Here is a 121,896-nt window from a genome sequence, read left to right on the forward strand (position 1 = left end):
CCCCTCCTTTCCCATCCCATCCCAGGTGCAAGTGAGTCCAAGCCCTAAGTGCCCGGGCTGAGTGGAGACTTGCTTGGGAACAGGGCTTTGGCAGACATGACACATTAGGGAGAGGTGGCACTGGAGTTGGTGGCCTGATCCAATGACTGGTGTCCTGTAAGGGGGGGATTTGGGGCCAATGATACACAGGAGGCCCAAGGAGGGCTGTGGGTTGAGGGGTGAAGGCTGGTGGTGCCACCACAGGCCAGGGTTCGCCAGGATGGCTGCACCCCTGAAGTTGGCCAGCCTGGAGGAAGTTGGCCCGTCTCCCTCCGAAGCCTCAGAGGGCACCAGCCTGCCCCACGGGCTGGGCCTCGGGACTTAGATGCCTTCCAGCTGTTTCAGTTGTACTTATGGGGCCCAGGACACTCCCCCTCTGGAAGGCAGACTCACTGGGCTCCACCCCAGGCTGGTCCCTGACCAGAGCTAACTGGCCCAGGAGGCCTGGCCAGGACATGGGCATGGGGCACGCCAGTCCCCACTTAGTGCCAGGTGCAGGGGACAGCGGGGCCCTTCTGGTCTGGGGTGAATTGGCATAAGAGCAGGTCAAGCCTGGGCACCTGTGGGGCTCCTGCTGTCTCTGAGGGCTGACGGCCCTTCTCCTGTGGTGGACAGGAGATGTCCTGTGGTGGATAGTGGTCACTGCTGCCCACGCCAGCTGGGGCCTTTCCTCCCACCCTCAGCCCCTCAGCTCATGTGGGTGTCCTGGCTTTCACCCCACCATTCAGCAGCGCCCCGCTCTCCACCAGCCTTTCAGACTGAGGGGTGGGAAGCACCCCACAGCCATCCCCTAGAGGCCCAGTGACCTTGCCCTGGCCTCCCAAATCTGACAATATTAGAAAGGATTTGTGTCCCCGATAAATAATGCGAAGTTAAATTACATCCACTCCGGCTTAAATTTTCATATTCCTATTGCTCATCTCCATAAAGAAATTCTGTTCCTGGCTGGGCAGGGTGGCCTCTGCCAGCTGCCGGGGATGCTCCTAATGAAATGACTCCTCCGGGAGGGGGCCTGCGGTGGGCTGTGGGGGTGGCCTGCCCACCAGGGGAAAAGGTAAAAGGCCAGAGTTCAAATCATTTATCTCCCTAACGACTTAACAGAGCACATGCATGCTACTTGCCAGAGGCCGAGGGCCAGCGGGCCTCGTGCCAGGTGGGCAGTGATCTATGAGGAGGCGGGAAGGGGGTCCCACCACAAGGGCACAGCAAGGACACTTCTGCAGAAGTGGGGACCCTGACTCACACAACAGGAAAGGTGGGGGTCTCTGAGCTTTGACCCCATGATGCCCTTCAGAAAACCCGGGGTGGGGACAGGAGCTCCTGGGGGTGCTGTGGCTTCTGCCCGGGAGCTCAGGGTGGCTTTCTGTGTGGGCCTGGGAGGGGGGAGGTGCCTGGAGAATGTGGACGAAGGCTGTGTGCAGGGGTGCGGGGGAGGGAGCCCTAGGCTGCTTGAAGTACAGGCGTCCACACAGAGTGAGCTGGAGGCCACAGGAGGGTCAGGAAAGTCCCCGGGGCCAGTGATGCCTGGGAGCACCAGGTGGGAGGCTGAAAGTGGACCCGGGAGGGCCACCTGGAGGAGGGTGCCACCAGGGAAAGGAGGGTGGGGAGGGGCGGAGGCCTGAAGGAAGGGGACAGGCAGACACCTGGACAGGTGCAGAGAGCCTGGAAACCAAGAGGGGAACCGCAGCTGGGGTCTAGATGGCGTTTTGTGACTAGAAGGAATGTCTACTCTGGTGGGCTCTCTGGACTGCAGGGTGTTCTGGTAAACAGAAGCTCAATGGTGGCTTGTGACGCAGGGCCATCGGAGATAGCATCTCTCCACTGAGGGCCAGGGTCTCCCTGGGTTTCCAGTGTCCCTGGCCCTCGGTGATGTCCCCCAGCCAGGCAAGGTGAGCAAGAGGCCCCTGATTGGATCCTGCGTCTTGGCCCCTGTACCATCTCCCACCTGGGCCAGTGCCTCCAGTCCCCCCTCCCTCAGGGGTCCCAGGACAGCCCCAGGCCCTGGCCAGGTGGGCAGCATGACCCTTGGGTCTCTCGCCTCCCCTGGGGGCTACCAGGGGCCCCTCACCTGTACATACGGCCACTTAATCTGTTTGAGCGGCTGGCCCCTAATATATCTCCACATATTGATCAGCTTTGGGCTGATAGAAGTTCAAGCACCCGAGGTCTTGCTCTTTGACCCCCAAATAGGGTATGAATCTCAATCGAATAGACTGATATTCACACTTGGCTTCTACGCTGGGCCGCAGGCTGCGGGAAAATCAATGAGCGGCGCTGAAGACTCAGGATTTATAGAACACCTGCCATTTTAATATTAGAATAAATGTTATATTGCACAGGGGGTGGGGGCGGAGGGGTCGCAAGGAAAATATTTCTTAGAGAGCCGTTTCTGTTGGAAAATGATGTGCGTGGATTTTATGGAGTCAGATTTATAGACCTCATTTAGGCTTATAATTTAAAACTCCTGATGAGAAAGACATTCTGTAGAGTGCTTGGGGTGGGCGCTGGGGCTGGACCTGTGGGTGGTCCCGAAGCCAAGGGACAGCAGCCTTTGATGGGGGTGGGAAGGCTCAGGGACAGGGTGGGGACCTGAGGGCAGGGCGGGTGCTGAGAGCTGGTCTGGGCACAACCCTCAGCACACACACGTGCACCAGGCGCAGACGTGCCAGCCCACTCCTCTCTGCCTCCTTGGCCCTCTCTCCCTGAAACCCTTTTTGTGTCCCTGCAGGAGAATGTCTTGGCCTGAGTCCCAACCGAAGGGCCTGAGTCATGCCTGTCCTGGGCTGTCCAAGGGAGCCCTCAGGGCCTGGTGCTGTTTACAACCCCCTCAGGCCAAGGAGGCGCTTCACTGTGGGGTGCTACTTGGAGAGCGGGACAGAGCCACAGCCTGACTCCCAGTAGGGTGCCTACAGCAGGGCGGATGGGAGAGAACCAGGAGGACACAGCCAGGGACCCAGAGGGTCTCTTTTGGATGCTCGACATGAACCTGCCCTCGAGTCCTTCAAGGACCTGACTGTTGGAGACTGGCTGGGCCACCTGTGGGCTCCTGAGGTCCCTGTGTCTGTGAGCACAGCCCTCTCTCCTGAGTCTCAAAAGTGCAGCTTAGTGATAGCCCATCCATGCCTGTCTGAGAGCCCAGTACCCCTTCTGGAACCTCCCATGGGGGTCAGCCCAGCCCTGCCAGGAAACACCTGGGAGAGGCCAGGTGGGCCCCAGGAACCAGCTGCACCTGCCCCTCTTCTCGAGGCCTGGGGCCGGGCAGACATCTCCAGGGCAGGCTACAGCTGAGCCTGGCAGAGGTCAGCTCTTCTTCCAAGGGGCTCTGTCTTCCCCAGACAGGAGGTTGCGGACAGGGTGCGGCAGCTGGGGGACCCCTCTAGGTCTGGGTTCCCCCTGGGTGGTGGGGCGCTGGGTCAGCCCCTGGGCGGCTGGCCTGGGGTGAGGTAAGCAGCCCCACGCTCCTGCACTGGGCTCCATCTATGTGGCCTGCCAACTGCCCACTGGTGCCAAGTCCTCCCCTGCATCATGTCCAGCCTAAGTGTCCAGCAGGATGGCTCCTGAGCACAGCAGCCCTGCACCCTGGTTTGGAAAGGGGATCCCTCACCCCACCCGAGACCTCTGTGCACCCTCCCTGCCCTCCCATGGCACTGGGCTGTCCACCAAACGTGAGGGGCAGCCGGCACTCCTTTGGCCCTGTCCCTGCCTCTGTGGCCACGATAGACCTCTGGCATGTGAAGGCACCTGGTGAGCGGGGTGTTGAACATCTGCAGCAGCACTGCAGGGACCTGGCAGGCCGAGCACTGCCGGCCTGGAGAAGCACACCTGTGTCCCGAGTCGAGTTCCTCGCCTGAGAATGACCCTGTCCATGACTTCCCCCACCCTGACCCACCATTGCCAGGGCAGCAGGGGTGAGCCCCTGGGCAGAGCCCGTGTGGGCTGGGTTGGCACTGCCACCGTGAAGAGGAACTGCTGCTCTGAATGCCTCGGAGGTTCTGCCCTTGGCCCTCTCTTCTCTACGATGATCTTGGGGATGTCACCTCCTTTCTGGGGGCATTTCCAGGGTGGCTGGCTGGCTGCTGCTGCCTGACCTCAGTCACTGCCCCGAATCTCAGCAGAGGTCTTGTGAGGCCTCTGGAACCTCTGGGTTCCCAGGGCCTTCCCACTGCCCTGCAGCTCCGCTGTGGCTCCAAGCTGCCACTAGCCCTTCACTCTAGGGTCCCTGGCAGGGGCTGGGAGGGTCCCACTGCGTCCCGCTCAGTGAGAGAGGACCGGCAGCAAGCCCTCGCCCTGGTGTGGGACAGGCACGTTTTACATTTTCAACTTTATTACAGGAGCGGGTGGAGCCTGGGAAGCCTGCCTTCTCCCCTGGTCAATTCCTCCCCCGGAGGCGATAAATCTCCAGGCCCATGATTTGTGACTCTGCGCTCCCAATAAATTAAATCTTTCTCGATGAAAAGGTTGGTGCTCCGGCTCAGCTTCAGGTCACTGTGTTTGTCCAAAGCAAGTAGCTGAGAAGGAGACCCAGCCACCAGGCCCCTGCTGCCAACCCCGCCAGCCGCCTTCCCTCAGCCAGCAGTCGCTGGCTCCCTGGCCCTGTGGGAAGGAAAGACGGTCTCAGGGCAGGAAATGAAGGGCCCTCCAAGGGGACTGCCCCCGGCGTGCCCCTGATGCAGGATCCTTCCCCACAAGTGCGTGTTTTGGCTGCTGGTCTAAAAGTTCCAGAGGCTGCCAGTACAGAGGTGGGCACCTCTTGCCCTCCCCACACATCTGGGGGCTGTGCGGTGAAGCTCTGCCTGTGAGTGGCCTTAGTGCTCCGAAAGAATGTGGCATTCTGCGTGGCATGTGTCACCCGTGGGGCAGGCAGAGGCCCGGGGTCAGACGCTGGGCTCCAGCATCTCTGCCCTCACACTTTCCCTGGCCACTCTGGGAGCCTCGGCTTCTGGTCTGAGAAAGGAAGACATGACCATCCGGAAGAACCGCCCTGCCCGGGTGCAGCAGGTGGTGACCACACCTGAAGTGCTGTCCTCTGAAGCCAGGCCACACACCACCTGGACCTGTACGCCTCCAGGACCCATGAGCAAGCTGTCCCCCTGCCTGCCCCACTCGGGGCTCCAAGGTGGAGCTTGGTGCCCAGGGCAGCTTGGCCCTGGGCAGCAGGTCTCACCCAGTGCTCTCTCGCACCAAGAGAAACCCAGGCCAGGGCAGAGAGTGCCGCCTTCGGCAGATGGTGCCATCAGTGGGGACCACAGGGGGCTTCACAGAATCATTTAGGACTCTGAACCAGCTGTCCCCCCCCCCATTTGATAACTGCAGATCTGTCAGCACCAAAAGCAATGAGGCCTGCATTTTGGAATTGGAGATTTATGGCCCTAGCCAACACTTGATCTCAGGGAAGTGCCCAAGAAGCTGCTCTGCAGGAGCACACCCCGCAGCCTGAGGACACGGGGTCTCACGTGGGGCCCGCCAGTGCTCGGGTTTCAGTGGGATTGGGCCAGGGTCCCGGAAGCCCACATTCTTGCCCGGGCAGGGGCTTAGGTGCTGGTCCCAGAGACAAAAGGCCTAACCCCGGGCTTCCTGGACTCGGGTTGCAAAGCCATTAGGCTGATGAATCGAGCATCTGCGAAGCTCTGGCCTTTCTGGCTGATTGCATGGGGAGAGCCCCCTCCTGGAGGCCCATCTATTCTCTCCACTGAGCTCTGGTGGGGAGGGGTGTAGAGCCGTCCTGTCCTGGGTCACCCTGGGCGGGGGAGGGCTGGCATGGGAGGAGGAGGCTGATGGGCAGGTGAGTGCTGCCAGGTGATATCAGTGTCGATTCTCACACAGTCATGGCAGAGCACACCTTGGTCCCGGTCTGTGGTGTGCTAGGGACAGGAGGGGAGACAGGAAGAGGCTGGGTCCGGTCAAAACTCGGGGAACTCGGGAGCCCAGGCCCAGCTGCTTGGGAGCGTTCAGCGAGGCACCCTGGGAAAGCCGCCCACCCAGCTTCAGGAGCCCCGTTCACACAGTTGTCCCGCCTGGGCGGCTTCAGGCCAGGCCCACCCGGTCTGTGAGACCCACAGTTGGCAGCAGGTGTCCCTGCCGCACCTCCCCCCAGCGCCCACTCTTCTGGGTTTGCACCCCCTCCGGCCATCCCCTATTGGAGACTGGCTCCCTCTGAGTCTCCAGCCCAGGCCTCGCACCGCTGCCTCCTTCACGTCCCCCTCTTCTCTGTGCACCCCTTCCCCAGGCCTCCCCGACCTGGTGGCCGGCCCCACCTGGAATCTCCCCAGCATGGGGCAGGCCTGTGTCCTGGGACAGGAGCGGGAGGGCAGAGTGGGCTCCTCAAGGGGAGCGAGGAACACAGAGACCTGGGCTTTGCTGTCCCACACCCAGCCCCTGGAGGAGTGTCGTGGGACTGCCACAGCAATGACCCCGATTGGAATGGTGGCTTAAAAAACAAAGGGAAATAATTCTCTCTGCACCGGAAGCAGAAATACAGGTGCCCTGGGCTCCCTCAGGAGGCTGCAGGCAGGACCCTCCCCATCTGCTGCAGCTCCTAGTGGGGCTGGCTTGTGGCAGCATCAACCCCTGCCCTGTGTCTCTCATAGGATGCCTGTCATGGGCTAGGGCCACTGTCACCCCGGGGCCCTCTTCTGGAGATGGCTCTCTGAATCACATCTTCAGGGACTATTCCCAAACTGGGCAGGTGCACAGGTTTGGGGCCCGGGGCGTGGGCACACCTTCAGGAGCACTGCCTGGCACACTGGGTCCCAGGTGCCACCCGGAGCCTCTGGGCCAGTCCTCTCCCTGGAGGCTGCACATGGCCTCCTGGCTGGAGGAACACGGCAGGCCCCTGCTCTGGGGTCCCCAGGAGCCCTGGCCGCCTCTGACCTTGGGTGCATGCATTCAGGGCAGCAGTCCCACCCAATAGCCACGCAGAGCCCCCAGGAGGCCCCAGGCCAGCTCTTCCCAGTGCCACAGGATCTTGGAGAAGTCTTGGGATGCTCGTGGGGTGCTGTGCCCAGCTGAGGGTGCTTCTTGTGGGCAGAGGGACTTCTGACCCCCTGCAGGCCACACTTGCACACTCTGCAAGTTTAGAGGCCAACTGGTCACCGCGGAACAAGACCAGAAGAGAATCTCAGCGTCCCTCCTCCTCAGTGCCAGTGTGGGTGAGGGTCCCACCCCTACCCCCACCCCGTACACCCTCCTGCTCACACAGGGCGCTACCCAGCTCCCCAGCCCCAGCATTATTGCCAATGACCACAGTCCTGGTGCCAAGACCCCCAGGACCTTCAGGGCAGCACTCTGCAGGGGACTGTCACCCAGCGCAGATGAGTAAAGTGGCCTCCTCTCTGGGAGGCCACTTACTCAAGCTCATGTGGTCGCTGGGAGAAGATCCAGGCCACACCTGGGTGTCCCAGCCTGTTCTCTCCGGGCCCATCTGCCCTGCCCACAGGTTCCCCAGCAGAGCAGGAGCCCCAGGGGCCTGTGCCTCCCCAGAGGGCCCACCAGCCTCCCCAGAACACCTCCTAGGCCGGGGGAAGTGGGCCCAGAGCCCCCACCCCCAGCACAGCGAGCAGGCGACACTTTCTGCCCAGGTGTGGGTGCAGAGCTCACCCCCTGGATGCCCGGCTCCTTGCAGGGCAGGTGTGGGTGCTGGGCGGGGCATGAGGCCCAGCCAGGTGTGGTCATGCCAAGAACCTTGGGGACCAAGCCTGAGCGCTCCTGCTGGCAGGGAGAGGGCAGACCTGGCAAGGGGGCTCCTGCGTAGCATTAGGTTGCACAGGACGGAAATCAGACCCCAGCAGCTGAGAAGGGCAGAGCCTTTGTGCCCCGGTAACCGGTAACCGCCAGCCCTCCCGCTGCCCTCCCGCTGCCTTCCGCTGCCCTCCCGGGTCTCCGACTTTTTGTCTGGGAAGCACAGGGGATTACCCTGGGGTCCGGTTACATTCCCAAGTCTCCAGGCTTCGAGGCGTTCAGGGCAGGTGGCCAAGGTGAGCCAGAGGCTGCCCCCCACTCAGAGGGGCTTCCTGGTCTCTACATCTGGGGGGCTGGACAGTCCAACCGAGAGGGCCCGAGGAGCCCCACCCGCCTAGAGGCTGAGGAGCCACGGGGCCCACTGGCGGTGTGGTGGTTGAGCAGGGCTCAGGGAAGGCCTCCCGGGACTGGGGGCATTTAGCCATTCAACTTCGTTTTCTTTCTTAAGAGATGAGGTCTCACTGTTTGACCCAGGCTCTGGGACTCCTGGTTCAAGTTACCTCCCTGCCTCAGGCTCCAGAGTGGCTGGGACACAGGTATGGGCCACCAGGCCTGGCCTAAGGGCACATTCAAACCCAGGTGCTGGTGGAGCTGCCACAGGGGGTGGGCATCTCAGTCAGTGAGCAGAGCCAGTGCCCAGGGCCTGGGGCAGGGGAGAGCTGGGCAGGTCCAGGAGTGGGAGGAGACAGGGGAATGGAGCAGGGGAGGGGAGGTCAGGGATTGAGGTTCACGTGGGGTAGGTGGAGGGTCTAGGCAGGGAGTGGCCTAACTGGGCAAGTCTCTAGGCCACCATGGGAGGATGGGGAGGGGCATCAGCTGGTCCTGATAAGTGCCGGTCTGGATCAGGTTTGCAGCAGAGACGGGGGAGCACAGACTTCAGGTCAGTGGGAGGGGGTGGGTGGCTGGCCCTTGCAATGGGTCTATAGGGGCATGAGCAGGCAAGTAAGCACTGTTTCACAGAAAACCGAGGGTCAGAGAGGGTCACAGGCGGTGCCCCGGTGATACAACCAGCAGGGGCCAAGCCAGGATCAAACCCCCACCTGGAGATTTCCACAAACCCTCTTGACCACCGTGGCCAAGGCCCACCTCCTGGGCTCCCTGACCCAGGCACGTGACCCTACCCAGGCAGGGCTTACAAAGTGGGCTCCGTCCTGCAGCAGGGTGTCCCCATTGCTGGGAGGCCTCTGCTGCCCCCTGGCTGCCACCCTAGCCAGGCAGCAGCAACCTGGCCATCTATTACCTCAGTGCTCAGTTTGGGGCCCAACCTGGGGTTTGCAAACAGGTTCACCAAATTGTCGATTAAGTGAAAATCAATCCCGAGCCATTCATCACAGGCGCTGGGGCTGCACGAGGCTGCCATCGATCGGGGCCCCCGGGGAGCGATGGAGGCCAAGTGCAGCCCACATCTGCTGCATCAGGGCAGATGCCGCGATCCATCATCCTGAAGGGCTGCGCCTGCCCTGGGAGAGCAGCTGGACAGGGTGCAGGGCCCGCACCTCCCAAGGCTCTGGGCACAGTGCTGAGTCCCCACCAGGTCACTTTCCCTCCAGAGCCAGGCAGTGCAGCTGGATGTGGGGACAGCCCTGCCGGCCTCAGCAGGCCCATGGCTAACTTGGAGCTGCACGTCCAGGGTCAGTTCACAGCCAGGCAGCCCTGACACCTCTGATGACCAGCACTGAGGACAAGGGGGCAGAGGCTCAGCCCACCCTAGCTCTGAGAGCTGCCAGGGGGGAGGAGCGCTCTGCCCACTGTGATCCAGTGATGGTTGGGGCACCGAGGCAGGAGGATCGCAAGTTCAAGGTCAGCCTCAGCAATTCAAGGAGGCCCTAAGCAACTTGGCAAGACCCTGTCTCAAAATAAAAATTAAGAAGGGCTGGGGTGTGGCTCAGTGGTCAATTGCCTGGGTTCAGTCCCTGGTGCCATCACACACACGCACAGAGAACCACAGCTTTCTGACATTGGGCCAGGTGCCCCCAGGGAGGGTCCGTGAGAGAGGAGACAGGGTGTGGGGCTTGAGGCAGCCCCATGTCCTGCAGGACGATACCACACAGGGGAACCCAGAGAGGGCCACGGAGGTTAGGGCAGCAAGCTGGGGGTGGGGAGGACAGGGTGACAGAAAGGCAGCTCCAGAGAGCCACAGAGGGTCCCCGAGAGGAAGCACAGCCGAAGGACGCAGCCGGAGGACGCCTGGGCCTCCGAGGGCGGGAGTGGCTGCGTTCCTGCCAAGCAGGCTGAGAAGACCTGGCGTGGCCCTGGTGGGGCTCGGGCTGCCTCAGGCCTGAAGTGCTGCAGGACAGAGGCCATCTCAGTCAGTGAGCAGAGTCAGGGCCTGGGGCCTGGGGCTGGGGGAGGCCAGGCCTCCCAGGAGGCACCGCTGCCGGAACAAAGCCCAGGAACCTTTACAGGGCATAGAAATCTCCAGCACCCACGGGATAGAGCCACCACGTCCGGCACCCAGTAAAGATCAGCAGGTGTTCAAAACAGGGGGAAGATAATCCGCAACGTCATAGAACCACTCGGAACTGACAGGCCGGAGCCTTGGCGGGCACAGGAGGGTGGCCTTGCCCTTGTCCCAGAGGGACCAGAGCATGTGGGGGACAGGTGAGGCCCAGGAAGGCCGGAGCCACTGGGGACAGAGGGGGAGGCTGGCTGGATTTAAGTGGACAGCCCTGGGCAGGCCGGGCCCCCACAGGCCGCAGACTCACAGGAAGCACTGGGCGGACTCTAGGACCCTCAGGTCCAAGACGCTCCTCAGAGCCCGGGAGGTGGGAGGAAAACATGGAGAGAACCTGCAGCCACTGAGCCCCGGCCCACGCAGCACCGAAGGATGGAAACCGGAGTAAACTGAGACTAAAGGGGACAGAGCGCCTCAGGGTCAGAGCCCAGAACTCGAGCTTCGTGCTGGGAGCCTCCAGGACAGAACCACCCACAGACAGCCTCCGTCAGGGAGGCCACCGGAGAGTGTCCCATCCCTTGGGAGCCAGGCACACTCACCCCCCTCACCCAGGAAACGCTGGGGGACACTCACACTCAAGAGGATCCCACGGGTGAGAAGCGGGGCCTGCTGGGAAGGGGCAGCCAGATGGGCAGCCTCCTGGCCCACCCACACACCCCTGCTTTTGTTTTTTAAAATCTTCTAAAATAATGGGGGCTGGGGTCGTAGTGGGCGGCTGGGGACATAGTGGGTGGCAGATGGCTCACCTTGTGTGTGCAAGGCCCTGGGCTCAGGCCTGCAAAGATAGTGCAATAACAACGACTGACCGGTGCAGGAGAATGCCCAGGAACGGGGGTGTGCGGTGGCCACCCCACCGCAGCGGAAGTGGCCACGGGCAGAGGTGGGCATGCTCACTGCCTGCCCCTCACTCTAGGGGAGTGGGACCACCAACTTAGACACAGGTGGGCCAAGTTCAAGAGGCTGATCCCCAAAGCAACCACTAAAACACAAAATGAGGGTCATTCCTAACAAGACAGACACACGGGACCCTAAAAATAAGAAAAGGGTGAAAAAGAAGGAAAAGGAAGAAAGAACAGGAAAAACAGAGAGCCAGCTCCCTGTGATGTCAGAGACCATGGTCCAAACGCTAGAAGGTGTGTTGGTCCGCTGTGCCTCGCTGGGACCGACACCAGCAAGAATCCCCGGAGGAGGTGGGCCTGGGCAGCATCACGGTGGAAGGGCCTGGTGGAGGAGCCCGCTGGCCCCGGGAAGCAGAGGAGAGAGCTCCAGGAGCCAAGGACCAGACCTACGCCCCACGCACGGCCCCAGTGCCCGTCTCCTCCAGCCCTGACCCACCTGCCCACAGTCACCACCCAATTGCTCCATTCGAATTCTTGATCCATCAAATGGATTAATCCACTGGTGCTGTCACAGCTCTCACAATCCAGTCTCCACCTCTGAAGATTCCTGCGTGAACACAGGAGCTGTGGGGTCACCTCCCATCCAAACGAAAACCGGGGCACCGGTCGCGTTCTTCAGCCATAAGTAGGGGGCCATCCCACACTCCACCATGTGAGACCGGCACCCCTCTCAGTGAAGGAGCAGCGCCCAGGGGAGGGCCCAGCACGGTCCAGGTCCTGGACACAGAGAGGGAGACGGGGTCTCGGAGGCGTGGGACAGGTGCACAGTTCAGCTGGGGTGATGAAAAATTTTTGGAAATATCTGGACGTGGTGGCCACGCCTGTCATGCCAGCAGTTGGGAAGGCTGAGGCAGGGATCCCATCTGAGGCAGCCGCAGCCACTTAGCAAATGAAAATAAAAGACTTTTTTAAAACAAGTGCTGGAATGTGGGTCAGTGGTGAAGTGCCCCTGTGTCCAACTCCCAGTGCCAAAAAAGAAGAGATTTAGAAATAGTGGTGATGGACGCACACCAAGTGAATGCATTACATACCCCTGGACTGCACACTTGAACGTGGCTAAAGGGTACATTGTATGTCATATGGGTCAGTTTTTAAAAATTAATAACATTTGGTCTGGGGCTGTGGCTCAGAGGTAGAGCGCTCACCTAGCATGCATGAGGCACTGGGTTAGATCTTTAGCACCACATAAATGTAAAATAAAGATGTAGGTGACTATAACTAAAAAATAAATATTAAAAAATAACAACATTTTAAAAATTAATAACATAATGTGCCAAAATCCATTGGATTTTAAAACTGAAATGTTTTGTTTGTGGTGGTGTCGTGGGGTACGGTGGCACACATGAGTAGTTCCTCCATTCTGGAGGCTGAGACAGGAGGATCTCTTGAGGTCAGTTCAAGGGCAGGCTGGGCAAGATAGTGAGACCTCATCTCTCTCTCTCTCTCTCTCTCTCTCTCTCTCTCTCTCTCTCTTTCTTGCATTTCTGGGTATTGAACCCTGGAGGGCTCTGCCACTAAACTACATCTCCAGCCCTTTTTTATTTTTTATTTTGAGACAGGGTCTCACTAAGTTATGGAGGCTGGCCTCAAACTTGTGACCCTCTTGTGTCAGCCTCCCAAGTTATTAAAACTGCAGATGTGGGCCACCACCCTCAGCCACCCTGTCTCTTAGTGAATAAATGGGGAATTGTATGGTATGAGTTATATCTCAATAAAGCTTTTTTTAAGGCAACAATGATCTGAATCTATTTTTAAAATCCTGGAGCAGGGCTGCAGGGTGCAGCTCAGGGGTCAAGTGCTTGCCTCGCGCACAGGAGACCCTGGATTCCGCCTCTGGAGCCTGCCTGGCAGGACAGGCCCTGAGGAGGAGGAGGAGGAGGAGGAAGGCTGGGAGAACAGCAGAAGAGAGCTCCGGGCAGGGCCCCAGAGGACCACAGGGGCTGCCGCTCTGGAGAAAGCCTCCCGACTGGGGAAGGACCCAGTGGAGGGCTTCCTGCTTCAGCCCACCCCCTGAGGCTTCTGCGGCCAAGAGTATGGGGGTGGTTAGGGCTGGGTGTGGCCCTGGGCCCCCCTGCACACACATGTGCACACAAGAGCATACACCCTCACAGGCAGGGGGACCCGGGGAGGTCAGGGCCACTCAGGCGGCGTCCAGATGGATTCTCTCCTGGCTGACCCAGAGCCTTGGTGACACTGCCTGGTGCTGAACAGTGCTCCTGCCCCGGTACCTGGGACTTGGAGCGCACAGGAGCGGCACCGAGCACTTCCCCGCGCCCTCTGTCCCGCCAGCTCAGGAACAAATTAGAATCTCTCTGGAATCCTCATAAATCTTCCCTCCTGACAAATCCACAGGAAGAGGAGGCCAGGGAGAGTTCGGAGGGAGCCGGTCCCTGGCTAATTCCTCCAAACTGCTGTTTATTGAAATGAGGCACCAGGGTAAACGGAGCTGGATCAATAGCAGGCTGTCTAATACCATCAGCTGGCCAGCCTGCCCCGCCAGATGATGGCCCCCAGAGAGGCCGCCAGCCCCTCCTCACCCCGGAGGGGATGCTGAAGGGAGCTAGTCCATCTGTGGCTGCTGGGCCTCTAGGGGCTCCCCCCTGGGCAGCTACCCCCTCCCAGGGGGACCCAGAAAGATGAGTGCCTTGTCCAAGGCCAGGGCCAACTGGTGGGGAGAAAGGCCTGCAGGGCTCTAGGCTCCACCGGGGCAAGGCCATGCCTGGCAGCCATGCTGCCCCTGACCTGTGAGCCCAGCAAGGCCACCCCTGCTCAAGCTCCAGGTGACCTTGCACCCTGCCTTGGGCTCTTGGAGGGTCTTTGCTGGAATGTAGGTGACCAGGGTCAGTTCTTCTGAGACCAGGGTAGGATCACCAGTATATTGCGTGGAGGCTTGGTGTCCTGGCGACTGACCTCACTGGTCACCAGGCCCTGACTCCCACTTCAGGTCCCCCAGGAGCAGCCCCCTGAGGCCTGTTTTCAGAGCAGCAGGATGGGCTGCACCTGGTCGTCACTCTGGCAGGCCATTTGGTTCCAGGCCCCAGAGACCGGAGGGTTGGCCCAGTGTGGTGTGACCACCCCAGAGTGCCTGGCTTGGCCCCGCCACCGATCAGAAGAGAGGTGGATCCTGCTGCAGGTACCCTCAGGGGTCCTGGGAGACAGGGGTCACTCGGAGTGACCCTCAACCCCCAACATTCCCAGCAAACATGCTGCTATCTGAGTCCCCCTTTATGCCTTCTAAGTTGTCTAAAAATAACTGACCGATGGCCCTGGGAGCAGGCCATCCTTCCCCTCTGGGCTTCCAGTGAGGCTGAACATGGGGGAGGCAGTCGACCAGTGCAGCAGGGGTGATCTACACAGCCACAGAGTCCCTGGGAATTTATCAGTTGTCTGAAAAATGGGCAGGGCGCTCCCGGGCGGCCAGGTCCACCACGCTGCCTGTCCACGTCCACAGGGAAAGGACTAGGTCTCCACGCAGTGCCCGTCCCGTCTACCTCCACTGAGTGCGAAAATCTCACCTTCAGTGGCCTTGGGTCCCCAGCCCTGGGGGCCACCTGCAGCCCTGAGAGGCAGTGGGTGTGCTGACGTCCAGGAAAACACGAGGGAGGGCATGAGCTGCCACACAGGGACTGCCCCTGCTGTTCTGCAGTGGCCTGGCTGGGTCACGGTGGGGTGGGGTCTCTGTGGTGGTGGCAGGAGGAGAAAGGGTCCAAGAATAGGTCCCGTCAGTCCATCAATCAGTCAACAAGTCCAGTGTCAAGTTTTGCACCAGCCTGAGGGTCCAAACCCACTGTGCTTGCCTTGTGGCCTCGACTCGGGAAGATTGGAGTCCTCCTTCCAGAAGTCACGAGGCTCTGTGCGTTCAGCTTGCGCAGGGTGACTGAGGTGCCAACCGGCAGCCTGAGGAGGCAGTTGGCAGGGCCTCACAGCTGGACAGAGCTCTCTGGGGTTCTCCCCTCAGCTACATGCACCCCGCAGATGTGAGCGCTTCCTGGGACCAGCTGACCAGCGGGTTTTCCATGCACCCACAGGGAGGTGTGCACAGAGTAGGCAGCCGTTGAGCAAGAGCTGGCCTCCACCACGGCACCAGGCAGTATCCAGCCCTCTGCCTTCCCATGACTGGTCAGGCTGCTGTCCCCTAGGGCCACAGTTAACAACAGTGGACAGATGCATGCCCTCAGGAGACACCTGAGAGGGGAACCACTAGGTGACTGACCAGTGGCCTCCAGGCCCATCCTCCGGGAGCCTGGGCCCCACCATCCCTCACTGGGGCTCTTTCCATGAGCCACCCCCCAGCCAGATGACCGGGCAGCTGCTGTAGAACTAAACCTTGGGGACGCTGCTCCGGACCCCTGGTCCTTGAGGCTGTGTCCACAGCCCTGGCCCCATGGCCTGGGGTGCTCTCAGCAGGGCCACTGAAGTCTGCTCAGAGCTTGCCATTTGCAGAGGCTAGAAAAGGTCAGAAACATCTGGCAGCTGGGGTCTTGAGGTGTCCCTGGGTGGTCACAGGGACAATGTGGGTCCTGCCCCTGAGTCTGGCCTCAGCTTCCCCCTCAGGGGCCTCTCTGGGGCCACCCGACTGAGACAGCCCCTGACAACCTTCTCCAGGGTGCCCAGTGGGAGGCGGCCTCCACAGGCCCCACGGGGACATCCGGGGAGTCCTCCTCCTTGGCTCTGTTTACTGGAGGTCCTAGGCAGGGAAAGCAGACAGTGGGGCTGGAGGGCCGGGAGGCGGCTGCGCAGGAGCTCACCCTCCACGGCAGGCAGCTCTGAGCAGAGCAGACCCCTGGGAGGCCCCCCAGGCCCAGCAGGGGCGGCTGGGGGCCGTTCCCCTCCCCACACCCCCGGCCCAGGCTCCCGCACAGGGAGAGAGCGAGAAGAGCTAAGAGGAAATCAAAAGCAAATTATTTTCGGGATCATAGCTCTTGAGCCCCAGCGAGATATTACCCATTTTTCACAGCAGACAAAAACATTTTCCACGGGATCAATTTTCCCTGTAGAAGTCGCCTTCTTTCAACTCACAATCCATCATATTTCCCCATTTGCAATTTCTTGGTGTCTGAGTGTTTTAAGTTTCCTATGAATTATTTTACAAAGCTCTTTCTTCCTGCTGGGATGAGGTGGTCCAGCCCTGCAGGAGGGCCTCACGCCACGGGTTGTGGCCGAGGGCCGCTGGGCACTAGGAGGGGCTGGCAGGGCTTCTCAGCCAGGGGGAACCCCAGGGGCCATCGGCCTGTGGCCAGCACTGGGAAGGACCAGGGTGGGTGTCTGGCAGGGACAGAGGTGGCAGGAAGGGGAGTGGCAGGGACGGGCTGGGGCTCAGGGAGGTGGGCGCTGGGGAAAGTTTTTGAAGAGATTTATTCTGATGTGTGGCGGAGGGTGAATCATCCTTCACCAGGCAGCGTGTGTAAAGTCCCTGGCCTGTTGATTGGTCTGTCACAGTGATTTGTAGCTCTCCCCCCGAGGTAATGGGCAGCAACTGGGCTGGGCGGAGGCAGCCGGACAGATTGCTGAGCAGAGAGGGGGAGCCGCGCGGCCCTGAGATTTATTGACCTCGACCCACGGAGGTCCCTTCAGCACTTTTCATCTGGCTTCTCCCCGTCACCAGTGAGGGTGACGCCCCACCAGCTCCCTGGGGCCCCATGGAGCAGAGACACAAGGACCAGAGAGCCACATCCCAGGGAATATGCCATCTGTCCCCTGGGGCTCTGCCCCTGGACGAGGAGAGGGTTGGTTCCTGTGCAGTCCTGCTGCCTTCTGCTCAGCTGAGCTAAGCTTTGAAACAACGGCTTGATGGAGATGTCCCTCACATGCTGCCAGGCCACTCACTTAACACGTGCCGTTCAGGGCAGGGTTTGGCTCGGCGGTACAGTGAGTGGACACCCTGGGTCCCCTCCAGTGCCACGAGCATCAAGTGCCCAGGGCAGAAAGCGCTGTAGCTGGTCTCCAGCATGTTCAGGGCTGTGCCGCCGTCAGTCTCCAGGGTCGATTTTAGAACATTGTCAATCATGTCCTCACCCCCGTCCCTGCTGCCTGACCTCCCCTCAGCCCATAGACCTGCTCCTTCCTGTCTCGCCTCAGTTCTCCCTAAGCTCCAGCGCCACGAAGGACCGTTAGTACTGCTCAGCAGGGGTGGACGTGGGCTGTTCCCCTGGGCTGGGGACAGTGCTGCTGTGGACACTGCCCGTTCCTGGTGGACATGATCTTATGGGTGGTGCATCCCGCATGGCGTCTCTGGGCTGTGGGCAGTGGGAGAAGCTGCCCCACGTTCCATGTTCCATGAGCTCCCTGGTCATCAGTCAGGCCCACGCTTGTCCCAATCAGCGGTGCCAAGAAGGGTAGAGGAGCCAGGCAAAGCCACCCGGGGCCCAGAGGCCGCCCAGCTGTGTCCACCCGGCCTCTACCCTGCACCACCTGCTCGCCAGCTCTGCTCGCCCCAACCTGCTGGTCATTGGCTCAGGCCTCTTTCCCCTTCGGAAAACTGAGGTTTAGGGCCAGCTTGGGGGTCTCTGCTGTGTGGGCCCTCACAGTTTGAAGGGTGGGCTCTGTCACCGAGGAGACAGCGACCCAGTCCAGGACATGTCTGGAGCCGCTGGGCTGCCAGACCCTGAAGGGTGGGTGGGGGCACCTCTTGCCTCACCCCAGAGGGTCGCGGGGCTCGGGACACCAGCCTTAGAAGGAGGGTGCTATCTGCCCCTCAGTGAGGGTGCTCCACTGAGGGGGGCACAGTGCGGCTGAGGCCCAGCGGGGGCTTTCCCACCTCCTCAGCCCACCTTCCTACCTTCCCAGCTCCCACCTCCCACCACCTTGCCTCTGCTCATCCATCCCCTTCCTGGTCCTGACAGACCGCTCTCTGACCCAGCCCCCAACCCCAGGTGGAGCCCTGGCCCTGAAAAAGAAGGGTAGAGGGAAGGCTGCGGCCTAGGCCAGGGCTCCAAGGTCACCTCACTACTGCAGGACAGCAGGCCTCTCTCTGTAGGACCCTGTGTTGCTTGTGGTGACCCCAGGGAGGACCCTAGCCCTCCAACCCTCCCCTAAAGGCTTCCTATACCAGGGACCCCCCTTCTGAGGGTTGGGAGTGGGCCCAGGGCCAGAGGGCAGCAGTGTAGACCCCCTCACCCCAAGTGGCTGAGCCCTGGGCAGCAGCACATGGCCTGGCACTGTGGCCTGCTGAAAGCTCCCAGCTCCCTGTGGGGGCACCCCAGTGTGTCGGAGGGCCACCACTCCTGGCGCCCTCCAGCATCTCTGGGCGGGCATCCTGGCTGGCGTAGGCACAGGCACCGCAATGTGCTGTTTGCTCCTGGAAATTAAATTCCCTCCAGCCCTGGAGCCGCCACCGTTCAATCAGCTGGAACTGGTTCCCCTCCCCCTCGGCATCTCTTAAGTATGCAAATGGCGACACTCGCTAACCGGTCAGCGGGATTGATCCTGCCGTGTTCATCGGGAAATAAAATTAAAACGGAACGGGGTTATTGGGCTGCCCCAGCGCTCCCCAGGGCCCGTGCCCTTCAGCTGCTTGGGTATTCTGGGGACAGATAGGGCGGCTCTCTGGCCCCTGAGCCCCCTCCCACTGGACAGCCCGACCTTGAGAACTTCTGGAAGGTGCAGGTGTGGCTGGGGCTGGGGGGGTGTGCGGGACCCCAGTAAGTCCTCCAGGCCTTGGGGGCCTAGGTCCACCAAACGGCCCCAGGTTACCCTCTTCCCTCTCTGGGCTGTCTTCAGCAACCAAGACCAAAGAGGGGCTTTTCCACGGCTCCCAGCACAGTTGCTGACACCTCGGCCACCGGATCTCAGGACCCCATTGGCCGACGCGGCCGGCAGAAGGGCCTTTGGGGTGGTCTTCAGGACCCCAGAGGATGGCCCTAGGATGGTGGGATTTCAGCTGGGTGGGGGGTCTTCTGGCCTGCGGACAGCTTAGACTCCAGCCTGGCTGCACACTCCCGCCGCCCAGGGCCTTGGCTCCTGACCCCCATCCTGAGCAGCTCCTTCCTGCCCCCAGCAGACCTCCCAAAGGCCTCTTCGTCCTAATGGCCACCGGGTCAGCACCTGGGCCTGTCGCCCTGCCACGGAGCCTCCCTCTGCACTCCTCCTTCCTCGTCCTCCTCCTTGAGCTATTGGCCTGTCTCCCAAGGCACAGGAGGCCAGGCTGGGTCCAGAGCAGAGCTTAGTGCCCAGTATCAGCTGCGTGCCATCTGAGCCAGCGTCTGCCCAGAATTCCACCTGCGAGTCCTCGGCAGGCTCCCACAGCCCCTCGGGCGCGTCCACGAGGTTTCCAGTCTGTGGGGTGTGGCAGGTCCAAGGCCCCACAGAGGTGTAGGAGGGTCTGGGGCCCGGCTCGCCACCTCATGGATGGACACATGGCCTCTCTGGTGGGGCCTGAGTCTGGAGTCTCTGGTGCCAGGTAGGAAGCTCCTCCCCCATCTGATCTAAAACTATAATGTTAATTACAATGCGTGATTCTCACCATAATTAAACTGATTCATTCCCAACAATCAAGGCTACACTGCATAATATATTTAATTAGCCAGATCTCCTCTGCACGCTGGCAGGACGGAACTGGCAAGATCTCGGTGTAATACATTTAATTCTGAAATAAATCATTGTTCGGATTGACGCTCGCTAGACCCGCCCTGCCCAGGGGACCAGCGGCACGGTGGGGTGGGTGGGCTCTGGTATCTCCAGCCTGGGGCTGGAAGGACCCTCTCTCTAGCCTGGTGCTTCCAGGCTGGAGCATGAGTGGCCAGGCCGGGATGGGGGGCAGAGAGAGGCCAGAGGGAGCCGGAGCTGAGTCTGCCCTGCGGGCTGCTGGGGGCCTGAGCCAGGGGTGCGTGGGGTCTGTGTGGCTGCGATCTCAACAAACGCGAGGACCAGAGAGGCCATTCTGGGTGCCATGCCGGGGGACCCAGGAGACCCATCTCAGCCCTGCCCCAGGCCCCCGTCTGGGGCGTCCACCACTGTGCTCTCCCTAGGCCGGGAGGTCCACAGCGCTGCCCTCCTAAGGGCTGTTCAAGGAGGCCCAGGCCCTCCCCCTGGGACAGCTCACTGTAGCCCCCAAGGCGTGTCACACACGCTGCCGCTGGCAGAGAGATGGGCCTTGCCAGTGGGTCAGGACTGGGGACGGGGGATGGCATCGCCTATTGGGCCCTGAAAGCCCGTGGGCTCTGCTAGCCTCCCAGGGCTGGGAGGGCGGTGACCCTGCTGGGAGGGCCCTCCTGCAGCCTCCCGCTGGGCTGGGCCCTGCACTTTCAGGCACCTCCTTCCCCAGAGTCTGAGCCCCACAGGGCCGGGCGGCTCCCAGGACAGGACGGATGAACCCAAGAGCAGACAGCGAGGTGCACAGCCATCTGGAGGTCAAAGAGGACACGTGCAATTCAGGGGGATGGTCCTGGGACCCCGATTATGCAGGCTCTTTGTCCCTTGCAGTGGAATCCCTGGGACAGGAGGGGATCCCTGTGTGTGTCCTTGGCCTCCTGGGAGAGGGACAGGAGGAGGGGAGGTGCCCGCCTACCCAGGCTCTGGTTACTGCCTGCTCCGCCATCTGCCACCCGGGTGGCCCAGCCTCGTGCATAATTCAGGCACCTAGAGAAGCCCCAGTGAACGGCATCGAGGGCGGAATGGCCTGTTCAGATGTCGTGACACCAGACACTGGTGCACGGGACACGTGTCCCTCTGCCCTCTCTCCGTGAGTCAGGCCAAGCAGGGAACTGTGTGGGTGGTCCTGGCCTGAGTCTGCCATAGCCCCTCATGGCCCGGTGGACCTTGGAGGGCTTGGTTCCCAGCTCTGCCCCTGCCACACCCCCAGCCCCCAGGCCTCAGTTTCCTTATCTGTGAGAGGACCCAGGGCAGCACCTGCCACTTGGAGTTGGAGTGGGACTGACCACCAAGTAGCCTGTGGAGGCCCAGCATGGCAGTGGTCAGCTGGGGCTGGAGTCCTGGAGTTCACCTGGGTGTGGCCAGTCTGCTCTGACCCCAGGATGCCCTCTGCAGGCCACGCCCTCTGTCCACCAGAGGCGAATGTGGCCTCTCCTGTTGGACTCTATACTCTCTATATATGAGGTCTTGGGCCCTGGCTGGCACCAACCGACAGGGACCCACAGCCTCACGTGGGCCACGGGCCTGTGCCATGGCCACCATGCCCACACTCTGGGGGCAGGAGGCTTTGAAGGGGGATTTGTTCCAGGTCTCATGGGAAGAGCAGAGCCAGGACTCCCTGACCAGGGCCCTGCTCACTTTACCTTTCCATAAAGTGGACTGGTGCCCCCTGCTGCTAACCAGAGCCTGGGAAGTTGGGGCAGTGAGGCCTCCCTCCTGGCCCCGCCTAGGGCTGCATGGTACCCAGGTGGCTCAGTCACCTCTCTCCAGGGGCCCTGCTGCCAGGCAGTCCCAGCAGCTCCCGGGCCTGGCCACACAGGCCCAGGAGCGACGTAAGCAAGCCCCTTAACCTGCTCCCTGGAGAGGTGCCCAGGGGGCCAAGGGGCATGGCAAGGCACTGTGGTCCTCAGGGTTGAGGGCCCCTGCGAGGGCATGGGAAGGGCTTCCAGCTGAGAGGCCTCCTGGGCTCACTGGACAGGGCCACTGCTGGGGGGCCACTGACCTCAGTGCTGCGATCCCAGTGCTTCTCTAGACCAGCCCCGTCACCTGCCCAGGTAACCTGAGCCACGCCTGCTCTGCTGCTTTTTTAAGAAACGAGGGATCTCTGCCCTTGAATAATCCATGAGCCTGGTCAGCGGTTGGCCCTGGAGGACAGCTGGCAGCTGGCAGCTCCTCACAGTCAGCAGGATCAGAGGGGAGCCGCTGCCCGGGCGTGCGGGGCTCTGGGGTGGACCCCACAGTGCTCCCGGGCAGTGTGCCTACAGCCCTGGTCAGGCCCTCCCTCCCCACTGCCAGGACCCCAGCCCCCACGCAGCTCCTCACTCGAGGCTCCCTGGTCACTGTCCCGCAGGACCTGTCCAGGTGACACTGGCACCCCTCCCTTGCCCCCAACCTGCGTCGCAGCAAGGCCACCACAGCCTCCCTCCACCATGCCCAGGTCATGGGGTCTGAGAGGACCATGACCCTGTCTGATACCTCTGCTGACTGGACCCCAGGCAGAGCTATGACCCTTGTGTGTGGGAGCAGGTTGGCGCCACATCCTTCCCCACGGTATCCCTCCTGGCTGTGAGGCCGCTTGGGCCTTGGCGCTCCTGTCTGTCGGTGGCCTGTCTTGTGAAGAGCAAGCCTGACACACAGTGGCATCTCCTGAGCACCGGGCGCCTGGACCGGGACTCAGAGGGTGTCCCCTGGTGAGTCCTCACCTCACCCTGGACTCTGGGGCAGAAGGGGAAACCAAGGTCTGGGAGCTGAAAGCCCTGGCTGACCTGTTTGTCCATGGTGTAGAAATGGACAGATCTCTGGGGCGTGAGGTCCCGTCAGCCCAGGGCACCCCACAGAGGTCTGAGGGAGAACTCATTCAGCTCCCAAACAGAAACTGATGTCCTGTGCTGAACTCTGATCCCTGGGCCACACCAAGGACGGGCGGGCCGGGTGGGCAGGCAGAGAGGCCCCTTCCCTGCCACACTCAGCCACCCCAGGCAGATTCCAGCCCAGCCCAAGGAGGTATTCAGAGGTACCTGCCAGCCTCGCCCAGCCAGGTTCGGGGTTCCCTGCACTGGTCCTGGCTGGGGTGTTTGTGAACCCTTCCCCAGTGACTCTGATTAGCCCCAGGTGAGTGTCCGCCCTCGGTGAGCACCCTCCCTAGGCCTTTGGCTAATGTGGTTTGGATTTGGAGCTCAGGCAGGGGCTCTGGGGAGAGGCTACAAAAGGGCCCCTTCCTGGGCCTAGGACTTGGGGACCTCTGAGCAGGGGCAGCAGGAAGGCCAAGCTGTCCTCCTCCTGCCTGGTCTGGCCTCCCCTCCTCCTGCTCCTGTGGCCTGGGTGTTTCTGACCTCCCAGCCTCAGCCTGAGCTCTCAAGGGGGAGACAAGAGCCAGGATTCCTGCCCAGGAAGTGCAATGTGCCCCAGCTGCACCAGGGCCTCTGGGAAACCCTGGGGAGGAGGAGGTGGCAGGGCTCTGGGCAGCCTCCAGGCAACACAGAAAGTCCTGCAGGACAGGTGGGGGCCACAAAAACTCCCCAGTCACCCAGAGCATCAGGGAGGGACGATGGGGCCCCAGCCGACTGGGCTGGGGGACCTGGTACTTGCTGTGTCCAGGTCTGTGGCATCTGCACCCACATACAGGGCCAGAGCTGCTGGGTTGGGGATCCCTGCCCCAGGACCTGTCCAGTGGGGTCCGACCCCCAGCTCTTTGACCATCCCTAAGGGCTCTCTTCCTCCACAACTCCACCTGAGCTGCCTGAGGGGCTCAGGAGAGACCACTTAAATGGGTGACCCTGCCTGGGGCTGCAGCCAGGCCTGGACAGCTCCATGCCTCAGAGCCCCTGTCCACTCCGAGGCCGCCTGGGACGTGTGGAAACAGACGAATCACATGTTTTAAATTTTTCTGGTTTTACAACCTGAAGACAGGTTGTAAATGACCTCGCCAGCCAGCGAGATGGGGTCTGGCTTTATGAGGGCAGTGGGTGGGCCCAAGCACGCGGCAGGCTGTCCCCCACCCCACCCACGGGCCCTTCCTGAGCCCCTGGGGGACCTCTGGCCATGAGCCCTGACATCAGGAAGCCCAGGGGACTGTCCCTCCGGCTCATAGAATAGTGATTCTGGCCCATGCTCATTGATCTCCCTTGGTTTTTAAAGGAAATTTTATTTGTTTGGGGTTTCTAGTCATTAAGTTGAAACCAGTAAAACAGCAAAATCAATACACCCAGGACACAGCACAGCCGTCCGCCCCATCACAGCCCAGGGCTTGCCCTGGGGAAGGGCCCTGGCTAGCACCGGTGGACAGGTTGCCTGGAGGTCCTGCTGGTCTCCAAGGGGAGCATGGAGCTGGGGTCGGGGGCAGAGGGATGCCGCAGTAGCAGCCGCCCCAGCCTAGAGGGTCTCAGCCACGCCCCTCTCCTCTCGCCCTCCGCACATTTGGAGACTTTAATCTGAACCCAGGATGCCTGTGGGGTTGCCGGCCCCTCAGGGGGGTGGCCAGCTCTGTGGATGGTGCCAACAGGAGACTCATGTGGGCCTCTGGCGGGGTGGGGGTGAGAGGCCCAGCGTGGCAATGGCAGGGTGGAAACCCTGCCCAGACTAGGTCTGACCAGCCTCCCACAGGATGCCACAAGTCCCCTCCCCAGGTGTCCCCATGGGCCCTGCCCACACAGTCCCCTCCCCAGGTGTCCCCATGGGCACCGCCCACACAGTTCCCTCCCCAGATGTCCCCATGGGCACCGCCCACACAGTCCCCTCCCCAGGTGTCCCCACGGGCACCGCCCACACAGTCCCCTCCCCAGGTGTCCCCACGGGTACCGCCCACACAGTCCCCTCCCCAGGTGTCCCCACGGGCACCGCCCACACAGTCCCCTCCCCAGGTGTCCCCACGGGTACTGCCCACACAGTCCCCTCCCCAGGTGTCCCCACGGGTACTGCCCACACAGTCCCCCCCCCAGGTGTCCCCATGGGCACCACCCACACAGTCCCCTCCCCAGGTGTCCCATGGGCACCGCCCACACAGTCCCCTCCCCAGGTGTCCCCATGGGCACTGCCCACACAGTCCCCCCCCCAGGTGTCCCCATGGGCACTGCCCACACAGTCCCCTCCCTAGGTGTCCCCATGGGCACTGCCCACACAGTCCCCTCCCCGGGTGTCCCCATGGGCACTGCCCACACAGTCCCCTCCCCGGGTGTTTCCACGGGCACTGCCCACACAGTCCCCTCCCCAGGTGTCCCCACGGGTACTGCCCACACAATACCCTCCCCGGGTGTCCCCATGGGCCCTGCCCACACAGTCCCCTCCCTAGGTGTCCCCATGGGCACCGCCCACACAGTCCCCTCCCTGGGTGTCCCCATGGGCACCGCCCACACAGTCCCCTCCCCGGGTGTCCCCATGGGCACTGCCCACACAGTCCCCTCCCCGGGTGTCCCCATGGGCACCGCCCACACAGTCCCCTCCCTAGGTGTCCCCATGGGCACTGCCCACACAGTCCCCTCCCTGGGTGTCCCCATGGGCACTGCCCACACAGTCCCCTCCCCGGGTGTTTCCACGGGCACTGCCCACACAGTACCCTCCCCAGGTGTCCCCACGGGCCCTGCCCACACAGTCCCCTCCCCGGGTGTCCCCATGGGCACCGCCCACACAGTCCCCTCCCTGGGTGTCCCCATGGGCACCGCCCACACAGTCCCCTCCCCAGGTGTCCCCACGGGTACTGCCCACACAGCCCCTCCCCAGGTGTCCCCATGGGCACTGCCCACACAGTCCCCTCCCTAGGTGTCCCCATGGGCACTGCCCACACAGTCCCCTCCCCAGGCATCCCCAGGGCTGGTGTGATTGCTGTTTTGCTGGAGGACGGGTCAGGCTGGATCCAGGGTCCAGCAGAACTCAGCTCAGGGGACCTCGGGCCTGTGTTGGAAAGCTCCGGAAAGCTCCTGTGCCAGCGGTGGCAGAGCTGAGGGAGTGGCAGCCCTGTGACGGCGGGGACGGCCTCAGGCAGCCCAGGGCCCTGCTGGCACAGGGTGGGTCCCAGCAAGGAAGATGCCTGGCTCAGTTTTGTACCAGCCCTGCACAGCCCTGTGTGCACTGGCCGGTAGGCCTGGCTGGACGCGCAGCCAGCTCTGTTTTCCATCACTTGACCCCTGGCCAGGTGGGAGGGCAAGGCGGGCAGCAGGCCTGAGCCAAGCTCTGATTTGGGCAACAACTTAATAAAGACATTAAGACTGCGTTGTGGCCCACGGGTAGAGCACTTGCCCACGTGCCGAGGCCGGCGGCCAACCCCAGCACCACAGAAGATAAGGTCGAAAGCACGCAGCCTGCAGGCGCCCGGCTGAAGTGGAGGCTGTTAGGTACTCACCCATGGTGAACCGTGGCCCCAGGAACCCGGAGACCCCGACGCCTGCTCTAACGTGGATGAGCCTAGGAACAGCACGCCTCGGCATGAAGGACAAGAGCCAGGGAAGCCGGCTCGCTTGAGGTCCCCAGAGACTCAGTCCCTAGAGACAGAAGGTAGAAGGGGGTGCAGGGGCTGGGGCTGCGGAGTCGGTGTTTGATGGGGACAGAGCTGTCATCTAGGAAGAGGGACAATTCTGGAGATGGACAGTGGCTGTGGCTGCAGGATGAGGATGTGTCTGACGCCCATGGCTATAAAAGGACACTAGAATATGCCACTGGACTCTAAGCTGCCACTTGAGGTGGCCCTGGGAAGCCAGGTGCTTGCTAGCTGTGCTCAGGAGGGTGTTCTGGAAGAGGCTGGCCTTGGCCTTGAGCAAGGGGAACAGGGCCTCCCAGCGTGGGTGTACCGTCCACTCAAGCACTCAGGTTGGTTAAACAGAGAGGCAGGCCAAGTTCTCCCTGCTGACCGCTCAGCTGTTTCTAACTCTCGCCCTGTGGACATTTCGTAAAAATGGAAGCATAAGTCTGTGTTGTTTTGATCTGGCTTACTTCACTGAGCATGATGCCTTCAGAGACATGTGTTGGGTACCAGGAATTGCTTCACCACCGAGCCACACCCCCAGCAATTTTCAGTTTTTATTTTCAGACAGGGTCTCACTAAGTTGCTTAACTTTGTTCCTTTTTATGGCCAAATAATATTCCACACCACAGGTGCTCCCGGCCCTTTTCTGAACTTGGCTGAACACTGCTGGCTCTCCTGGGACCCCAGGGTGCAGGCAGACGGCAGGAGGTGGACTTCTTGGCCCCCAGAGTCAAGTGAGCCACGTGCTTGTGATAAATCTCTTCTGGATATATCTGCATTTACATCCACATCTATTACTATATAAAGAGATTTATTTTGATTTTCATATGTAAGAGATTTATCATGATAGATGTGATCCCATTGGTCCTGCTTCTCTGGAGGACTCTGGCTAATTCAGATGGGAATGTGTTTTCTTCCTTTCTTTCTTTCTTTTTTTTACTATGATTGAAAGAAAGAAAGGGCGGGAGGAGGGAGGAGGGAGAGGCTTTGCCCTCCCCTTCCTGTCCTGTGCCTTTGCAGAGGGGACGTCCCCGTCAAGGGAGCCAAGCACTGTGTGTCCAGTGCGGCTGCTTCCACTCGGCTGGGCTTGGGTCTCGGTCTTACCTGTGTGCTCCTTCCCTGGTGGCCTTACCGTTCATAGACTTGCCACCGGACGGAACCTGGGGGGCATCCGCCCTGGGCCCCCAGGAGTCCTTGTGTGGATGTGAGTGTCTCTGGGGTCTGCACACACGGTCACTATGTTAGTGTTTGGGAACCGTCAAAGGCATGATCTACCTCCTGACCTCCCTCAGCCACGGAAGGGGACTTTCCTCCATGGAGGTCTTGGGCCCAGGGAGCAGCCGAGGGTGGACGGGAGCCTCTCTGTGTGGAAGGAGGATGCCCAGGCCTTCTGAGCCTGCAAGAATGAAGGATTGCTGCCCGCCTGCCGTCCTGGTGCGCTGCGGTTTTAATCTCACGGTGACCTCGGGGAGGTGCTCCTGCTTGGGGGCCGGCCGTCTCCAAGATGGATGGGCAGGGGGGTTCTGACTTGCAGACGCCTGACTGTTTTTATGTCCTGATGCAGCCCGGGGCCATTAGGTCCCAGCACGGCTGCTGCTTGGCTCTCTGTTCTGGGGACCTGTGGAGGACATTTGAAGCACCTTGGAGGGGCCCCAGCCCTGTCATTCCCAAGGCAGCTGGGCAAGATCAGAATTTCAGAAAATAACTCACAAAATGGGCTCCCCACACCCCACCCCTCACCATCCAGTGGGGACCACTTGAGGAGACCTCTTCCATCCCCCAACCCGGCAGCCCCAGAGACAGCTGCGTAGGAGCCCAGGTGGAGGCCCCTTCCCCACTGGGCTGCGGCAGGAGGCAGGCAGGCTCCCTGGAGCGCTGCAGAGCTGGCCCTGTCCACGGGGGAGGCCTTCTCCTTCCTGACCGTCAGCCTCCACCCCACCAGGATTTAGGAGTTCACACCAAAGAGGTGCTTGACTCCTAAATCCCATGGAAAATTAAATCAATTACGCAGTCTAATAAAGAACTCCAGGTTTTTAATTAAACTAAGCTTAATTAAATGGCGAATGCTCTGCTCTGTCGATGCTCTGATCGGGCCCTGGGGGCGGGAAGCATCTGAATGGCCCATGCTGGCTGCTGACCGGGAGGGATCGATGGGCCACTTGCCCGCAGGGGCTGGCTGCAGGACAGGCAGAGCAAGGTGGGCTGGGGGTGGCCAAGCCCCAGACTCAGAATTAGGGGCTGCCAGGACAGCCTGGAGCCCTGGCCCTGACAGAACAGCGGCATGTGGGGTCACAGCAGGCCAGACCTGCACCCCCCCCCCACGCAGCTTCTTCCCCTTGCAGGTGGCCGAGTCCCTGAGTCTACCTGGGGACCCTGCTTCTGGCTGGACTGACTGGCTGCTCAGCCCCAGCTCACCTCCTGGCCCCTCCCCCTGTGCTCACCCCCATCTGCACTTCTCAAGCTCCCTTGGCCCTGAGCCCAGGGTCATTCTGGTCAGAGGAGGCAAAGGCCTGACCTGGCCTTGGCTGTTGGCCTCTCACAGAAGCCTCTGTGCCGGGACCATGAGCCCGGGCTGGGGCAGGGCAGGCCTGGGGAGAAAACAGCCTCCCTCAGCATCCACTCTGCCCACCCTGCGCCTGCTTGATCTTGGTGCTGACCACTGGGGAGGCGGCAGGGGCCAGGCTGGCAGGCAGGCCTAAGTTGTCTGGGGATGCTTTGGGGAGTGAAGAGCTCAGGGTACACTGGGGCTTCTCTTAGGGCCTGGGGAGGCGTCCACAGGGCCAGGTACGGGCAGTGAGCAGACGAGGGTTGGAGTCCTTGTCACCAGGAAGCTGCATGCCTGGGACTTGAGTCTGCACAAGTCCTGCCTGCCGGACCCAGTGCATCCTGTAAAGTGGCCAGGCCAAGGAAAGCCCAGCAGGTCCCTCCATCTTGGGTCCTCCTGCCCTGCCTCCCAACCCTCCTGGAGCCCCAGGGACAGCAAAGCTGTCCCCAGCCTGAGACCTGGTCCCACTTTTTTTTTTTTTAAAGAGAGAGTGAGAGAGGAGAGAGAGAGAGAAAGAGAGAGAGAGAGAGAGAGAGAGAGGATTTTTAATATTTATTTTTTTTAGTTCTCGGGGACACAACATCTTTGTTGGTATGTGGTGCTGAGGATCGAACCCGGGCCGCACGCCTGCCAGGCGAGCGCGCTACCGCTTGAGCCACATCCCCAGCCCCCCTGGTCCCACCTTTTCACCCACTGTGCCCTTCAGCTCCCAGCTGACTCCCTGCGGGAACTGGCCTCTCCTAGTGGCGTGGGGACTCCTGATGCCCCTGGGCACTGCCAGCCTCACCCTTGCCCTATGTCGCCTCCCATCCCTCCCCCACCTACTCTCAGGCTGGTGGTGTTGGGCTGTCCTGAGCCTCGGCCGCCCAGGCACCCACCGTCTGATGGATGTGTGTCGAGGGAAGCCGGGAGCTGAGAGCATCCCGCCCCAGGAGCGAGAACCAAATGCATCATAAAAAAATAGAACCTTCGCTGTGATTGTCTGATCTGTATTTATTTCATAACATGCAGAATTAATAAGATACTGGGTTTGAGGCTACCATGGCAACCGAATGCAGAGTGCCTTGTCCCGGCAAATAGATGAATTCATAAATAACACCCAAGTGCTGACACCCACCACCATGCCCCCGCCCACCCGCGTCGGGGTGAGGGCTGCCCTGGCCCCCGGCACAGCAGGGCTCTCGGTGCCCAGAGCTGGCACATGATGGATGAGTCTTCTGAGGCTGCCATGTTGGAGACTTGGCTGACCTGCTGTCCCCAGGGCACCAGATCTGAAGATGAATGACCAGTGGCAGGCAGGAAGGGACACACAGGGGAGCCCTCCACCTGCCTGCAGCTCTGGTGGCCAGGCCTTGGGGTCCCCTTTCCTTCCTTCCTGGGCATCCACCATGTGGTGGCCATTCTTCCATTTGGTGAATGCCTAATGGCCATGCAGTACGGGCCAGGCAGGGACGCCTAAGGAGTAGCCTTTACTTACATAAGCAAGTACCTGCCTTGCTTGCCCATGGGTGTGATGGGCCACCTGGAAGCTACCATCAGCACTGAGATTTCCCCAGAGGACATTCCTGAAGCCCTTGACAGAGAGCTGGTCAGGCGCCATGCCACCCTGTGGCTTTCTGAGTCTGTCTCCTGGCTCTTTGAGGCTTTCATGACGGTCAGCACAATGCCTCGGTGTGGCTGTGGTTCTGCCAGGGGGCACAAGCTGAGGGGCCACTGCAGCTGCCCATGGGGCCACCCTCAAGACATGGCCAAGCCCCTGGGTGGCCTGTCCTCAGCCTGGTGGGCTGCCCCTGAGGGTGTGAGTTCCTTTGCTCCCCAGCCTGAGTCTCCCTGTCTGGACAACGTGATCCCATGGCCTCACCGGGGTCCCAGGAGAGAAAGCACGAGACCCAGAGCAAGAGCAAGCAGATGAGCACCAGGGACTTCAGGGCAGCAGAACTGATCGTGGGAGCCACATGGTAGACATGTTGTCATCCATTTGCCAAAGCCCACGGAATGTACCACACCAAGAGGGAGCCATTGGAAAGCTGCAGACATTGATAATCTTGCAAGAGTGAACCTGAAACTGCTGTAAGAACTAACGTGCCTGCTGGATTCAGTGGCCACACCTGTGATCCAGTGGCTCAGGAGGCTGAGGCAGGAGGACCACAAGTTCAAGTTCTGCCTCAGCAACTTAGTGAGGCCCTAAGCAACTTGGCAAAACCCTGTCTCAGAATAAAAATGAAAAGGTCTGGCTGGGGATGTGGGTCAGTGGGTAAGCACCTCTGGGTTCAATCCCCAGTGCCAAATAAGTAAATAAATAAAATTAATAAAGTCCCTTTCTCTGTTTCTGAGAGTGTAAGCCTTTTGCCATTATTAAATGCTTTATCAGACCCTCACCTCCCCAAAGGAGCTGTCCTGAACTCCCAGGACTGATGACAGTACAGTGCCAGAGCCCTCAGCATTGGGGCCTCATAGTCCCCAGACCCCCTTTGTCCCTGGAAGACCCACTGGCCCAACAGGCATCTGCCTTAGACACAGGTCTCTGAGAGGGACGGCTGGGGATGCAGGGGGACGGGGAGGACTGCCCGAGGGGAGAAAGGGCCAGGCAGGGCCCAAGACCCCAGAAGAGGACCACCTGCCCCCAGCTGCCCTGACACACGACGGCACCAGCAGTGGCGGGTGGCCAGGAGGCCTCTGCGTACCTGCTGGGCTCCCAAAGGCAGCACTGTGTCACACCAATGGCTTCGCCAGTGGCACTAAAGCTCAATGCCTGTCCCCTGGTCCACCTGTGCCCAGCAGCCTGTGTGGCTAGCCACACCCACCTCACTGAACAGGCCTTTTAATGCCCCTGTCCTAGGTGTGCACCCCACTAGGAGGGAGGAGCCTTGGCGAGCATCCTGGGGGTACCCAGCACCCGACCCGTCCCCACCACAGGTGCCAGGTGGCAGCCTGGCCCAGGCAAGCCCCGTCCACAGTGGCCTGCCGTCTTCCCACCTGGAAGTGGGTGGTCTCTCAGCTACTGTCTGAAGGATGAACCTTAGGAGACAGTGCTGAGGAAAGCAACGGGGCCACCCGCAGGACCCGGCTGCAGAGGGGAGTCCTGCACTCCTCCAGCGCCCGCCTCACCCCACCATTGCAGCCCTGATGCACCTGCAGGAGCTCCAGGAAGAGCAAGGCCGCCCCCTGGTGCCAATGGCAAACACTGCAGCCTCCCCTCACTCCCCAGTCCTGCACTCCCACCAGGTCAGAGCCCTGGGGAGAGGACAGGCCCTCCAGGGAGCAGGCGGGCCAGACAGGGGGAGTGGGGACCCAGCATACCCGGTCTGAGCACAATGGTGCTGCAGCAACCCCAAGATCATTCTGTAGTTCCACTTGGTGCTGTCCCTGACCCTCACACTCACGTCCCCTCCCATTCCTCCCCAGGGACCCCATGACCAGGGTACAAGTCTTTCTGGGCTCAGTGCTCTGTCACCCCTGAAAGTGGGTACATGAGTGCCCCTAAGGAAGCCCAGATCCCACAGCAGCTGCCCCCATCCTTCCAAGGTCCAGTCCAATGGCACTTCCCATGGGACCATTTCAAGCTTGGCTTACCCCAGGAGTGAACTGAAACACCAGACAGCTGGGGTGAGCTGGGGTGAGCTGGGTGAGCTGGGGTGAACTGGGTGGGCTGGGTGAGCTGGGTGAGCTGGGGTGAGCTGGGTGAGCTGGGGTGAACTGGGTGGGCTGGGGTGAACTGGGTGGGCTGGGTGAGCTGGGTGGGCTGGGGTGAACTGGGTGAACTGGGTGGGCTGGGGTGAGCTGGGGTGAACTGGGTGGGCTGGGTGAGCTGGGTGAGCTGGGGTGGTGGGTATACAGCTGCCCTTGTCCAGTCTCAGCAAGACAACTGGCAGGAGCTCAGACCTGCGCTGGCCAGAAGAAGCAGGTTGGGTCCCGAGTGCTGACACTCACCCCAGGCCAAGAGCGCCCTCTGCTGGCCTCCCAGTGCACCCACCAAGCTGGGCCTGAGCCTCCAGTGGAGTCCTGGGCAGGTGTCCTGGGCAGGTCTGTGGGATGGGGGTGCCCTGGGCGCGGGCTCCTGTGCGGGGCATGAGGGTGCACACCCTGCCTTCCTTACCATGTGAAGGGGAGCCGCGCACCTGTCCAGTGCACGGGGCAGGGCTGCATTTCTCACCACGGGTATAAAGCCCAGCTGAGCTGCACCCCAGCTATGTCCCTCTTATCCCCAGGGGAACCAGCTGCAGGCCCTGACGAGGACCAGCTGCGGATGCTGCTCTGCCCAGGGGGGCAGTGCAGGTGGTCTCGAGGGCTGCATTTTGGACGCAGCATGTGCTGACGTGGAGTCTCCTGTGGGACAAGGTGCCTGGGAGCCTGTGCACACCTTTGTCCCTCTTTGCCTGCCTCAACCCCACTGCGTGGAGGGGAGCTGGGTTCCCACAGATGACCCCAGGACAGGGCTCCAGATCCCTTCTCAGCAGGGTCAGTTCCTGGTAACAGAGCCAGGAATGTCCCTTTCTGAGGCACAGAAGATGTTTGTGGTGGCTGAATGTCACCTCCACCTGACCCGTACCCTGGCCCCTGTGCTCTCTTCCCTGACACCAAAGGTGGCCAGTGCCAAACCTGCCCTGGAGGCTCCAGCCCTGCACAAAGTTGACCCTCCTGGGGCCCCCTGCCCCTGGCCCTGGGTGTGGGCGGCTCCCTCACAGCCCTCCTCCCCTGGGCTGGCTGCTGGGTCGATTCCCACCTGCCTTCTGTCCCTGAGCTGTGCCGGAGGCTGCCACCTGCCCTAGAGCCCAGCCTGGCCTGAGGACCAGGTCAGTGAATAGAAACCCAGCCCCAGGGCAGTTGGGCCAAGCACACCTGTCAGGAGGTCCACTCGGAGCTCCTGGAGAGCCAGCGGTTCTGGCCCGTTTCAGCCAGCAGGCCCTGGGCCCAACACAGGGACAAACGGCTCCACTGAACCCAGGCCTGCCCCAAGGAGCTCAGTCCCAGCAGGTGGGGACAGACAGACAGCCTCCACAGGTTCTGGGAAGACACAACCACAGTGAGCTCTGCCAGGGGGCAGGAGGGCTTCCTGGAGGCAGAGGCTGAGCTGAACCTCTAAGGTCAGAAAGGAGCCTTGGCAGAGGGGCAGGCAGTGCCAGGGAGGGGGCAGGGGAGGATGTGCAGGACGAGCTTGGAGCTTGCCCTGGCGGCCACAGGTGGCTGGGTTTCCCGGTGTCCTGAGAGGTGACCTGGCCTTGCTGGAGTCTCCAAGACTGAGGAAGGAACTGGAGTCCGGATCAGAGCAGCTGCAGGAGGACCCACGCCAAGACCTGGGAGGCCAGCTCAGGCGTCCAACGTGACAACAGGAGGCTCAGGGCACAGCTGGAGAGGCAAGAGTCTGTCCTGTGCCGACCGACCAGGCCTTTCACAGAGGTGGGACAGCGGACCTCACGCCACGTGGGTTTGGGCCACAGTACAGGCGAGGAAGGTAAAATCCTGACCATGGCCAGGTAGGAGGCTTCTCCCTGTTCACCGCAGCTGGTTTTCAATCGGGAATAGCCCACCTACTAAAATCAACAAACGGTAAGGAAGTGAGACTGGCTGTCAGGTGATGAGGGGGAAAGTCCTGGTGCCCATCTCTATTCTTGGGGCAGGTAGACAAACAGGAGCTGCCCACAGAGGCCACAGATGGACACAGGTGCACGGGTTAATGGACAAGACATGGTCAGACCACAGGCAGAGGGCACAACACCTTGCCCGGAACCCCTGGGAATGGTCAGGGGCCCCACTACCACTCAGCAGCCCATCTGTGGTGGCCAAGCTCCATCCACTCTGCCCACCTCAGCAGGGGACCCAGACACCCCGGCCAACCCAGAGGCAGGCCACTGGGCCACCCTTTAGGATGCCACTCCTGGGCCACCATTTGTCCCAGGCATTGGAAACCCCTCTTAGAACTTGGCCCCAGCAGAGCTTTTATTCCAATTTCCTTCATACTGACCAGAGATATGGGATGCTGGAGATCAGGGACCCAGTGTCCAGCAACCTGCTCCCAGCCCTTCCCGTTTATCCATCTCCACCTCCTCGTTTTCTGTCTTGGAACCCTGTGGGTCCTCTTGAGAGTCCCCCTTTGCCCTCTTTCTGTCTTTCATCGGGGAATTGAACCCATGAAGACTCTACCCCTGAGCCACATCCCCAGCCCTTTTTATTTTAAGTTTGGTCTCACTAAATTTCTGGAGATGTCCTCAAACTCATGATCCTCCTGCCTCAGCCTCCCAAGCTGCTGGGATTACAGGTGTGCACACCATGCCCAGCTGCCTTTGACATTCTTTCCTTTTTTTCCAATTGTGATATATATGAAAAACTTAACTTTTTTAGTTTTGTTTCCATCCTGGGATCTAACCTAGGGCAAGCACTCCGCCACTGAGCCACATCCCCCAATCCACCATTTTGGTCCTTTTTTAAGTGCACAGCTCAGTGGCATTGAGTGCATCCACCACAGTGCAGCTGCCACCTCTGACCAGCTCCAGAACTTTTTCATCTTCCTAAACTGAAACTCGGTCCCCATGAACACTGTCCCCACAAACAGGGCTGCTCACCCGCCACTCCACCTCCGCTCAAGACTGATATATCACACAGGCTCTGTCCTGTGTCTGGGCTCTTCCCTCAGCAGAATGTCCCCAGGGTCTGTCCGTCTTACTGCCCAGCATGGATCGCCAGAGGCTGCTGATGGTTCCACAGAAACCCTCCACCAAAACGCGGGAAGGGCCAGGGGCCAGAGCAATGAGGTGGGGGGGGGTCCCCAGGGGGTTCAGAGATGGGGGTCCTGAGACACAGGCAGCAGCTGGGAGGAAAGACCAAGTCTAGCCTCTCAGGCACGCTGTCCGCCCGCCCATGGACTCTCCTCCCTCCCCGACTGCAGCATGGGGGGGTGCGGGTAGACTTGCCTCTGCTGGAGCTAGCCCCTAAGGCCCCAGACAGACAGAACGGCCATGCGACCCCAACCCCATCTGTAAAGCATGCACCCCGCACTCCGCAGGTCTCAAGGTGCCGTGGCTGCTGGGACTTGCGCTTCCTGGGACATGGCCAGCTTTGCAGCATCTGAAGGGAGCCAGATGGTCATGGGGTGCTGCACGAGTGCCCACAGCACAGGTGGCACAGGAGCCACCACTGGGCCCTGGCCTTGAGACGGCCACATCCCCCCAGGCCCAGGAGCAGGCTCTCTAGCACTCTTCCCTGGAGTGCCCACCCACCTGCCACCACCTCTATCTCCCAAGAGACACAACCCGGGATGAATTGAGGCAGCAGGGGGAGAGCAGGGGGAGAGGGTGGGAACGGAGCCGCGCAGGCAGGCACACTCCTGTTCTGAGGCCAGAGGAGCCAGCAAAGGCATGGTGGCCTTCTTCCAAGTCTGGCCAGGCCAGGTGACCCACATGGAGGACGCCTGCTCCTGGACGGAGGCAGGGGTGGAGGGAAGCCTTGTGCCCGATGGGGGAGTCTGCCTCCTGGGGAGAGAAGAGGAAACAGCCTCCTTAGTGGGGAAAGCCCGGGCTGGGGTGCAGCCTATGGGCAGAGCACTGGCCTGGCTTCGAGCCTCAATGCGAAAAAAGTAAAAGAACGGCATTCTCTGTGGCCAGGACCAGCCTGCTGCCCTGGCCCCTTGAGGGGCATGCTCACCGAGTCCATCTTCTCCCGGCCTCCACCTCACTCTGAGGCTGATTAAATTAGTGAATGCAATCACAATCTGAAGCGAGTTAATTGAGAGAATTTATTTGGGCCTGACAGTTTTATGCATGTTTGATTAAGTATTATAGGGTTTGTTTTTGATTTTGCATAATTTAACTTTAAATCCTGCACTGGGGGGCCCATCAACCATTAACGACCAAAATAAACCTCTTTTCAGATGCATCCATTTATGATTTATTTCTGAGTGCAATATCTTCCAGATTTTTTTGGTGCTGTTTCCAAAGTGACAAATATGTTTAAAGTAACATTTTGGGCCATCCCACTCATCCTATAAATCCTCCAGAATGCATACAATTCATTAAAAGTTTTGAAAGAAGTACAAGTTAGCATTTATACTGCAACAAGTGACACATAAATGCCTGCGTTTGTCTTCCAAGCAAGCCATAAAATGTACCCGCTAGCCGGTTCCCTGGAGCCTGCATATCACCCACGCTCTGGGGTGATGATCAGCCTTGTCACAAATCTTCAGTCCTGTCAAAGTGAAGCTGCTCAGTCAGGAGTTCAACTCGAGTCTTTTGTGAAATTAGCACAGAGGCATCAGAGCCCAGGCCTGGGTCTGGGACGCGGGCAGCCCTGGGAGAGGGAGCACCAGCTCCTGGGGCCCCTTCACATCTGGGTCACCTAACAGCCAAGGGGGGTCCTGCTGCCTGTGGGAGGCCAGGACCACAAGGAGACAGAGCAGCCCTGCCCTCCGGGGCCGCTGACTGAGGCCTGCTGTTTCTCGGCTTCCCAGGGGTAGCACTGAGTCTGTCCCGGCCCCGGCCTTGGCAGAGGGCTTCCTGCCATAGATTCCCTGTTTTCCCTTTTGGTGCTGAGGAGGAGCCCGGGCCTCACTCATGTTGGGCAAATGCTCTACCCCCAGCCTTACCCCAGCCCCAGGGAAGATGAAAGAGTGGCCCTAGGTTAGATCCCAGGGATGTTCCCTGGACCAGGGCTGGTCTGTGATCTGGCCAGGCCTGCCGCCCCCCAGGGCCCTGGAGCCTCCGTTCCGAATGCCCAGCACAAGGCCGCACTCTAAGCAACAGCCAAGCACACGTGGGGCTGCTCTGCGGCAGGTGGTCTCTGTCCCAGGGAGGAGCTCAGGCCACTGGAAAGAAGGGGCACAGGTGAGCCATCACATGGAGGGAAAGGTGGGGTGCAGAGGAGGGGGTCCATGGCCTCGGGCCTCTACCCGAGGAAGCAGGGGGCTGCTGTGGGTGTAGCTCCTGGTCACCAAGAGGGCTCTCTGAGCAGAGCTCTGGCCTGTGCTGTGGCCAGCAAGGCACAGAGCGTTGGCACAGGTCCTGCCCCTCACGACCCTGTGACCTTGAGCAAGTTACTAGTCCCTTGGTCTCCTGTAAAAGGGGACAGGAGCAGCCATCAGCTGTGGTACCCAGTGCCCTTGGGTTCAGTGACACAGAGACCAACAAGTGCCTGGTACACGCACAGCTGGTGTGCTCCCTTCTCAGGCTGGCCACTCGCCCCAGGACAAGGCAGCCAGGAGCAGTGAGGAAGCCCCCCTCGCAGGGGAGGGGTCTAAGCGAGAGGTTTGTTGCCCTCAGGCCCTGCACAGCCATCTCCTCCCTCTGCCCTCACGCGGTCACCCTGTGGTGTGCCTCTGTCCTGACCACTGGTCCTAGTTGACCTGAGTGCCAGGAATGCACAGGGTTACTGTTGGTTGTATTAATTCGAGTGTGTGTGGAGGAAAGACCATAAGCAACGTGCCCCTGATGTGATGTGAGTGGCAGAACCGAGGCCAACTGCGGCCCAGGCAGACCTAGATAGTGATGTCAGCGTCTGCACTGCTGCAAGCACAACTGAACTAGGACTTAAAACCCAGACTCCGGGGGGCAATGGGACCAACAGGACCTGGACAGAGGGAGGTCTCCGTCGCTGCTGTCTCCCCACCAGACTCCTCCAGCTTGAATCTAGTTCCAGAGACCCCGACTTAGGACCCATGTCAGGTGAGCATCTGGGACCCTTGGGTAGCCTCAGTTAGGACTCAGAATCAGGATGTGTGTCTGAAGTGTGATGAGCATCAATAAAATAGACCTGATGGAACCCAGCTGTGCCTTAGACTGAGACACTAACAACCGCTCGTCACACTAGTGGATCACGGTCTTAGTCAGCTTTCATTGTTGAGACCAAAAGTCGTAGAACAACTTAGAGGAGGAAAAGTTCATTTTTGCTCGTGGTTTCAGAGGCTCAGTCCATGGCTGGCCGGATCCATTGTTCTGGGCCTGAAGTAAAGCAGAGCATCATGGAGGAAGGGCCTGGCAGAGACAGCTGGTCATTCATGGTGGCCAGGAAGCAGAGAGAGCGCAAGCTACAGGCCAGGGACAAAATATAACCCCAAAGGCACATCCCCGGGACCCAGCCTCTCCAGCCACACCCTATATACCAGCTAGTCTAGTCCAGGGGATGACCCACTGAGGCAGCCGTGGCTCTCACAGGCTATCATCTGATCTTGGAGCGTCCCGGCTCTGTCTCTCATGAGCTTCTGGGGGACATCACAGATCAACCATAGCAGGGCCCATCCTAGGGAGCTTTGCACGTGTTGAGGGTCAGGCTGTAGCACATGAACGAGGGACACAACTCACTCCATAGCAGCACCTTGAATGTCTCCGGTTCTGTCGTCAGACTGACCCATGCCAAGGTGGGTCAGGCTCAGGTCTCTCGGGAAGCTCCAGAGAGGATGCCCGAGGGCTAGCCCTATGCAGCCTCGCAGGGGCTCAGGGTCTGTTCCCAGATGGCTGGCTGTTGTGGAGGCCTCAGCTCCTCCTGAGCAGGCCGGGAGCAGGACTGCTAGAACACCCACCCAGCATGGCAGCTGAGGGAGGCGGAAACCCAGGCATTCTGTGGCCCAGCTCAGAAGTCGCCACACCCCATCCACCACACTTTTCTTTGGTACTGGGGTTGAACCCACAGGGCCTTACTCCTGTACTTACAGTTCAGATGGCCGGCTGGTCACCCACTGGCACCCCTCTCATGGCCTCCCCATGAGACTTCCCAGCATAGCAGCTGGTGCCCAGAGGGAGCAGTGCCCAGGAGGCTGAGAGAACAGCCGGCTTCTCTGAGAGCCCAGAACCACACAGCACAGTCCTCTGGGCCTCCTCTGACTCCAGGCCAGTCGCTAAGGTGGACCACCATGGGGGGGGGGGAAGTAGACTCCTACCTTGATGGCAAGCGGGATGGGCTGCAGAAGAGGCACGGGTGGCTGTGCAGGAAGACAGCGTGTCCCTCACATTGTCCTGTCTTGGGCTCCTCAGCACTTCTTGGAAGCGGGGTGGGGTGGAGGGGGATTATCATTGAGCTTGAAGCCACACTGGGCCTCCCCCAGGAGGGTCAGTTTGAAAATGACCCTGGAGAACTCAGTGACTTGGGAGCCTGAGGCAGGAGGATCACAAGTTCCAGGTCAGCTTTGGCAAGTTTGAGGCCAGTTTGAGCAACTTATTGAGACTGTGTTTCAAAATAAAAACTAAAAAGGGCAGGGTGTGGCTCAGTGGTAGAGTGCCTCTGGGTTCACACTCCAGCACACACACACAAAAGACTTTGGGAGATTCTGGATGGGGCTCAGCAACAGAGGCTTGCCCCGCATGTGCAAGGCCCTGGGTTCCATCCCCAGCATCACCAATTAAAAAAAAAAAGGGGGCTGGGGATGTGGCTCAAGCGGTAGCGCGCTCGCCTGGTGTGCGTGCGGCCCGGGTTCGATCATACAAAGATGTTGTGTCTGCTGAGAACTAAGAAAAAATAAATATTAAAATTCTCTCTCTCTCTGTCCCCCTCTCTCACTCTCTCTTTAAAAAAAAAAGGCCCAGGAGATGTCACTTGTCTCCCTTTCCCTCCCCCTCACAAGCCCTTCAGTGGGTCACAACTGATCTAGCAGCAAGAGCTGGTCATATCAGGCCCAGAAGTCACCTGGCTAGGCAAAGCGCCAGGTGTCCTTATCCCTGCACCTACCCCCAGCTGGCAGATGGTATGGGGGCAGGTGCAAAGCTCTCCCAGGCCGGCAGGCAGGACCCCTCCTCTCAGCTCTCCCAGGCGTGGGCAAGCCTGCCCAGCACCTGTGTACCAATGGAGCGAGGGACTGCTGCTCAAATTGTGGACTGGCAGCTGCCCCTGGCCAAGCCAGGCCAGACCACAGGTATTCTAGGCACAGGGGGCCAGTGAGTCCCTGAGGCAGCTGCTCACCTCTGCCACTCTGCTGCGAAGGCGCTAAGTAGCCACAGGCCCTGCACATGTGAGCGTCCATCCCGCCTGTGCCGAGTTCCCAGCCCAGGCTGAAGGCCTCCCTTGCACTGGCGCCCCTCCCCAGCCCCATCCCTGCTTCTCAGGCCATCCCAGCAGGTGGCGCCAGGCCGGCGCTCAGAGCTACACTGGGAGGAGTGAGGACCGAGATGGGGACCCTAGCTACCTTTCCACAGCAAGATAAGCTGCTGGAGGGCCTTTCGGGCAGGCCGCTGAGCTGCACAGGGCACACTGGGAGGGCCCAGCTGTGGTCAGGTCCTGGGGTGGAGGTCATGGACTCAGTTCAGTAGGTGGCTTCCAGAACTTCCCAGGAGTGAAGTCATGACAGCAGGGCACAAGGTAAAGGTAGGGGGCGTTTCCTGGAGCTTCCCTGGCTCACCTCCTGGGATAGAAGAGGAACCGAGGGAGCCTGGGGGCCAGGGAGGTGGTGACAGGGAGGCTGCAGGCAACCTCGCAGAGGCAGGGATCTTCCAGAGGGGTCTTGAAGGGTGAGCAGAGGTTGGCAGGTGGAGGAGGAACAGAGACTCATACAAGGAAGGCATGAAGGGGCAAGTCAGGGACAAGCCACCCCAGGATGTGTGGCAGCTGGAGGGGAGACAGAAATGCCCCCAAAACCATCAACCCGAGGGCCGAAGACACACAGCCCAGGGAAGAGGTGCATTTTAAGAGGCTTCTTAAAAACCCGTCGCCCTTCACCTGCTGCTGGGAAGTTTCCAACGCTTCCTGGCTATGCTCAGCTCCACCACGGTGGCAGGAGGACCAGGGCCACATACCACCAAGCTCCTCAGACCCTTCCACAAGACAGGGGCCAGTGTGAGCATGGGACAGGGAGGGAGCTACGGGAGGCTGGGGCTCTGCAGGGCAGCCAGGAAGAGTGCCAAAGGAGTGGCCACAGCCAGAGTCAGTCCTGAGGACAATAAGAGAAGGCCCGCATCGGCTCCACAGGGACCAGCAGGCCTGAAATTAGTCCTAGGTGGAGGAATTTGCAGCTTCTGCAGCTCCCCACCCAACACCCCTGCCCAGGTCACACCAGTCTCTTTCTCCTGGGGCTCTCACCACCCTCCAGCCCTAAGTGACACCTGGACCTCTGAGAGAAGGATGGGCAGGGGTTGGCCACACACGCTGGTGGTGCTGGCAATGACCTGGGGCTGGGGCCAACTGGATAGATGCCTAACAGGAGAGTCAGGGCCATTAGCTACAGACAAGGTGACAGGGTAGTGGGACAGACCTCAGAGCAAGACCAAACTGGCCACGTCCCTGGAAAGCACACCAGGGGACCTGAAGTCCCCACCTGGAGGCCTTGGGGAGGGTCCTGGTCTCCTTGAAGAGATTCTAATGCAGGGGATGTTGTGGCTGCTCCAAGTGATACATGCCTCCTTAATTTCTCTCCCAAAAGCTTTTTTATAACAGTGAAAAGAATAGGCACGGAAATGTGTAAAAAAAAAAAAAAAAAGTGAAAATGACCTCTGAAACTAAAGTAAATGAAAACGCTCTGCAGACATCCCCCTGCCTCAGGACTTCGACCGAATAATGCACCCACAGCCCTGGTGGGCCATCCTCAAAGGCCTGCTTCACCTGGCTTGTGCAGTCCACCCAGGTCTCTCAAGAGTGGGCGCAGATGGCAGTGACTTCACCCATCCTTAGGTCAATCAGTCTCTTGGGGACTGATGCCACCCACAGCCCTCAACAGACCCTCACAACACCTGGAAGGTAGTACTGCTCATCTGAAAGGAGGGCAGTCTGTGCCACCCCGCCTTGGGCCTTGGCCTATGGTGAGTCTGCACACCTGCCACCCACCTGCCATCCACCCTCATCCTTCCTCACTGCAAGATGGTGGGCACCTCCAGCAGGTTGTTCTATTCATGTTTCCCACCGAGGGGCAGTGTGGGTGGACGACCTTCTCTGGAGTCAGCCCTGTATTCTTCCCCAACTATGCACAACAGGATGTGGGGGGCTGAAAGGGCTGGAGCCAACGGCTGTGGGGTCACTAAGGGAGAGCCAGGGAGCCCCAAATGAAGGCACAGGGCAGGGGAAGAGCTGCTCCACAGGGTGACTGCTGCTCCATAGGGTGACTGCCTCCAGTGTGCTCGAAGCCCAGAGTGGCAGACAGGCAGCCTCCTGCTGGCCCACGCCTCGTCCAGGCCAGGGACACAGCCCAATGCTGCACGAGAGGCAAGCACTGGTTGGTCTGATCTTAACAGGCCCTTAAAAGAGACAATTAAACCCAGCCATCAGGGCCCTGTTTCACTGTTTCTGTGTTCACATGTGTACAGTGTGGGGAAGCAATGGCCCAGGCTTCTCTGGGGAGAGCTCTGCTGGTCACTGAAGAACCGGCTCCCGGTGCTCTCCCAGGGGCCCTCACTAGTCCAGTCAGTTTTTAGACTCCAGCTCAGGCTGGGTAAAGGCTCTCTGGTCCTCAGAGGGGCCTCGCCCTCTCCTGCACAGTAGAGACTGAGCCGGCCCCAGCCCCAGATGGCTCTTCCAGCTGCTGGGAGCCCTTATCTCAAGGGCCTCCACCCAATAGCCTGTCACCCAGCTCTGCCACCTGAACAGCCTGCACCCTGTGACTGGACCGCAGTGGGCCGGAGGGTCAATGGGGGAACTCTGAAGGGCCACAGCTTTCCAGACTCACATGGGTGGTCTGACCCTGTGGACATTTCCAGCACACCCCTGTCCGCGACCTCTGTCGCCTGCAGGGCCTTGGCTGGCCTGCAGGATCCACCCTCATTATATTTTTTGTGTTACTGGGGAGTGAACCCAGGGACGTTCTACCACTGAGCTCCATCCCCAGCCCTTTTCATTTTGAGACAGGGTCTTCCTAAATTGCTCAAGCTGGCCTCGAACTAGTCATCCCCCTGCCTCAGCATCCCGAACCGCTGGGATTACAATTAGGGTCACCACGCCCGACCCAACTTCCTTCTGGGGCTCTAGGGAACCCCGCGCGGTGTCACTCCCAGCTCGCCGCCGACAGCCCTGGTAAACCCGCTCGGCTGCTGCACTGCCCACCGCCGCCCGGCCTCCGGCCTCCGGGGGGGTCTCCCGCCTCCGGGGAGCAGCTCATACTCGGTCAGCCCAGCTCCCCCGCAGCGTCGAGGACGCGCGCGCCGAACTCTCCCGGGGGAGTGGGGTGGGTGGGGGTGCGGCCCAACGCATGAGCGCGCCTGCGCACTGCCGAGCCCTCAGGCCCGCGCAGTTCCTTGTCTGCGCCTGCGCAGTTCCTTGTCTGCGCCTGGGCGGTGACGTCACAACCGCTCGCGGCTCGTACGCGCGCGCCGTGACAGAATCGAGTTCTGGGACGCTTCGCGCGAGGCCAAAACGAGCACAGCGAGGCTTCGCCGTGCCGGCGCGAGCGGAGGGGGCGGGAAGCCCGCTCTACGGTGGCCGCGGAGGGACGGCGCTACGGCTCCCACGCTGGGCCAAACGCCTCGGGCGGCCGGGCCCGGGCACGCCCTCCCCTCCGGGCTTGCCCCAGCCGGGGACGCGTGAGGGGCCGCGCCAGCGCTCGGAACTCTCGGCAGAATGCAGTCGTCCTGCTCTCGGAGCTTCGGGCGAGAGGGGCGCCCGCAGGCCCAGTCCCCAACACCGCCGGCCTGCCTCCTGGTCCAGGACGCCGGCGCCGCCGCGAAGAAGGCACCGGGTGAGCGGCCGGCGGGGAGGGCGGGACCTGGCCGCGGGCCGTCTCCAGGGCAACGCGCGGCGCCGACGCCCGGAAGTGGCGCCCGCAGATGCCCTGGGCGACGGGCCGGGGTCGCGCGCGGCCCGCGGGGCTTCCGAGTGTGACGCGCCTGCGCGTGGCCCCCTGCGCCCCTTGGCATTCATGGGCACGGGGAGGGTGGCCGTGTGGTGGTCCGCGGGCCGAGCGTGGTCTGCAGGGAGGCTCGTGGTGTGGAGCACCCGGCACCCGGCGCTCAGCCTTATGCACCTGCCGGCTCCGCTGTGCTGTCTCGCAGCCACCAGTGCACCTGCCGAGGCACCGGGTGGCTGGAGCAGAATGGAGCCTTCTGCGCGGGGTACAGTGACACGCCCAAACGAGGGCGTTGTCCTATCCCCGCAGCGACTGGAGACTGGGTAAAGCTTTGCAGAAGCGCCCGGACTGGGCACGGGACGGATCAGGGTATCCGCCCCCTGAGTGCCTTTGGCTGCGCAGCCATTTGCTCTGGACCTGTGTCCGGGAGGGGGAGCTAGATTGAAGTCCATCTGAGGACGTGGAAGCTTTTGAATGCCTTGTTACTAACTTTCGTTATCGGATTTTCTACATCCTGAACTCTCAATTTGCTGTTTCCTTCCACAGATTATCGAAGCAAGTTGTAAATGGCATTTACTAGGTGCAACTAGAGAGCCATGTGCCATTTTCTCCTTTCTTTTGTAGCCCAGTCTGAGGGGCTGCTGCATCCCGTGGCAAACAGCATGGACCCAACCCTGTGGCCCTGCTTTGCCATGACACCCCCAGGTATCCTCCCTGGTTCAGGCAACCCTGGGAGGATAGAGCTGTTGCCCCCCCCCCCCCTGCTTACAGAGCAGGAGCCTGTGCTCAAGTAACCTGCCCCAGAACATTCCTAAGAAATAACACCACCAGGGCTCAGGCCCCACCAGGTGACTCCAGAGTCCCCATCTATCTGCATCTTGTTCCTCATCCTAATCTTATTGTTCCTTGTGGAATGGCCTTCAAGGACTGTTGTCCCTGAAATCCGCGGAAGTCTTGAGCAATAGTAGACATACAAAATTAAAGCAAGACAAATCTAGAGAACGGTGACTGTGAGAAGCCTTTGGAAAGGAGTGAGCTGAGCCAGACTCTGCTTGTCTGGACCCCAACTGTTTTGTCACTGCTCTCAGGGAGGCCCTCTTGGGTGAGGGGGCCATGGTCACTTTCCTGGCCTTGCTCAGCATTGTGGGTAAAGTGCCACTTCTGGATTTTACATTGTGGGTCCCTTGGAAGAATCCTCAGGAGGGTTTGTAAAAAGGAAAGGTGGGGACTGAGTCCCAGTCCTGAGCTCCAGGCCTGGCATTTGAGCCTGCTTGGCGGGCTGATTTCTCAGGGAGAGACACCCTCACCATGTCCTCAGACTGACTTGATGCCCTCCTTGTGTCTCCCCCCAGGACCACGCCTCTTCTGAGGTCTCCAAGGCCTAGGCGCCCATGACACCCATGCTGACTGCCTCCTGGAGGCTGCACCGCCACTACGAGCTAGCGCCACCGCCGCTGCCGCCGGGGCCAATGCCTGTCATGCCCATCCCACGACGGGTGCGCTCCTTCCACGGCCCGCACACCACCTGCCTGCACGCAGCCTGCGGGCCAGTGAGGGCCTCGCACCTGGCGCGCACCAAGTACAACAACTTCGACGTGTACGTCAAGACGCGCTGGCTTTACGGCTTCATCCGCTTCCTGCTCTACTTCAGCTGCAGCCTCTTCACTGCGGCGCTCTGGGGCGCGCTGGCCGCGCTCTTCTGCCTGCAGTACCTGGGCGTGCGAGTGCTGCTGCGCTTCCAGCGCAAGCTGTCGGTGCTGCTGCTGCTCCTGGGCCGCCGGCGGGTGGACTTCCGCCTCATGAACGAGCTGCTCATCTACGGCATCCACGTGACCATGCTGCTGGTCGGGGGCCTGGGCTGGTGCTTTATGGTCTTTGTGGACATGTGAGGGCGTGGCCTCCGCCTGACTTGATGGGGTGGGCTGGTCAGGGCATTGTGCACCGGCGTCCTATAGGCGACCACTGCAGAACATGCTCCCCTTTGGGGGAGAAAAGGGCTGAGACTATTCTGTGATAGGAACCACTGCCCCTCTGCTGGCCTCTGTGTCCCCTGCTGGCTGGGCTTCTGGCTCTGTGGTGGTCTGCTCACCTCCTTCCAGGTCGTCCTGTGGGGTGGCTTCTGTCTGTTCTACACTTTGAGAGTCTCTGTGACACACACCCCACAGTTAGGCCCTACCGGTGGTTTGGGAGACCCTAGACATGGGTGTACTGCCCAGGAGCAGATCTGGACAGGGTACCCCCTGGCTGCTTGGCCCTCTTCCTGCACACCTTCAGCCCATCCTGGCCTTGGTCAGTGTTGGCCTCCACTGGCAGACACTGCACTGTCTCACAGCTGCCCACTCCCTCCCTCCTGCCTGTCACCCTGAGGGGCTGTGTGGGTCCCCTTGGATGGCTCAGATGCAGTCTGGCTGGAGTGCAGACAGCCTTGGCTGGTCCCTGGCTCAGGGGCATCCCAGGGTGTGTGGGAGCCAGGTAGAGCTCCTTCTACCTCCACCCGGCCAGGCCTGCTGAGAATGTTCCCTGTACTGCATGCTGCTGCGAGCGTGGGGTGTCTGGGAACAGGCTTTTGGCCTGTCTTCCTGTGAGACAGCACCCAGCACTGAGACCTGCCTTTCTGGAGCAGGTTCCGGGGGTGGGCCAGGCCCACCACAGAGAGCCTCCCCCAGCGCTGTCCCCACCCTGCTGTGGCTGTTGAAGCATCCAGGTGTGAGAGTGTGACTGAGGGACAGGCAGGGTGTCCTCGGAGCAGGGAGCACCTGGGCCCCTGATCTAGCTTCCTGTGTTGAAGGGGCTCTGGTCAGTTACGTAAGGTGTAGGACACTAGCCTGACCCTGAGGATGGCTACTTGGTCAATACTTGCTTCACCCCAAGTTGTCCCCACTTCCTGGGTTGGGTGGTGGCCCCTTTAAACTTGCCCTGCCAGACAGACCAGTGGCCGGGGATCTGTGAGGACAGTTGTGTGCCCTGAAGAGCAACTTAGGGAAGCAGAAGCTCCTGGCCACAGATGGCGCTGTAGTTTGTAGCCAGCCTCCGTCCACTGCTCTTCCAGAGGGAGGCTCCAGAGGGCGCCTGTGAGCCGGAGGGCGGGCGCAGAGCTTCCCAGACCCGCTTTTCTCCTGCTGCAGAGAATCTATTGCACTAGGTCATGCGCTTTCCTCAAGCCGCTTTGTTTACGCTCACTGACTCCTGTCACAGAATGGGCAGAGCCCCTCCAGGGCATAGGAGGAGGAGGTGGGTGCTCCAGAACCCAGGAGGGGCTGGTTGTGCTGCCTTGAATGTAAACACCATGCCAGGGGCGACAGGACCGCTGCGTGCTGCACCCCGCTGCCCAGTGTCTTAATGAGATGAGCCACCTGCATTAAACCTATTTTTTTAACACGTTGATGGAGTGATTGCTTAAAGCTCAGAATATTTATCTGCTTTTAAGGATAGAATCACCAACCAAAAAGACCTCAGACTACAGGAGTTTCTCTTCGTGAGGAACTTGGCCTCTGTGGAGTGGAAGTCCACACTCCGGTCCTCCCACCCACAAAGACTTCTTACAGCTCTGAGGCTACCACCACACCTGATTTCAGCCATTATGGCCAGAAAGTTACAGAAGGGAACAGGTTAGTGACAGAGAGACCCTCCCACTGTTTCTGGATGAGACAACTTTGTCCCGGGGCAGCATGGGAACAGAGGGGCCAGGTTTGAGTATCGGGGCTTCTGACTGCCCTGTGTGTCCCAGGCTCCAGATGCAGTAGGATCTTGGGGGTGTCGAAGCTGGGCCCGGGTCAGCCAGGCGTGAGGGTGGCTGTGCCCACGATGGACCCTGCTAGGCTGCTTGACATGCCCAGGGGGACACCACCTTCCCAGCAGCTGCTGGCCGGCCTTGTCTTCCACGGGTCTGGGGAATCTTGCTGTTTCCGCGGGGCTGGGGTCAAGCCCGGGGTCTTGCACACAGGACAGGCAGGTGCTGAAGCCCTGAGCCCTGTCCTCGTGCCCACTGTTAACCAGGCTGCCTCTGTCCAGACTGCACAGGGGCTGCTCCATCCACACTGCAGCCCCATGAGGCCACTGAGCATGTGGGCCCCAGGTGACTGAGGTCCCTTTCAAGGAGCCTCCTGGGGCTGCAGAACCACAGCTCTGAGGCACTGCCCCCGAGCCTCTGACCACCGTGTGGCACACAGACCTGTCAGTGCTGTAGGACTGGATAAGCACACCTGGGGGGCAGACCAGGGACCCCCAACAATGGCTGTGCTTCCATCGGTGGGGACACAATCGAGAGCTATGTCCCTGGGCCTGGGAATTCATCTGAAATGCCTTATTTAGAGCAAATCTATTTGCTCATTAAGGACTCCAAGTCCCTGTGAAAAAATGGGGATGGCCAGCGTCCTTGGAGGCCACAGCAGTGGGTGGGGAGGAGTAGAGGGCAGGGGAGGTGCTGAAACAGACCTGGCCTGGGAGGGCAGTGGTGCCAGCTCTGCAGGGAGGTGGCTTAGGGGACAGGTTTGACCCCACTTGAGTAAACTGTCCATCCAGCTGCCTCCCCACCCCCTCAAGTGGCCCAGACTGCCCGTGAGGTAGAAATGGTCAGGAGAGGCAGAGGGACATCTCCAAGGCTAGGGAGGGAGTGGGCAGGAGGCCACCTGCTATCAGGTAGGTGGTGGGAGAGCAGGGACATGAAGACCAAGAGGCTACCCCACAGGGAGACCTGCCCAACCCAGGTGCTGGCTGAGAGGATGCCGGTGACTGCAGCCCGGCAGTGGTGGTGGGTGGGCAGCAGGTGGAGCAGTGTGGGAGAGGCGCTGAGGCCTGAGCCATCTTCCTGGCGTGTGGAGCAGAGGGGAGGAAGCAGCCCGGGGCCAGACCACCAAGAACATACCCAACCAAGGCAGAGGTCCCAGGTCCACGGGTAGCTGTGGGGCTGGCGGTGGAATTGGGGCTCTGGGGAAGGTGCTTCTGGGCAGGAGATGGGAGGAACAGGATCCCAGCAGAGGAGGAGGAGGAGCAGAGGACAGCAATGAGGGGTGGAGGGGGGGACGAGGAGAGGCCAGGGCCACAGCCACCTGCCATTGACTGTGTTGGGTTTGGTTTCCAGCCGGTCCATGGGCAGGGGTTCAAGCCTAGCTTTCTTCCATTGTCCACCACACAGGACAACCTCACCCACCCACCTCCTGGAGTGGAGGACATGGGGTCTTTGGAGAAGAGGAAAATCCAGACCCAAGGAGCCAGCAGAGGACAGGGGTGGCGAGAAGGCTGGAGCTTGGGGATTTCTAGAAATGAGATGCTCACTGGAGACAGGCTAGGGGCTGCCCAGTCCCCAGGCACAGGGTGGATGGTGAAGTCGTCTCTGTGCCCTGTCTGCAGCCCTTGGCAGAGACCCAAAGCAAACACGGGGCAAGAGGTGACCTTCCCGGGTGGAGGGGCAAAGTCTCAGTGGGGTGGGGGTGTGAGCAGGGGGCCTGGTCTGACAGCCCCCCAGGAACACCCCCAGTGCTGCTGCAGGCACTGAGGAGCCAGCGTCAAGGAGCTGACCTTGGGACGGCCCTGTCCCTGCCAGTGTGCGAGGGGGGAGGGCGGAGCGGTGGCAGCGTGCCTTCCAGTGCTGATTCAGCGTTTCCCGGGGAGGGGAACTGAGCGGTCCACAGTGGCCAGCCTGCTTTTCTCTTCTCCCTTTTTGGCCTTGTTTGGAAGAAGGGTCCCTCTCTGCACCAGCTCCTCCCAGGAAGGCCCTCTCCTCCTCCCACAGCGGCTCGGAGCTGGGCACTGGCTCCTGGGAAGCAGCATTCCCAGGCGGGTGCGCAGCAGGGGCAACTGTCCAGGAATCCCCAGCAGTCTGGCTGCCTCCCGACAGTTCCCCAAAGAGGGAGCTGCCCCCCAGCATCCTTGCCCGGGCTGGGACTGTTCGGGAGCCGCTGATTCATCTCCAGGGCCCTGTGCCCCTCCCCCACCCAGCTGGGCAGTGTGCCTGGGCTGCTGGCAGCTGTGTCACACGGGACCTCGGCTGGGTGGTGTGGCTCTAGGTGTGTGGCCCACGCTGCGCCTGGGGGTGGGGTGGCCGCCTAAAGCTGCAGAGCTTGCAGGTGCCGCTCCCTGTGGCCTGCTCCCTGCCCCCCATGGCCCTCACACTGTCATCCCGAGCCTCCTGCAGAAGAGCAGCCAGGAAGCAGGGTGTGGGTGGGCACCGGGGCAGGAGCTTGTCTGGGGGCCTCTGGCTACAGTCCTAATCCAGCTCTCAGCAGCTACCAGCCCCCACCAGGGCCAGTCTCCAGAGCCCTGGTCAAGTTGGGCAGAGGTCCTCTGTCCATCTCTGGCTAGGACAGTTGTGGCCACCTGCCCTCCTGACCACAGCTGGGGGTTGAAGAGGCAGGAGTGCCCTGTGCTGAGTCTCATCCTGAGCTAGCCAGGGCAGCAGCTGGGGTCCAGGGGTCTCCCAGGGCGTGGGAGCGCAGCAGGAACGAGCCAAGGGCCCTGCACGCTGCTTTGTCTGCCGCAGATTGGATTCACTTCTAACTGTGGGCACAGGGTCAGGCCAGGGGTGTTGGTACGGGCCACTGACCCAAGCCAGGGCTTGGGGAAGGAAGAGGCCAATTCTGGTTGGGAAGTGGAACCTGTCACCGGCTTGAAGCATCCATGTGAGGCCCCAATGCCCCTGTCATAGTGCAGCCATGGGAAGGGGACAAACACCTAGACAGAGGTGGGAGAGGGTCCAGGTGAGGGGCTGAAGCAGGGGGGGTTGGGGGTGGGAGGCTGGAGGAGCCAGCAGCGGCTCAGGGGGAAGTGGCTAGGTGGGGTCAGGTCACAGGAGCAGAGCAGGGGGCGCAGTGGGTGGGAAGGGCAGTCCTGCCCCACCCTCCAAGCTCTGAGGCGGCCGCTGAGTTGCCACCTTGGCCATCAGCTGCATATCGACCGCCATTCACGGATAGGCTTTCTGCTTTCTCAGAATATTAATGACATCCTGCTGAATGCCACATGAATATTCATCCAGAGATCAATCAAGTCCAGGCTGGCCGACGGCACCTGGAGATGGCTGGCTCAGCCAGGTGGTCCGACCCGCACTCTACGGTGGTGTGGCTGGGGGTCCCTGCCACTCTGGTAGGGGTCCCTCCTCTCTCTGGACAGTCTGGATGGACATCCCTGCTCTACGGCCACCCTGAGCCTGGGAGCCAGGAGCTGGGGACCCCTGGAAGACTCAGGTTTTGCAGTGGGTACTGCCTCCTCAGAAGCCAGGCCTGAGTGAGGCCTTCCTGGGGTCTGGAGCCAAGGACCAGCTCATGAAGCCCAGATGAAGAGGTGGGAGTTGGCCCTGGGCAGATGCAGCCTGTTGCGCCAGGAGGACTCCGGTCTTCCTGGGAGCCCCCAGGTAACCTTGGGTTGGTCTGGAGTCCCTGCACGTCCCCTGCTCACCGCCCCCCCCCCCCCCCCCCCCCCCGGCTACTCTGGCAGCTAAGTGCTCTCCTGAGCAGATTCACACGACAGAGCACGTGGGTTTCTGGCTCTTTCCTGTGGGCACGGCCGGTGCCTGTCCTGCCTCAAGTGCAGGCGTGGGCGCTGCTGCCCGCTGGGCTGCTGCCCTAGCTCCCTGCTGTGGATGAGGGGTGGCACTTCAGCTTCAGCGGGGCAGCGGGCTGTGGGCTTGGCTGTGCTTTTCGGACCGAGGGGGACTCTGCCCCCCGCCTGCCTGCCAGGATGCGGAGCCCTTTGACAATGAGACCCAGGTATTAGTGTGGACTCATTATTTACAGCAGCACCATGACATCATAGGTACATGAATTATTTGTGTGTTTTTCAAATCGTGATGCGATAACCCCGTCTGTTTGCCCAGCTCCCGTAATGCACAGGCGTCCTAATGAACACCATTATCCCTCTGGACGAAGTCCGGAGGCAGTTCCTGCCTTTGCCACTGCCCGCGGGGCCCTTTAGGGGGGCTGCAGCCTCATGTGACCCTCACCCCTCCTGCCGTAGCCAGGTGTGCCCGTCATGCCCGTGTGTGTTACCATATTACCCGCCGTGCCTCCCTCTGTCCTGTGCTCCCTCTGGGTGTTCTCCAAAAGCACCAGGGGCTCTAGAAGCCCTAGGTGACACTAGCAGCCTTATTCCTGAGCTCCTGCACAACACAGGTCTGCCCTACAGAGCTCAGGCAAGTGCCCCCGGGGCTGTTCCCGCACTCGGCTGGCCGCTGTCTTGGAGCCGATCAGCAGGAGGTGCAGCCTCCAGGACCAGCTAACCCCAGGAGGCCAGGGCAGGGACTGGGAGGCTGGACCACAGCTGCAGGAGGAGCTGTGGGCAGGGCCCAGGCCAGGCTGACCAGGGTAGGGCACCATCCTGCCAGGGCTGGGCAGGATCAGAGCTGCACTGTGGGCTGTCCCTTCCCCTCCTTCCGCTAACACTTCCCCAGGGAAGGTGGAGGCCGGGGCTGTAGGCCTTCCTGGGGCTGATGACCCTCAGTAGCGCACACCCACTCCTGGGTCTTGTCCTCAGAGACGTGTCCCTGGGTTAGTGTCCTGAGGGTCAGCGTGCAAGAAGATGCCAGCCTTTTGACACACCAACCCTCTGAGAGACTCTTGGTGAATGAATGAGTGAAGACACACAATTGTCCCTTGTGTCCTTGAAGCTTGGTACATGGGCCTTCAACGCCCACTTTCTGAATGACCATGTGGAGGGTCACCAAGACCTCCATTGCCGGATTTCTGTTCTCGTGACTAAAAGGCTCAGGGGTCACTCCAGGTAAACTGGGCTGACTGGGCTGCATGAGATAACCACACAAGAGACACAAATACCTTTTTCTTTGGGGTCACTGTGACGGCTCCTCTGACCTTAAGGGTCCGCAGGAAGAGAAAGAGTGAGAGCATGCGCTGACCCCTTTTATTGAGGAGAAGCTACTCAAATGAGGCAAGGGGTCAGGTTTCAGGGGGCTGAGTCTATCCTCATGATGTCCACTAGCAGCAGGTTGACTGACACCTGGGTAGGCCACACCCAAGGGCACAGTTAGAGAAGGGGACACACACAAGGCACTTCCTTGGAAGATTCTATCCAAGGGCAAGGGGTTAGATTACAAAGGAACAGGTGAGCGTAGCTTCACTCATGGGGCTGTAGCAAGACACACCCATGCATGAGACACGGACCCTCGAACCCAAGAAGGATGGGGAAAGCTCTGCCACAGTTCTGTGACTGCGAGCCTCAGCACCCAACTGGGGAGTGTGACTCAGTCACGAGCAAGGTTGGTCTCCCACACTCCATAAGCTGGTTTCTCAGGCAGGATGCCATGCTTCAGAGGGAGGAATGGTGCTCGCCTTTTTCTGTGTTGTAGCTGCCCATCCTGGAAAGGTAGCCCCACTATTGGCCCTGGAAGTTCTTCCACTTATCTTACCCAGGAATTTCTAGCTGTTGACCCAGCCTGGACACCTTTCTGGGAAGTGTGTCCAGCTCTCTCCTGTGTCCTGCAAAGGACATTGGCTGTCCCTTGAGCTGCTACACCTACCCAGAACAGAGTTGGCCAAGACTCTGCCATCCCTCCTGGGAGGAGGTGAGTCACTGCAGCCTGCTCGACCCTCAACCTTCGCACTGAGGCAGCAGCTGCTTAACAGCTGCACTAAATGGTAGAGGGAAATTTAGGACAAAAGAGGAAGATTCGAGCATCCAATTTAAACCGGGGGGAGGCATACAGAAACCAAAATGGTCCTGCCCTAATTCCTGAGCGGAGGGAGTTGTGGGCTCTGCAGCCGCCAACAAGAAACCAAAATACTCATCCAGCTTCCTTCTGGGAAAGGGACCCAGACTCGCCTGGTGAGGCACAGATGTCCTCGGGGTCTGCAGAGCCAGCCTCCCCTGAGGACCATGGGAACCCACATGCGCCCCAGGCACCACGAGTCCAGCACTGCAGGGCACTGTGGGCATCTGTGTAGGAGGCTCAGGGCAGAGGCCAGCAAGTGGGGGAAGGAGCCCACCCAGCTCCGGCCCCTCCAAGGCCTCCCAGAGCCTAGATGCCCCTGGATGCGTCTAAGCAGCAGGGCCGCAGCTTCCTGGCGGGTGGCGGAGGCGGCCTGGTCCTCCATCTGGCAGGGCCTCCCTTCTGCCTTATCCTGAGCTGTGGGTGGGATGGACCTTGCAACTGGCCAGCCCTGGAGCCTGAAGTGCCAGCCCCTGCTTCTCCGAGACCATGTTCCTAGTCCTGCGGGCGCAGGTCATGCATATACGGTGTCCACTGCACCTGCTGGAGCTCCAGGACCGTGGCCCCTGCCAGCACCCAGGCAGGCTCGGCAGTGGTGGCTGCCTGACCCTGCACTGCCTGTGGTATCCAAACCAGTGTCTCTTATGATGCCCCCTGTTCCCCAGCCCAGCTTTCGCGGGGGGCACCAGCTCCTTCGCAGGGGCTCCGGTCAACTGGGAGGCGCCTGTGCTGGAGGCCTGGCCTCCCCTGCAGCATTCTCTGCTTCCTCATCAGCTCTTCCTGCCTCATTTCCGGAGCCCACAGACTGGGTCATGGGGCCAGCTGATGGTTGCAAAGTGCACCCCTCCTGGCCACCACTGAGTCCTGTGGGTGTGGAGGGCAGCGCTGGCATGCTGGGGTATGCCAGGGTGAACAGGCCAGTGTGGCCCAACCGGAGGACACCTGGAGGCAAGGGCTCTGCAGAGAGCTGCACAGCGCCAGCCTCACCTGTAGCTGGCTGTGCCCACGCACCCTGGTCCCTCCTGTCCTGCAGGTGCTCCTGCAGCCTGTGCACGCTTGTCTGCGGTCATCCCTTGCCTACCCTCAGTACAGCCTACGAGTGGGTTTCAGCCCCAGAGTGACTTCCAACCAAGAGCCTCGTTTCCTTGGGATGCTCCCTGAGCTGGATCCATGGGGCTCCCAGGGACCTGCTCTCATACCGGGCAGAAGCCCCAGTGAGCGGCTGCCTTGCACAGACCCATTCCTACCCAGAACCCCCTTGGGCAGTCTGACATCATTCAGGCACTCTCCCTTCCAACCCTGGATTCCAGGGCCCATGGTCACTGGCCAGCATGGAGCCCCTGTCCTGCAGCTTGTGGGGGAGGCCAGCCTGGGCCTGGAATCCCCCCCACAGATGCCAGCATGGCTGGGCTCACGTCACCTGGAGGTCCTGTTAAATGCAGGTCCTGATCCAGTGGGCCTGGAGGGCCAGGAGACCTGTGATTCCAGTGGGCGCCTGCTCTGTGCACCAGGAGCCTGAGGACTGGGGGAACAAGGGAGGGGCAGGGAGGATAAACCCAGAAGGCACCAGGAGAGGTGTTTGAGGAGGAGAGGTGTTGGCTGAATGGCCAGATGGCAAGAGGTCAAGACAAGCCCAGGAACCGACCACAGCTGGGTTTATGCAGTGGTGGCCAGAGGTGACATGGGGGCTTCCGGTGACTTTGTCCAACGCTGCCCTATGTAGCTGACCCCCAGCCCACCTGTCTGGATGCCCTGGACACTGGAAACTCAAGCAGCATGGTTGAGTTTGTCCCCAGAGAGCTGAGGTGGCCCTGCCTGGCCTGCCTGTCAGAGGCCCTGCTTGGCACCACAGCCCCGCTGCCCAGACGGTGTCCTGAGCTCCCAGCTCCTTCTCTCTCAGCCTCCCTGACTCCACCTTTGGGTGCCTCCAGACACCCTCAACCCTTGCTGGCCCCTGGAGAGGCCCGGGGAGGCTTCAGGACTTTCCTTTCTCCTCAACAGAGCAGTCCTTCTTGGTCCCCAGAAGGTCCTCTCAAATGTGGGGGTCACAGGAGCAAAAGCCTCTGTGCTGGTCACAGCGAGGCGCCTGTGTGCTGTGGGGGTGGGGCAGGCTGGGGAGTGGGTGAGTTTCCCACTGTCCCCGCTGCCCACCCTGAACCTCGGTCAGTCAAACGCCACCTCTGTCCCTGTCACCTGTGTCTGCAGGACACCCAGACTCTTGCCTTAGAGGCCTGGAAGTCTAAGAGCCCCTCTCATGTGGGGGCCTGGACTGCCTGGGGAGGGGGCGGGCTTGAGCCCCAGGAGTCTGTAGCAGCTTCACTGCAGGGGGCGCTCTGTCCGTCCCGGCTGTCCCAGCCTGTCCTTCCCAGCTGTCCCAGCCTGTCCGTCCCGGCTGTCCCAGCCTGTCCACCCCTTCCCAGCAAGGGTAGTGCCCGGCATGGACCCAGGTCTCGCAGGGGTGACAGGTGTCAGGCAGGGAGGGCAAGGGCTGCACCAAGCTAGCAGTAATCACAGCAGAGACCCCCCAAAAGAGTCACCGAAGACCTCAATATTCCAGCCCAAGGACATGCCCTTTGGTCCAAAGTGACCCCACATAGGATGGAAGACACTTGGAGGGCTGGAGGGCTGGCTGTGTCCCACCCAGGGATCCCACCCACAGGGATAGCCTGCCCTGCGGGCTAGAGATGGGGGGGCAGGGGACAGCTAGGGTGTGGAGTCTTTACGGAGCCTCTGCAGGAGAGGGGGGCCTCAGAGTCACAGCCACCCCCCATTGTCCTGCAGGTGGCTGGACGTGTCCACAACACTCTGAGCTGACCAGGCTGCTTTGGTCTTGCAAAGCTGGGCGTCCAGGGACTGGGCCCAGAACAAAAGCAAACTTGTCTCCAGGGCTGGGCTTTGGCTGAGGGTGGCTTGGGTCCCCTGGCCATTCTTGATGTGCAGCCCTTGCCCCCTGCTCTGCGGGCCCCAGGCCCATGCTCCTCTCTGGGGTTCTGTGCACCACCCTGGGGTACTAGGCAACCTTCTGAGAAAGGGGGCATCCCTACCAGGGTGGGCTGCAGAATGGGGCCTGAGGGGAGAACCCTTGTCTCACCGCCCTGGGCCGTCCATGCACGGTCCCCTGTACAGAAGCCCGAGGCAGGACACTAGTTTCCGGACAGACCGACCTGCTTGGGTGGAAGTCTTTGTTGGGAGTACTTTGTCCACCAGCCGCCACGAGCTCCCCCTTGAAGGTGAGGGCCATGGAAGCACAGTTGGGGGGACTTCCGTAGGCATGGGCCCCCAAGTCAGGTGGTTTCTTTTGTCCCTGCTCTTCAGAGGCCCCGAGGCTTCCTGCCAAGAGGATACAAACGCTTCCCCTACACCAAAGGTCCCTGCCTCTCCCTTCTGTGTTGAGGGGGATCACAGCAGGAGAGGGGACAGGAGACCTCTGGCTGTCCCCCTGCAGGGGGGAGCTGGCCTTGGGCCACCTGTGCTGGGCCTGTGGGGAAGCCCAGTCCTCCCCAGGCCAGAGGGGTCATAACCTGGGGAAGGGCTTGGCTTGTCGACCAGCACCCTGAGGACCGGTGCCAGGACTCAGGCGGGTGGGAGGAGGCAGTGAGCTTCTGACCAGCCAGGGACCAGCATCCCTCAGCTGCCTCTGACAGCAGGGTGGAAATGGACAGTCAGGCTCCTACCCTGGGCATGGCCAGGCCCTCCAATGAGCCCCAGAGAGAAGTCAGGGGACAAATGGGGAGCCTGACCCTGCAAGGGCTCAGGGTGAGGGGGCGCCCCAGCCCTTCTGGTCCTTTCATATAGGAGAGTTTGGAAGGCTTGTGAGCCAGGGGCCTTTGGGCAGAGACCCAAAGAAAGTGACAGGTCAGTCTCAAAGACACTGGGGAAGAAGGCACAGGCCATGGGCACAGTAGGTGCAAGGACCCTAGGGCAGAAGGACGTCAGCACTTGGAGGGTCCCTGCAAAAGTCAATGCTTCTAGAGCTTTGGAGGGAGCTGGCACAAAGCAGGGATGGAGTAGGGGTGCACTGTGAGGTGGGGAGCCAGGCCTTGTCATTCAAAGGCTTGTATCCTGAGTCCTAGGAGGTGGGGAGCCGTGGCTTTGGTCTCTGCACTGGCCCATAGTGACAGACTGGAGCAGGGCCTTGAGGGAGCTGGGAGCCCAGGTAGGCGGCTACTGCACCCTCCTGGGGAATGAGGTGTTGGACCAGGAGGATGTTGATGGGATGGTGAGAGGTATCAGGATTGGGGTAGAGGGATCTGGGTGTGAGGAAGGCGGTGAGAAGCCAGAACTGCCAGAGGGTGGAGCTGCTGTTGGGTGAGTGGAGGGGAGAAGAGCAGCTCTGGGAAGACCCGGGTCTCCACTGGGCAATTCACGGTCACCCTGTGTGAGCTTGGATGGAGGAAAGCAGGCCTCACCTGGGCACCGAGCACAGGCCCTCACGTCTGCATCCCGGTTCCTGTGGAGCATGCACCGCCCGCCCCCAAGCCTGCACGTAGGTTCCCCAGGACCACAGTGCTCAGGGTGTGAGCCCCCAGCTTTTTGGAGCTCAGGAAAACAGGAGGCAGTGCTTAGGCGTGTGGTTGTCAGGGGGCCCCTGGGCCCACCTCTGCTTCACTGGTTTGTTCAGACTCTCCTGTGGCTTCCCCTTCCTCCCAGCCTGGTGCTCTCTGGATAGAAAGGGGAAAATCAGGCTGCAGGCCTTGGAAACTGAGGGCCAGATCCTAGGCTGGCACCCGTCTCAGAGAGGCAGTGGTGCCGTCACATTCCTGGAGGCAGGACTGCAGCTGCTAGGGGTCAGCCAGCAGCGAACCCGCCCTTCACAGTGGGCATGTTTTGTGTGCATGATTCTTTCTGCAGTGCTGGGGAGGGAAACCAGGCCCAGTGTATGCCAGGCAAACTCTACCACTGAGCTGCACCCCTGCCCTTTACAGAGGTCATGACCTGTAAGGAGCAAATGCAGAGAAGGAGAGAAGTTGCCGTGGGGCCACATGGGAAAGTGAAACCTCCACAACGGGTAGGTCTCATTCTGCAGAGCCCCAACCCAAGCTGAAATTTCACCCTAAACCAAATACTTCTCATCTGTAAAACAGGAATAAAGAGAGCCAGCCTCAGGATCATTGTGGAGATTACATTAGGCAACACGCACATGCTCACAACATGTAGCGCAGGCCTGATACTCAGTGAGTTCTCCTATCTGCATTTAAAATGTGCAAGTATAGACTGGCACATACACACATGCACCCAGAAATGGCACAGAGCTCAGACATCCCGGGGAAATAGCTTTCTGGACAGCTGATGACTTTTTAAAAACTTTTTCTTGTTTTCCAAATGTCCTTCATTACAAAATAGCTTTTTGGGCTGGAGTGTATGTAGTTCAGTGGTGAAGCACTTGCTTAGCATGTGTGAGTTTGATCCCCAACAGTATAAAAAAGAAAAAAAATGTCTTTAGTGTTTTGAAAATAAAAGTTATGAAGACAAATGGGCAGATAGGTAAGTGAGCCAGCTCCCCACCAGGAGTGTGTGCAGTGCCACCATCTGGACCCTCCATGCATCCTGCCTGTCTACACAGTGACCCAGCCCTGGCCACTGGAGGACCTTGGGACCTATAACCAGCACCAAGCATCTCCCTCGTGTAGGCTGCCCCTTCCCTGGCCACATGGGCTGCCTGCAGGTTTGGAAGTGGTTGGCAGTGGCTGGACTGGGGTTGGACCTGGGGCCCACTTCACACCTGAGTTCTGAGGTTCTGGGGGGACACTGTGTTCTGGAGGTGCAACCTGAGGCTGGGGTCAGGGATACAGGCCAAGCTTCTGCTCCTTTGTCCTAGGAATGACCTTGGCCAGCTGTGCCAGGAAGGCTCTAGCCCCAGGTCTCTGTCCAGGTGGTTGGTGGAGCAGCTTGTTCTTCACTTGGCCCCCCTTCCCAGTGACCTTTCTCACGACCTTTGTCATGGTGCCACCCCTTTTCTCCTCTAAGTACCCCTGTGTGGGTGCTGGATCAGGATGGCTCTGGCCTCTGAGGACCACTGCAGCCTGTCCTGACCTCAGGTCCCATGTTGGGAGGAGCAACTGCGAAGGCTTTCCGGGTCCTTTCAGGGGTGTGCGCCCAGTTTTGTTTCTGTGCACTTTTAAAACTGGATCTCTGTTCACAAGAGCATGGCCCTGGCCAATGAAGGAAATGGGACCGTGTCTGTTAACACGCCTGGATCACACTGGGCCTGAATGCAGCCTGGGCCGCGTCCACGCAGCCAGCAGTTCCGCGGCCACTGGCAAGGAGGCGCCAGCGGGCGCCCCGTGGCGGTCGCCCAAGGTTGCTCGCGCACCACGCCTTCCACCGCCGGCCCAGGGATCTTCTCGCCCGCAACCCGAGGCCAGAGCAAACGCAGCCGCCGCGGGGTGGGGGCGCTCCAGGACCGGTGGGCCGGGGAGGCGTGCCCCAGGTTCCCGTCCTAACCGGCCGCCGAGCCCGGCCCTCCGCGCACTGGCTGGACGCTATCGCGTCCGCCCCCCCCACCCCCCGCCGGCGCCCGGCGCAGGGTCGGACGCCTGGCACTCCGGAAGGCCGGCGCCGGACTCTCCCGCTCGGGATCCCCCCAAACCTGCGGGGACCCCCGGCTCCCCCGGGCGCCCACCTGGCGGCGAGTGCGCGCGCGCGGCCGGCCGGCGCGCTGTCCCTTTAAACGGCCCGCGGGCGCCTCCCCCGCGCTGCCCCGCCCCCGCCGCGGTGCGGCCGCCGGTGCTGGGCGAGGTCGGAGAAAGTCCACGGGCGCCGGAGCGCGGGGACGCTGGAGCACTTCCTGCCGCGGGCGGCGCGCCGCAGCTGCCCAGGCCGGACCGGGCCGGGCGCCCGCAGGTACGGCCAACTTGGCGCGCGCCGCGCTGGAGCGCCGCGGGCGGGGTCGTCCCGCCGCCCCGCCCGCACTTCCCGCAAACTCCGGGGCGCGGGCGCCCAACTTGGCGCGCACGGCCGCCCTGCCGCAGTGCCCGCCCGCCGTCGCCGCGGGGTGCGGCCGAGTTCGGCGCGGCCCGCGGCGTCCGCGCAGGAGGCGGGTGCGGGCCCCAAACGGAGAAGCCGGACCCCGCGCCGGGCCGCGTGTTCCCGGGAGACCCCAGCCCCGGGCGCCCGGGCGTCTTCCCCTCCCTCAGGGTTCTTCTGGCCGCCGGAGACCCTCGGCCTGTCCCGGACCGAACTGCAGCGGGGAAGCCCGGGGCGTGATTGGCCCGGGGCCAGGGCGGAGGGGACACACCCCTCCCCAGCCCCGCGAGGCACCCCGGCCGCGAGTCGGCGCTGGGGCCGGGTCCGCGCCCCACTCCCGGGCCAGGTGCACCCCTCTTCGCTGTTTCCCTGGGGTGCGGACTCGACCTGGGGCTGCAGTGGGAGGGGACTCCCGCCGTCACCGTTTCTGTGTCTGCAGAGTTGAGGTCTGGAACTCACGCCCTTCTCCAGGAACTCAGGTGGCACCACTCCTAAGGGTGCCTGCTTGGTGTCCTGCTTCTCCTGCGCCGAAGGCCTTGGGGTCGGCAGGCCAGAGGTCACCTCCCAGCCCTCTCCAGGCTATGAGCGGTTGGTCTTGGGCTGTTGGTAGCTCGAACTCGGGTTCTGGTGCCACTTAGACCTGCAGGTCCTTGGATCTGAGGTCCTGTTCCCAGGAGCTGGCCTCACAGGCCATGGCACTGTCCTGTCCTCCTCCTGCCCCTCTTGGGGCCTTGGGTTTAGAGATGTTTTGCACGTGGTGGCTGGCCCTCTTTTTTTTTTTTTTTAATATTTATTTTTTAGTTCTCGGCGGACACAACATGTTTGTTGGTATGTGGTGCTGAGGATCGAACCCGGGCCACACGCACGCCAGGCAAGCGCGCTACCGCTTGAGCCACATCCCCAGCCCCTGCTGGCCCTCTTTCTAGTGGCATTACAGCCCTAAGAGCGTTTTGGATAAGCCTGTCCTGGTGGCCCTGGGCTGGGGTAGGCCTGAGGCCACCTCTCTCCTGCCTTCCCTGGGCTTGCTGTCCAGGGAAGGCTTTCTGATCCCCTGTGTGCACATCGGTGTCCCAGGAGCCCCTGTGCAGCCCTGAGTCCCCTGCCTCCTGGCCTGTCTGCCAGTACCTCTCTGGTCCCCCTTTCTGCCCCCTCCTCCCTTCCTCACATGGCCCTCCCACCCTGTTCCCTCCTGTTCTCCTTTGGCCAGGTGATGAAAGTAGGCCCTCCTGCTGGGTGCTGTACTCTCTGCATGTTCTGTAAGCCCCTGGACATCCCAGGGTGGGGGGTTGCAATGCACACTGCACAGATAAGGACACAAGGCCTGGGCGGCTCGGGCCAGGCGGCCAGCGCTCACCTTCTAGCAGTCATCTTCCTGAGGCTACAGAGCCACCCCTCTTGTCTGCCTGGGTTCCCTTCATTGCCCATTCCTTCCAGGAGGCCCTCTGGCATCTCGGCAGGTCATTCCACTGTTGGGTGGCACCTCGGCTGGAGCCCAAGTGAAGGGAAATAGAAGTGGCGAGGCCCAAAGCAGCTGGCCCCCCTGGCCTTTCAACCAGCTGGTTGGAATTAGCACAGAAAGTAGAACAAGATATCACTTGTCACCTCTTGGTGGCCAGGGATCTTTTCTCAGTGGTCACACCCAGGGCAGGCTCATGCTGGACATGGGCCCTGCAAAGACTGTGGCACGTGTGGGCGCCACACTGGTTCTGTGAACTCACAGCCACTCAGAGCATTGGGAAGAGCATTCAAAGAGAAAATGTTTGTGCCATCACAGTGGGACCACCGGGCTATACCTTGGCTGCAGGGACACCCAATTCTGTATGAGGGACTGCTGGAGGGACATGCAGGACACTCAGAGTGGCTATCCTGGGAAGGGGACTAGTGGCTGACTTTTGACAAAGTTTGCCAAATGTATTTTCCAACCAGCCCATGAGCCCACATGATTCCTGTAACAGTGATTTCAAGCGCTGAGCTGGGCCTGGCCTCTGGGGTCCTGCGTGCCTGGTCAGGATCATAAGCAGAGAAGGTGTGCTCTCCGGGGCCTGCTGTGGTCCTGGCCAAGGGGTTCAGTGCTCATGGGAGACAACTTAAGAACTGCAGTGTTGTCCTTGACAGGGTGTAACTTGGGGATTCACTGGCCTCTTCTTTAGGTCTGTGCCTCCACCTCATTCTTCCCAGAATGCACAGGGCACGGAGTCCCCACCAGCCCCAGCCTGCCCCTTGCCTCTCAGCCCCTCTCTCCTGGGCTCTGCTCTCCAAGTCTGGTGCCTTCCTGGCCGTTCTCCATGTAGTGGCTGTGAGGTCTGTGGGGCAGAATGAATGGCCAAAGCTGCCCCAAGTAGGGTGCTGAATGTCTGCTGGGTCCTTGGACCCTGAGCCAGGTGCAGACTGCAGCCCTCATCTTCTGCGGTCCCCAGTGTAAAGAACACTCTTGGAACTTGACGGTGGAGCTCCCTCAGTGTGCCACCCTCTCTGCCCACCCTCACCTTGGTGCCAGTGTCTGTGGCCCAGCTGGCCTCGCCTGGCTGGGCTGTCTGGTTGAGATGGACCACCTTCTGTTGGACACTACTCTCGTGCCCCTTCTCCCCAAGGTGTGGCCTGGGCTGAGGGAACCTGGGGTGGACTTCCAGGCCTGCTCCGTTGGTGATGCCATTGGGGTGGGCAGTCTCTCCAGGGCAGGGGACGTTGCTACCAGCCCCTGTCTGCATGGTGGGCTCTGGGCTATCCCTGGTGAGTGCCTGCAGCCAGCCCCGGGTTTGAGTTTGTGAGTCTGGTGGGGCCGGGGATGGCCGAGGAAGGGGTAGCCTCCGTGGGTCTGGTACTCGGGCGTCTCCCTGCCTGTGGCCTCCCCTGGCCGGGTGCTGTGTTCCCCCCGGGGTCCCTGTCGCCACACTTCATTCCTCTTTTGCCCAGTTTTTCTGGGCACCCCTGTTCCTCCCTGGGGTGTGAGCAGTGTGGCCATCAGGAACCTCCAGGTGGAAGGGGAGCTGGGCCCGCATGTCTCTACCCCACCCCAACTCAGAGACGTGCCCCTCGCTGTCTCTCAGACCTTTTGGCCTGTCCAGTGGGCTCTGAGCTGTCCCTGGTGAGTGCCTGCAGCCAGCCCTGGTTTTGAGTGACTGGACGATCATGTCCTCCTGGCTGGGGCATGAGATGAACTGGCCCGGGCCATGGTCCCCTGCCCTACGTGTGGACCTCTGTTTTTTTTTTTTTTTTTTTAGCAAATTCTCACTCTCACCAGGCCTGGCTCTAGATGAGGTCATTTGCAAAATATGCCTCCCAGCTGGCCGGGGCTCCCAGTGTTACCTGCAAGTTGCTCATTTGCTGGGGCCAGAGCAGCAGCCCAGCTGTGGCCTTTCTGCCATTGTAGTTAGAGTGGAGGTCTGGACGCAGCACCCTGGGCAGGGCTCCACAGGCCATGAGCGGCACAGGTGTCTGCCATCTGTGAGCATGGCGTTCGGGCCCTGGTGTGAGCAGGGGAGGGAACGGGACCCTAACCTCAGGCTCTGCCCACCCAGGGGTCTGTGTGCTGAGCCTGGGCCCCACGGGGTGTGGGGGGGTGTCAGGTCACCCAGGCTGTGTGACCTTGGTGAATGATCTACCCTCCCTGGGCCCCACCCTGATACTAAGGAACGTCCACTGTGGGTTGTAGGCCCTTGCCTCCTTGCCCATGTAGGTCCCCCTGCCTTGCGGCTGCTGGCAGAGCATAGTCCTGCCCACTGAGCTGCTCCTGGCCCTTTAAGGGGAGGCTGGGCCAGTCCCCTGGGAGGATCCCGGGCACTTTCTCCAGGCCTGGTTTTCAGATCCCAGGGGAACAGGCTGGCTCGGGTCTCTCTAAAGGAATCTTTACCCTCCCCCCCAGCGCTGGGCCCTGGCATCCAGGAGGGCACATGGCCATGGATGGGCTGCCAGCTCCAGGCCCGCCCAGTGCCTGCCTCTGTGCCTGGGAAGCAGGCAGGGCCTGGGCGGGGAACAAAGGGACCTGAAAGTGCCCTTATATAGTCACTGGGGTGAGCGCGAGCGCTCCTGCAGGGCGTTCTCCAGGCCTGGCAGCCTGGCCCTGGGGTGGGGGTGGCTTCCTGGGTAGACTTCGGGGAGGGGTGGCCGTCTGAAGGCAGCTGGGTCTGGGGCAAAGCATTTGCTTCATTAGTCAGGCCTCCAGGAGTGTTTTTTGACTGAAAATAAAAATCTGGGCCCTCTGTAGTCAGGGCCAAGCCCACTGTGAAAACCCCTATTTTTGACAGTGTCCCTCTCACTATGGTGACTCTTGGGTGTCCCCTTCTCCCTCGCACTCCTGGTGTCTGTTCCTGGAAGTGCCCCCCCTCCATTCCTGGCCACTGCCTGGAGTTGCAGACCAGGCAGGCTCTGGGGCTTCTGGTGCTCTTTGGAGGAGGTCGGCCCCTCTTGTCTCTGGTCTGTTGGGATCCCCTCTGGCCACAGTCTCACTGCCGGCTGGGCTCTGCCCGGGGTTCGTCCTTGGCCTTCCCTTCCTGCTGCTGTGTGCCAAGAAGGGAAGACTCGCCCTGCCGCGTTCCCGTTCCTTCCGACTCCTGCTCTTAGGAATCAGAATGTGAACACAGTCTTGCTCCTCTAATCTCGTTTCCACCGCTCTGCTGAGCGCCTTTGTTAAATTTTGTATATTGATACTTTTTCTTGTTGTCAGCAGTTTTTTCTTCCCTTTTTTTTTTTGGATATAAAGCCATTAGGGTGAGAGAAGATTAAAAAGATACATTACAATTAAAATGTTAATGAAATCCGCATCATACAACTTTTGAAGCCCTGCAGGCATTAATCTTGCCTGTGTCCTGTCCATTTAACTTTGGCTATTCTTATTCCACACTGACCCCTGCTGAGAGATTGGTGCTATAATTGGATTTTTTTTTAATAAAAAGGAAAAAAAGCTTTCAGGAAAATAGAGGTTGAGTGGTGGGACGGCCCCTCCAGGGAGAAGAGGCCTGGGAGGGGCAGGCCCCCTGGCCCTTGGCTGTGGGACGTGTATTTGGGGTGTGCTTGTGCAGGACAGGAGGGGGGGGGCCCAGGAGGCCCGGGGTGGAGGCACGTGCCACAGGGGGCGCTGTGGTGCTGGCTGAGGGGAGCTGAGCCTGGAGGGTTGGGAGTTCCCAGGACCCTCCTGTCTCACAGGAACCCTGGCCATCAGCCCTGGTGGGCACTGGGGGGGGTGACGGCAGGGTGTCCCCGATCTCCTTCCCTGGCCCTTGCACTTCAGGATTCTGAGGCCACTGGCCCTGCAGAGCAAGGGGCCCCTCAGACTTGGGTGGGGGCCAGGAGGGGGGCTGTGGCTGCCTCCCGGGTCTGTGCTGCTACAGACAGGGAGGGGGTGGCGCCGGAGCTGGTCAGGTGGCTGGCAGTGGGCTGCAACAGACAGATTTCACGTCTGCGTGTTTTTGCAACACCTTTCTATAAAGGGAAACATAATTTAAAATATGATTACTTAGTGTTGTAACAGCGCCTCAGCTCCTAGATGCCGAGATCATTATCAGAGTCTGATATTAACTTGCAAAGAATATTATGCAAATTGCCCGCCAGCTTGGGAATCCTCTCGGGATGCGGGCCCAGGCTGGCTCCCAGGGGCTCGAGACCTCCAGGGTCCTCCTTCCTCCCCACCGGCCCTCTGCACCCAGGCCTGGGCCCTCGTCGGTGGCACGGATCCCAGAACCTGGGGGAGCAGGCAAGATGGGCCCCCAGAGGCCAGGGGAGCAGGGGAGCCTGTGTCCTCCAGGCCTCGCAGGAACCTTGTGTGCTGAAGACCATCCAAGGCCGTCGCCCACTGTCCTAGGGACCCGGCAGGACCACAGTCATGCCCTGTGATTATGATGGCTGTGACTGTAACTGGACCTGGGCCCTCGAGCCCCAAGTGCTTGGCAGTCCCTGGAGAAGGGACCTGGCCTGGCCTGGGTGCAGTGCGCATCCCACTGGCCGATTGACCATCTGGGCTTGGCTGCTTCCAGGGGCCTCAGGGGCCCCTACTAGGAAAGAGCAGGCTGTGGCTTGGGTCTGGTGTGGGAGCTTGGACTGCTTTCTTGGTGGACTTGTCCCCCACATCAGCCCTTCCAGCTGGTCCTGGTGGGTCGTGCAGTCTGCCCACTAGCAGGTTGCTTCCCAGAGCTCTGTCCTGTGCCAGCCGAGTCCCACAGAACAAGTTCAGGGCCCAAAGGCCCTGACTCTGTGTAGCAGGAGGACCTGTCTATGGATTTTCAGGAATAGTGTCCACCTGGTGACCATAAAAGCCAAATAGTCCCCAGGTACACTCACCTGGCTGGGCCAGAGCCTGGACAACAGGGACATGCCTGGGATGCTGCAGCCCCTGGCAGGGAGGAAGGGAAAGGCCCCCTCTCCCTGGTATACCTCAGATGGGGAGCACAGGGCTCTTGGGGCAGCTGGGGCTGACCAGAGCCTTGGCATGGATCCTGCTCTCCTGTCCAGGGCTGCCCTATGCTGGGCGGCTGTGCCTTCAGAGCCAGGGTCCTCTTCAAGGCCTCCTGCTGTGGCCCCTGAGCCTCAGTCCTTCCACCTGTGCAGTGGGCAAGCAGACCATGAGCTCGGACCACTTTCTGGGCAGCAGAGTCACTGGCTGGGGCTGACTCACAGTTGGCTGTGGGGACAGCACCTTGTGTCCTCTCATGAGGGTGTCCCAACCTGCTTTTCCCTGCTGCAACTTGACTGGATGTCACAGTCCTGCAAGCTCGTTCCTCTCCTGCTGTGGCTTGTGTTCCCACACTATGGGGTCTGCCCACTCTGCAGGTCCATGGGGTTTGCGTGTGTGCACATGACCTGTGATAGGGCCCTGGCATTGTGAACGCCTGGGGTGAAGAGCTGAGACCCTTGGGGGGCAGAACGTTGATCTCCCAGGGACTCCCCTAGTCCTGGAGGCCAGAAGGCCAGCTAGGTGTCTGTAGGGCGGAGCCCTCTGGAGGGACCTCTCCAGCTTCCCAGGCCCCTGCAATCCTGGGCTCCCAGGCTGAGGCAGCCTCTCTGCAGCCTCTGCTGCACTGTCCCAGGCCTCTCCCTGCGCTGTTTCCACATCCCTCTTCCGTTTTGCCTTCAGTGCTGGGACTGGACCCAGCACCTGCTCAGACCGATCACTGAGCTACACACCGGCCAGATCCCTCTCATGAGGACCCCTGTTGTCAGATTTGGGGCCACACTTGATGCAGGAGGATCTTGTCTCAAGATACTCAAGTGTATCTGAGTAAGATCCTATTTGGAGGGTCTGGGTGGATGTGAAGTTCTAGGGACACTTTTCAACCCATCACGGAGGGGGACAGAAAACTTTAGTGCCTGGATGGCTGCTGGCGCCCGTCACGGTGTTGCAGCCACACATGGGTGATGGGGCCGCTCTGCCAAGCCCTGCCAGGCCACTGTGGGCAGTGCAGGGTGGGTAGTCGGGCGGGAACTTTTTAGGAACCCGGCTGGGGAGAGCCAGGGGTTGTGGGCTGGAGACGGGGCCCAGTCTTGTAAGTTTTGAGATGGGAGAGGCAGGGGTGGTATTGATCGTCATGACTCAGTTTATGTGAGTCTGTGTCATTTGAAGTGGCCTGGAAGCCAGTAGTGTGTGGGTCACAGTAGAGCCCTGGGCACCGTGGCAGCTCAGGGCCAGGCAGTGGACTGTGGCCACAACTTCCAGGCAGGTGGCTGTAGGGAGGGCCAGAGGATGTGATATCCTTGGGCCCAACCAGTCTGGTCTGTGGGGAAGCCCAGTCTGGTCCTGGCACCCCAGAGCCAGGCTGGGTGTCGTCCGGGCCAGCAGGCAGCCTCACCTGCCTGAGCATGTGGTGTTGACGAGGGGTAGGCCCTTCCTCCCACACACCTGAGGAGCAATGGCAGGCCTGGTCCCCAGCTCTTCCACACCCATGCGGCCGACCAGCTGGTGAAAGACTGAAGCTGGGGGCCCCTGAGGTCCTGGGAGGATGCCCTGGGGTTTAGTTCTGGGCACTCATCAATCCTTCAAGACCGGGAAAGTGGGAAGCCCCCCACAGGTCCTCCTGGGAAGCCTTGGGGTGGCCAGAGGTGCCCCTCTATCCCAGCCCTGCTGCCTGGCACAGGGCCCCTCCTGGGAGTGTGGGAGGCTGGCAGCTGCCCTTGCTGCTCAGGAGACCCAGGGTCCGGCTGCTTCTAAGAATCACTTCTGAGGGTCTTAGAATGTTAGACTGGGATGCCCTGGAACAGGCACCCCTTTTCCTGGGGTTGCACAGGGGACTTGGTCTCCTTCATCTGGATCCCTTGCAAGATGCTGTCCACTGGAGTCAGGCCCCACCCTCTATCTGCTAAGAGCTCAGCTTAACTTGGTTGGTTATCCTGGGTTTATATTTATTTATTTATTTATTTATTCATTCATTCATTCATTCATTCATTCATTTTTTTTGTGTGTGTGTGGTGTTGGGGACTGAACCCAGGGCCTTGTGCATGCAAGGCAAGCACTCTACCAACTCAGCACTTGGTTACCCTGATTTTAAATAAGGTCACAGCTGGGCTCAGTAGCTTGTGCCTGGAGTCCCAGCTACTAGAGAGGCTGAGATAGGAGGATCACTTGAATCCAGGAGCTCAGGGCCAGCCTGGGCAGCACAGGGAGATCCTGTCTCAAGGAAATAAAACCAAACAAAGGTAACCAGGCCCTGAGGCTGGGCGAACAGCTCCCAATGGCCTCTGACCCCTCCAGCCCCACCTGCTGGCCACTGGCTTCTTTGGGGGGTGAATGGGACCCAGGGACGGAGGACAGGGGTCCTGAGAGTCCATGGCAGGGTCTGAAAGGCTCTTTGCCCATGATGTCCACCTACCAGGAGAGGATCAGCCCACTGACATCACACCAGCCTGCATGTGTGACGGGGACACTGTTGCTCAGCCGTGAGGAGGGTGTCTCCCTGGTGCTGGCGTTGGACAGGACTGAGCCCCGTATGATCCTCATCACGAAGGGGGCTGTGCATGGAGGGAAATGAGGGAATTCCGCTCAGCTGCTCGGGAAGTGGTATGTTTCTCCTTTGGGGAGAGGGAGGGGTGCAAGCCAGGGTTGTGCTGACCGCTGGGCCACTAACAGGTGCCCGATTGGGAGTCAGGGCAGGTCTAGGCCTTTCCACTGCGGCTGCAGGAGGGGCACTGTGGGCAGACCAACCTGGTTGGTCAGTAGCAGTGGGGCCTGGGGTGCTGGGGTCTCCCGCAGCTCGGCAGCACCCACCAAAGTGCCTGAGCTCCTGATGTTTGGGGGGAACTTGAGGCTGGGCCCAGGCTCAGTGAAGGAAGACACTCCTGGGTGACGGTGACACTCAGCATTAGTCCCACCCTGTGCATGCTGCCCCCATTCCTCATGGCGGGAGGAAGCTTCAGAGGCCAAGCCCCTGGCTCAAGGCCACAGAGCAGAGGGGCGAAGCAGACACTTGAACTCGGGATGTGGCCACAGGGCCTGGCCACCCCTGATGCCCCAGAGGAGCAAGGCCTAGGGAGGCAGGCAGAGGGGACCTCCTCAAGCCCCGTCCCCGACATGGCCAGGGTCCTGAGCACTCACGGTCTTAGTGGTGAGCTGGCTCAGAGTCTCTGCAGGCCACACCAGGCCACCGGTCTTTGGAGGAATGTCTGCTACCTGCTTCTGGCATCTCGTGGAAGGGAAGCAACGCCCTGAGAGGTCGGGTGGCTCCACAGTTGGGCAACAGAGCAGCTCTAGAGATGGCTCTACCCCTGGTGTTTTGGAGCTCTGAAGGTGCCTTGGAGTCCAGGCCCTGCCGTGGTTTGATGAGCCAGGTCCCGTAAAGGCAGCAGGAGTCCAACAGGCTGTGGCCTGGTTGCTGGCCACCCTCTGAGCCCTCCTCATGCCCTGGTATTGCCTGGTCACCTGGGCCAGGGCCATAGGCCTTCTGTAGCTGTCTCGGGACAGAAAAGCAGGGGCCATGTGTGCTCAGCCTGGGGGGCAGGTCCAGGGTTAGTGGACAGGCTAACTGGGGCCTGCAGCTCCTGCAGTCCTGGGGCTTGCCCCAGGCTTAGGCTCCTCCTCACCTGAAGTCTGGTAACCATGACAGAGTGGAGAGGCTGAGCCCTTTCAGAGATGCAGCAGCTCTGATGACAGCCACTGGTTTCCAGGAAGCATCACGAGGGAGGTCCGGTATAGCTCGAGGTGAAGTGGACTTTCGTGCCAGCTGCCCAGGCAGCCTAGGCAGGGGGAGCCAGCCGAGCGTCCAGCTCTCTCACTGTTGCGGAGCAGAAGAGCTGTGCGAGTCAGGCACCTGTCCCTGGCCTGGCTGGCTTCCCCTGGGGAGTGGGGTGGGCTGGTCATTCCATTGACTCCTCCAGCCAAGCACAGGACGCCTACCTTGCCTGCAGAGCCAGGTGCTGGTCAGGCCTGGCCGTCAAGGTCCCCATTTGCCCAGGCCTCCTTCCTTTGGGGACTCTTCCCTGGGCCCCTCTTTGGTTCTGGGATATATGAACTGTTTCTTTGCCTCCTTGACCCCAGGCCCTGAGGTGTTTTAAAGTGTCCCCATGCCCTTGCGGCAGAGGGCACAGTCAGGGTCTGTCCCAGGCCCATGTCCTCCTGGCCTGGGCACATGGACAGGGTCTGTGGTGATTTCGGTTTCTTTCCTGCACTCCTTGTGCCTCCACTGGGATCCAAGGTTGACTCTCAGGTACTCTTCCCTGGGACACCTATCTGATCTCCCCCAATTCCCCCAAATCAGGTAAGCGCACCACACAAATTGTCTGCTGAGGGTCACGTCCATGCCGTGGGCAGGGTGGTAGAGCTGGTGTGCTGGCAGACAGCTGACCTTGCTGACCTACTGCAGTGGCTGCCTCTTCCATGCCCTGGAACCTGGACTGGGTTCTGGATGTCCTGCAGTGAGGTGGCCCAGGCTCAGAGAGGAGCGGACATGGATGTGGTGTTGGGGAGGCTTCCGGAGAGGGCCCAACTCAGCTCAGGCACCACCCCGTGTTGCGGCTTGGCTGCACCCCAGGGTCCGCATGGTCGAGTTGTTGGCTTTCGCAGGGCTTGGCGGGGTGTCCTGCAGGTGATGTGATGCACAAACAGCCCGGCACCTGTGAAGTGCTGTCCCTGCAGCCCCAGGCAGCAGTCCTTCCTAGCACCCCAGCTTTGGGAGGCCCCCACAGCTGGGGTGCCCATCTGCAGTTCTCCAGTAGAGCCCCCACTTCTGTGGCCTACCGAAAGAAACGGCACCAAGTGGATGCCAGGGAAATGGAACCACGCGGAGCCAGCGGCCCCACCATAGCCTGGCTCTGGCCCAGCCCAGGCTCTGTTGGGAGCCTAGATTTTAGACTTCCTCTTTTCTTTCTTTTCTCTTCTCTCTCTCTCTCTCTCTCTCTCTCTTTCTTTCTTTCTTTCTCTCTTTCTCTCTTTCTCTCCTTTTCTTTTCTTTCGTTGTTACTGGGGATTGAACTTGGGTGCTTTACCACTGAACCACGTCCCCAGCCTTGCTAAATTGCTGATGCTGGCCTCCAACTTTGGATCCTCCTGCTCAGCCTGCCACGTGCTGTTATCGCAGGTGTGGCCCCCGTGCCCAGCTTGGATTGTAGAACTTCTTGGCTTCCTGCTATCCCCCAGTGGCCTTGAGCTGCAAGATTTCTGTAACTTCCCTCTTCCTAGCTACAGAAAGGGGGGGCTCGAGACCCCCCATTTATGTGATACCACCCCATTCCAGGGCTCTGATTGCTGCTCGGACCTCCAGAGAAGCAGGACCTGGGATCTCACTTGCCCCAGGCAGGACGTGCACCTGAGTGGCTTTCTGTACCCTAAACTAATATAGCGTCTGCTTTTTTTTAAAGCCATGATTGAAGTCAAATTAACATATTTACCTTGAGTGCTCCCTTGGGAACTGTTAGGGAATCGGAGAGGTGCGGCGTCTGTGGCACCGGCGACAGTGACGGGGATGTCAGCTCCCATGGGGACAGGTGCTCCTGCCTGAGCCACCCAGGGCTCCATGCTGCTTATGGTACTGCTGGGAGAGGAGAGGCCACACCCTGTGAGCTGTGAGCTCCGGGTCCAGGAGGGGTGCATGCAGTGGGCCGTGGCAGTGCCTCCCTGTGTGGCTGACCCCGCAGGCCCCACCTGTCCTCCAGGTTTCCTTGTGCCTTGCTGTCCTGTGCTCTGGCAGTGGTGTGTCTGCTGGCCCAGGATAGCTTTCCCCAGAGTCCCGCCGGTGCAGTTCCAGGGCCGTGGGTGAGACGTGCCCATATCCTCCCCTGTAAGGTGGGCCGTGGCATCACCCCGAGTTTTTCAAAGGCTCACACAGAGGCATGTGGCCAGGAGCTTCAGCCTCAGCATCATGGAAATAGGTGGTTGAAGAAAGAATGTGGGCAAAGGTGGGTGTTCAGTTAGTCACTAAATTGCTCAGTGTCCCTTAGAGTGGGAAGATCAAGTTTACTTTGCGAGTAAACAGAAATCATTTGCATCTTTTGGGCACAAATCTAAGAGTGTGGAGCAAAATCTGAGGAGGCCAGTCCCTGGGGAGTGGAGCCATCCAGCAGCCACAGTGGACAGCACCCACGCCCTGGGCCTCATTTTCACATTTTTGATAACTCTCTTTAGCAGTGACTCTTCATGGTCATAAATGATCTCCAGGTACAGTTTTGGGACATGTATCTGTCTAGTCTGTGACACAAGGTGGCTGGGGCAGCTCCAACAGTGGCCCCTTGTTCCAGGGACAGTGCTCTTGCTCTTACTGGATCTTCCATCCCGAGTGTGGGAGGCCAGGCAGGAGAACTGTCTGCGGGGTTCACCAACGGGCTGCAGGTGTGGTTGAGCTGGCCCCCCACAGCCTGTGCGCCTCCCAGGTGGCTCTTCCTGCCTGCTGGAAGGCGGGTGCTGGGATCCAGTGCAATGTGGACACCCTGGACTGGGGCCAGGGGAGAGGGCTCCACCACATCATCGTGGTGCCCTGGTGCGGTCCTGACTGTGCCAGCAGTTTGTCCAGCTGCTTGTGATATGAAGAGGGGAGGCTCTCTGTGCACCTCCACCAAGAGCCATGTTGCTGCCAGAGCCAAAAGCTTCCAGGAAGGTTCATTTCTGAATTCTGGGGCTCAGGAGGACAGGGCGCTGGGCAAAGAACTTTTCATTTAGTCTTGGAAGTGAAGTTGCTTCGTGGAGGCCAGGGATGGTCTAGAGGGAAAAGTCTGGCTTTTCTTCCCCATTATTCCAAAAACAGGCATCCATAGGACAGCTAGCCTGGTCAGTGCTTGGCTGTGGTCAGCAGCCCCTGGAATGGCTGTGGCCTGGACCAGAAGGTGTCCTGGGGACCTTGTGCCCTTCCCTGGTGCTGTGTGACAGTTGTCTAGTGTCGCCGGGTGGAGGCTGCAGGTCAGCACACCTGATGTGGCCCGCCCACTGAGGCCCAGGGCCCTCCCTTGCTTTCTGCCTGTGGACAGAAGGAGGGACTCATCTCATCTCCCAGGGATAGGGTGGAGGCAGTCAGGTCTGCAGCTAGGGCCTGCCTTAGCTGACGGAGGATTCCATCGCTGACCCCCCCCCAGAGTGAGCGCGGGGGCACACAGTGTCTGTCCCACAAGTGGCCCTGGGGGTACCCGCGCCTAGGAGGCTCTGCAGCCCTCGCGGCTCCTGCTCTGCGTGGGTCTCGCGAGGCTGACCGGGACCTAGCTGGTGCTCCTGTTCCTCTGGGAGCACAGAGGATGGTGAGAGGCACAGTCCAGCCCTGTCCACAAAGTGTCTAGCGTCTGTGTGGGGAAGGCGCATGGAGATCGGAGAGACCTGAGGTGGGGAGGTAGTCCCATCCGCCAAGACCAGCAAGTGGCTTTAGGTTGCCTGCGTCCTCAGGCAGGGACGGTAAGTATTGAGGAGCCCGAGGACTCCGAACCTGAGCTTAACCTTGACTTCTGAACCCGGGGTGCCCTACCACTAAGGTACACCCGCTGCCCCCACCCAGTTGCCCAGGCATCCCGCTGTGGCCCATGCCTGGCCGAGGACTTTGAGCTTGTCATGTGGTTGGTGCAGAAGCCGCTCTGGGGCGTCAGGCCCAGCTTTCAGGGCGGGAGGGAAAGAGCACCTGCTGCCCCGTCGCTGCCGGCTGCGAACCCCGAGGCCAGCAGTCGTTCGGAGCGGAGACCTCGTGTCCGTCGTGGGGAGCGCCATGGCATTTGCCCAACCCTCCACGTCCTCCTCAGACCCGTCCCTTGTCCCTCGTGCGGTGAACCCGGCTGCGCGCTCGGCAGGCCTGCGGCTTCCCATTCACCGCCAAGCCTCTCATCTGGTCGCAGGCTCTTTCACGTTTGGAACGACCCTTGGCTTCACTTGAGGACAAAGCACCTCTTCCCCTTGATGAGCAGAGCGACTCTCCGAGCTGCTCTGGAGCTGCTCTGGCGCACGGCCGCCCCCTGCAGCTCCCGCCAGCGCCCCGTTTCATCCCTTTTAACTTCTTAACTTCCCAGCTGACCTCTCTGGAAAGAGGGGTGAGGTGGCATGAGGAAGGTGCTGGGGCTGCTTCTCTCGCAGCGGGGCCTGGGCACGCGGGCACGCGGGGAGCACACTGCACACGGTACCCTCCTGCAAAAACAGAGAACTCACGTGTGCACATAGCACACGTGCATGCCACACATGCACCCCAGCTGTGTGTACACACATGCCACGCACATGCACGCACGACGCAGTGCAGACACACCACGTGTCTGCCAATGTGCACACAGGACACTGTGTATGCACACGCAAGTCACACATGTCACATACACACGCCCACATGTGCACACATGCAAGGGAATTGAGGACGCACATGTACAACACACGTGTGCCTGCACTCACAGGCCACACAGGCAACCTTTAAATCTTGTAAGAGTGACCAGAAACATGTTGATCTCATCTGTGATTTAAAATAAATAAATAGGGCTGGGGATGTGGCTCAAGCGGTAGCGCGCTCGCCTGGCATGCGTGCAGTCTGGGTTCGATCCTCAGCACCACATACCAACAAAGATGTTGTGTCCGTGGAGAACTAAAAAATAAATATTAAAAAATTCTCTCTCTCTCTCCTCTCTCACTCTCTCTTTAAAAAAAAATAAAATAAAATAAATAAATAAGTAAAAGCTGGTTTTAAAATTTGACTTGCTGACCAGTGTGCTCCCGCACTTACAAATCACCCAGGTATGTAGACATTGATCATTATTGATCTAGAACCAATACCTCTGGGGTGTTAGGCCCAGCTTTCAGGGCAGGAGGGAAAGAGCAGCTTATTAAACTAAATAAGGATCTTGAAAATTTTATTTTAAGTTGACCCACCACAGAGTAGACAGGTACTTCTCTAAAACAACAACAACAAAAGGAAAGATCGGACACAGTGGTGTGTCCATGCAGTGGAGTCTTCCCTGACCACGGGGCTGGGCACTGGAAGTGGTAATTGCTCTTTGTGACCTAGTGTGCCAGGGGGACCCAGGGCTTGTGCCTGCCCTGAGCTACTCCCCAGCCCTTGGTGTGAGTTTCATGGTGTGTGGGTTTTATCTCACTGAAGCTGTTTTAAAGAAAGGAAAGAGGAAGGCACGGGAGGGGAAGAGAGGGAAGAGGGCATTCTCTCCCACAGCGGTGTTTACTCCAGTTAATTTCTAGGTGTGCAGTGGCGTCTCACTGTGGCTCGAATCTGCATTCCTGCCTACCAGCGTGCCAGCACCATCATTTGCCGCCTGCAGGTCCTTTCTTTTTATTTCTCTCTCCTTTTTCTCTTTTTGGTTCTGGGGATTGAACCCAGGGTTCTACTGGTGAGCCACACCCCCAGCCCTTTTTATCTTATTTTGAGACAGAGTCTTGCTGAGTTGCTGAGGCTGGCCTCAAACTTGCACTCCTCCAGTCTCAGCCTCTCAAGCTGCTGAGATGACAGGCGTGCCCACCATGCCAGATTTGTAGGTCCTTTCTTGTGAAATGTCCCTCACGTTGTCTGCCGTCTGCTGACTGGACTGTATGTCCGTGGTCAGGCTTGAGGTTCCCATGTCACCTGGACACTAGCCCTTTTCAGGTCATGTGGCTTAGCTCTGTTTTCTCTCTCAGGCTGTATCTTACCTTTTCATTCTCTTAACTGGGTCTTTTGCTGAGCAAAAGCTTCGCGTTTTGGTCTGTTTACATTTCACATTTCGCGTTGTGAGTCCGTTTTCATGAGTGCTGGCAGTGCGCAGTCCAGGGCCAGGATGTGTTGCTGTCTGCCTCTGGATGCTGCCGAGCCAGCCCTCTGCTCCTGACCCGCTGTTGCCCCCTGCAGAGGACTCAGCTGGGGCTGGGGCATGGCTCAGGGCAGTGCTTGCCTGGCGTGCCCGGGTGCTGGGTTCTGTCCCTACGTGGCATGTTTGTGAAGGTTTGTTCTGGGGTTTTCTGTCCTGATCCCCAGATGTGCCTGCCCTTCTGTCCAGAGCACACTGTATGATTACTGCGGCCATGATCCATCTTGAAATCAGAAGCATTGTCCCTCCCATCTCAATCTTTTCCCAGTTGTCTTGGTCATTGTGATCACTTTGCCTTTTCAAAGAACTTTATTTACTTACTTCTTTAATTTTTTGATGCCTGGACAGGGACATGAATCATATGGTTTATTTTATTTATTTATTTATTTTGCAGTGCCAGGCCTCATGTATGCTAGGTACTCTACCACTGAGCTGCACCCCCAGCTAAATTTTAGAGTTATCTTGTCTATATCTACAAAAAGCCTTGCTGGATTTTTTTTTTCCCTGAGACAGGTTTTCACTGTGTTGCCCAGGCTGGCCCCCAACTTCAGGGCTCGAGCAGCCCTCCTGCCTCAGCCTCCCGAGTAGTGGAACTGCAGGTACCAGCCGCCACAGCTGGCTGTCTTGTTGGAATCCGACAGGAGTTGTGTTAAACCTGTATATCAATTTGGAAAGAACTGGCATCTTCTGTTAGGTCTTCTGTCCATGAATATAGTGCATTTCCAATGATTTACATATCAGTTTCTTTCTTCAGCACTGTGCAGCTTCCTACATACAAGCCCGAGACCTGTTCGCTTTGCTTTACGTGAGGTATTTGCTCTTTGTTTTTCGAAGTGATTGTAGAACTCTGTGTTGTTAATCTTGGTTCTTGCTAACCCGAGGAACACCGCAGTTCGACCTGTATCCTGTGACCTTGAGAGACGAACCTGCAGTCAGTTGTAGGAGTGTTCACAGGTTCCTAGGGTTTCCTGTGCAGGCCTCTGTGTTGCCTGCAGTTGGGGACAGCCGCAACTCTCTGCTCCCTCGCATTGCCTGGCCCCTAGCTACAAGGCGCAGCCCCCTCCTGGTAGAGTGGGTGGCATATCCTGGCCACACTCCCGTCTGAAGGGGAAAGCACTGGTATGGGATTTTTCTGATGAAGTTTTCATTTTCCTTTTTCTTTATTTTGAAGATGGGGAATCTCGCTCTGTTGGCCAGGCTGCTCTCAAACTCGTGAGCTCAAGTGATCCCCACCCCAGCCTCCCAGCTCATAGTTTTAAATCTACTCTACCAATTTGTCTCTTTTGCGGGATGTTGGGGATACAGCCAGGGCCTCTTGAATACTGTAGCCAAGTACTCCTCCAGAGGCCCTCAGGTTCTGACTGAGTCTTCCTGATGGCTAGTGATGTCGAGCATTTCCCTTGTGCATTTGGAAATCCTTGTGTTCTTTGGGGATATCTCTTCCGGTGCTTTGCTTAGTGTTAAGTAGGGTCATCTGTCTTTTCATTGCTGTCCAGAGTTCCCTATGCGTCCTGGACGTCAGCCGTCAGCCTGGATGTAGAAACATAATTGGTAGATGTTCCCTCCCATTTTTAAATGTCTCTTCACTTTTTTAAATATATTTTTTTTGGTTGTAGATGGACACAGTTTCTTTATTTATTTATTTTATGTGGTGCTGAGGACCAAACCCAGTGCCTCACACGTGTAAGGCCCCAGCCTCTCTCTTCACTTTCTTGATGGTATCCTTTGACATCATCAAGGAACCTTATTTAATTTTGATGGAATTTGATCTATATATTCCTCCCCATTGTGGCTTGTGCTTTTGGTGGTGAGTCTCAGAATCCAGGGCCAAGACTCACCCTCTGTTTTCCTGTAAGAGCTCTGTGGCTTCAGCTCTTCCATTTGGAGCTGTGGTTTGTCCTGAGTTGATCTTGGTGTGGGTCCTCCTTCCCTTCTGCATGTGGAGACCCTCTGGTCCCATCGAGACCACGTCCTGAAGACTCTCCCTGTTGGGTGGACTTGGCTTCCTTGTTCAGTCAGTTGACTGGCGACATGTGAACCAATTCATAGAGCAGCTCCAGCCCATTGAGCTGTGTCTGCTCTTATATGAGCCTGTGCCATCTTGGTCGCTGTGGCCCATGGGGAAGTGTGAAGGCTTTGACCTCCCAGGAGTCTTGGGCCATTCCTGATCCCAGAATCTCCATATGTACTGAGCTTCAGTGGTCTCTATGTGCAGAGAAGTTGGCTGGCATTTCGAGGGGGGTGGCACCAGGTCTGCAGATAGTTGGGGAGTGCTCCTATTCAAAGGTACTCGGCCCTCCCATCCACCTTTACCCTCCAGTGAAGTGGGGTGGGGCGGTGTGGTGAGGTGGGGGGCAGACGTCTGTTCTTGCTGGAGCTTGAGGTCCAGTCCCATAAGATCGGGAAGGCCTCATGCAGTTGCTGAGGGCATTCACATGCAGTGTTTTGGGGGTTTTGTTTTTGAGATGGGGGTCTCAGCATGGTCTGTGTTGCCCATGCTGGCCTCGAGGTCCTGAGCTCCAGCGATCCTCCTTCCTCGGCTTCCTAAGGAGCCGGATGCTGGCGTGTGCATCATGTCTAGCTTGCGTGAGCATCTTCATGTGTTGGGTGCTTTGTGTTTTCAGATTGGAGGGATTTGGGTCGACATGAGAAATGTTTTTGGGCCAGTCATGCCTAGTAGAGCTCTCTGTTCTGTCTTTCTGAGCTGGAGGGTTGGGGCCTGCAGGTGCACCTAGATCCAGGTGCTGCACAGGCCCCTCTGTTTCCTCCAGCCCAATGCCTCTCCTCCAGGAGACTGTGGCCCAGCAGAATTCTAGGCTGGTCCTTCCTGGCCTCTGTGGGGAGAAGGGCTGATCCCAAAGGGACCTGGTGGGCTGAGCTTCTGGTGTGCAGGGGAGGGGACACTGTCCAGGGGATATCCCCCCACACCTGCAGCCCCTGAGGGGAAGGTCTGTCCCATCCTAGAATGCGATGGTAACAGGGCCCTGTCCCCACCCATGGTGTGTGGCCTCAGGCCTGGGGACACGGCCCTCTCCCGACCTCTGTATGCCTCCTGGGCAGACCCTTGCTCCCCGCTTGCCCTCCACCAGTCTCCTGGGCCCAGGTCTCAGGGGCTGGCTGAGTTGCAGAGGCTTCCAGATGCAGACGGAGATGTCCTGCAGAGGAGTCCCCCAGGGACTGCAGGGACTTGGAGCCCCTCCTCTGTCTTTGATTCCTTTCACTCAGGAGTGACTAGTTGCCATATTGTCCTGCCCCCTCTTGCACCCTTGAAACCTGATGGGACTGTGAGTGCCTGGTGGCAGGGCAGGGTCTCTGCAGGTCCTGGCCCTGGTGACGAGGTCACTGGCCTTGGAGGCCAGCAGGCCTGGACCTGATCCTCAGGGGCCATACACAAGGCCTCCCATTCACTGTGGCTGCTCTGCCCATCCTGGTGGCCTGCTTATCCCTGCCAAGTCATTTCTTGCACCTTTTCTGGGGACCTGGGTGTGACGGCCCTGCTGCCCGCCTGTGAGCACCACATGGAGTGGGGGCTGGGGCTCAGCCCTCGCCCTTCCGAGGCTGAGGCAGTGGGGATGCGATGGTCCTTTTGCAGCAGGGCTGGGCCAGGCTTAGGCCAGGGAGGGTCTTCTGAGCCCTGGGCCTGACCCCGTGGGAGAGGACCGTGAGTGAACTGTCCGCTGCTAGGACTATCAGGCCGTGAAAGCCGCGCATCTGTATTTATGGACTTTATTTTTCATGTCAGTAACTAGCCTTTACGTCCCCTGTTTAAAGTAGCCAGGGCGCCCCAGGTGCTCCCGGGATCCCAGAGCCAAGTGCAGACCCTGGCCCTTTCCCCTGCAGTCCTGGTTGTTGTGAGAGCACTTGGGGAGACTTGGGGTTTGTGGTTGAGACTCCCATGCCCGAGCACGAGAACGATTATGTGCAGCTTTTATTTGGCCCCTAGGATTCTTGCTGCATTATCCGTATTTCCTTTAATTTGTGGGATTTCTAGTAAATGGGCTTAAAAATAGTTCTGGGCATGTTGCCAGGGCAGATGCGGGCAGCAGGCATCTCTGCGCTTCCCTCTCCAGTGGCGAGTGGGGTAACCCCCGTGTCACTCATGCCTCCTGCAAGTCCCTGGAGGTGGCCCGCCCGTACACCCCAGGGGGCAGGTGCAGCTCCCCACTCCTGGACAGGAAGTCAGGTTGGGTCTTGGCTGCAGCCCAGGGACTGGGACAGCGTGGGACATGAGGAGTGTGTGGAGTGCCCTGAAGGTGGGCAGCAGGGCCGGTTGGTCAGGGTCTGTGGGAGGGGGTAAAGATGGGGCCCAGTCCCCAGGGGACTATGACAGGATGGGGCTGAGCAGAGGGCTGGGGAGGCCTGGACACACGTGGAGAGGAGCTAGACCTCTTTCTGGAGCTGTCCCTATGGCCAGCTGAAGACCCTGGCCGTGGTGTGACAAGGGTGTTCCTGGGGCACAGACCCCTGGCATTTGCTGGAGAAGAGACATGGCCGGTTTTTAATGTGCGCAGACTCCAACAAGCCCCTCCCCTAAGGTCTCTGAGCCACTCCCCCAATGAAAGGTCCCCCCACACCTGCAGGCTGTCCTCCCTGGGCCCCCTCAACTCTTCCCAGCTTCAGGAGTGGGCGTGGCTTCTCGTGCACAGCCCCGAATTCCCTGCTCTTGTGAGCTGCTGACCTGGACCCCTCGGGGCCCTGCTGGCACTGGGCCTGGGTGGGTGTGTGGACACTGAGCTCATCAATTCCTGGCCTCAGCTCTGCTGGCCCCTTGGGCTACTCTGGCCTGAGGGTTCAGATGTGTCCATGGTCCCAGGACACCCAGTGCCACCCACGGGTTGGTGCCACATGCTGTGCACATGTTGGGGGCATGCTGACTGGCCCGTCCCTGTCCTGGAGCCTTCCATCCTGAAGGTGCTCATCATGTCTCCTCGTAGGCAGGAGGGAAGGGCCAGAGCCAGGGCACCAGGCCTCCTGCCCAAGCAGGGCTCTCACCCTGCAGGGCAGTGCCCTCTTTGGGGTGGGGCAGGGTAGGTGACTGACCTGCCACAGCCCCTGTGGCCTTCAGTGGCTTGGCGCTGTGCCCAGAAGTGCTGCCTGGCTCCTCACCCGGAGCTGGGCAATGCCTAGAAGTGGCATTCCAAATCTCTGCTGCCTGTGCATCAAGTCCTGGAGGTGGGGAGCCTGGGTCCTGTGGACACGTCCTGGGGCAGCTGCCTGTGGCTCCCACCTGAGCCAGCACCTGGCACCTACATGGGGGAGGTGCTCCTCACAGGCCTGATGCCAGGAGCCCCGGGGTGAGGGCAGGATGGGGGTGAGGGCAGGTGGCCTTCAGGCACATTCACGTTGCTCTGCTCTCCAGCAGGCTCCTGCTTCAGGGGTGAAACAAGGGTGAGGTTGGTGTACCCAGGGTTGGGACCTGGTTCATCTGGGCCACTGTCAGCAGCAGCCACCTGGCTAGGGGCTCAGGGGTGGGGACGGCTCCTGAGTGGTAGCCTTGTCTCAGCATAATCCCCCTCCACCGCCACCAGTGGCTGATTTAGTGCTCCTGTGTTGGTCTGATTTACATTAGATTTTTAAGCATAATTAGAAATGCAGGGATCTTTGTGTCTTACCTCGCCTCTGACTATTTATGGCACGATATGCAGATGGGGAGAGCCATGAATATTAAACAGGGGTGTGCTGGGAAGCCGTGGGGAATGAGTGGTGACCCAGGGCCAACACTGGCCGGACACCTCCCTGTGCCCACCTCCTGCAGCACCTGGGACCTGGCTCCTGGCCCCACATGGGGAGGGTCAAGGTCACAAGCTGCTCTGGGACTCCTGCAACCTACAAGAGATGGGCAGAGCAGGGCGAGCTCCTGGGCCTCCTCAGCCTGGACCACCCCTGCCCTTCTGCCCAGTGCCCGCTGGAGCTGGAGACCCGCTTCAGCAGGTGAGGGCGGCAGGGCTGTGTGCACGTGGGGCTGGTGCTGGCTTTTTAAGTTATTAAACTGTGCCCAAGGGAGACACTCTTCAAGCTTATGTTATTTAAATTACAAATACGGGTGAGGGAGATGTCGGCTCTTCTCAAAACACTGCTTAATTCTTTGGAAACCTTCTGAGCGGTTCTGTGGCTCGGGGGATTCCTCATGGCATGCGGACTCCGAGGTCCCACAGGGCTGGGCCGGCAGGGCTGGGGGTCGTGGCAGGGGGCCATGGGCTCCTGTGGCCATCCCCAGCCCACTGCCCTCCTGCTGCGGGTCCCACTGGGCCTTATTTCCCACCCACCCACCTGTGTGAAAGCCAGAGTCCTGTGAGGGGTTCAGGCAGGTGTCCTGGCAGGGAGTGTGCCTTGGGCGAGACGTGGCTGCCTAGAGGTGCCACCTGCTTGCCTTGTTCTCCATGGGCATGGAGTTTGTCTGGGCCACACACACGCCAGACTGGACTCTCAACAGAGCTGACCCCTGAGACTAAGTGCTGTTGAATTTGAGATGCTGCCATCCATGGGTCTCGGCCCAGCCTGTTGTCCTGGGGCTGTTGACACCCAGCAGGGGCCGGTGATGGAACTGTCCAGAGGCCCTGTGCTGGGGCAGCTAAAACACCCACATGCCCATGTCCCCTCCCGGCCAGTTGTGTCCCTTCTCTCTGAAGACGAGTGCAGACCCAGGGGGAAGATTGATAAGCACATTTTTGAATTTACAGCTTCTGGCAGGCTGCCCTTCTCCTTCTGGAAAAAAGAAAAAAGAAAAGAAAAAAAAAAAGCTTTCCAGGCAGACATTTGTTGGTGCAGTTAGAACCGGCTTTTACGGTCGACGCTGGTCCAGGCCTGTGGTCGGGTGGAGGCTGCCCAGGGGCCGCTGCCCTGCCGCCTGGCTCCTTACCGGCAGCGCAGCCCCTCCCAGGCTGGACAGCCCCGTCTCCCAGGACCTGCAGCTGGGGAGGCCTCGGTCGGTACCTGCTTTTCTTTTCCCAGCGCAGAGTCCAAGGTGGATTCTCTGCAGTGGAGTCCTGGGGACCTCACTGTGCAGGAAGGTGTGCTGAGCAGGGCAGGCATGCCCTCTTGCTCTTGTCATTTGGTGACTGAAGACCCCGGGACACTGTGTGTAGAAGCAGGAGGCCAGGAGGGTGGTGATGGGGACCAGGACTTACCCTGCCCCAGTGGCTCCTGGGAGGGGCCTGTCCTTTCTGGGCCTTGATTTCCTTGTTTCTACCACATGGTGGGACAGATAAATAGCATGTACAGTTGGCGGGCTGTCTGGGCACGGTGGGGAGGGGGCTGGGGAAGCTGTGCCCGCCCCACATCCCTTGCTTCTGCTTGCCTGAGTTGTTGGCGGCTGGCAGTTCCATTAGCCGTGAGACCCGGGTGGCCCGGCTCTGCCGTGCGGTATCTTAAAGGTTTAATGCAAACCTCGGGCCGAATCTGGTGCCCCCCCCCCCCCCAGGTGCCTGTGGGACCTGGGCACACCCCAGCCAGCAGGAAGGATGGACCTGGGGCCATGCTTGTCCCTGTTGTCCCCTAGTGAAGTGGGGATGGGACATAAGAGACCCATCCCCAGAGCCTGTGCAGGCACCGTCCCTGGGGAGCCCCAACAGGCTGTCCCCCGCGTCTTGTGTTCCTGCTGGCTGGGGTGATGCCCTGGGATGGCCGCCTCACACCTGGAGCGCCTGGACTGGCCTTTCAGGAGCCATTGCTATTTACTGCTGGGCTGTCTTCTCCATGGTGGTGAGGCTTGGGGCCACACAGCAGCGGGGACAGCCCCTGGAGAGGGGCCTCTGACAGGGTAGACAGGGCTTCCTGGGGAGGGGTTTCTAACTGGAATAGATGGGGCAGGGCTCCCTCTTCTCCACAGGCACTCCCAGTGCCTCCCGCCCCTCATTCCTCGACTGCAGAGGGCTGCGTGTCTGCTGAGGCCAGGACCTCTTACTAGTTGGTAAAATTAAATCCTGCAAAGTAATGTAATTTAATTGATCATCTCACCTTGCTTTCCCTGCTGGTAGTGATCCTGCAGAAGCCAAGTGCACGTCCCTCCAAGAAGGTGGCCCTCCAGGTTGGCCGTTCTGTCCCTGTCCCCACACCCTGGCCTGGGAGATGCTCTTGGGTGGTCTTGTGTCTGCTGGAGCACCTGTCCCCAGTCGCACCTGGAGTCCGATGTGGCCAGCCTTGGCTTGGCCCCCTCCTGGGACTTGGTGTCCTTATTTGAATCCCTCCTGGGACCAGACTCTGGCAGGGGTGTCCTTTCTGTCAGACACCGGCCAGCTCCTGTGTGTGTCCAGCTCTTGCTCCTGTACCCACCCTTCTTCTGTGGTCCTTCTGTGGTCACACTGCCTTTGGGAGCTGCCTGATCCCACCTCATCTGGGGAAGTGCCTGCAGAGAAGACCCCCCTCCCCTCCTCCCAACCATCTTCTCTCCCTCTGGGAGGGGTCTGTGGGCCCAGAGGAGCCTTCTGTATGTGTCCGTGTGGGGTGAGGGCACAGGCAGGCCCGTAGTGGGCCTGGACCTGGGCTTTAGGTTATTTTCATGGGTTTCCCAAGCGGTTTCCATTCTGAAAGGCACCCTGCTGAGGAGGTGGCTGGTGCACTTTCTGCTCAACTCTTGAGAAGTTTCTGTGAGCAAAGGACACCCAGGGGAAACAGGCCTTGCCGGGGCAGCAAAGGGATGGGGAAACTGAGTCACAGAGGGAGAGGTCACAGAGCATACTGACCACTGCTGTGTGGGGAGTGGTGAGGTGGCCCTTGTGTTCCAAGACCCAGGCCTAGTCCCTCCCCTGGGCAGCTGTGTTGCAGCCCATGGCCTGTTTAGTCAGAGGCCCTTTCCTCTCCAGCTACAGCTTGAGGGGCAGCCCTTGGCTTGTCCTGCTTTCAGTCCCCGAGAGTGTCCACCTATTCTTTCCTCCTAAAGTTCAGCTTTGTTCTTGCCCCAGGCAAGGCTTCTAAGAAAGCAACCTAAAACCAGCTCCTATCCAGTTCTCGCAGGCCAGGTGTGGGCAGCAGCTTTGCCAGGACAGGTGGCCTGAGGACAGGGAAGCACAAGCACCAGTTGTCCTCAGTCCCCAGGGATGAGTTGGCCTCATCATTTTCTGGGGATGTAATGGCCCCTTTTCTGGCTCAGGCCCTGAGGCGTGGATGCAGGTGCCCACCTGCCCAGGTCACGGCGAGTCATGGGTATTGCCAGCATGCCCTGTGCTCAAGCTGAAGGCTTTACGAAGGTTGCCTCTTTCTGTCCTCAGTGGCTGTCCCAGGGTCCACCCTGACCCTGGGTTCACAATTGGCACCTGAGACTGCAGTGTCATGGGAAGGACACAGGGCCTGGTGCCAGCAGGACCTGGGCTTTCAACCTAGCTGAAAGGCCAGGGCCTGCTCCGTTGGAAGGGACAGGCCCAGGAGCACGCTCTGCTCCCTGCTGTGTTGCACCTGGCTGCGCCAGGACCCTCTGAGACAGTGTACAGGGTGCTGGCCTCTGTCTACCTGTGGCCGGACTAGGCCACCTCTCCTGGCAGGAGAGCCCTGCTGGCTCAGGTGGCCCTGCCTCACTGCCCTTGGCTGAGGTTGCCTGCACAGAAGCAGAGGCTGACCAGGAGGCCCTGGTGAGGGGTGCCCAGGCCTCTGTGAAGGGAGCCTGTAGGGCCCTTCCCTTCATGCTGTGGGTTGCTGGGCAGCAGAGTCTCCATCCAGCAGTAAGCAACCAGTTCACTACCCACCAGGCCCTGGGCACACCTGGCCCTGCCCTTGTGGGCCTCCTGAGGCAGGTACCTGAAGGACTTCCTGGAGGAAGCAGCGACAGCTGCAACCGGAGGGCAGAGGTGTGGCCTCTAGGGAGACAGGACTGAGCCCTAGGCCTCCTTGCCTCACGAGCCCAGCTCTTCGAGCCGCTGAGCCATCCTGCAACCATCCCAGTGCCTCTCACAGTCACCCCAAGAGTTGTCATTAATCTCTAATCTCCTTGGAAGGCAAAGAAGACCAGGCAAAAATCCACCCCAGAGGCCCTCTGCATGGCCCGCGGGTGACTTCCCCACTGCATTTCCTCTTCCCCTGTGCCGGCTTTTTGTCTGGTGTTTGGAAGTGGAGCCCACAGTGTGTAGACAGGGAGGTGCAGATGTCTCCTCCTTTCATCTTGGGATGGCTTGGAGGGGATGCTGGGCTGAGGGGCTGGGTGGTGTGGCCGCCTCCACCAGGCCTACTTCCTGCTGTGGTTTCAAGGGTGACAGTGGCAGGTGGCAGAATCTCGGCTGGAGTGCCGCAGACCTCACCACCTCCCACTCCAGTCTGTCTTCTTGCTGGTAGAATATGTTCTTGCTGGGGAACACTGTTGGTGGCAGGTGGGTAACCTAGGTGGCTCTCCAATGGTGTGCCCCAGGGTCCTCGAGGTTTAGCAGGTGTTGTGAGCCAGGAAGGAGGTGCCTCCTTTTACACTAGCACTGCACAGCTGCCCATCCCCAGAAAGTGCCCCAGGGACGCACAGCTGAGGACCCCTCGGCACTGGACAGTTAGACTTCACTACTGAGTGTGCAGGGAGACCCTGTAGCTACCACCGGGTGTACAGAGGAGCAGGTGCTCACCTCCACTGTGGGCAGGAGCAGAGCCGCCTGGCCACAAAGTTGTTCTTAAAGGGCCAGGCAGGGATGAGAAGAGTTGGGGTGAGAGGGTTCTGGGACAGGACTGGCTGGGTCTACTGCTTTGGGACCCACTGGCCACACAGGGGACATGGTTATGAGGCCCCAAGGAGAGGGGGAGGAGGTGGAGCCAAGGGCCCTGATCTGTGTCTCTCCGGGGCCACTGCTGTTTTCCCTCCTCCCTCTTCCCTCCAAGCTTGCTCCCCTTCCTCACCCAGCTGTCCCCTAGCCCATCCGGCCCCCAGCCCCTGCCCAGCCCCCCACCCAGCCACCAGCCTGCCCTGGAAGAGTTAAGCTGCGGCTGTGCCAGCCCTGCAGACTGTTTGGAATAGTTTAAATGCTTTGACACTGGGGCTGTACTGGATGGCAGGGAGGCAGTTTACTGGGTAATTCATATGCAAAACTGCACTATAAATTTCCAGGCTGTCTCAGTTGCCGTGGCACCACCAAGCATTTCTCCACGTACAGTACAGTATTTCTGCCATCTTTGTTTGCATTGCAGTGAGTCATCAAAAGTCTGTCTTGCACCAACACCCGGAGCCGTGCATTCCTCTGGCACCAACGCGCCACTGTTTTTAAAGCCGGGGCTGGGAGCTGGCATTTACTTCAGCTCCCAAATCAAAGGCGGCTATTCATTCCTGAGAGCTGCCTGAATGTTCGTCTGCATCCGGCCGCTTCATTGAGATGCTGCGCGCTGCCCGGGAGGGCCGGCCTGGGTGCAGCTGAGCTGCGGCCGCCGAGCCCCGCGCCCGGCCGGCCCCCCCCTCCCGGCTCCCGCCCTCCCCACCCGGGGCTCCGGCTCCGTTTGCTGCATTCCCGGAGCAGCGGGCGGGCGGGCGGGCGAGTGGGGAGCCTGCCCTGCCGGGCTGAGCGGGCAGCGTCGGCCGCGGCCGCAGCGGCTGAAGGTAGGTCCCCACCGCGGGTGCCCCGGGCCGCGCCGGCAACTTCTCCGCAGCAGGGGCACTGCGGGCCTCCGGCGGCGCCCACCTGCCCAACTCCTGGCGCGGGTGGCTCCGCCCTCCTCCCGGCGCCTCTGCGGCCGCTGCACTTTCCTCCGCGGGACACAGCGGCCCTTTGTGTGGCCCTGGAGTTGGGCCGGCGCCTTCTCCGGCCACCCCCGCCCCCCTCGCGGAGGCGCCCGGTAAACAGTGGCTGTGCCCCCCCCCCGCCTGCCCAGCCCCCGCACCCTCCCGAGACCCCTCCGGTTACCTGGGCTGGGACCAGCCAGCAGGGATTGGCCAGCGCTGGAAGCGGGCCGGGAGGGAGGGCGCCTGTGAGCGGGGCTGCGGCAGCTCCAACTCCAGCTCCCGGCTGCGCGTTCCAGACCGCCCGCCGCTGCGCTTGGGGACCTGGGTCAGGGTCCGCGCCTGCTGGGGGCTGCCCGGGAGGACGGGCACACGAGAGCCCTTCTGCTCGGACAGAGGCCCCTCCGTGGGGGAGGAGTGGGGGTGCAGCTGGCCGAACTCAGCTCACTTCCCGGGGCGCCCCCTGCGCCTCCCCACCATCCCAGGGAGGCTTGGGGCTGGGCAGGAACCCGAGAGGGGACAGCTGCCCAACCCAGTTCCCCAAGGTTCTCGCAGGGCTATTCTGAGGGGAAAGGGAAAGGCCCACAGGAAACTGACGCCTGGGAAGACCTGGGCTCTGAGATGGGCCCCTCCCCAGGTCGCAGGGAGGGGCTCCTTGTCAGCAGGGAACTTTTTCCCTGAAACCGCTAGTTGCTAGTTGCTGCAACTCTCAGACTGGCCCTGTCCCCTCCCCCAGCCCTCCGCGGGTGACTTGCCTGTCCCAACCAGCCCAGTCCTGTCCTGTGCTCTCCCTGGGTTCAGCCTCTGCCCTGTGTTTTTTGCAAAGACTGGCGTCTGAAGCTCTGCCCTGGGGGATCTCATGGAGCAGTCCAGGGGTGCCATGGGCAGCATTGCCCGGTGGGTAAGCAGCTGCCCCTGTGTGCCATGCTCTGGATCATATTGCCCTGTCCCTCAGCCAGGGTCCTGACCATAAGACCCCCAGAGCCTTTCTCTGGGGTTCCTCCAGCCAGGAGGGCACATTGGTACTTTGCCCTTTGTAGGGGTCAGGGACACAGGTGGGTGCTTGGCAGGCAGGACAGGGAGCACTTGTGAGGACAGGGAACTGACCATGCTGTCCCCCCACAGATGTGCCCCACTCGGGCCACCCCGCGCTGAGTCTGAGGCCCATCCACACGCCGTCCACCATGTCTCAGATGCTACACATCGAGATCCCCAACTTCGGGAACACTGTGCTTGGCTGCCTCAACGAGCAACGGCTGCTGGGCCTCTACTGCGATGTGTCCATCGTGGTCAAGGGCCAGGCCTTCAAGGCCCACCGGGCCGTGCTGGCCGCCAGCAGCCTCTACTTCCGCGACCTGTTTAGTGGCAACAGCAAGAGTGCATTCGAGCTGCCAGGCACGGTGCCACCTGCCTGCTTCCAGCAGATCCTGTCCTTCTGCTACACAGGCAAGCTCACCATGGCGGCCAGCGAGCAGCTAGTGGTCATGTACACAGCCGGCTTCCTGCAGATCCAGCACATCGTGGAGCGCGGCACAGACCTCATGTTCAAGGTGAGCTCGCCCCACTGCGACTCGCAGACCACCATGATTGAGGACGCCAGCTCCGAACCCCAGAGTCCCTGCAACCAGCTGCAGCCGGCTGCTGCCACCTCCGCCACCCCCTACGTCGTGTCCCCCTCTGTGCCCATCCCGCTGCTGACCCGTGTAAAGCATGAAGCCATGGAGCTGCCGCCAGCTGCAGGCCCAGGCCTAGCTCCCAAGCGCCCGCTGGAGACGGGGCCCCGGGACGGCGTGGCGGTGGCGGCTGGCGCGGCCCCTCTCAAGCTGCCCCGAGTCTCCTACTATGGGGTGCCCAGCCTGGCCACCCTCATCCCCAGCATCCAGCAGGTGCCCTACCCCCAGGGGGAGCGGACCAGTCCGGGGGCCAGCAGCCTACCCACCACCGACAGCCCCACCTCCTACCACAATGAGGAGGAGGAGGAGGACGACGAGGCCTACGACACCATGGTGGAGGAGCAGTATGGCCAGATGTACATCAAGGCCACGGGCAGCTATGCAGGTAACGACAGGCCGGCAGGCCTGCGGGCACGGGGCACTGCAGCCTGACTGGGGAGGCCTCTGTGCTGCAGGCACGGGGAGAGAGGTTGGAGGAGATGGGAGCAGCTGGCCCGAGTGGTAGGTGGACAGGGTCCCTGCCACCAAGGAGCTCAGGTTCGATGCTGATGAGATGGCAGGTCACAAGCCTCTGCCAGAGCTGCAGTGGCACATGCAGGAAGGGTCCTGACACTGGACAGATGAGGAAACCAAGGGTCTCAATGGCCCAGTGACCTCCTGAGGGCTCACAGAACAGTTGCTGCCAGCTCAAGGCCTTGGTGTCCCTGTGTGTGAAGTGCCCGGCACCAGTGTGGGACCCCACAGGTCCTGCCTCCCTCCCCTTCCACCTCAGTGTCTTTGTCCTCTGTGAGGTTTTACTTCCTCTCATCCCGAGGTTCCTATCTATTGCCCACCTCCCTGGGCCCTGCCCCAGCGGACAGACCAGAAAGTTCTGAGAGCTGCGTGAGTGCCCTCTCATTCTTGCTGCTGAGGGGGATGCTCCCTCTTTTGGGACCAGTAAGCCCAGGATGCCCTAGTTTGAGATGCAGGCCTTGTGGAGAACATCCTGGAGACCACAGGGCTCACTAGGCAGAGGGACCAGCCATGGGGGCCCAGGCTGGGGCGTCCCCTGAAAGCCTGTAGTGTGACTGGGTCTCTGCTTGCGCTGATTTGCATGCAGGGCCATGTGTGGTGGCCTGGACCCAAGCACAGGGTGCTGCAGTGGGAGGATGGGCCAAGGGGCAGCACGGGGACTCTCTCCACCCCGTTTGCCACTTGTCTCATGCCTCAGGGGTCCATCAGTGCTGGGGCAGTCGGGAGCAGTGCCCAGCCCGGGCTCTGGGGATGGCCAGCTGCCTCTGGAGCAGCTGTGGCTGCAGACTGGGTGGCAAGGTCTCAGTTTCTGCTGGGGCCACCCCACTCCTTCTCGGAGCCTGCAGGGGAAGCCACTGCCCTGGCCCCAGACCCTGTGGCGTCGTCTCTGTGTGAAAGTGTCGTTCTGCACACGTCCTTCAGAACAGTGGCTTTCAGGCTGCTGAGGCCGGGGCCGGATGCGTTTTCTTCTTGTGGCAGGGTCAGGGTGGATTTTTTTTCCTGAAATCAAGAAGCGCAGCAGTGCCCGAGTTGGCCTGGATGTGCGGGCCTCACACTCAGGCACCCGCTCAGCCTCTGACTTCAGGGAATTCGCCCTGTGTGCAGTGTGCTCTGCGCCCGCTGACTGCCCCTGTGCAAGGAACAGAAGGGCCCTGATCCCCCTCCCGGGCCCACAAGGCTGGGGGTTTGCACAGGATGGGGCTGTCACTCTGATCTACTCCCAGAGGAGATCCCGGCCAACCTGCGTGTCCTGTGGTCCTGAGAACTCACCGTGCTGGTGGCTGGACACAGCCCTGTGGATGGGTTAGGGGAGCATTGGTGCCGGGGCCCGGTGGCAGGGGGCCTCACTGGTGTTGCCCGGGGGTGAACCACAGAGCTGGGGACAGGTCTCTGGTCTTCTCCTGCCCCTCACAGTCCTGCCTCCTGCAGTGACCTTAGCTATGGCTTGTTGGGATGGTGGGAAATGGATGACTGGGAGCACGGTGTGGTCCTACAGCCTGTGCAGTCCCCTGTCCCTTATGCCTGGTCAGCCAGAGCCCTCACCGGACAGGGACAGGGACAACCCCCCTGCCTCCAGGGGTTTTCTGAGGAGCCGGGGGACGTGGCCACGAAGAGGCTTCCAGAGCTGGCATGTGCAGGGTGGGGGTCAGGATGTTGCGCTGCTCCGAGCGGCCCGCTGCCCAGGCCAGGCCTCTCTCCAGCTCCCCCAGTGCTCAGATAGAACATAGAGCTCTGGGGCCAGGGGACCCCTGCAGGGGCTGGTGACAGGTGGGGGAGGGAGCCCTGGCTGGCCCTGCCCGACCTGGGCAGTGTTGGCAGTGGGGCCATGTGCTGGGTGCTGTGGGCCCTGTCCTGCGTGGCTCACGGAGCCACAGTCTGGGTTTTCTTGTGGCTTTCTCTTCAGCAGGTCCATAAGTGGGGCAGAGGAAGGGGGTGTGAGATTTCTTGGTTAAAATCTAGGTTATTGGCAGTGACGTTGCTGGCATCAGGGTGTGCTGGGGGAGGGAGGCCATGGGAGGCAGGAGAGGAGGGCTGCCCCTGGGGAGCCGGGCCCCATGCCCTGAGCTTCCAGCACTGGGCCCAGCCTCCTCTGGGGACAGCTTGTGGGGCCAGCAGTCTGCTGCCCCTTGCCTGGGCCCCCCGAGGGCTGGGCAGCACTCCCGTCACGGAGCTGGTGGAATGTGGAGTGCTCCCAGTGTCCCCGTAAGGTTTCCCTTCTCCCTGTCCTCAGCTTCCACTGTCAAGGGAGAGGTCGGTCAGGGTAACCTCGGGGATCTCTGGTCCAGTGCCCATTGTGTGCCTGAAATTCTGTGGAGGCCCACATCCCCCCCACTGAGAGCACGGGCAGCCCTGTGCAATGAACAGTCATGAGGGGACAGCCTGCCAGTTGCCTTGGGACCCCAGCCCAGCTGTGCATCTGGCCGCACCCGTGTCTGCCTTCTTCATCTCTCATGTCCCATACTGTCCTCCACCAGGCAGAGTCACACCCTTGATTTATCTAGTGTCCTCAAAGGACATTAGTTTTTTTTCAATTTATGTCATTAATGATGCCACTGGGAAGCTGGGGGGTACACCGGAGCCCCCATGCGTGATGCTTGCTGGCTGGGTCCCCACTTGCAGGTGCTGGCCAGGCCCCTCTCCTCTGCCCCCCCGCCAGCATCCCTCTCCACCCCCCTGGGAGGTTGCCATCACTAAGTGGGCAGGGCAACTTGCCTCTGGCCCTGTGGTCTACCTGCCACTCCAGCCTGTGGCCAGGGCACTTAGGAGCAAGGCGCAGAGGGGCCAGAGCCCACAGGCAGGGGGACGTGTCGCAGGGATGGAGTGTCTGTGCCCAGCACAGCTCCCTGGGCTGCTGGGAGCTCTCAGAGTACAGCACACATGGCTGCACACACACACGGTGTCCCCTTCTAGAGACGCAGTCTGCCTGCGCCCATCCCAACGTGAAGCCCCAGCGCCCAGGTAGAGCCTGGTCCTGGCCCACACAGCCACCCCACTCCTCACCCGCCCTTCCCTAGAGGGTGGGGCACAGGGCCAGGGTCACCTGAACTCTCCAGGGCTTCTAGCCAGGTAGGTGTCTGCATATCCCATGGCTAACCCAGGAGTGCTGGCTGCCCCCACCAGGCTGCGCGCCTGGGTCAGCTTGGGATGGTGGGGATGGAGGACTCCAACTGTCCCCAGTTGGGCCCACCTGGTCTCCCAGGCCAGTGTGATGGCCAGAAGGTCACGCTGCTGCCTTGCCCCTGCCTTGCCATTGAGAAGACAGACAGCATGCAGATCCCTGAGCAGCTACCGAGCGTGGCTGGGGCTGGTGTCACCCTGGCCCGTGAGGCTAGGAGCAGGGCAGGCCGGGCATGGGGAGGAGCCCACGGAGGGCACGCCCGACCACACCAGCCTGCCCTCCTTGTCCTGGCCTTAGCTAGAGTTGGGGCGGGCCGCCCAGCCTCTCTGCACCTCCTGGGTCCCACGGGGCCCTTGCAGCCTCCCCGTCTCTGCCCTTCAACAGGCCCACACATGGGCCAGCCATCCCGGGCGGCAGATGTTTAATTGTGGCTGGCAGCTGTCACTCTCTGATGTCGGAGGCAAGGGCCTGCCTTGGTACTTATGCCAGCCACACACGTCGGTGTCAGCCCCTTCCCAAGGGGGCTGCGGCTTGTCGGTCCCCCACCCTGGGCTGCTGCTTCCGGGGTTCCACACAGTCCCCTGCATACCATTCTGTGGGACAGCAAATTGGTATTCATGGCTGAGCCCAGTGTCCAGCCTCATGGGCCGGCCTGTGAGGGCTGCCTGAACCCAGGGCAAATTAGAACCACTCAGGGCCTGTATCAGCCCTGCACGAACCCTCAGCCACTGTCTAGGCTCTGGACACGCGTGGTGGTGCACCTGCCTGCCCAGTGTGACCTCACAGGGCCCCTGGCTCTGGAGGGAAGCAGCAGAGATTCCCGCTCCACCTGTCCCTTTTCAGTGAGACCTGTAGTCCCTTGGCATCTCCCTGTTCCAGGGAGCAGGGTGCTTTGGGTCCTGCATGGCTGGGGTGAGGCCAAGAACCGTTGGCACAGATGGGCAGCTTTTAAGTGCATCTTCCTTTTAAATGACCACCAAGTGGGCAGCTCTGGCCAGGCAGGGGAGGTGCCAGTCCCTGTGTGTCTGTCCTACCAAGCATAAAGTGGCTGTCCTATGGGTCCCTGGACACCCCAAGCACTGTCCTGTGGTCTTCACTGGGAGCCCCCACTGGTGGCCTCCCAGAATTGCCTTGTCCACCCTGTCCTTGGCTTCTTCTGGGGGAGGTCTAGGGCTGAGCATGTCCACGCAGCTTCCTGTCTACTCCCCAAGCCCCTGAGCACCCAGAGATTTCTACTTGAGCCAGTTTGGGTGAGCAATGATTCACCTGCGGCAGAACACCCACGCGAGTCTCCAGGGGCACCATCGCCACCTGAGAGAGCCTTCCTGTCCCCCGAGGCTCTCCATCCTCCGCAGCCATTTCCCCTTCGCTGTCCGGTGGCCAAAGGTGTTCATCCTGTGCCTGGGCAAGCCTGGCTGTCAGAGCTTCGGGGTGGGGCGGGGCGGGCCTGCGCAAGGAGCAGGGCCTTCGCCAGCGTCCAGCGCCAGGCCTGCGAGGCTGTGTCCTCCTCCCTTTGCGCTTTGGGTCTTTCCTTACTGAGGCATTACGTGCAGGTGCAAGGTCTAGTGTTCAGTTCGAGTGCCCTCACGGTCACCACACAGGGCAGTTGGACCCCCCAGTGCTTCCCTGCGGTCCTCCCACTCCGCCGTGTCCCAGGTTTGCCACCTGCTTTCTGTCACTGTCACTTGCCTTCCTAGAATCTGCCTGAGTGGGACCACCCAGCACGGAGACTCCATCTGCTCTCCTGGCCGTGTTTGGGATCCCATGTGGCGGACGTACCTGTTTCCTGCTTTGTCGCAGCTGCGTGTTCTTCCATGGTGTGGTGGGGCCACCAGGGCAGACTGCATGTCCCCAGGCAGGTCTGTGTGGACCCATGTCTGCTTCTGTGGAACAGCTGGCTCAGGTACTGGGTGTGTCGGCTTCTGTCTGCCACGTGGTCCTCCCAGGAGACTGGAGAGCTCAGATGCTCGTACTCTGGCCAGCGCGGGTGCCACCTGTTAACCAGCTCAGCCTTTTCCACCCCAGGGGGTGGTCGGCAGGACCCCCTCGTTGCTCCACTCGCACCCCTGCAGTGGGTCCTGCCGTGGGACTTTTCTCCTGTTAGGTGTTCACTCTGTGACATCCACTGGGGCCTGGGACTCCGCGTTTTTGCTTTTCTTAAGTGTCTTAAGAGTTCCTTTGTCAATGTATATTGCAAATATTTTTCCTTGTCTGACCTGACTTTTTATCATCTTATTGGTTTGTTTCAAAGACCAGAAGAAGTTGGATGAAGACCAGTTGCTTTGTTTTATTTTCTGGTCAGTGTTTTTTGCAGCCTGTTGAAGAGGCCTTCGTCGGCCCGGGGTGTGGAGTTCTTGCGTGCTCTGCTCTGCTCTGTGGTCTATCTCCATAGGAGCCACCAGACGTGCAGACGGGTCTGTTCTTCCCAGGCGGCATTCAGCTGCCTGCGTTGCCTGCTGCATGGCTCCTCCTGCTGTGGTTTTTTGGAAATGTCTGCGGACGCTCAGTTGGTGTGGGTTCAACCTAGAGTGTGGGGGCCGCGGCAGCGCCTGTCACTGCGGTCTGCTGTGCTTCCTTCCATTTCTCCACTTGTCATTTGAGTGGCAGCTTTATGGAGGTGGAACCCACAGTCCCCACCAGTCCCCTCCAGAGCACTCGGAGTCACAAAGCCTTCATTGCACTCCGTCTCCCCCAAAGAAGCCTGTGGTGGCCACCCCCACTCACCCTCTCTGCCCTCAGCCAGGCAGTCACTAGTCACTGTCTCCATCGATGGCCCATCTGGGCGGATCAAAGTTGTCACCTGGAGTAAGGGACTTCTGCCCCTGGCTTCTGCGCTGGACCTCCAGGTCACAGGTGCTGGAGAACAGGTGATTCTGTATCTCTTTCCTGCTGGATGGATGTGCTGCCTTCCATCTGCCAGTTCCTTACTCATGGGCGACTCGTGTTCCTGCTGCCTGACCACCGGGGTCCGTGTGCTGCGAGCTGGCACGTCCAGGTCTCTGCAGACAGACTGGGACCCTGGGTCAGGCTGTGCAGCCGGAGCGGGATTGCTGGGGCTATGTGGGTCTCTTTCTCAGATTCTGCTTAAGTTGGTGCTTTTGTGAATCAGGTTGTTAATTGTCTCACTTCTAGGTGTCCATGGGGATGACCTGGACTCTGCGTGGACTTTGCGCCCTGTCCAGGGTTCTCAGGGCGGGGAGGCCTCGGGTCCCCTGCGGGCTCCCTGGAGCTGTGCATCTGTGCCGTTACTGCTCCGTCTACAGCGTGGCCGTCTCCATGGGGACCCCCACTCCAGGTTGGGTGGGAGCAGGGAGTGCAGGGGTCGCACTGTGGCCTCGGTCTCGGGAGCGGGATAGCCTGTTGCTCCTCCTTGGTGCGGGGGCTGCCGGGGTCTGGCATGGTGCTGTTCACCAGCCTATGGGCGCCCCCCTCCTCGAGGCGACGGTGGGTCTGCACTGAGGCTGGCGTGCAGTTGTCCCAGGAGCATCCGCGTGTCCCCCAGCCCCCAGCCCTGCGTCCCTGCAGCAGGCCTGCTTTCATGGGTGCTGATCTTCTCTGCAGGAGGTGTGCCAGCGTGTTCCTGGGCTCCTCATCTGCAGCTTCTCAGCGTCTTCGTCTGGTCTGGGCCCCAGGTGATGCCAGCCCTCGAGTCCTTGTGTTTGCTTTGGGAGAATTTTGCAAGTGTGATGTTGCTTCTTCCTGGTGTTTGAGAGAAGCAGTTCACAGGGAAGGCATTTGGCCTGGAGTGTGTGACCTGTGGGGAAGTTCTAAATTTCCCATTTATTTCAGCCACCAGTGTCACTGCTGACTGCAGTTCACCTAGTCCCCACGTCCCACTAGACAGAGCTGTTCAGATTCCCTCTTCTGACTTGTTCCAGCTGCGGTCATCTGGTCTCCCACGGGATCTGTTCATCTGGGCAGTTTACTTCCGTATCTGTCCAGCTGGTCCACTTGCTGTCTCACTGTCTTCCTTTCCCCCTCCTGCCCCCCTTCCTTCTGAGGTTGAACCTGGCTGCACACACTTCGCAGGCACTTAGAGCCGTGCCCCGGCCTCAGCTTTCTTGGGTTTAGTGTCTGCTTGTTGTTGGCTCTTCCAAGGCTTCTGCTTCTCACTTGCCTGCATCCTGAGTCCACCTCTTGTAGACAGCAGGGGCTGGACGCTGGCCATCGCCTTGTATCTGGAGTCCATACGCCCGGGTGCAGATGTGATTCCCATGCCTCAGGTCCAGCCTGCCGTCTGGCTCTTTACTTGCTGTTGCTGTCTTCTCCCGTCTCTGGCACTGTCCTCCACCGCCCTTCACTGGGTACCTTATGGCATTTTTTAAAACTCCACGGTTGACTTATTAGTTATTCCTGCAGTTTGGGATTGCTCTAGAGTCGACATTTGCATCTTGGTCTTATCTTAACCCCTCTTGTTGGACTTGACTCCTAAAGCAGTGTCTTCTTTTGCCTCCTCTGGTCCTTTGTACCCTGGTGTCCCATTTTACTTCTTCATGTTCAGGAAGCCTTATAAGGTCATCGTTTCTAGCTGCTATCTTTTTTCCTACCTTTTGTCATTGTAAGAACTTATATGCCGTCAGACTGAGTTCTCTGAGTTAAAACAAGTGCAAGGAGCTGGTGACCGCCCTGGCTATGACACGACAGTCCCTCCACTCCCAACTGGCCCCGCCCCACAGTCACCATGTCTTCTTCCTACTCTTGGCAGCAACAGCTCTGTCTTGGTCCCGTAGATGGAGTCACACGCAGCCTGTGCCTTTAGAACTGAGTCTTGGCATCTGAGAGCCGTTCATGCGTGTGCTTTAGGGTTTCATTCTTTTCGTGGCTGGGCTTGTCCTGTGCCGTGGGTGGGGCCTCGGCATATGTGTCCACTGCTGTTAGAGGGCTACAGGCTCCTGACGGGGTGACCTAAGCTGCCGTGAACGTCCGCGAGCCGGTTTTCAAACGCACTTTCATTTTCTTTTCTGGAGGGTAAGTGAAGCGGGTGGTGGTGGGCTGGCCTTGGGGGTGTGTAGCAAGTGTGCATCCGCATCCCAGGAGCCGCCAGCTGTTTTTCAGAGTGGTCGTCCATTCACGATCCCACCGTGGGGGGGATCCAGGCCCTGCACTCGGGGTTCCCTTTCTTTAAGCCGTTGTAGGGGGTCTGTTCTACTCCACGGCGGTGCAACCTGCATCTCTCTAGCGCTCACCACGTTGAGTGTCTTTCACATGTGTCTCTGCCCGTCCTTGACTTGGGGTCTCACGTCTAGGTCTGTGGCCCATTTGGACCACGTCAAGAAGGGTTGCTCTGTGGGAAAGCCCCTCCGAACACGCACACAGGTGCCTGCGGCTCCTCTGCCCCCGTGGAGCCTGTGCTGGTGGGCCGTCTCGCTGTGTGGTCTCCTTCCCCTGCAATTGCCCTGTTTTTCTCATGTCCTGTGTTTCACCAGTGATGGGTTCTGAAGAGCTTGAAAATGTCTTTATAGCACTTTTTTTTTTAAACAAAGCTTTTTGTCAATGTGGCGCTGAGGATCAAACCCAGTGCCTCCCACATGCTTGGCAAGTGCTCTGCCACCGAGCCACAGCCCGCCCTTACAGCACCTCTCTTAAAAATCTGCCTGATGGGCATCAAGGTCACATGTGGACACCCGTTTCTGAAGGGTGCTGTGGCTGGATGTGGATCGTGGGTTGGCCATCACTCTGTTGTGTGCTGTAGACGCCTCTGGCTTGTCCCGGGTTTCTGACCTGAGAGGTTGTCCTGGGGCACTGCCTCCGGGCTCCAGGTAGACCTGTGCCAGTCTCTCCACCGTCCGTCCACTCTCAGGCATTCTCCTCTGGGCCGGGACGCGGGTGCTGGCCTGTGTTTCTTGTGTTCTTGGGAGAAGCTGTTCTGGAGCCCCACCTCGTCCCCGTGTCACGTTCTCGTTCTGCCCCCTCAAGCTCCTGTTCTGCTGTCCTTGCTGCTCGGTCCTGTTGGAAGAGCCAGCGTGATGCCCTGTCTGCTGTGCCACCACTTGGTCTCCCTGTGGTGTCCCGAGTGGTGTCCCCGCCCCAGGATCACTCCTCTGTGGTCTTCAGTCTGTTAGTGTTTAGCTCGATGCTAGAGCTGGAGCACGTGAGGTGGCCGAGTGTCTGTGGTTTCTTGTCTCGAGCTCCACAGTGGCACTGAACCGAAGCTCGGGTGTGTGGGGTGCCACACGCCATCGAGGGTTTACTGGCCGTTTGGATGCTCTCCTTTGTGAAGCTCCTGTGTAAATGCTTTGCCCCAATTTTGCAAAGTAACTTTTCTGTCCTTTTCCCCCAAATGTATGTGCCATGTGTTCTCCTCGGTGTCCTGTGCCAGGCACACCTGCTGCGGGCGTTGTCTCCATGGCGACTTTTCATTTTATTACTATAACTGTATCACTATTGCTGCTGCTGCTGTTGTTGTTATTATTATTATTTGGGTGCTAGGGATGGAACGAAGGGCCCTGTGCCTGCTAAGTGTGTGCTCTGCCACTGAGCTATGCCCCCGGCCCCTCGTAATAGAACTCTGATGTAAAGTTTATTAAATTTTTGAATTTATAGCAGCTTTTACATCCTATTTAATGAAACTTTTTCTCACCTTGAGATCAATATGTAATCTCCATTTGTAAGAAAAAAGTTGTTCAAATTCATTTTAAACTTGAAAAAAAATTTCAAGAACAGTTTAGAGATGTGCTGTGGACACCCTTCCCTGGGGTCTCCGGAGGGTGAGCACCCCATCTCACTGCCCTCTGCCCATCTCCTAATGCAGAGCCTCTTCTAACCTGACAGCCTGTTACGCGGGCACAGCCCAGCCTTGGCTCAGGTGCAAGCTCCGGTCCACTCGTGCAGCCCCCAGTGCTGTCCTGGGCAGCAGCACCTCTCCACACGGGGTCCGGCGTGGCCTGGGTTGGGTCGGGGTGGTCATTGCCGCCCCTTCTCCAGGCTGATCCCTCGGCTGGGTCTTTCCTGACACTTTCTTCTAGAGCCCTGTCTAGTTACTTGGAAAGACCACCCCTCCTTTGGGCGCTCGGCTCTCGTCCCAGGAAGGTGTTGGGTGCTGCACGGCTGCCGGTCCACAGATTTGCACGTCCCTGGGGGACCGCCACACAGCTTGGGTCAATATGGTGGTGTCACCTTGGGATTTGGTGGGGTAGCCTCTGCTTCCCCCTTGGCATCAGGGGCTGGTCGCTGCCCTATGCGTCAGTCACCTCCTCGGTCCTGGCATTGGGGTCCTCCCTGAGTCCATTCTGAGGCTGTGAGGAAGGTGACTTCCAGCCCCACACGGCTGTGCCGGTTGGTCGCAGTCTTTTGTAGCACAGAGCTTCCCACCGCTAGCGCCTGCTGATTTATTTTATTCCTTCATCTGTTGTGATGATTTATTTACCATCAGTGTAGATTTTTTTTAAGCGTTTTCTTACTGCCTTGCTCAGCAAAATCTCCCTGGCTCCTTTTACACTTTCCCTTCCCATCCCTAGAATCGGTTCCTTCCCTTTCAGTGGGGAGTGTATTTATTCATCTACTCGTTCATTTCTGCAGTGCTGGGGCCTCCTGTACTCCCGGCAAGTGCTCTACCACCAAGCCATACCCAGCCTAGTGGCTTTTAAAACCCAGGACCTGGGGCTGGGGTGCAGCTCAGTGCTAAACACCCGCCTGGTGCGTGTGAGGTTCTGGGATCAATCCCCAGCACCACAGAACAAACCAAGCCCTGGGTGCTGGGCTCGTGCATTGCTGTGGAGGTGTCTGTTTTTATATTCTTTTAGAATTGGAGCTTGAGGTCTACGTATTTAAAAATCGTGAGGGCCGGGGATGCAGCTTCATGGTAGAGCACTTGCCTGGCATGTCAGAGGCCGTGGGTTCCACCGCAGCACATACACACACAGATCACGAGTTCACATCTGGATGGTGGTGCTCACCTGCAGCTCCAGCGCCTTGGGAGGCTGTGGCAGGAGAATAGCTCCATCCCAGGAGTTCAAGACCAGCCTGGGCAACATACTGAGACCCCACCTCAAAACCAAACACTCAGAAGCATGAGTTTAAGCTGCAGTGTCCAAAGCCGGCCAGCTCCCTCCACGTGTGTGCTGTCCTCCACGTGTGTGCTGTCCTCCGATGGTCGGGTTTGGGCTCTCCTGCATTTGCCTGGAACCCACGGGAGTGGTGCCACACAGGGCTCCAGCCCCCTTCTACCCTTGTCACCATCTGTCACCTGCCCGTTGTCACAGGAAGGGCATCTTCTGCCTGGCAGGACAGCGCCCCTTGGTGGTGTTCCAGATATCTGTGCTGGGAGCTTGCCCTGACCCCAGTCCTGCCCCTGGCGCCCCCTGTGAGGCCCAGGCGTCCCTGTCTTGTGGCTCTCGGGGTCTTGCCCTGCCATACTTTGCACTGTCATGTGCTCTGTGGAATCCTGCCACACTGGCCAGCTGGATTGGGGGTTGTGTCCACTCTGCAGGTCAGTCCAGGGCAATCTGACATCTTCACAGAATTGGGTCCTCCAGGCCCTGGATGTGGTGTATCCCTCCGTTTACTCTTTTTCAAGTTTTGGGAGGATATGTGCTAGTTCTCTGCACATCCTTTCTAAGATTTATTCTTAGAAATTCATTTTTTGGTTCTAATTACATGATATTTAAGTTTCCCTTTTAAATAATGTTTCTAAAATACAGAAAAAGAATCACTTCACACATGTGGTCACCTTGCCAAATGTACTTGTTTGCTCTAATCTTTCGCCTGCAGATGCCTTTGGATTTTCTGTCTATGTAACCACCCGTGGACTCACAAGGACAGCTTTAATCCCAACCTTAACCTTTGCTCTGCTTTCTTGCCTCATGGACTGGCGGGACTTCTTGTACACCCTGGTCTCCTTTCCACATTCAGGAAAAGCTTTTGATACTTTCTTTCTTGCCGCCCTGGGATGGACGCAGGCCCTGGGCTAGGAGTGCTGGGCGCCGAGCACAGTCCTGGCTGCGGGATGTTAGGTCTGGGTGGGATGTCCCTTCAGGGCCTTGAGGTGATACATTCTATCACATTACGGGAGGTCATTCTCTTGCTAGGTTAGGAGGCTCCCCCGACAAGTAAGTTGAAATTCCACTCAAGTTTTTTCCCTAAACGCAGTCAGGCACTGCTCACATAGGGGTACGTGTGGGACCATCAGGGTGCGTCTGCACACAGTGAAGGTGCCTTCTTGGGACCACCTGGATGGGGCTGTCTTCGTGTGGGCGGATTTCCTCCTGTACTGTTAATGTGCTTAGTTACATTGGTTGGTTTTTCAAATATTGGAGCAACTTTGTATTCCTTTAGTAAATGCAACCCAGTTTTGATAGTGTCCTTCTGTACTCCTGCCCCCGAGTTGATCTGTTAGAAGAGGGCCTTGGGCAGAAGCCACCAGTGGAGTGCCAGGTATCCAGGGGTTGCTAACTCAAGGGAAGTCACCTCTCCTTGGCCAGACCTGAGCCCCCAGCCCCAGAGGTGTTGCTGAGGATGGTCCTGGCCTGAGTGTTGGGAAACCAGGTTTGTACACGCTCCCCCTACCCCCCGCCAAGTAGGCCCTGGCTCTACGTGACAGCCCCCCACTGCAGGCCGGGCCTGCTTTCCCACCGTTGCCCTCTCATTTCCTTGAGGGACGTGTCTTGTTTTGATATCATGGTTATCTGCCCTCATAAGGCAAATTGATCTCCATGCCTGGGTCTCCCGGGTAGCTGGGATTGCAGGTGTGGTCACTGTACCTGGCTGCTTCCCTTTATTAATGATCTGGAAGAGTCTGTGGAATGCTGTCTGGATTTTGTGCAGGGAGACAATTATTTAGATTGTTTCTTCACTTGTGCTGGGACAGGCTCAGAATTTCCATTTCTTTGTGTGTTGGTTTTGGCAAGTTGTGTCTTCCAGACGTTCGTTGGCTTCGGCTCATGCTTCCTCCATTAGGAGGCAGTTGTTCTGCGATGCACTGTCTCACAGGAATGGGCCCTGATCTGTCCTGGGGCCTGCGCCGCCCTCCAGCCCGCGGCCGCGCCTCTGTGCTCCATCCCAGGAGCCTCCCGGCCGCGGGCCTCTCCTGCACCCTCACCTCTCCGGCCTCGCCCCTTCCGTCTGGAGACTTTCCTTCCCCGGGTTCCCGGGGCCCAGGTGCATGCCGCGAGGCTGCCCGCGCCCCTTTTCTCCAGGCCTCTCTCTCCTGTGCCTTGGCCTCCTGGTTTTTCTTCTTCCGTCTGGATATTTTGTGTTGAATTATTTTCCAGTTCACAAATCTCCCCATCTGCTCTGTTTAATTTCTCTCTTCACCATTCTTTTGAACTCGTAATTTCAGTTACTGTATTTTTGTTTAATTCTGGGCTCTGGTCTCTCTTATGGATTCTAGTTTCCTGTGAGAGTCTCCATCTTGTTACCTACGGTTCCTGCTCATATTCAGAGCAGTTGTTTTAAAGTCGGCGTCTGTTAATTGTCTTATCTAATGTCTTTTTTGCAAATTGGTTTTGTATCATTTGGTCTGTATCTAGTGTCTCTTTGTAGATTGCCCCCCCTGCCCCCCTAATTTGGTACTGTTTCCTGGCATTCCTGACATTGCTTTACTGATTACCAGGCTCAGTTTAGAAGGGGTTAGCAGGATGCTCCCGGGGAGCCTGGGAACTGCCCCTGGAGGGGCTGCAGCCTGAGGGACCTCCCCCACGGATCAAGGCCACCTGCAGTCTATTCAGCCCCCCAGCCCCGTCCCAGACCTGTTCTGGGTCTCCAGCTGGGAGCCTGGTGCTCCCTGGCAGGTCCTCCTCGGTACAGGAGACACTAAGTCCTGGACTTGGTTCCTGGTGTCCAGGTGGCTGCTTCCTCGGCATTGTCCTGCACACGCGTGTGCCACTTAGGTTCTGCAGCTGCCCTGGGGGAAGCCGTGGACTGGCACCAGAATGCCCATCCAGGTCCCTGGGCACCTGCTTCCAGCCCTAGCTCCCTCTCCTGAGGGTCTCAGCCCCTCAATCCTGGCCACCTGGGGGCCCTTTTTAAAAGAGGCTCTCACCATTGTCCAATAAGGGGTTAGTCTAAAACTGGCCACTCCAGCCCACCCCACCAGGAGTCTCTGGGGTGTTTTACAGGCAGCTGTATCTGGTCTTGCGTAGCTGGTGCCAGCGGGTCTGAGGACAGTACACAGGTCTCCCTGGGAGCACCTGGTCACAGCGCTGCCTGTCTCCTGGAGGCGTTCACAGCACGCCATGCCCCGGTCTTGTCCATACCCCATGTGTGTGTGCCCAGTCCAGTGCCTGGCTATCTGCTGAGAGTCCTGGTGTCATCCCGGGCACCCAGAACCCTGCTTGTGCCTCCACACTGACCAGTGCCCCTGGTCAGACTATCCCCTGGCTGGACAAGGAGGCTGTGAAGGTAGTTCAAGGATGTCATTGGACAGGTATAGAAATTTGTGGGGAGAGCCAGAGAAGGCATGCAGCTGGACGGGCAATGAGAAGGATTTCCAGGATGGCCGCCTGAGGGTCCAGAGACCATAGGGACCATGGGGAGCCTCCAGGTTGGATTGGGCACCTGGGAGTAGGCGGCAGAGATGCACCTGGGCTAAAGCAGCCATGGCTGCTGGGCTTGGAGACCCCGCTCCTGGGAGGGTGTTGGCCGGGCTGTGAGCATCAGGCTGCAGGGACATGTCAGCTGGCCTGGGTCAGTCACGGGAGCCCCAGGTGCCAAGAATAGAGCTGGAGGGCCGAGCTGGCGTGGGGTGTGTGGAGGATGGGCCCTTGCCTTCGCCGCAGCTGTTCTCACTCCGGTGTGTGGCCGGTGGCTGCAGGGCCTGTGTGCCTGCTGTCCTGCTCCAGGGCACGCAGAGCAGGATGTGTGACAGCTCTGTCTCTGCCCGTCCTTCCTCCCCTGGCTCTTGTGCCTGGCCTGTGCTCGTCTGCACCCGACGTGCCCATCTCGGCCTTCGTGTTCTACACCTGTGAATGGAGGCACCAGCGGGGGTTCTGGGTGCCCAGGATGACACCAGGACTCTCAGCAACAGCCAGGCCCAGGACTGGATGCCAGTGATTGTGGAGGGCGTGGTTATGCTGGTGGCATTTCTGTCCCCTGGCACATAGAAGAGGGGCGTCTTACAAGCAGTGGCACCTCTGCTCCACTGGGTGCAGCCTGATGCCCCTTTCTGGAGCAAGGCAGGGCTCTAGGAGCCTGTGCATGAGGAAGTACCACTTTAGAAACTACTGGTACTACCAAGGCCTGCACATATTAAGTGCTTACTGGATGCCTCTGTACAACAGAAAATGCCAGGTCCTGGGACAGACTGACCTGGCCAGCTGGGACCCTGTGCCAGGAGAAAGACTTCCCAGAGCAGAGCCCACTGGACCATGAGGCTCAGGGGCTGTGCGCAGATGGTGGGGCACAGTCCTGTGTGGCACACAGGGACACAGAGGGGCTCCCCTTATCTCAGCATGGGGCTCTCCTGGAGAGTCCCCACGCCCCCCTTCTGGTCACAGCCAGCGTTCTGAGGCCTCTCCCCAGGGATGGCCCCTGCCCCACCCCGCCCTGTGTGTCCCTGTACCCCTGTTCCTAGGACCCAGGCACCACTGGATGCCGGTCAGGGGTGTGGCCTTTGCACATCACCAGAGTCTGGCTCACGCCAGGCTGGCAGCTGCCCAGGTGGGCTATGGGTGCTCGATTGTGCACCACGTGTGTGTTTGTGTGAGTCGAGGCCACTGTGGCCCAGAGCTGGGAGGCCACCCAGGTGACCTGGCATTCCCCGATCCCCCCAGGCTGCTCCTAGAGGGCCGTGCACATACCACCCCAAGCCCTGGCAGCCACTGGTCTGCACTCTGAGCCTGGAGTCTGTCTTGGATCACGCCACACGGTGATGAGTACGTGGTAGTTTGAGCCTGGCACCCTCTGCCCAGCGGGAAGAATCTCGCACTCATCGAGTTGTGTACCCACCGTCTGTTCTTCTTCACTGCTGACCACAGCCCCTTTTGGGGGTGGCCATGCCATGCCCATTTGCTAAGGCCTTTCTGCAGGGCCAGCTCCCGCCCCGCTCGGCCTTCTCTGCAGCAGTTTCCGCCTCTCACTCCTCCTGGGTGAACCTGAGGCGCAGTTGTGGGTCAGCTGCGGGGTCATATGTGGAGTGTTTGTGACTTTACAGAACCGGCCAGGCCTCCTGCAGAGCGGCTCAGCCGTCCCACGTTCTTACCAGCCGTGCAGGGCTGTGCCTGTGCCCGTTCCTCCCCGGCCCTTGGTGATGCTGATGTACTTGGTCCAGCCGTTCTGGCGGCCGGGGGTGGCTGCTCGCGGGGGTCAACTTGTATTCCCGCCTGGCCGACAACACGCAGCATCTTTTCAGTGCCGAGCTCCATCTGTGACTCTGTCTCTCTCATGAATCTGGGCTGTTTTCTTCTGTTCCGTGTTGAGAGCTCTTTACAGTTTTGGATGCAGGTCCTCATCAGATGTGGGCTCTGCTGACATTCTCCCCCAGCCTGTGGTTATCTTGTCTTACCTTCTTTTGCAGAATGGAGGTGTTCCACTTTGGTGGGGTCCACGGTATCAGTTACTTCTGTTATCCCAAGAGTGTTTCTTCTGAAAGGTTCTTGTTTGGTGTTGGGTGTGAGATTCACTTTTGTGCCTCCTGTGCTGGTGCGAGGTCCAGTGGAGGGCAGCTTTGGTTTGGTTTGCACATGGCTGGCCAGTTGCTCAGCACCGATTGTTGAGGGGTCTGTCTCTACCACAACTGAGTGACTTGTGCCCCTGGGTGGAAACGCAGCTAAGCACCCCATGGAGTCTACTTGAGGGCCTCTGTTCTGTGCCGTGGAGCCGCGTGTCTGTCCTTGCACCAGCACCGCGTGGCCTTGATTACTATCGCTGCACAGGGAGTCTTAAAACCAGAGTGTGAGTCAGCGCTTTCCCATCAATTTGGGTTTATGTTGTCTATTTCTCTATAATTAAGAACTAGGGCTTCATTTTCCTATTCTGCATCTTCAGGGATGGTATATACTCTGTGGGGCCAGGCTTGCTTCCTCCTCCCTCCCCTGCCCCAGGGTTCTCAGGACCTTTACCAGGGTGGCCAGCACTGATGGCAGCTAGGACAGCGGCTAGGATTTCTTGGTGGGGGCTCCTGGGATGGGGGCTGCCTGTGCTGCCTGTCGTTGGGTCCCCAAGGATGTCTCATGCATGGGAGGCTGGAACTGGACCAGTCTGGGGCCTCCTTCTGGGCAGAGTCCATGCATTGGCCTGGTGCGCTGGACTGCAGAGGGCCTGTGGGGGGCCAGGGCTCCCGTCCACCTGCACCCCTCATTCTTCCATTCGTCCTTTTTTCTGGTGCTGGAGATTGAACCTGGAGCCTCACGTGGGCTAAGCACATGCTCTACCACAGAGCAACACCCAGGCCCCTCTTTTCCTCCTTTTTAAAGTGTTTCTGTTGTGCTAAGATGCGCAGACTGTCAGGCGGACTGTGACAGTCGTCTTACGTGCACTGCGGCACCGAGCACGTCCTCAGGGCTGTGCAGCCATCGCCCCTCAGTCCCCATTGTACAGACCCCCACCCTGCCCCCACACCCACCTGTCTCCAGGAGTCAGGTGACTCTGGGACCCACACAGGTGCAGTCCCATAGGCTTTGTCCTTGGGTGTCAGCTGATGTCCCTCAGCTCCAGGTCCCCAGGGTTCCTTTCCTTCACCATATGTTGGGTCCCTGTGGTGCCAGTCACTCAGGCTGGGAGTTGTGGGGCCTTGGAGGCTCGACAGGGCCCCTTGATCCTGAGTCAGGAGCCCAGAGGAGCCCCCATGTGTTGGTGCAGCCACATACCCAGAGGGAGGGCTCTCCCACCCTCCCGGCTGGCGCCCTGTCTGCCTAGCTGAGCTGCTGTTCCAGGTCTCTCCCTTGTGACCGCTGTGTGGAGGGCACTTGATCGCCTCTCTGTACACACAGCTGGTGGCCCCCTCCTTGCAGTGCAGTCCTGGAGACCACAGTTTGGTCCACAGGCCCTTGATGGTGAAGGCAGCAGCTCCTCTTGGGGACCCCACTAGTCCTGGGGGCCTCCTGGTACCTGAGACACAGGTGCAGAGACCTGGTGTGACCTGTAGGGTCCCTGCCCTGCTCACGGCCCACCCAGGTCCTCCTGTGGGGTTGCAGGGACCAGCTGCCCAGCTCTCCTCTGAACACATCTCCAGTGCTCCTTTAACACCCTGCGAGCAGTTCAGCTCTCCACGCTCCAGGTGGTGACTGCAGCCCCTCAGGTTGGTGATCGGAGGCCTGGGGAAGGGGTGGGGTGCAGAAGAAGTTCAGACACCTTTGCAGATGAGCTGCAACTCAGTTCAGGGTATTTTTAGCCACGGCAGCATCCGACACTCGGCAAAGCAGAAATAGAAGCGGTTTTTCGGGTGTTCTGGTGCTGACAGGCTCTGGCTCTTGGGGAGCTGGGCTGGGGCTGGGGAGGGGCATGCGAGCTGAGCACAAACAACTTCTGCTGTTGAGAAAAACATCTCGAGGCAGGGGAGTTGTGGATGGGAGCGCTCTATGTAAATGCCACCGCGCAGCTTGGCCGGCTCCTCTGCATGTGTAATCACTGCGGGCTGAGGGGGGCGGGGGGCGGGTAATTATGTTTTAAAATATCACCCAGATTGTTTTCTGTATTCCCTGAGCCCCCAGGGGGTTCCAGGCTGTAAGGATTTTCCGATGCTCCACTGGGTGGAAAGTGCCATCTGACCCTGCTGACCCTCCAGCGGCAGGAGGGACTCTGGGTCTACCCCTGCAGCCGGCCACCTTCCTGGCTTCTGTGCTTACTTGGAGTGTCTTTTACCTTTGGGAGATCTCCCCTTCTCCCTGGAATTCAGCCACAGTTAGACTTAAGGTCTCAGCATGCTCATTCTGAGCTTGGGTGGTAGCCACTCCAGAGGGGTCTGAAGCCATGCAGGAACAGGTGGAGGCCCCGGGGACCTGGGAGTAGCATTGGGTGATTCTAGACCCTGGACGTAGACGCTAAGCTGCAAGTGGTCTGGACACCCCACCCACTCCCGCCAGACCCTCGGGACTAGAGCCCATCCCGCAGTCTCCCGCAGCTGCTCCCTGTGGTTTTGGGGTGGATGGTGTCACCCTGTTACCCAGGTGTTGGCCCTCAGAGACTGGGTAGCCCTGACTCCTCCCCCTCAGAAGCTTGATGGGACGGTGACTTACAGCTAATTCCTACTGGGGTCCCCTGCTACTCACCCTCGTCGAGCCCTCCACAGCTGCCCCTGCTGAGGTGTTGTCCTGGGGCCCCTTAAGGCGGGTTGTGGTACGGGGATGGGTGCTGGCTGTGCTGGAGTGACCTGCTCTGATTGTCCGGAGCAGCCTCAGGGCGGGTCCAAGTCTGAGCCACCTGCCTTCGCCCCCAGGACTCTCGAGTCTCAGGGCCAGTGGGTTCTGGGTGTTAAGTACCAGATCCTACAAGCCCCTCCTCCACGGGGGCTTCCGGCTCCACTGAGGGTGACAAGGGAACTGCCACCCTTACTGAGCAAGGACTGTCTCAGTGGCAGGGCCTTTGCCTACCCCCGGACCTCCATGGGTCTGGGAGGGATGGGCCTGGGCCTTCACCTGGGGCCTTGCTGCCCAGCCAGGCGTGAGGAGCCTGCCCAGAACAGGACCTCTGACCAGGGTCAGGTGGCTCTCTCAGGACCACCTTGTGTGCTGGGGACATCGGGATGAGTGAGGTGGCGTCCTGTATGAGCAGGTTGCTGTGTGTGTGGCCTGCCAGGTCTCTGAGTCAGGAACACAAGCCTGGTGGCCATGGTGGCCTGTGGGAACACAGGCTGGTTCTACTGGGGCCCTGCTGACCTGCTACTGGCCCTGGGGGTCAGGGCAGGGGCCGTGGCAAGGCTCCATGGGACGAGGGGCAGCAGGGACATTCAGGGGTGTGTTGGCAGCACTGGGCAGGATTTTGGGGTGGGTGAGGCTGCATCCTTGGCTTTCAGCACTCGGAGTACCCAGCAAACGGTAGGTAGATGCAGGGTCTTGGTCCAGCCCACTGTGAACCCTGGAGAGGACCCTGCATCCCAGTTGTGGTGTCCTGCTGGAGAACCTGGCAGGCCAAACTGGTCAGGAGGCCTGGGGAGGGCCTGGACACCTGTGCTCAGGACAGAGCTGATGCTTTTGGCTGGCATCCTGCTTTCTGGGGATGGTGTAGGCACATTCAAGGGGCCCTGGGTACCTGGGAGCAGCATTGGGTGATTCCAGACCCTGAAGGAGGTGGGGATGGAGAGGTGTTCAGAATGGAGTAACCTTCTCGGTTTGCCCATGAAGTCCCAAATGTCCTCCTCTGGGCAGTGCAGTGGGCGCACACTGCAGAGCTGCAGGCCCTAGGTGGCCCCGGGGCCCTGGCTGCCCATCCCGGCAGTGGTCCTGTCAGGAACGTTCCCAGGCAGCAGGAGACTGGAGTTGCCCGCGGTGACACTGCATCTGCCTGACCAGCCCCTTATGCTGACGTGATTTGAGAGGCCATGTCCTCCTCACGTTTGCCAAGTCCCCTGGTCCCCTCACCCATGAAACAGGGCTGCTTGTGCCCCGCTGCCTCTTCCAGGGAGCTGGTTGGGGAGATCCTGGGTCTGCCGCTGCTTGGCACCTGGTTGCAGCTCTGGCCTCTCCCTCCACCAGCGCTCCTCAGGCGGAGCTGGGCACTCCCCCTGGCTCAGAGGCGTAGGCCCTGCTGCTGCCCCATCTCTAGCCATGGTGCCTCTGGAGAAGCTGTCCTGCCTCCTGCTTCCGGCTCAGGCTCCTCTCTGGCCTCCTGCTTAGCATAAGCCCTCATTCCCACCTGGCCTGCAGCCCCTGCAGGGGGACACCCCTTGAGAGCTGCCTCCAGCCCTCAGTGTCCTGGTCCTGGTGGGTGTCCCTCACTGACTCCCTCTGCTCATTCGCTCAGGCTTCCTGCAGGGCAGGGCTGAGCCAGCAGAACCTGCTGCAATCAGCAGGCCTGGAGGACGGCTGGAGTGGGTCTGGCTTGGCACAGGCTGGCACAGAGCAGGTCCAATCCCAGAATCAGGGGACATGGTGGGTGGGTGCAGGGCAGCCTAGCCTAGCCTGGCCAGCAGACACCCACCTGAGCAGGTGATTTCTGTGCTGCAGTGCAAGAGAAGCCAGAGCCGGTGCCACTGGAGAGCCGCTCCTGCGTCCTCATCCGCCGTGACCTTGTGGCGCTGCCCGCCAGCCTCATCAGCCAGATTGGGTACCGCTGCCACCCCAAGCTGTACTCAGAGGGCGACCCTGGGGAGAAGCTGGAGCTGGTGGCAGGTGAGGATGCTCCACCCTGTCTATTGTATGCAAATGTCCTCTCTCCCTTTATTTTTTTCAGAACTATGAACAATGTACTCATCACCAATCAGTCAAAGGAAAAAAAAAAAAGAACATCTTAAATTTCCTCTAATTTCCTTTTAGAAGAATGTGTCATTAAGAGGAGTTATTCAATTGAATTAATTTAGCATTTTAATTGAATCCCCTGGGCTGGCCGCCTTGCTGATTGGCAGGGCTGCATTCGTGGTGTTAATGTAGGTCACAGATTGAACCAAGTCCCAGAGTTACCACTGTCCTTCTCATGTGAGTGCCCACTGCCAGCCTGAGAGGGTGGTGACCAGAGGTTCCGGGTGGCAGCTCTCAGTGCAGGCTGGAATTCTGCAGGAACAGGGAACACAGTGGGGTTGAAAGCCCATGTGGGCTGCAGGCCTCGCCAGAGCCTGGACTTTCCAGTGCTGGGATTCCTCTGGCCTCCCAGCCCCTTGTAGGATTTTAGGGCTACTCAGCAAAGGGATATAAAGTCATGGCACTGTCAGTACCTCGGGCCCTTCAGCCATTTTCTGGTCATTTCTTTTCTTGGTTTGCCCATGAAGTCCCAAATGCAGGCTGGATGGGGTCCCGAGGGTGCCCTCCCCCAGCCCCAGCACCAAGCTGTCCCCCTCCCCCACGGCCTGGTCTGCCTCTGTCTGGCTCCCAGTCACCACCTGTGCTCCGGGTTCTGCCCAGTGGTCCCTTGTCTGGGAAGTGAAGCCTGAGGCAGGCCTCACCACTGGGCTGCAGGGGGGCAGCTCACAGGGACTCCTGGTCTTACCAGAGCCCTACTTCCTGGCTAGTGTGTGGTGGGCAAGAGCTGCTCTGGGGGCTGGGGCACACCACTCCCTGCCCTGCTGTCTCTAATAGCCACAGCTGCTCCAGGGAGAGTGGGTGTCAGGCCGGATGGATCATGAGCACTGGACAGGGTCCCAGGAGGCTTCTGGCCGTGTGTGGTCCCAGGAAGGGGTGCCTTCCGCCCTCCACCCTCCACCCTCCGGGCAGCCTCTGTTTAAGGTGTGGGGTGCTGGGGCCGGAGAGATGCTCAGGATGGAGTAACCTCCGAGTTGGGCCGGCCCAGGTTCTGACAGGAGGGTCTGTGGCAGGATTGGGGGAGAATTCAGGGCTCCTGGGTATTGGGCATGTGGACTTCAGGGAGTGGAGCCGTCACAGTTGTTGAGACTGCTGTCCCCAGAACAGATCCCTGAGGAGCTGGGAGGGTTCCTCCAACTGTGCCGGCACCTTTTCCAGGGCCAGAGTTGGTGCTGAGGGCACCTAGCGAGGTTCCCCAGGTGAAAGCAGGTTCCTCCTGGGCCAGAACTGGACGGCCTTGGCTCCTTCCCCTGGGGCACTCAGTCTGGTCCTCAGTGCCCCATTGCAGATCAGATAGTGGAGACCCAAATAAGAGGACACTGACAGAGCCACGGGACCAGCAAGGGCTCGTGTGCCCTTCAGTGTTTTCACCCTGCTTTTCCTGCACACCGTGGGGTGAACAAGTGATTTGGGTAAGCTTCCCTCGCCATGGCAGTGTCCAGTGTCCACATAGCCTCCCCACTGGTCAGGCAGGGTCAGTTCTCTGGAGGTCCTTTGCTCACCAGGCCTTAGGGAGCTCCTGGGGTGTTACAGCATGGGCCTCCCTGGTCACTCTTCTGCCCTGGCTGGATTCTCCTTGATGCACCTGGGGGACATTAGCTGGCCCAGGTGAAGTGCTGTCTATCTCCCCATCTGCTGCCTGGGAAGGGACAGGGCAGAAAGCACACACAGGGACAGAGCCAGCCCCTCAGAGCACATACCCAGGGAGGTGGTCAGGGCTGTGGTGGCTGCGTCCTGCCTTCAGGGCCTCAGCCCACCAGGGAGAGCTGGGAGCTAGGGTGTGTCATCAGGTGGTGTGGACACCGTGACTTTCTCAAGACCTGCTGGGTCCCAGTTGTACCTGGTGGCAGGTGGCCTCCATGGAGCAGATCTTAGGGACCAGTGGGTGGGAGCTGAGATGGCTCCTAGCAAAGCAGAAGTCCTGGGGTCCTGGGGTCCTGGGGCTCTGGGGCCCTGGGGCCCTGGGGCCCTGCTCACCTCTTCTGGCTCTTGAAGGTCATGAGCCTTGGGTTTTGGATCATAAGGCCATGGGTCTAACATGTTGATGTCTGCTGACCACAGGCTCCGGGGTCTATATCACACGTGGCCAGCTCATGAACTGCCACCTCTGTGCAGGGGTGAAGCACAAGGTCTTGCTACGGAGACTCCTGGCCACCTTCTTTGACAGGTAAGTGGGAGGCACCGGGGAGAGCTTCGGAAGGTTCTAGAGTCTCCTGTGGCTGTGATCTGTCTGGTTGTCGTGGGTTTCAGCAGTGGAGGTTCTGTGCATTCCTGACTTCTCAACAGAGCCTGTTAGTGCCAGGACAGGGGAGGCTCCAGGAGGGTGACCAGTCGCCTTGGACCAGGGCTTGGTCTAGGGAGGGGCCAGTGTTTCCCAGATGACTTGTGCCCCCCCCAATGAAGTGGAAAGCACTGTACCCATGACACTAGGGGCCAGGAGAGCTCCTGCCCCCGTGCCTAGGCAGCTTGCTCAGGTGACCCCGGGGTCCCTGCAGACGAGGTCAGGACCAGCGCATCAGCTTCCTGGCCCAGCTGATCAGTCACTCACTGAGCCCTGGGGTCTTTGCTTTCCCTCTCCCTTAGAGGGAGGCTGGGCCTGCACTCCACATGGACCCGACTCCTGTGACAGCACCCCAGTCCCAGGGGGCTGCTCCTCGAGTCCCCTCTGGCCCGGCCGTAACCCGTCCCCTCCCCACCCTTCTGCAGGAACACTCTGGCCAACAGCTGCGGCACAGGTATCCGCTCGTCCACCAGTGACCCAAGCCGCAAGCCACTGGACAGCCGGGTCCTGAATGCTGTGAAGTGTGAGTGGACCCTGGGGTTTCTGGGAGGGTCTCTTGGGAGCTTGGAAGCTCCCTTGGGTTCAGATCCCAGCCCCAGAAGGCTGGGTGGGCAGCGGGTCCTCCACCGCACCCGGCTCTCCCTGAGCGCACCCGGGAGAGAAGGAAAAGAGCAGCACCAGAGCCGGCCCGAGGTGTGAGCGTCCTTGGGAGGTTTCCAAGCATGATGAATTCAGCTGCGGAACTATTTTAATATGTGAAATAGATCTAATTTTCCTTTTTGAACAAAACCCCTTATTTACATGTTGAGGTTATTTTGAGCCTTTGCCATCTGTTCGGCCGGCTTCTGCCTCCCGCTCCTGGGTGGCGGGGCGGAGTCCTTCTCTGTGGCAGACACCACCCAGCTCCGTGCCCCAGATGGGGAAGGAGCCGCTGCACCAGTGCAGGCAGACTGGCCCAGGGCACAGCCTTCCACAGCCAGTGGCCCAGGAAACATCTCACTTTCTCCAAAAAAATCCCTCTGAGGCTAATTCTGTTTAGCAGAAGGCCCTGTGTAGCAGGAGCCTTGGCAGCCAGTGGTTATAGTCCCAAAGCACAGGGTGACAGCCGGGCCCCAGGAATTTGTGGGGTCGGGGTGTGTCTGATGCTCCCAGCAGAGCTTGTCAGAAGGACCTGCCCTGAGCTTGCTGCTGTTTGGGGGACCTGAGCCTGGCCTTGGTGTGGGGCTCCTGGTGGAGCAAGGAGAGTCTTTCCAAACTGGTGGCAACAGCCGCTGTCCAAGGCTCCTGAGGATGGGGACAGGGAAGACTCTCGGTGCACTGACTTCTCACTCCGCTAGCCCTGTGAGGAGGGCCCTGCAACAGGTCCCAATTTGCAGGTGGGGAGACCTGGAGAGCTTGAAGGTGTCCAATCTGGGTGGGCAGTGGGGGCTGTCCCACCCCACCAGGCAGAGACTGTCCCCAAGGATCCCATGGGCCTCCTGGACCAACCAGGGAGAAAATAGACCACTGCTTCCATGGCTGAGATCAGGAGAGTCTCTGGGGCCACTTGGTCCCCAGCCAGCAGGGACTGAGTCAGGGGATGGTCCCTACAAGTGCTTGCCATAGGATTGGCCGCTGGCCCGTGCAGGGTGTCTTATGCCCCTCCCGCCCCTGCCCCTACAGTGTACTGTCAGAACTTCGCGCCTAGCTTCAAGGAGAGCGAGATGAATGTGATCGCTGCGGACATGTGCACCAACGCTCGCCGCGTCCGCAAGCGCTGGCTGCCCAAGATCAAGTCCATGCTGCCGGAGGGCGTGGAGATGTATCGCACCGTCATGGGCGCCTCGGCTGCCAGCCTGCCCCTGGACCCCGAGTTCCCGCCCGGCGCTGCACAGGTGTTCGAGCAGCGCATCTATGCTGAGCGACGGAGCGACGCAGCCACCATCGTGGCTCTGAGAACTGATGCTGTGAATGTGGATCTGAGCACCGCCGCCAACCCTGCCTTCGAAGCCAGCGAGGAGGCTGATGGGGCTGGCTCCGTCATCCAGGAGGTGGCGGCCCCTGAGCCGCTGCCCCCTGATGGCCAGAGCCCCCCGCAGCCCTTTGAGCAGGGCAGCACCAGCTCCAGCAGGCCCCAGACGCCAGCAGCCGCAGCCACAAGAAGGCCGGAGGGCACCTATGCAGGGACTTTGTAAGGGCCCGCGTGGCCACTCACAAGGGACCGAGTACTAGAGCTGCTTGCATGCATTACTAATACAGACAAATGTGATCAAGCCACTTACCTACTGAACTGCTACTGCTGCCTGACAAAAATGTGATTTTTATTCTGCCTGTATTTAAATGGATGAAGGAAACAAACGCATCGTTATACTGTAAACAGCTAGGCCGCTGGCCACGCTCTGGGAGAAGGGCCCAGGGCTCCTCTGATACCCGCCAGGTCAGTCTCCTATTGTAGCTTTCCCCTCCCGCTTCTTGGGGAGGGGGCCAGAGGCCCAGGCCCCCATGCCCAGCCCTGCCCCTGCCTCGCCCACCTTCCTGCTCCTCCTGCCCCAGAAGGGGAAGTTGGGCAGTAGGGGCCTGTGACAGGTGGGCACACAACACTCCGTTTCTTATCATGGGGACCCCACCAGGGCTCTGGGGCAGCACTGGGCCCCCAGGGGCCAAAATCCCTTTTTTCCTTCTTCCTAAGACACCGCCTGTATGGGTGTGTGCATGTGTGTGCGTGCTTGTGTGTGTGAGCGTGTGTGTGTGCAGGGACCAGCGGTGGTGGTGCAGAGGTGGCTATTAGTCACCTGGGGTGGGGGAAGAGCCCTTAATCCCACCACTACTACCACCACCATGTCCTCCCTCTGCCCACCCTTGGCCCTGTGGCTCCTTGGTTCACCTGAAGCCCCAGGGGCTGGCCTGCTGACCCCAGGGCACCACTGGCTTCAGCCTGGCTACCTGCCATCCCATGGGGTAGGGCTGCCACCCTGTGCCCACCATGGGACACACGCGGCTGGTCTTGCCCTCGCTACCCTGACTCCCCAGCCACTCTGGGATTTTTACTTGTTTAGTGTTTCTGTTTAGTTCAGATCTGTTTCATATATTGGAAATTTTCAGACCCAAAAGAGCAAAAAATTGGGGAGGGACGGTGTCGCTAGCCCCAGCCTACTGCTCACTGGGGATGAGTCCATGCCATGTTCCCCCAGCCCGGGCCAGGGTCCTGTCTCCTCCTGTTGGAGATGGGGCCCCAGGTAAGTGCAGCCAGAATGTGTGAGGCCAAACTCAGGGGTCCTGGGGGCTCTGCTGGGCAGGCACAGCCACCTGGGCAGGGCCAGGGTGGAATGGCCCCTGCTATGCCCCTCACTCATGCCCTGGGCGACTCTGGGCGTCCAAGGCTGCTGGGTGGGCAGCAAGCTCGGACCTGAGCTAGGGCAGGTTGCAGGTGTGGATTCCAGGTGGACTGGAGGGTCAAGAGACCACAGGGGCAGGTGGGGGCGGTGGAGAGGGCCATGGAGGCTAGCTGGCCTGCTGGAGGCTAGAGTGCTCGATTTGACCTTGAAGTGCTGACCTCTGTATGGTGGGGCTCACAGAGCCATTTGCCCAGGAGTCTCTTCCTCTGCCTTGTCCAGGAACTGCCTGTAGACCCAGGCCACTCCCAGTGTGGCCAGGGACCCCCATGCCCAGACTTGAAGGGTCTGTTGCTCCCTCCGTCCATCCTGAACTCAGCTGCCCCCTCCTGTATGCACTCGTGGGCAGGCTCTCCCAAGCTGCAGTGCTGGGCACTGGGTCCCACATGGGGAGCTGGGGCTCCTCCCACCAGGCCCCTTGTTTCCATGTGGAGAGGACTTGGGGAGACCTCACAGGGGGCCCCTCATACACTGGCCCAGCATGTCTCTGCCCTCCATGGAGATCCAGTGACTTTGGAAAGGGAGCAGGAGGACCAGGGTTGGGCACCACGGGATCTGGCCTTGGCCCCTCTGCCTGCCCCTTGGGGCCTGAGTCCAGGGAGACCCAAAGCCTGCATTCCTGGGGTGCTGGGTGGCTGCAGGACCACTCCTACCAGCACCTAGAACCTTCAGGCATAGAGGTGGGCTCCCTCTGCCTGTCTCCTCCCCTTGGGCTCTTGTGGGTTGGAGTCTCCAGGGTGTCCTCTGAGAACCTGGACCAAGCCTTCTTGGCACTGGGAGGAGGCCAGGGGGCAGTAGAGGGATGTTGGGTGAGGTTGAGCTTCGCCCTGGTTTCTCTGAGTTTTTCCTTCATCTGCCACCCCCACCCCCCGATTTGCACTTTAATTTGACCATCCCTGGGGACCTTTGGGAGGTGGACCCACTTGTCCTGGCTGTTGACAGAAGGGCTCTCTCTCTCTCCCTTCCACCCCAAAGTGGGCACGGTCCCCCACCCTGGGCCAGCACAGGGAGGGTGCCACTGGCCACTAGAGGAGGTGGTGGCCGCACAGAATGCCTGACCACTGCTCGGGCTAGCACAATGTCCTGTGACCTCTGTCCCTTAATTGTTTATAATCGCCGTCTGTTTTGTTCTGGGTAAGGAAGGCAAGAGCTATAGGTAAAACTTAAATAATAATAATTAAATGTGAATGGGTTCTGAGCTCTCCCTGTGCCCCAGGCGGGCCAGGCCGAGTGTTTTGCACTAATGTGTCCACAGGGGACATGGTCGGGAGCGTTTGCAGACGTGCGTGGCCGATGACTGTACCTGCCGGGGGCGCTCCCTCCGCATCCTGAATGTACCGCGGGGCAGGCGGGCGGGCGGGCAGCGGGCCTGGGCTCGGAGGGGCCTTCCAGAGTGCCTTAGCATCTTTTGATCATTTTTCCCAAGGAAAACCAATTAAGAAAACCGGACCCTCCCCCCTCCTTTGTTTACAAGATGACTAATTCCAGAATCGGGGGCTGTCTTGTCCTGCGCGCGTGACCCTGACTCATCCAGACCCTGTAGACCAGAGACGAGCCACTCAGTATTTATGAGATGTCTGCACCTTTATTCCCAAGCTTGACTACTAGCAATACGCATATACTATATAGAGTCTATTATAGAGCTAAGTTATATTGGCGCCTTTTCTAGGAGGACAGTCGGGACTGGACCGCATTGGAGCTGCTGAGGCAGGTGGCCAGCCTGGGGGTCCAGCCACCGCTCTGCCCTCCCCTGCCCTTCCAGAGGGGACAACCCTGGAGGCAGCTGGGACAAGTGCAAAAGGTCCAGAGGAAGGGGCCAGAGACGGGACAGATACTGTGAGCTGGGAGGGGCCGTCCGCCTGGCCGGCGCCTTGGTACTTGAATTCTGTCTTGTTTTCTGCACCAGGTCTGCTCACCGAGTTCTCTGTGGTCGCTTCAGTTTGCATCTGATTTGGTGTCTTACTTTTGCCCTGATTGTGGACGCAGCTGTGTGAGAGGCCAGCAGGGAGGGACCCTCCGGGGACCCTGCAGTGCATGACTGCTGGGCAGGTAGAGGGGAACCAGCCGTGTGGTCTCATTCTCCCCCCACTGAAAACCAACCTTCCTGGCTTCCCAGTATCTGTTCAGAGCCAGAGGAGGGCTAAGGAAGGACCTAGGAGGGGCTGGTGGCCAGCTGCTGTACTGGGGCAAGCCTGGTCCTGTTCAACAGCTGGTCTTTTGGCCCAGCCTCCCCGTTGGGTCCTGCTTGGGCTCCCCAGGGGCTCTTCTTATGGAAGTATCTTTGCCCAAATGGGAGAAACCTGTTTGCCTCTGTCAGCAGCCAGTCCTACTGGGAAGGGGGCACGGAGAAGCCTCTCAGCTTTAACTACTGTTTGAGAATGATGCTGCCTGTTCCTGTCAGCCAGCCAGCTCCGTGCGGCCACCGCGTGAGCGCGCAGGGCTTGCTACAAGATGTTTCTAAAATGGCAAAGGTGTTTTGCTTTTGTTTGTTTGTTTTGTTGTTTTAAAAAAGAAGGAAAATCATGCAGAATCTAAAGCATTCAGATTGGATGACCTGCTTGTGTTCTGATCAGTTGCCTCCGTTGTTAGGGTTTTGCACACGATTGTGATTTTTATGTCAAAAGAAGCCAAAACTTGCAATACTATTTTTAGCAGACAAAAAAAAAAGAACTAAGTATAAAATGTATAAATATTTTTGACTTGAACGTTTGGATGGCACCGGGTGCAAAGAGAACATTCATCCTTTCGACAGAATGTTTGGAGGAAAGACTTGAAGAGGAGACAGTTGTTTGAAAGGATCTGTCTGGGGGTTAAAGTAGTACTGTAACTCACGACTGTTAACTAAGGCACTGAGGTCACTCGTTGTGCTGTCCAGGGCTCCACAGAGCCAGAGTCTTGGCCGGGAGAGCCTGCTGTGTCCTTCCTGCCTTCCTCAGCCCTTCCCTGCTGTTCTCCCTAGCGACCAGACTGTTACTTTGTAGCCATGGCTGACAACATTGTATCAATAACTAAACCGACAGCAATGTGCGCAAGCGACCAGGGAACCCCGAGGGCTTCGAGCGAGCGTGCTCAGAGCCGTGTCACACGGCAGAAGTCCACGACAAAACGATGTCATCGTTAACTGTAAAGCGCTTTGTAAAATTCACATTTACAGAATAATAAAGTCAGTTCAAACCCATGTATCTTGGGCTTTGCTTGACTTGTGGGGTTTGAGGGGACTTTGAGAAGTCAGGGAGGGGGCGGGCTGCTGGGACCAGGCGGCCAACCCTCCAAGAGGGTCCTGGTTTCAGGATCCGAGGCTGCTGGAGCCCCTAGAGAGGACAGGAGAGGGCCATCCCCAGGCGAGCAGGGATCCTGCTGGGGTTCAGGGCCGCTTGACCTTACCAATGTCTTATAAGTGAGGGGAGCAGGAGGGGTTGGGTGTCCTGGGGTGTTTCTGTGGGGCCCTGCTCAGAGCCTACCATGACAGGAGGGAGGGCCTTTGCTGGGTCCTGGTTCTGCTGTCAGCAAAGTGGGGCTCACCTGCCACCCAACCTGTGTATGGTTCCCTCCTGCCCCTCTGCTTCATCCAGGGCTGCCCTCAGGTGGACAGATGGGCAACTGCAGTGAACAGAGCTCCTCCCAGATCTGCCTGGGAGCCCCTGGGCCTGGGCTGATGGTTCTGCCGCACAAGTGGTTCCCTGGGCCGGACCAGGCCAGGCCGGGCACTTGGCTCAAATGCCCCTCGGAAGCAGATCCTGGAACCGCTGCTTGATTCTCACCTCAGGCCCTGGAACACGGCTTCCTGCACTTGATGACCCTTCTTCCCCAGTACCTGTGCAGAGTCTGTGTGT

General features: G+C 59.8%; 2 protein-coding genes and 2 long non-coding RNA genes across 6 annotated transcripts; 2 read left to right on the top strand and 2 right to left on the bottom strand.

The window, feature by feature from the left end:
• Positions 1–37,684: 37,684 nt before the first annotated feature.
• LOC308642234 lies at positions 37,685–39,716 on the bottom strand. The gene is made up of 3 exons (XR_014020506.1): positions 39,580–39,716; positions 38,806–38,950; positions 37,685–38,644 (listed from the first exon to the last, which is right to left on the bottom strand). It is a non-coding gene; the product is annotated as an uncharacterized lncRNA (long non-coding RNA).
• Positions 39,717–40,299: 583 nt separating this feature from the next.
• Positions 40,300–43,850, bottom strand: LOC308642235. The gene is made up of 3 exons (XR_014020507.1): positions 43,716–43,850; positions 41,349–41,559; positions 40,300–41,237 (listed from the first exon to the last, which is right to left on the bottom strand). It is a non-coding gene; the product is annotated as an uncharacterized lncRNA (long non-coding RNA).
• A 61-nt stretch (positions 43,851–43,911) lies between these two features.
• On the top strand, positions 43,912–47,752 carry TMEM250 (transmembrane protein 250). 2 transcript variants are annotated; one of them, XM_081281043.1, is made up of 2 exons: positions 43,912–44,289; positions 45,750–47,751. In XM_081281043.1, the coding sequence occupies exon 2, from the start codon at positions 45,789–45,791 to the stop codon at positions 46,284–46,286; it is 498 nt and encodes a 165-aa protein (XP_081137169.1). In that variant the 5' UTR covers positions 43,912–44,289; positions 45,750–45,788; the 3' UTR covers positions 46,287–47,751. The 2 variants fall into 2 exon arrangements, with proteins under 2 accessions (XP_081137169.1, XP_081137170.1); XM_081281044.1 differs by lacking the exon at positions 43,912–44,289 and adding an exon at positions 44,654–44,720 and having other exon boundaries at positions 45,750–47,752.
• A 12,752-nt stretch (positions 47,753–60,504) lies between these two features.
• Positions 60,505–121,235, top strand: NACC2 (NACC family member 2). 2 transcript variants are annotated; one of them, XM_081267293.1, is made up of 6 exons: positions 60,505–60,892; positions 89,910–90,842; positions 112,124–112,288; positions 114,473–114,578; positions 115,118–115,215; positions 116,355–121,235. In XM_081267293.1, exons 2-6 carry the CDS (start codon positions 89,969–89,971, stop codon positions 116,864–116,866), a joined length of 1,755 nt encoding a protein of 584 aa, XP_081123419.1. In that variant the 5' UTR covers positions 60,505–60,892; positions 89,910–89,968; the 3' UTR covers positions 116,867–121,235. The 2 variants fall into 2 exon arrangements, with proteins under 2 accessions (XP_081123419.1, XP_081123418.1); XM_081267292.1 differs by lacking the exon at positions 60,505–60,892 and adding an exon at positions 88,536–88,664.
• Positions 121,236–121,896: the final 661 nt, after the last annotated feature.

This window comes from Spermophilus citellus (assembly GCF_964194105.1).
Source record: "Spermophilus citellus genome assembly, chromosome: 2".
Classification (NCBI taxonomy): Eukaryota; Metazoa; Chordata; class Mammalia; order Rodentia; family Sciuridae; genus Spermophilus; species Spermophilus citellus.

What these genes read in the sequence shown, in the direction of transcription:
- TMEM250 (XM_081281043.1), top strand. Translation starts at nt 45,789, where the DNA reads ATGACACCCATGCTGACTGCCTCCTGGAGGCTGCACCGCCACTACGAG.
- NACC2 (XM_081267293.1), top strand. Translation starts at nt 89,969, where the DNA reads ATGTCTCAGATGCTACACATCGAGATCCCCAACTTCGGGAACACTGTG. An exon ending in GGCCACGGGCAGCTATGCAG is followed by an intron (nt 90,843 to 112,123) that starts GTAACGACAGGC and finishes TCTGTGCTGCAG; the next exon opens with TGCAAGAGAAGCCAGAGCCG. An exon ending in GGTCCTGAATGCTGTGAAGT is followed by an intron (nt 115,216 to 116,354) that starts GTGAGTGGACCC and finishes CTGCCCCTACAG; the next exon opens with TGTACTGTCAGAACTTCGCG.